Source organism: Hyaena hyaena, unplaced genomic scaffold, assembly GCF_003009895.1.
Source record: "Hyaena hyaena isolate Hyena2069 unplaced genomic scaffold, ASM300989v1 scaffold_20, whole genome shotgun sequence".
In the NCBI taxonomy this organism is placed as follows: Eukaryota; Metazoa; Chordata; class Mammalia; order Carnivora; family Hyaenidae; genus Hyaena; species Hyaena hyaena.
In genome coordinates, this window is record NW_024080652.1 from 3497407 (window position 1) to 3637620 (window position 140214).

The 140214-nt window shown below is 54.5% G+C and overlaps 2 protein-coding genes, 1 long non-coding RNA gene and 1 pseudogene across 5 annotated transcripts in view; 2 read left to right on the forward strand and 2 right to left on the reverse strand.

Moving 5' to 3' along the window:
* Positions 1-58089: 58089 nt before the first annotated feature.
* On the reverse strand, positions 58090-58288 carry LOC120228049 (annotated as a pseudogene).
* Positions 58289-59241: 953 nt separating this feature from the next.
* On the forward strand, positions 59242-119719 carry FOXK1 (forkhead box K1). The gene is made up of 9 exons (XM_039226034.1): positions 59242-59864; positions 104742-104927; positions 114244-114400; positions 114927-115073; positions 115701-115894; positions 117265-117431; positions 117531-117815; positions 118638-118862; positions 119197-119719. The coding sequence occupies exons 1-9, from the start codon at positions 59251-59253 to the stop codon at positions 119469-119471; spliced, it is 2250 nt and encodes a 749-aa protein (XP_039081965.1). The 5' UTR covers positions 59242-59250; the 3' UTR covers positions 119472-119719.
* Positions 76839-79016, reverse strand: LOC120227960. 2 transcript variants are annotated; one of them, XR_005527379.1, is made up of 2 exons: positions 78772-79016; positions 76839-76925 (listed from the first exon to the last, which is right to left on the reverse strand). It is a non-coding gene; the product is annotated as an uncharacterized LOC120227960 (long non-coding RNA). The 2 variants fall into 2 exon arrangements; XR_005527378.1 differs by having other exon boundaries at positions 78690-79016.
* Positions 119720-132076: 12357 nt separating the features above from the next.
* AP5Z1 (adaptor related protein complex 5 subunit zeta 1) overlaps positions 132077-140214 on the forward strand; it is an 11587-nt gene continuing 3449 nt past the window's right edge. The window contains exons 1-12 of one of the 2 annotated variants that reach the window (XM_039226174.1): positions 132077-132151; positions 134762-134899; positions 135160-135346; positions 135798-135942; positions 136151-136263; positions 136685-136853; positions 137185-137325; positions 137632-137669; positions 137756-137918; positions 138430-138608; positions 139241-139383; positions 139682-139822. In XM_039226174.1, the coding sequence (XP_039082105.1) occupies positions 132111-132151; positions 134762-134899; positions 135160-135346; positions 135798-135942; positions 136151-136263; positions 136685-136853; positions 137185-137325; positions 137632-137669; positions 137756-137918; positions 138430-138608; positions 139241-139383; positions 139682-139822 (1598 nt within the window). In that variant the 5' untranslated portion in view covers positions 132077-132110. Of the gene's footprint in view, positions 132152-133044; positions 133093-134761; positions 134900-135159; positions 135347-135797; positions 135943-136150; positions 136264-136684; positions 136854-137184; positions 137326-137631; positions 137670-137755; positions 137919-138429; positions 138609-139240; positions 139384-139681; positions 139823-140214 lie in introns of those variants that run through there. The other variant, XM_039226175.1, reaches the window with a different exon arrangement.

Here is a 140214-nt window from a genome sequence, read left to right on the forward strand (position 1 = left end):
AAAGTCAGAGTTACTAACGGAAATGGCGGGTGAAGCCAGGGATAGAGCATCGTCAACAAGCGGAAGGTGACTGCCTGTGTCCACCACCGTGGCTGCTTCCTCGTTCCTGTCCTGCCTCATTGTTGGCTTCATCTTCTCGGCAACTTCTCTGGACTCAGATGCTCACAGCCCCGGGTCTACTGCAGCCTCAGCCACGCACACTGGTCCACGCCAACCCCTCGGGGCTCTGCGGTCCCAAGGGGTCCCCAGTCGGTAATCACTGCCCACCCCGAGGCTGGCCCTCCATCCCTGGCAGGATGCCATGTGAAAGGAGTGACTCCCACTGGAGGAATGAGCCATCCACGGAGAAGACACAGAGGCTGGCTCCTGAGCTCAGCCAGCCCAGCTGGCGGGTCCACAACACGAGGGCCGGTCAGGACTGCGAGCGTCCTCAAGTTTGCGGCGGGCAGAGCTGGCCGGTTCTACCAGCTGACACTCTCCAGATTCACCCAGACCATCGGGCTCTACAGCACCAGGCTCGACTCCGACCACAAAGTGACACTCATCAAAATCTCCTGTGTTCAAAGAGCCACACATGTCCATCGTGATACCAGCAAACGGAGAGCCTCCTGGGTGCCCAGCTCAACTCCACGAGGGGGTCACAAAGAATTTGGGAACTGGTGTGGCAGAAGGAAGTGGCTCAATCTCCAACTTCAGAGATAAAAGCATAGATTTTGGGGGGATTTTAACATTAAAGTAACTCATCCACTTACTCACCAAACTATTTACCAAGTGCCAGGCCCTCTACTCAAAGCTGAGTCCCTAGTATGAAAGGGATTGAGTTTCCTGCTCCCACGGAGCTCGCTCAGAACCAATAGGTGAATTCATAGTCATAGTAATCACAACAGTAGCAGCAAAGCTCACCTCTGCTGGGACAGGCACAAACCCCTCTTGCCCCGCCCTAGACCGGCAGGGTCATCACTTCCTGATTCGCCAATAAAGACACAGAAGCACAAAGAATTTCAGGATCTGTGACTCCCAGAAGCGTTCTTCATCGACTGGTGGTTCATTTTTTTAACATTTGGAACGATGTGGGTGAACGTTATGACTTCTGATTACCTTCTTACTTCTTGGACATTTCAAGGCTGGATTTGCCATTTCCTCGGGTGAAAGTTCATGAGACGTTAAAAGTTAAACACAGGCTGGGGGAGAATCGTCAGGCGTTTCCTCTCGGGCCACCGATAATAAATGAACAATTTTTTTTAATCAAAAATCTTGCCACGGTCACGGAACTCGAAAGTGGCAGAGCCGAGCCTCGACCCCATTCAGTCTGCCCCACAGCTTGTCCTCTTGACCATGACATTTGCTAAATTAATCACATCACATAAAGTTGGTTTGTCACAGCCAAAAGTGTGAGCTCACCGCAATTAGCAAGGATGGATTTAAAGGTGCCGGGTTCACCCCCTCCACCTGGCTCGGAGATTATGCTGGAACACAGTGTGATAATATTTTTGAATGATTAACAAAGGCCTTTTTTTTCTCTTATTGGGGCGAAATTCACATACACAAGATGAGCTGTTTTGGGGGTGCAGTCTGGTGGCACCTGGTACATTCGCAGTAGGATCAAGCCGTCACCTCTGCCTGATTTCAAAACCAAACTGGTGCCTTTTTCATGCCTGATATTTCCTTCAACCTTGCTGGTCATGCTTCGGTAAACAAATGGCAATAAACAAAGGCAGAAATGCAGAGAGTCCTGGCTACGCTCTGAGCACCTGCCCCCTCCCCCAAAAAAAACCCCAAAGGCAATGGTGTTAGGAAGTGGGGTGTTTGGGAGGTGCTTGGGTCGTGAAGGTGGAGGGTTCTTACAGCACGGGATTCATGAGTGGGGCCTCGTAAAGGAGGCCCCACTGAGCTCCCACCCCGCCCCCTCTAAGGACACAGCGGGACTGGCACCATCTATGAACCAGGAAGGCCCCACCAGAACATGAGGATGCAGGTGGCTTGCACTTGGGCGTCCAGCCTGCAGGATGCAGAGAAATAAAAGCCCCCCCACCAACCCCAGCCACCGCCTCTGCTGTGGTATCTGAACAGACCGAGACGGTCGTTAATTGGCTTTTTGGGTTTCAAAAGCCTGGGCCCCGAGAACTAGAACGTTCTCAACTGGAGAAATGAGATGAACAGGGGAAAAAGGCTTCCCGGCTGGGAGGAGGTGGGGAGAAGAGGAGGGCATGAAGGGTGAGGGGACAGGACCTGAAGGAGCCCCACGGACCAGAGAGTGTCCACCATGCCAGTTGCTGGGAGCCATGTGGAGGCCAAGTTCACACCCAGGGCCCCCTGTCTGTACTGTGGAGGAGGGTTCTCAGGGATAGTTCACTAGCTGTCCCTCCTTTGAGAGCAGTGACACCCTACCCCCTAGCCCCCACCCTTGTTTTTAAGAACCTTTTACCGGGGTGTCACCTACATGCAACGTGCACGGATGATAAACATGGAGCTCGGTGTATTTTCCCAAACCCAATATGGCTATGGACCCAGATCCAGGGGGAGAACATGACCGGAGCCCCGGAAGCCTCCTGGGCTCCCTTCCGGTCAACTATGCCCCCAAATGCTACACTTGCTCTTGATTTCCAACAGTACAAACGAGTTGGGGCTGGTTTTGTCTTTGACAGGAATGCAGTCACATGGGTGAATCCTCCTCTGTCTGCCTTTGTTCACCCACCAAACAGTATGCTTGTGAGATGCATCCACACGTGGTGGAGACCCCTTCATTTTCACCACTATGTAGCATTCCAAAGTGTGACTCAGGACAAGCAGAGCTTGGGGAGCTTTTCAAAGAACAGCAAAAGCTGGGGCTCCTGGGTGGCTCGGTCAGTTAGGTGCGGGCGAGTCTCGGCTTCTGCTCAGGTCACAATCTCACAGTTCATGGGTTTGAGCCCTGCATCAGACTCTGCACCGACAGCGTGGAGCCTGCTTAGGATTCTGTCTCCCTCTCTCTTTGCCCCTGCCCTGCTTATGTTCTCTCACTGTCTCTTTCTCTGTTAGAATAAATAAATAAATCAAAAAAAAAAAAAAAAAAAAGCTCAGGCTCTGAGCTAAAACCTCCTGGATTTAGATCCTGGGTCCCGCATGAACTTGCTGGGAGCCAAGCCAGTTACCTCTGGGTCCAAAGTCCTTCCTCATCCAATGTTTATAACAGGGTCAGCTCCACGTTTGTGTCTGTTTTGTGATGTGTCCATCATTTATGGAGGTGAGATTCACCTCACATATAGTGAACCGTTTTAAGTTGACCCATTCAAGGGCTTCGAGTGCCCTTCCAGAGGTGAGTCCTTCACCCTCAGCACCTTCCCCTACGTGGAGTTGCCCTGATGGCAAATGAGCTCACGCATGTGATGGATTGGGAACATAGGGGCCCTGCAGACATACAAGTGACGCTCCTTATCAGGACCTTTTCCCACTGCATCAGGGCAAGGGTCAGTTCCGGAGTCTCGTCTGGGTCAGCTTTCCCTTCATCCAACAGACAGGCCAGTTGTCAGGATCCAAGAAGCAGCAGCAGGGACCTCATGCACACTGTGGTGCTGTGGAACATTCTAGAACCGAGGCCTCCTTGACGTTGAGGAAAGCAGCAGGGACCCTGAGGGGAAACAGCCGCGGCCCCCACAGGAGCAACTCCGGAGGCAGAGCAGCCTCTAGCCATCTGTCTAAGGCTTGACTTGCACCTCCTTTCCACTCTCTGTACACGCTGCTTTTCAGATCAATTGCCTTATGTTTTTAATTAATTTGAAGCTTAATTAGTTTGAGCTTTCGAGGGTGCACCACGGTCCCAAACACTCTCTTGGGACACATGACACATGAAGGCTCAGCCTAACCAAAGCAAGCCATTGGCAGCAGCCGCCCACCCAGGCTCCCGGGGAGGGGGTGGCCTCCACCAAGGAAATGAGGCTGTGCATGGGAGGCCGGGAGGCCAGGGGGGCCCAGGAGGCTGCGCCCCCAAGACCTGAGAGCCAGATGGGGTGCGTGGAATCTGAGTTGGGACTTGGGCGGAGTGCAGCGGTGACAGAAGCATCCGTTGCTCCCCTGTATGGAGGCCTCGGTGGGAGGTCAGGGGCTGGCATCCTGGCAGCAGGGCAAGGCGCCCCGGGGAGGAGAGGTCTATGCTCACACATCTGGAGATTGGTCCACAGGCCCGGGCTTCACGGGGCCACCAGGGCCCCTGCACTGGGCATCCCCGTGTGGTCACCCTGGGGCGCTTGGGCCTCACAGTGTGGGCCATATCCGAGAGCAGGTGTCGCCAATGTTTCTATGACCTGGCTCCCGAAGTCACACAGCAGCCTCTCGGCCAGATGCTGGTGGTTGAGGCTGTCTCCCTTAATCCAGGTAACCAGAACCAGCCCTGGCCTGCCTGTGGCTCCTCCCACAGACCTCCAGGCTCCACCCACTTACCTCTCCTCCCCAGCCATGCCTGAGCCTAGCCGGAGCTGCCCTCCTCTCCCTCCTGGAAGGGAGCACCCTCTACACTTCTCTCTGCATGCACATTCTGTTCCCACTCTGCCCTTCCGGCTGTCCTCTTACAACCACCAGTGGCTTCCATTTCTCTTAAGACAGAGCCCAGACTCTTAACCATGGCTCGCAAGCCCCACCTGCTCTGAGCAGCGCCACACTCTCCAGCTTCACCCCTGCCTCCCCCTTCCCATGCTCTAGCCCCCACAGAGGCTCCTTGGTGACACCTGCCACTGTTCCTTGCTCATGAGCCACGTGTGGCCAGTGGCCAGCTCTTCATGAGGGCCACACTCTCTTCTGCTTGTCCCCTAAGACAGATTTAATCTATGTGTTTTTCTATTTTTAACACCCATTCTTCTTCTAAGTCACCTAAAATTGTGCATGGACCAAATTATCAGCTTCATTCCTTTAAATAGCCACCTGTGGCTGTATGGTTGGGCCCCAGGATCATGGCTTTTTAATCATGTCATTACAGAATCTGAGATCTTCAATTCTGTCTCTCATAAACTCACAGAGAACATCTTAGTCTGTTATATATTATTTATTAGCAACAAAATGCTTCTGTCCAAAACCGGCGTCCCTGTACGTACAATCAGAGATGCCTTCCCCCAATAGGAAAAGTCACAGGCATTCAGAGCTGGTAAGGATCGAGACAGACATGGGCAGAGGACGCTCCCACTTGTGCCCTTCACTCTGTGCTCTGTGCTGTGATGGCCCCAGGGCACCCCAGCTCCAAGGAACAAAGTTTGAGAACCAGTGATTTAAGTCATAACAGCACATAAAGCTTCTTTATGAATTCCAGCATCGTTTGCATCTAAAATGTACATTAAAGTCTGGAGAGATTGCTTAGGCTCTTCAAAGTTATTAAAAGATCATTTTAGAAGTGAAAATCGCCTTAGAGATAACTTCTGGAGAATTTTAATTTGTCTCTGAGTTAAAGGTAGCTGTGATATAGTGAAAGAGTTTGTTGGTTAAAGAGGACCTGGTGAGGAATTCTAACTCTAGGTCCAAAAATAAAAATGCGGTTTCTCTGAACCTCTGTTACCCCTATTTCCTGCAAAACAGCAGGAAGACTTCCCTTCCAGTTGCCTGGAGAGCTAAATGAGATAGAAACTTGGAACCCGCCAAAGGATAGAAAGAACGCACAAGAAACTTCCCCTTCAAAAAATAATTGGAGGGGTACCTGGGGGGCTCAGTTGGTTAAGCGTCCGACTTCGGCTCAGGTCATGATCTCAGGGTTCGTGAGTTCAAACCCCACATCGGGCTCTGTGCTGACAGCTTAGAGCCTGGAGCCTGCTTCGGATTCTGTGTCTCCCTCCCTCTCTCTGCCCCTCCCCTGCTCACACGCACATGCTCGCTCGCTCTCTCAAAAATAAATAAACATTAAAAAAATAGTTAACTAATTGGACAATTAATACAATAGAGCCATAGAAATGGATATTGAGGAAAAATTACTTATGATGCAAAAAAAATCATAATCTATTGCAGAAAAGAAAAAGGAGACATTAAAATGTGCTGCTGAGGCTGCTATTAGCTTTGGAAACACATGCACTTTGTAATTTTATCCAAATATAGAAGTCGATAATCACCCATAGATCACGGGCAACCTGTAAGTGTGTGTAAGGGGGGAGGGTGTACACATGTACTTGAAAACCACAGGATTACTAGTACCAGAGTAGTAGGGGTTATCTCCGCGTGGCAGGATGCACAAAAGATAGTTAATCTTTGTTTCTTTCTGTGGGTTGGTCTAGGGGTTTTGTCTGGCTGGGTTTTGTCTTGTTTTTTCAAGTTTGTGGCGCTGGGGTGTGAACTTTTTGCAGTCAGAAGATGAAGTAGCCCCACGGGAGCAGATTCGAGGGCCTGGACCTCCTTCACTCTGGACGATCGGTACCGCATTCCTGAGTCTGTGAAACCCGCTTTTGAGTTTCCCATTTTGAATTATGAAGAAACTGAGCAATCTGTTTTAAACTGAATGAAAAAGGTTCTAGATTAAGTCATTTGGCTGTGACAATGGCAGAATAAACCGAGACGTCCTTAGAGGTGGCAAAGGCCAATTGCCACGGAATCTGGGTTACAGGAAATGGTTTTGTGTGGTTCGTCATTTGGCTCAGTTCGGCCTGACCAGGTTTGGATGAGGCCCAAAGAGACAGTTCTGTCTTGACCTTGGATGTGTGACCGCATCAGCCCTTAGACACTTGGTGAACTCTCTCTGCTGAGGTGGCTGGGAGGGTGCCCAGTAGCTGAGGAATGTGCCAATGTCAGCCAAGATCTGCCTGGAAGGGACCGTGCTCCTGGAGACAGGCCTGGGCCCAGGTGGGGGAGACAGGTGTGACAGTGACATGGAGGGGACCTGGGCCCAGGTGGGGGAGACAGGTGTGACAGTGACATGGAGGGGACCTGGGCCCAGGTTGGGGAGGCGAGTGTGACAGTGACATGGAGGGGACCTGGGCCCAGGTGGGGGGACAGGTATGACAGTGTCATGGAGGGGAGCAAGGGCACAGTGGGAGCAGAGAAGCAAGCAGCCTCTCAGAGGATGGTCCCAGGAGCTGCACTGGCCAGAGCTCCGGCTAGACATCTGCTCTGAGCACAGCCAAGGTCACCAAGGAAGTGGGTGCATGTCAGGAAGAAACAAAGGCAGAGCCCTGGGAAGGGCCCTTTTCCATTCTTCAGAACATCAGGGCAGAAGGCTGGCTTCTGCCACTCAGTCTCACCATCTGAGCTGTTCTGGAGTGCAAGGTCACATTCTGATCCGGAGACAGAAAACACTAGAAGGCTTCTTGTCTGAGCTGGCTGCACACGTCCACCCCATCCTCAGGAGGTAGGAGAAAGGTACAGAGGGAATCTAACTGGACGACCTGCTCAAGTTCATGTTGAAACAGAAGAGGTTGTAGCCAGGTGCTTTGGAAAACCAGAGTCCTGTCCCGGACCCTCCTCGCTGCACTTAGAAAGTCCCCGATGACAGGGATCTGGTGGGCAAAGCTGACAGGACGCCACGTCATTACGGCCTCTGTCCCAACACACCTGTCCCCGGCCTCTGTCCCGACACACCACTATGCCCAGCTCCTTCCCTTCACCATCCCCTTGATGACAAGGAACCTGGAAATTCTTCGTCCCCAGTAGTGTGAACTTGCCTTTTCTTCCTCCAGATCCTTCCTGGCTTTCCCTGCCCTCCCCACACCTCATCCAACATCCCAACCTCACCACTGTGGCGGGGCAGCCTGGCCCCTCCCTTCCAGAGGATTAAGACCCTGTGGTCTCAATTCTTCCGGGTCTCCTCTACTCCCCCTACACCTGTGCCTCCCTTCTGTGCACACCTTCTTCCTGGCTCTACTCAGTTCAACGAACATCTGAACCATCTCAAAGATGTCTGCTGGGTTTGGTCATCAGGAAGTTCCTCTGGCTTAAAGCAGAACATCTCCGGGGATGTGATGGCGGCGTAAGGCAGATTGTGGGAGACTTGAGGGGGATGATGGAATGTTCTAGATCTTCATTACAGGGGAGTATCCATGACAATATCTCTTTGTCAGAATTCATGGAACTGCACACTGAAAAGGGTACATTTCACTAGATATAAATTATACCTCAATGAAACTGACATCAGCATTGAAATATAAAATACATTGTCCTCACTCAACAAATGACCACCTCCCTCTTTAAAGGACTCCTTTCGATGCTCCACACCATGCCTCAGAAAAGGCAGCGCACATAAATATTTCTTTCGGCTCCATTTTCCATTTCTCCGTTCACCAATTTTCTTCCCGTTTTCCCCTCAGCACAGACTTTCCTCTGTTCCCTTAATAGTCCCCATTCTATAATTAGTAGCTCTGATAATTCTTTTATCATGTATGTTTTATTTCTAAAATATTCACTACTGCGGCTCTCCCATAATGCCTTAATGCAATTCCCTGATCACCATTTTTACAATCGTGCGGTATTAATAATATCTTGTTTCAGCAGTGCCTTTTTTTTTCATTTTGTCTGACGAACAAAAAAGAAACTTGCAGGCACTTTACATCCCTGTGCGGGAGTTGGGGAAGGAAGAGAGACTGCAGGTGGAAAAAGGCAGTGCGGGCCGGTGTGCTGCTTGCACAAGATGGTGGCGCCGAGCATTGGCCAAAGTTCATGCAGAGCTTTGTCTCCCGAGAAAGGGGCAGGAGGCCCCACCGCACTGCCTGGTGGAATCTAGAGTCAGCTCAACCCCAGCCTCTGGGTGGAGGCCAAGACAAGACACCTCCCTTTAGAAGGCAGAACACAAAATCTGCCCCCTGTGGACCCTGACCCTGACTCTTACTGGAGGTCGGGGTGGGAAGATGATCAAAAAATGAAAACTTGAGCACTGCAACGCTCACCTGGAGAGAATCGTGGAATTTCTGTAAGTCCAGAGGCCGCCCCTGCTGAATACCCTGACTCCGATTTTGAGGCGCACAGTCCACCCAGGGGCAGGTCCCAAGCCGAGACCCAACCCACTAGGGTGGCATCCAGCCTTGTTCCCCAGGCTCCCTGGGTCCACGCCATTCTCTCGACCAACACAGGACCTCTGTGACATTGGACTCTCCCAGATGTTCCTCCCCTGGTCGTAGCCCCACCCCAGACACACGGACTATGCCTCCTCCCAACACGTGAAGTCAGCCCCGGGTAGTGTCATGTCAGTCTTCATAACAATGCAGGGCATGCCACACACAGTCACATCTGCGCGGTGACTAAGATGGGCAAAGGGGCTTGCCACAGATCTGACCAACTGTAACTGGTAGTGGTGACCCTAACAGGAGCCACGGCCACCACTCGTCACATGTGCCAGCTGTGACAGATGCAGAAAGGTGCAGGTCAAAGGTCGCTCTGGGAATAAGTGGAGAGCTGAGTTTGGGCTACAGACCACAGACCACGCTCCTTCTACCGCATTTCCTTTATATAAACCGGGAACACGGGGCCTCGGTGGGGTTGGCGGAAATTCTTCCAATTCTTTTGGCTCCCTTGTGTCACTGTCTCCCTCTTACGGGAGGTTGTGTTTTCCGAAAGGGACCACTGCCATTATCTCCCGTCCCAGCTGCTCTTTCGAAAATATTAACTTGACACCCCTCCCATGGAGGGATGGGACCTGTGTCCCCTCCTCCTGCACTGGGGCAATTTGGGAAGACTAGACATCACGGACTCATTCTTTATAAGTATGTATTGAGCACTGCCCATGTGCCCAGCATCCTCACTCTGACCATAAATACTTAAGATGCTATATTTGCATTTTAGGAGAGAAATTCCTCTCTCAAAGGCTGCTCCCTGGTTTGGTGTGAGGAAGCCGGTCATGAGCACCCAATGGGGTGTCTCACAAGGTGCCAGGTGGACCGAGTACTGAATCCAAGCCCCATCCTTGCCCCCTTCCCTGTGAACCTGTGCTGTGTGGACGGTGCAGCAGGAAGGAAATGCCCCCACACTAGACTCCCCCTAGGGTTGTAGAAGATCCAGGGTCAGTCTCCAACCTTACATGGGGCCTGGGGGAGTCAGAGTGACCAGTTCTCCCCCCTTGTTTATTTGTTTGTTCGTATTTAATGCACTCCAGTCTGCTTCCTTTGTAGCATCAGCTCCCTCTTAAATCATCTCCCAATACAGTAAAGCGCCGGGCTGACGGGGAGCTTGGGAAATGCACGGCTTTGATTACTTGTGTTTCTGGTTGACAGAGTTGAGCTGAAGCCATGCTGCTCTGACTGCTCCTGTTGTAAAGCTTTCTACAAGTTTTAGACTCCGCAAGTGTCCGCTAATAAACACAATTGGATCCTATGTTGATGACAAGCCTCTATGGACACCTGGGAGCCTCTATTTCCATGTTAGGTAGGACCTCTTTGGCTTCTTTGGGTTACAGCCAAAACCTGATGGGAGTTGCATACTAGGGATGTAGGAATATGAGTGTAAGTTCCAGAACGGACCACAACTGGGAACTGGAGCACATGAAGGAACCCAGGCATCGGTCCTGCCTTCTTGGCAAGCCTGGCCACCGGGGAGAAGATGGTCTTTGCCACAGGGCTTCTTTACCTGGGGCCCAGAGAGCTGTGCTCAACTCCAACCAACCTGGAGTCTCTGAGCACTACGAAAAGTCCTGCTTGGACCAGCTGTGGTCAGAAGTCACCTCCGGATCAATGGGCTGTGTCAGCGGCAGACACTGAACAAACATGGCGGCTCCCACTGTGACCATTAGATGGAGGTTGGAGGCACAGGCTGGGGAGAAAGGGCAGTTTTCACGGAAGGCTGAGTAGATGAGATCATAGACACCCTCTGCATTTCAAAGTCTATGGTGGACATATAGCCCCAGACCTGGAAACACAATTGTTTTAATGTTCATTTATTTTTGAGAGAGAGAGAGTGAGTGTGTATGTGTGTGTGTGTGTGTGTGTGTGTGAGAGAGAGAGAGAGAGAGAGAGAGAGCGCGGGGGAGGGGCAGAAAGAGAATCTGAAGCAGGCTCCAGGCTCCAAGCTGTCAGCACGGAGCCCAGTGTGGGGCTCAAACTCACGAACTGTGAAATCATGACCTGAGCTGGAGTCAAACGCTTAACTGACTGACCCACCTCAGCGCCCCGTGGAAGCACAATTTTAAATAAAGCCCCAAGCCTATCTTTTCTTATCACTGTTTTCTCTGTAATGGTGATCATGGCGGGCTGTCTTGATCTGAGTCCTCCCAGAAGCAGGGCTGAGATATAGATTTGAGAACAAGCAGTTTATCCAGAGCATGTGTGGTGCGGTGTGTAAGATCACTCTGGCACATTCAGAGTTTTGTCCTGAGACAGAAGGCAACCAGTGACAAAGAAATCACATATCTTATGCAAACAGGAGAGACAACGTGGGGTGTGTCAGCACTCGTAAACCCCAAATAATCTATTTTCGAGTTTTCAGGCAGTAAATCACTGGCTGTTATCTCCTTTGTAAAATACAAAACTTGTAGATTGGAGGCAGTACTGGAATTCATTTTCCATGGTGGTGTGCGCGCATGCGTGTGTACGGTTTTTGCCTGAAACTTAGTTTCAGCCACTTTTGATGCCCAGTGTGAACCAGTGCCTCCTAGTGGTCTCTGTGTTGCTGTGCGCCTGCATGTTCATAGCTACCCTTGCAGGTACACCAGGGGTCCGTCTCATGGGTCAGTTCCACTCCTCTCCTGCACTTTCCTCTCCCAACACCTAATGTATCAGACCCTCGCTGGCTGCCGTAACAACCCCAGACGTGCCGGGGCTTCCAGCAGTAGGAATGTATTTCTCGTCCACAGAACAGACCAAGGCAGGGGGGCTGGGGGCTCTGCTCCACCCAGACATCCGGGCTCCAGCCTCTCCGAGAGCTTAGCCACTGTGGAGAGGTCTGGATCTCCCAGGCAGACCTCCCTGGCCGTCCGCGTGGAGGATCGTGGGAGAGGGGGCCCAGGGCCAGCAGGTCTGCGGTGCCCCCGAGCACACTGTGTCACTCTGGTGATGGGCAGGCAGGCCCGACAGAGACAGAGAAAAGCACCTGTTGGCCGTGGCTTTCAGCCCAACCGATCCATGAGAGGTGCCACCCTCCTTCTGCAAGGGGGACAGACGAAGTCCTCCTCCAAGGATGCTTTTCCTTCTTAGAGATGGCGTCTTTCCCATGGAAATATGAGGCAAGGAATAATAACAGTACCCCCACCCCACAGCAACGGAGGGTCTCCACGGCCTGATTCGGGCTCCTCCCTGATCTACAAGCGCCTTATGCTCCAGCCACCCCAGGTGATCCCTTATGCCCCCAAACTCCCTGCTCCTTCCAGCCACAGGACCTTTGCTCATGCTATTCCTCCACCTTAAATGCCTGTCCCTTCTTTGTTTAATTGGGAAAAACCTTATGCATCCCTTAAGATACTAAGGTTACCTCATTTCCAGAAGATTCCCTGATACCCACCTCCCCAGCAGCACTGATGCTTCCCACATTGGTGCCCTTCCAGTTGTTCGTGTGGGGCATCCATTTCTGCCTACGCTTTGGGCCCCAAGGGCTGGGTCCATGCAGAAGACAAGGCATGTGTACCAATAAGTTATTTTTTAATGGGGAAATACATGAATGAACACATTTTGACTTCTACCTACTTAGGAAGGACTCTGCACATGCCACGGCCCCCTGCCCACCTGCAGCACCTCTCCCGACAAAGGCAAAGACCCCGCTCCATGAGTCATAGAACTGACAGGATTCGGCAAGGCCTCTTTAATTTCTTCTCGGAGGGGAATTTTTCATTCCCCTAGATGGCTCCTCTTACATAATGCAAAATAATCACCTCTTCGTGACCTAAAAAAAGCCCTGTTTGAATCTAGCAGCCAGATGTCCCCAAGGCAAGGCTTCAGTGCGGAGCCACGGCATCAGGGAGCTCCGGCATTCCTGCGATTGCTCGCACAGAACCTGGCCGGCTCGGCAATGTCAGAGGGAAGGGAGGGGAGCTCTGCACTCCGGCACCAACTCCAGAAGAGCACGCAACCCCTCCCATCCGCCGGCCTCCTTTCCCACCCGCCGCAATCTTAACACTCTGCATTCACCCAGCAGCTCATGATTCTTCCGAACATTTCCATGCCTGCATCCTGTGTGATCTTTCCCACACCCCTGCAAGGGCCCAACGCGGGCCCGGTTACCCCCGTGCTCTCCAGCGGAGAGACCCAACATTCTGGGACAGGAAGGGGCCGCCTCTGGGCTGTGGCTGGAATCCAGGATGAGCTGAGGTCCCCGAGCGGGAGGACCGCTTGGAAAAGCCATGCGCGGATCAAGGCTGCTGACATCTGTCAATTTGAGAAAGGCTTCTCCGGGAGAGGGGGCCGCCCGTGTCCTGCTGGTGAGGAATGTAAATTGGCTCATCTTTCTAAAGAGCAGCGCGCTCTGGTGCCCGCCGGATTTGGAAACTCGAACTCCGCATCGGGCAGAGAAAAATCAATGAGTCAGGACCCGGGTTTCTAAGTCCGGCTCTGCCATAGATGGGCCGTGTGACCTTGTGCAAAGCATTGGGTCACTCTGGGAGGCCCTGCAAGAGGAAGATAAGGTAGGACATCAATGGTTTTTGGCCTGTGGGCTCTCAGGTGCATGACATCGAAAATCAAAAGGACTCACCTCTCCCAGAGTGCAGCAAAATCGTACTAACACATTAGTGATTATCACAAAGCGCTGGCTTCCCACCTAGATTCTACCTGCTGCCACAAGTTAAGAGGTTCAGTGTCTAAATCAGATGGTATCCAAGCAGAAGAGAAGACGCATCTGAGGCTGGAGCCCCGCAATCAGCCAGGTCTGGGTTCAAACCCACCCTCCCACCACCCCTGAGTGTGATCTGGGCCTCAGCTTCACTCTGTCCACAAAACAGGGCTTGTCACAGTAGGCACAGCAGGGCACACAGCATCGCCCTGAGGGCTACGTGAGGTGATGCAGCGCCTGGGACATAGTAAGTGCCCAATAAGTGGGCGCCAGGGTGGCTCAGTCAGGTGTCCGACTTCGGCTCAGGTCATGATCTCAGGGTTCATAGGTTCAAGCCCCACATCAGGCTCTGTACTGACAGCTCAGAGCCTGGAGCCTGCTTCAGATTCTGTGTCTGCCTCTCTCTCTGCCCCTCTCTCTTTCTGTCTCTCTGTCTCTGTCTCTCTCTCTCTCCCTCAAAAATAAACATTAAAAAAAATACTTAAAAAAATAAGTGCCCAGTAAGCACATGTAATATTATGACCATTCATCTTTAACAAAAATGATCAAGAAATTACTTCAAAGTTAGTTGACTTAGCCAGTGCATGCCAATAGATAGATAGAAAGATGATAGATAGATGATAGGTGATAGATAGATAGATAGATAGATAGATAGATGAAAAATTCTTGAGTTAATGAAGAGGCTAGCTAGCTTAGAACAATGTAACAGAAAGACCTTAAGTCTTCAACTCTGTCTCGGCCCCATAACTGGTCAGGCTCGGCGCTACCCCAGCCCTGATGCCTGGACACCGGATTCCCTCCCAGCAGCCCCCTCCCCCTCCCTTGCTCACCCAGCCCTCCTGCCATATTCCCTCCCCCACCTTCCCCATTCCCGGGCCACCAGTTGGCAAAGCACACACCCCCTTAGGCAGGGCCTGCGAGCAATTCCAGCCTTTCCACCTCTGATAGAAACCCTACCCAATGGGATTTTCACTCCAGCACAAAGACTATGAGGGTTATTTTCTCTTACAGTCTAAGGATCAGCTTGGGGCAGGATTTTTTTCCTCATCAGTGCCAAGACTACTGGTCCCAAATGTCTATGCCTCCAGCAGCAGTGAAGACTGCTCACACGTAAGTGAAGACACTTAGGGAAGGAATCTAGGAATCCGACGCTGCATTAGCGTGATATTTTCATTTCGCTACAGCCACTGACAGAGGCATTGGGCTTGGGGACCAGTCAGGTGTGGTGGAGACTAGGGCTGACAGGAGACACATGTAGAGCAGCCTCTGTGTTATAATTCGGGAGTGAGGCCCCAATGTCTTTACTTTCTCTGATTTCTCAGATTTTTCCAGATCTATAACACAATCGGCCACATTTTAAAGTATCAGCTCGATTTTTCTTTTCCCCTCTGTGGGTCGAATAAAAACAGCAGACCAGATTCAGCTGCCCGGGCTGTCATTCTGTGAGCTCTCATTGGGCCGCCTCTACCAGTCCTCACCATCACCTCCAATATGTATGGACAATAGTGAAGAGTGGCAGGGTCACCATGTGTGGTTGTCCAGGATGTGCACTGCCCAAGGCTACTACACCTAAGAGGCTGCCATGTCCATCACAGACATCCAAGATCTGTGCTATGAATTTCGGCAGTCTTCCAGCAGAGGGCAGTCACATGCCACGCTCTAACAAAGTCAGCTTTTACCCCAAGCATTTTCATCAGGTGGAAGGGCCTTAAAGCAGGGGTGTCCTTATTCTAATTCCCACAAAGATGCTGTAAGAACCAGCCACAGTGGTGAGGGTAGAGAATATTGAAGTGTGTCGTCCCCTCCATTCTGACTGGGCTGCAAGCAAAATGGAAGTTCCAAATACCAAGTGTGGGTGTGGTGGTAGAGGCCCCAGAGCGGCTGTACTTTTCAGAGGGTGTAGATCAGTCCACTTGCCCTTTGCGAACCGGCAGCACCTAATCAGGCTGAACACGCAAATACCGGTGAGCCTGGCATTCCACTAGGTGTGTATCCGTACGTGCACCCATACGTGCACCTAGAAACATGTTCTAGAAAGGCCACAGGCACACTGTTTCCAACAGCCCTAACCAGAAAAAGCTCTGATGCCCATCAGCGATTGGAAGGATCTGTAAGTTGGGGCATAGTAGACAGCAGGGCAAAGAACAAACCGTGCTGCAAACCGGAATACAGACAAACCTCATAAAGGCAGCGCCAAGTACACGAACCCAGCCGCTAAAGAGCTCACCCCGTGTGACATCACTCCTATAAAATGTACGTGGCCGGCAAAGCTAATCTCTGGGGTCAGGTGTCGAGATAGCACTTTCCCTGGGATGGAGGGGGCGGAGGGGGCAGAGGGGAGGGGAGTGAAAGGTCACAGGGGCAATCTCCTAGTCCTGGGGGCTTCCTGGGAGGCGGTCACAAGGATGAGTTCACTTTGGGGAAATCCACCCATCTGTACACACTCGTGCTTTTTGCACTTTTCCATAAGCGTGCTGAGGTTCAATCAATAATATCACGGTTGTTGGGCAGGGAAAGGCTTCAGAGGAGAGAGGGCGAGAAGGCCACCAGGCCCGCATCCCAGCCTCTGGGGGTAACATTCTTTCCTTGGATCAGCTGTGTCAGCAGGCTGACTTCCCGGACTGGCGACCAGGAATCCCCGGCTCACATTGTTTCTGGCGTTTGCCATCAGAAAGTATCAAGTATCCCTGGCCTCTTGTTTTCTGGACAAAATGAAAATGTTACAAGGTATCAGCACATCATTTAACAACGTACCACAACGTTGGAGCTCAGTGAGGTTGACTCCAAAACCGAGGTGCTCAGGCAGGAAACGCCATGGGGTGAAAATCTAGACTCACTGTTCCCCATGTCGCACTAGGATGACCGTGTGCTATCGGAGCTCCCCCGAAGTCTTGTGATTCTTTTCAGACTCCTTTGTCTTTCAGGCGCTTTGCTTCTAACACTATACACCTGCAGCTGCTCTGTCCACACTCGAGGAAACTGAGAGGTGCCTGGGGCTTTCATCCTGGGGGGAACCCTTGATCAATGACACACAGGTACTTGACTAGGAAAGCCCAGCTCCTTCGCCTGAGCCTGGACAAAACCTCAGGGAGTCTTTGCGAACGAAAACCCGTCCGCACTTGGCTTCTCGGTCTCCTCCCCCCTCGCAGACCACCCTGGGATGGTGAGGTCAACGATGACTTACACACCAATCTTCATCTCAAAGGTTTGCTCCTGGGCAGCCTGACCTAGAATGGAGGGGAGAATGGATTCTGGCATCCTGGAGATTTCGAAACCTGAGACTCCTTGGCAGGGACTCCAGCCTCCCACACCGCATGCCTGCGTATCAGGTTTCTGCAAAGGCCAGCAAGTGGCTCCCAACAAGCTTGCAAGCGGCTGTCATCATTTCCAGGACTTGCTGTTACTCAGGTTATAATGTTTTCTTTGGGAACACAGACATGCTCCCACTGGCCGCTCAGCGGGCCTCCTCCTGACATCCCTGGCTTGGAACTCGGAACCCTCTTTCCCGTAAAAATAGCAGCAAGGGTTCACATGGGGCAGAGCGCCTAGCTGACAAAACCTGTCCCCCAAAGAGCCTTCTTAACCCTTGCGTCGCCGGGCTCTAGTGATTCGAGTGCTGATCTGAAAACACAAAGGGCTGATATGAGTTCCAGAGGTCTTCTTCCCATTCGAGAGGGAGAAGGACTCATTCTTGTCCTAGAAGAAGGCTTCTGTGCAGTACAGCAGGTAAGAGCCGACGCTGTCATCCGAGCAGACCCGGGGTCCACCGTGTACCAGCTGTTCATCTTCAGACAAGCCACCGGCCCTGTCTGCCCTCCAAGTGTCCCCATCCGTCCAACGGACACAAGAATCCCAACCTTTTAGGACTATCATGAGCCCTACTCAGATATAGTATTAAGTGGGAAATTGGAATATGAAAAGGTGTTTCACATTATTTTTTTTTAATGTTTATTTTTTGAGAGAGACAGAGCATGAGCAGCGGAGGGGCAGAGAGAGAGGGAGACACAGAATGTGAAGCAGGCTCCAGGCTCCCAGCTGTCAACACAGAGACGGATAAGGGGTTCAAACTCATGGACCGCGAGATCATGACCTGAGCCAAAGTCGGACACTTAATCAATGGAGCCCCCCAGGTGACCCAGGTGTTGCATATTATTACCCATCAAAGAAATGCAAAGAAAGACTGCAACTCCGTAAAAGGTTGGGCAAAAGTAAAGTCTCCCCTACACACAGGAGCACGCCATGGTACCCTACCTTGGAAATACATCCGGTAGCGCCTGCTGGGGCTACATGCATACCCTGGGACCCGGCAAGCTCACGCTGTCTCACGAGAAATAAGAGCCTGGACGTACCCGAAGACACGTTCAAGAATGTCCCCTGCAGCCTTGGTTTATGACCAGCAAAAGCTGGACACAACCCAGATATCCACCAACAGTGAACGGTGGCCTGGAATCTGACACAGCAGTGGGAAGAAACAGCTTCTCCGGCAACATAGTATCTGGAGTCTTGGAGACACTGTGCTGAGCAAGGGAACCCGATCAAGTTCAAAACCGGTCAAAACGGTCTCTGTCTGTGCTGGCTGCTACAACAAAGTTCCACAGCCTGTGCGGCTTGTCAGCAACAGAGACCTCGGGGCACCTGGTGGCTCAGTCGGTTAAGCATCCGACAGCTAGTCAGAGCCTAGAGCCTGTTTCAGATTCTGTGTCTCCCTTCCTCTGCCCCTCCCCCACTCGTGCTCTGTCTCTCTCTGTCTCAAAAATAAATAAAACAAAAAAATAAAAAAATTAGAAGCCTATTCCCTACAGTTTTGGAAGCTGGAAGTCCAGGATCAGGGTGCTAGCACGGTGAGGTTCTGGTGAGGACTGTCTTACAGGTTGCAGCCCCCTTTGCATAGAATGATCCAGCAATTCCAGTCCCAGGTAAAAAAAACCAAGGGTCGGGGCGCCTGGGTGGCTCAGTCGGTTAAGCGTCCAACTTCGGCACAAGTCATGATCTTGCGATTTGTGAGTTCGAGTCCCGCGTCGGGCTCTGTGCTGATAGCTCAGAGCCTGGAGCCTGTTTCAGATTCTGTGTCTCCCTCTCTCTTTGCCCCACCCCTACTCACGCGTGCTCTCTCTATCTCTCTCAAATAAATAAACATTTAAAATTTAAAAAAAAAAAAACAAGAGTTGAGAAGGGCTTCAAACCAAGACTTATGCGTGAATGTTCGTTAGCAGCGTTATGCATGAGAACCATGGGAACAGCCCAAGTGATGAGCAGACAAAGCACACGTGGTCCATCTGTCCACAGAATAAGACACTGCTCCTCCGTGAAAGGAAGGAGCCCTGCTGCACGCCAGAATGTGGCTGACCTGGAAACGACGTGAAAGAAGCCGGAATGGGGGCGCCTGGGTGGCTTAGTCAGTTGAGCGTCCGACTTTCGCTTAGGTCATGATCTCGCGGTTCGTGGGTTCAAGCCCCGCGTCGGGCTCTGTGCTGACTGCCAGCTCAGAGCCTGGAGCCTATTTCAGAGTCTGTATCTCCCACTCTCTCTGACCCTCCCATGCTCACGCCGTGTCTCTCTCTCTCTTTCTCTCCTAGAAATAAATAAAAATATTTAAAAAAAAAAAAGAAGAAGAAGAAAGAAAGAAGCTGGAATGGGAGGATGTACGCAGTATAACTCCGTTTAAATTAAATCCTCAGGGTAGCAAACCAATGGGACAGGAAAGCCGATTAGTGATTTTCAGGGGCTGGGGGAGGGGGACTGGGGATCGGTTACCGGGTTTCAGTTTGGGGGACCTGAAGTTCTGGACCCACATCATGGTGATGGTTGTACACTTTGCACATTATTTAACACACCTGAATCCTACACTTTAAAATGGTTACAATGATAGATTTCATGTAACACACACACACACACACACACACACACACACACACATAATTAAATACAGAGTAACCATATGACTCAGCAGTTCCTCTCCGAAGTTCAGAGCCAAGAGAATTGAAAGCAAATGTCCACACAGAAACCTGGCCAGGACCGTTCACTGCAGCCTGATTCACCATGGCCAGTGGGTGGAGACAGTCCAAATGTCCCTCATGAATGGATGCATGAGTTTCCTACGGCTGCTGAAAGAAAGGACCACAAACCAGGTGTCTTCAAACCACAGAAACGTACGGGCTCACAGCTCTGGAGACCCCACGTCTGAAACCACGGTGTCTGAGGGGCCCCGCTCCTCTGGGAGCTGGAGGGGGTGGGGAGAGACTCCTCTTGCCCAGCTCGGCATCTCTTGACTTGTGACTGTGTCACTTCAACTTCTGCCTCTGTTGTCCCGTGGCCGTCTTCTGTGTATCTTATCGGGACACCAGTCATTAAGGGCTCGCTCCTCAGTCCGACTGTATTTTACTAGTTACATCTGCAACCACCTCGTTTCCAAATAAGGTCAGGCTCTGAGGTACGGAGGGCTAGGATTTCAACATTTCCTTTTCGGAGGACACAGTTCACCTCCTAACAATGGATCGGTGCCATGTGGTCTGTCCGTACAAAGGAATACTATTCAGTCACAAAAGGAGTGAAATGCCGACGCCCGCTGCAACATGGGGAGCCTGAAAACAGGATGCTGAGGAAAAGAAGCCAGACGCACCAGACCCCGTGTCGTGTGATTCCATGGATGCGAAATACCCAGAGCAGGAGAATCCAGAGACGAAGTAGATATGAGGGCTGGAGGGAAGGAAGGCATGAGGAGGGGCTGCCTAGTGGGTCTGGAGTTCATTTCCGGAGTGATGGAGATGCTCAGGAATTTTATAGTGACTAACTGTTGTACAATGTTGTACATAGGCTGAAAACTAGTGGATTGTGGCTTTAAAAGCCTGAAATTATAGTGTGTCATTTATATCTCAGTAAGGAAAAAAAAAGACAGTGTTAATGAGATGAAAAACAAGTTACAGACTGGGAGAAAATATTTGCAAACCACTTTTTTTTTTGGACAGGGTGTGGGGGGAGAGAGAATCTCAAGCAGGCTCCGTGCCCAGCACAGAGCCCGACGCCAGGCTCAATGTCACCACCATGAAATCATGACCTGAGCCAAAATCAAGACTCAGATATTTAACCGACTGAGCCGCCCAGGTGCCCCTATAAACCGCTTATTTAGCAAAGGACTTATATTTAGAATATATATGTATTAAAAAGAATGTTCAGGGGTGCCTGGGTGGCTCAGTCGGTTAAGCGTCCAACTTCAGCTCAGGTCATGATCTCACAGTTCGTGGGTTTGAGCCCCACGTTGCGCTCTGTGCTGACAGCCTGGAGCCTGTTTCCAATTCTGTGTCTGCCTCTCTCTCTGACCCTCCCCTGCTCACGCTGTCTCTCTCTCTCAGAAATAAATAAAACATTAGAAAAAATTTTTAAAAATGAATGTTCAAAAATCCATAGCAAAAAAAAAATCGAGTTGGAAAAAGGCCAAAAGAAACAAAAAGACATTTCACTGAAAAAGATAAACAGATGGCAAATAAGCACATGAAGAGAGTTCGACAGTATTAGCCATCAATTAAAACCACAGGGAAATACCGCTACACACTTACCAAGGTGGCCAAAACAAAAAAACAGTGACAACACCCAGTGCTGGTGAGGATGCAGAGAAACCAGACCCCGCATACGTTGCTGACAGAAGCATAAAATGTCGCCACCACTCTAGAAAATTGTTTGACGACTTCTCACAAAACTAAACATGCACTTATCATATTTACCCAGAAGTTACACTCCTGGGCATTCACCCAGCAATGAAAACTTATGTGCACACAAAAACCCGTGCACAATTGTTGACAGTGGCTTTATTCATAATGGCCAAAAACTGGGAACAGCCCAGTACCCTTCAAGGAACCTTACATCCACACCGTGAATACTACTTAGCAATAAAAAGGAACAAACCATTGATACACATAATAACTTTTATGAATCTCAAGGGAATTACACTGAGTGGAGAAAAAGTTAATCTCCAAAGGTTACATACTGTACGATTCCATTTATATAACGTTCTTTAAATGATAAAATTATAGAGAGGGATAACACGTGAGTGATGTCGTGGTGGCAGAAATGGAGGTGGGGGCTGGGGCGCCTGGGTGGCTTAGTCGGTTAAGCGTCCGACTTCCACTTAGGTCGTGATATCGCGGTTCGTGGGTTCGAGCCCCGCGTCGGGCTCTGTGCTGACTGTCGGCTCAGAGCCTGGAGCCTGTTTCAGTCTGTGACTCCCTCTCTCTCTGACCCTCCCCTGCTCACGCTGTCTCTCTCTCTCTCCTAGAAATAAATAAAAAATAAAAAAAATAAAAAAAGAAATGGAGGTGGGTGGGTGTGACGCCATCAAGATGCAGCACAAGGGGGCTCTTTGCTATGGTAGAGGAGTTCTGTGTCTTGATTGTGGTGATGGTTAACAGATCTACACGTGAGATAAAATGACATAAAACTGCACATGCAACACGCACACACGCACACACGTAACTGGTGAAACCTTGAGTAACCTCTACAGATTATACAAATGTCAGTATTCTAGGCAGGACATTGTACTATGATTATGCAAGATGTTACCATTGAGGAAAACTGGATGTAGTTCAGCCGACTTCCCCGTATATATATTTTTTGCAACTTCTTGAGAATCTAGAATTTGTTCAAAATAAAGAGGGTTTTAAAAATAGATGGTTTGTTCACAAAAATGTTGAACAGCCGGTACTGCCTGGCACTAGTTGGTCGGATCAGAGCCCAGCCATGAACACCCGGCATGGCCAGCTCCGTAATGGCGGCCCATCGGCTGCGCACAAACCCCAGGGTGAAACCAAAAACAGAGGGTTGGATGTGTCGGGGAAGGCTGCATCCCTTTAAGACTGTGTTTATTTTGGGCTCCTGGGTGGCTCAGTCAGTTAAGCATCTGACTTCGGTTCGGGTCCTAATCTCACGGTATGTGGGTTCAAGCCCCGCATCGGGCTCTCTGCTGACAGCTCGGAGCCTGGAGCCCGCTTCAGATTCTGTCTCCCTCTCTCTCCCTCACCTCTGCTTGCACTGTCCCTATGTCTCAAAAACAAGTAAACATTTTTTAAAAAGTTAGAAAATCACAAGATAGTAGAATATTTACTGTTATTAGCATATTATTGATGATATTTATCCCTGGCCATTTTGGGTTGTTTTTTTTTTTCTTTCCTGTGTTTTCCCTTCACCACCCCCCCCACAATAAATCTAAATAAATAAGTTACGGTGTCAGTCTCCTTTGGTAGCAAGCCACAGAAAGTTAACTCAAAAAATGTAATCAAAAACAAGTCCCAGGAAGGATGTTGGGGCTGAGGCAAAACAAAGAGTGAGACTTGCCCACCCAGTATCCTTCCCCCTCCCCCCTTCTCTCTCTCTCTCCTGTCTCTTTCTCCTCCCTCCTAAAAGAAGCCTGGTTTTTGTCAGGGTGGGAACATGTCCATTTAAACCCCACCGCCCAGCATCCCTTAAAACTTGGGGTGGTTGTGTGACATTATTACAGCAGATAAGATATAATTGGAAGTCCCAGTAGTTTGGAATCCTGGGAAAGTTGTGTTTTTTTTTTTTTAAGTAGCTGACTGTGCTGGCAAGGCTCTTTTGACCCTCCTCCCTCCTCGTTTCTCCTGTATGGAATATCAACTTGATGGCTGGTGCTGCAGCAGCAACCACAAAGTCACGTGACCTTGAGGATGGAAGCCCCACTGAGCTGAGGATGGTTAGAGCAGAAAGACAAGAATAGTCTGTGACATTAGTGACTCACAAACCAAACCAGCTGCCTGATATTTAAGCTCCTCTTTTTCCACTGCCTGCAAACCTATCCCTGAACGATTCAGGGCTCACCTGGACCCAGAAGAAGCTAGAGAACCAGGCTTGAAAACAAGCAAGAACAAAGGCAGCCGGCAAGTTAAGAAGCAAGAACCACACCCACAAAGTTATGGGTGACCTCCCCACCGCACATGGTAACCCTCCTTCTTGAGGGAACAGCAGCTGGGGTAGTAAACAGTCACCTGGGTCTGAAAGCAAACCACATCCTTTCCTGGAAGCCAAGCTTTGGGTTGGAAAAAGGAGAAAAACAGGGAAGTCTATCAATTTGCCTTGGAAGAGTCCCTCTTTGGAGATCCCGCTTGTTTATTCTTACAATGTTTCCGGGGAGAAACCTACCTTCTCAGTGTCTCAAATAAAACAGAAGTCATGCACACCTGTGCCTGCATTTCTCCGCCACAACAGACTTCCCCACCACAGTGAGCGGAAAACCGTGGGCGGTCGCTGCACCCACACCTCCCACCAGGTAAGCCTTTCCAGATCAGAGGTCCAGGAAGTGAAGAGACCTGCCTTGAGCGGAGGGCTGGAAGCACCAAGAAGAGAATTATTAGAAAGCCCTTTGGAGCCTTGGAATTTCCATCTCATTGTAATCATCACAAATGTGTCACCTAACCCCACGAGGGGCAGGGCCTAGGTTTGGCACATCCTGAGAGGAAAGTTCCCACAAGCTGGGGCGTGGGAAAGAACTCCACTCCCTTTGCAGCCCCTTTGTTCTTTCGCCGGGATTCAGTTTCCAGAGGAAGAAGCATCCAGTTGGGTCTAGCTTGGGTCATGTGATGCCCTGGGTGCTGGGGGGAAGGGCGGATTCCCTCCTGATTATAAACCCCACTCACCGCCACTGAACACTACCCGCTACCCAGTAGGAAAGAGACAGGCGATTCCTCAAGCAAAATCAGAGGAAATGGGTAACTGGGAAATATATGTATTTTTTAACTTTTAAATAGAGAAAATCTAAATTCAATGTTTAAAAGACAAAAATCCAGGGGCGCCTGGGTGGCTCAGTCGGTTAAGCATCCCACTTCAGCTCATGTCATTATTTCACAGTTTGTGGGTTCGAGCCCCATATCGGGCTCTGTGCTGACAGCTCAAAGCCTGGAGCCTGCTTGGGATTCTTTGTCCCCCTCTCTCTCTGCCCCTCCCCTGCTCATGCATGCTGGCGTATGCGCTCTCTCTCTTTCTCTCTCTCTCCCTCTCTCTCAAAAATAAATAAACATTAAAAAAAATTTTTTTAAAGACACAAATCCATGTAAAACTCTTAAAAAGAGAAAACCCAAGTGCCAGGGAACTAAGGTAATACTCAGATGCGCATCTGTGCTTTTCAAGTTCAGGTTTCTATGACTAGATGAATCCTGTGCTGAAATCAACCTGAGCAATACTGTGATTCTCTCCAGTCACATGAAGATGAGTGGAGTGGCCCCTGGTACCAAAGAACTCCAAGCCCAGAGAGGGAGCAAGAGATTTATGTGACAAACCATAAAATGATTGGTAAGACCTGTTAAAGGTACCCAGCAAAAGCACCACAGGAGAACAGGGAAATAGAGTTGTTAATGTTGATCCTGAAATTCAGAGAAGACTTCCTGGAGGAGGTGACGCTTGCATTGATGGAGATGAAGACAGAGCTTTGAATGTCATGCTGAATTTTCCTGTGGAAAATGGAGCGTCTCTGAAGTTTCCTGAGCAGAGGGGTAATATGGTCTTATCTCAGCAGCACTGAAGAGGTTAGACTGCCCCAGAGGGAGAGGCTGGGAGACCAGTAAGAATGTGGTTGCCATAATTTAGATCAGCAGTGATAGGGGGCTTTTTCAGAGTCCAGGGAAGCTGTGGTCATGATGAGAAATCACATTCCAGGGAGCAAGACTGGGCAAGCCTTGATGAATAATTGGACGTCGGGGGGTCAAATGGAAGATAATGCAAGATTTCTGTCTTGGGCAATCTGGTCAACGGTGATGCTATTAACCAATCTGGGGACCTCAGGAGCAGTGTGAAGAGGAAGATGATGAGGTTGACTGGGGTCAGGTAGGGATTGAGATGTGTTAGAGATGCCCTGACAGAAGAAACATTCCATAGGTAGCTGGAAACCCGAGTCAGAAACTCAGGAAGGAAACGTTGGTGCTCATGAGGTGTGGGCTGCCTTTGGTTCGGTTATTTTTAGGCTACTCAGTGGGCATGAGTTACTTTTATAGTCACAAAGAGGAGCATGCTGCGTTTTGAGAAGCTCTGGGAAATCGGAAGGATCACGGACACGACAGAACCCATACACGAGACTCTTGATCGGGCATCAGCTCAGCTCAGGGCGGATGGACACAGTTACTGAGCACGTCCTCTTTGCCAGGCACTGGAGGTGCTGTGGGCCGGCAGGACAGAGACCGTGACAGATGTAACCCCCGCCCTCAGAGAGCCCCGAGGAGTGGGAAGGTGCCAGCAGAGCAGAGATGAACATCTGTCCCTCTTTGAGGAAAAAAAAAAAGGCAGATTCCAGAAGCTGCAGAACTCATCGTCTGGCTAGACGCCAATCCGAAGTCTCATAAACCCTAGAACACAGCATATGAGCAGCCGGGCCTTTGGGGGCCACCTGGGTCCAGAGACCATTACATACCAGAGGAAGCTCCCCTTTCCTGAGAGGGGCGACTGCAGAGATGATGGGTCTGGGTCCTGGGGTGGCTGCTGTGGGCAGGTTCCGCAAATACGGGCTGAGTGCAGCCAAGTGAGACAGATTCAGAAGAGGCTAAAGAACCAAAGGCAGAGCTTTGATTAATGGGCTGCTGTCAAGCGAGAGAAAGGGCCTGAGACCTCAGGTTCACCTGGTGGCTCTGTCCTGTGTATCTTTTTTTTTTTTTTTAAACAAGGGAAATAGAAACATATATCAGCTCAGGACGAAGAAGAACTTGAACAGTCCAATAAAAGGCCTGGTAGACCTTTCGTGGCGGGGAATCCCCTCGGCGGGTGTGTGGGCACAGCCCCCAATGACTGCCTTCCATGACCGTGAAGACCAGAGCGTGGTCTTGGATGAAGGGCGCGGTGTCCTTTGCAAAGGAAAGTGTCCTTTCCAAACGGAGCATCCTTCCCATCGCGAGCAGCCTCTGGACCCCAGCCCAGCACCCTCAACCCCCACCATCTTGCCAAACTCACCATGTCTACAAGGGAGCTCATCTCTGAAGGCAGCTGGGTCTTATGGAAGGCACAGGATCTTTGCAGCCAGTCAACCCCGGTTCCCATCTGCAGTCACAACTGTCCAAATGGATGCATTTGAGACAAGGCACTCCACCCGTCCCTCAGCCTCAGGCTCTGCCTCTGTGAAGGCATATGACACCTCCCTCCCTGTTTCGAGGGTTCGTTGAGGACCTATTGTCCTCACTTCAAGTGCCTCGATTTACCACCTGTTCGTTCCAAATATTCTGAGAGGCTGGGTGTCCAGCAGAGGGGCCACAAACACACACACCATTCAAAGGGGGAAATAAGTAGAACACATCATTACAAAGTGTGGGAGAGAGCTGGAGAAGAGTCAGGACACACTTCTCTGAGCCTAAAGAAAATCATCTGTGCAGAACCTTCAAGGCATGACACACAGTAGGTATCTAATACATGATGGCCTCTTTCCCTGCACCAGCTATGCCCTAAATGGTGGATGAATCTGCTCTAAGTGCCATCACAGAGTCCCACGCACTGGGCCGCTTACACCACAGAAACATATTTTCTCTCCATTCTGGAGGCTGGCAGTCTGAGGTCAAGTCCAGCACAGGTCTGGTGAGACCTCTCTTCCTGGCTTGTGGACAACTGCCTCCTCCCTGTGACCTTATGTGACAGAGAGCACAACGAGCTCTCTAAAAAGGACACTAATCCTGTGGGCTCAGGGCCCCACCCTGAGGACCTCAGTGAACTTCAGCTACTTCCTTGGAGGTCCCATCTCCAAGTACAGCCACACCCAAGGGCCCAGGTTCAGCAGATGAATTTCAGAGCAACACAGATTCCTCCAGACCCAATGGACAGGTGCAACTTGCAGTTCCCGTATCGATTCCCAGGACACATGGGCAACCTGCCAGTTTGGTGGCCTCCCTCACCAGGGCCCCTCCCTGGTCTGTCCAGCCAGTGAACTTGGTGGCATGGTCTCCCCTCTGTGTGTCTCCAAGAGCCAATGGCAGTCAGGTCCTCATGCGTCAGACAGTGCCCCTGCACCCCCACTGGCCCCCAAATTCACAATTTAACACCTAGGAGCTCAACTGTCCACTACAGACCTGGGCACGCTTTTTGTGGTGTGAACCATTTAAGACCCCGTGACCTGTCAATGATGCTGGTGACCATGAAGTCTCCCATTTACTGACTAACGGAGTATCATGACCTCTAACATCAATCAGCTGCATTGCTATGTACTGTGCTAAGTATTTTATGTGTATTCACTCATTTAGTACTCACCCAAACCTGGGAGGTGGGTCCTGTGACTCATCCCCTTTCAGGGACTCATTCCCACCGGAGAAGGGTCTTCCCCCCAGACCCCCGCAAAGGTCCATTGGGAAGGTCATGCCGGGATTGGGACTCAGGCCATCAGGCCCTGAGGCACCCAGGGAAGAAGGCTCCGCCCAGCCCATCCGTCCAGCTGAGGGGTAAGTCAGCGCAATGCCTGCCTTCCGAAAACCTCAGTTGGGCACGAAGTGTTAAGGAAGAAAATTCTAATCATTTAGCTAGCAATTCAAAACATCATTTTTATGCTAAATGTGCCTCTATCACGGAGTAGAATTCAAAACATATGAGCCTTTTTTAAGATAAAGCTGGATGCTTCTGGGGAATTTCAGCAGGATGGGCCCTGGAAGACTTCTTTTTCTTCCTCCGGGACCCGGGATGGATGAGTCAGGGATAAATGGCTCCCGCAGTAGCATCAGGCTTGCACCCCCTCCCCACCTCTGCCTCAGAACTCATCCACACGCCCTCGCCTGCACCCCCACCTCTCACCCGCCTGGACCACCCGCATCCTTCCCCAGCACCCCACCTTGTTCCCTCTGAACTCCACAGCAACCCTCAGCCCCTTCCATCACCCTTCACTGTTGCATACACCACACTAGCCTATTTTGTTTTTTCTGTTCATGTGTGGGTTCCAGCTTTTTCAATAAAAACAGTGGTGCTCTGCAGACAAGAGCCGGGCTGTCGCTTCTCCACATAACCGAGGGCCACATCTTCCCCCCAGGGCATACTCTGGAAGCATGTGCTCCTTATTTCAAGGGCAGATACCTCCTCGCCTTTCGGGGCCATTCCCGCAGAAGGGCGCAGGCACACTCCGAGTCACAGGATGTCCCGTAAATCCTACTGTGATTGCCTAGGACCAGTTTGTACCATGATCTGTGGAGACTAGAAGGAAACCTGTCACGGGTGCCAACACACCTGTGGTTTCTCTCTCAGAGTCACTTCGTGTGCTTCCTGCCTGCCTGCTCCACGGGGCTACTTATGTGTCCCTTAGATCTCACCTCCCAGATGAGGTCACAACCTTCCTCACATCCGCTCCCAGCACCAGGAAGCTCTCCACGGCGGCGCCCACTCACAGTTCACATGGATTTGGCGGAGGCTCCATCGCTGTTCGTTTTCTTTGCATTGGGTCTCTGTCCCCAGCGCTTAACGGGCTGCGTGGCGCACAGTAGGCAGTCAGTAAAATGCTGGTTGAATATGGAATGCTCTCCTGTTCTGGCCGATACACATGAATCCCACCCTCCTGCCCATCCCCCAGGCTCAGGGAGGTGTGCTTGCCTCACACCCTCCACATGGCCAGGACACCATAGCTGGGGCTGGGACCCCGAGCAAAACACCAGGCCAGTTCCCGCGATCACAGTGGGACCGAGGATGGCAGCGCGTCAGGGAGGAGCCGCTGCGGGTCTGCGGCCGTGGCCTTGTTCAATTCCCGTCCTGCACTGCCATCTCCAGGACAGCGGGCACTCTCCAGGATGCTCAGAGGCGCGGCCAACTTGGCCAGCAAACACAAAACCCTCCTCCTAATGGGGGGCTTTCAACCCAAGAAAGGTGGGGGCCCTTGAGAAATGGTCACTTATCATATTCTCACTTTGTTGGGGGGGGGGAATGTGGGGGCGGGGAGTTCCTCAGAGCTTCCAGGGACAGAAGCCAGAAGCCTGGCCCCCAATGTCCATCCTCTCCACTGTGAGCTGGTGAGACCACAGGGCCAACACAGGGTGGACTCAGACCGGTGCTTACCACAGGGTCACATGCCTGGCAAGCGCCTGGGACTTTGTCAGATGCACCTTCCAAGAAGGCAGTGGTCAGGGGTGGTGCCTGGGACTCTGCATTTTCTGGCAAGCCCCAGCCATTGCTGCTCCTACGCCACAGTCGATCCTTGATATTCAAATGTGGTGCAGTGACCAGGAGCATCCGCATCAGCATCACCTGGGAGATTTTTGCGACTCAAAATGTGGTCCTGATTTGGCACTATCCACAGCACCCCAGAGCTGGTTAAGCATGAGTCTCAGCTCTGCCCCAGACTTCCGGGATCGGAATTTGCTTCAAACCCATTCCACAGGGGAGTCACAGGCACGGAGAAGTGTGAGATGCCCTGTTCTAGAATGCTGGTCTTGAGCCTGTCTGCACGTTGAAATAAACCACCTGTGGGGCTTTAAAAAAATACTGATGTGAGCATATTCCTAGAAACCCCAGTTTAATCTCTATTGGGATTTTCTAAACTTCCCCTGTTAATCCAATGTAAAACCAAATTTGAGGGCTTTTGCTTCATATCAGAATATTTTCTCAGGGTTCCCGGGTGGCTCAGTCGGTTGAGCATCTGACTTTGGCTCAGGTCATGATCTCATAGTTCATGAGTTTGAGCCCCGCTTGGGGCTCTGTGCTGACAGCTCGGAGTCTGGAGCCTGCTTCACATTCTGTGTCTCCCTCTCTCTCTGCCCCTCCCTGCTCACGCCCTGTGTGTGTGTCTCTCTCTCTCACACACACACAAATAAATAAACATTAAAAAAAATTTTAAAGAATGTTTTCTCTACATTTTGTTTAAAAACAGATCAAGTTCTGGGCACTAGATATCCTCACTGTTACTGGAGAGTTGTGGATTCTAGGCCCTTCTTTGTCTGTTCTGTGTGTTAACCGTGATTGGCTATCTAGGTTCCTGTTATCTTTTGATATCGTTCATAAAGTTTGCTGAAATACGTGTTGAATTATGTTTGTTGGGCTGTCATTAAAAACACAGAAAAAATATTTTCTTCAATTTTACTAATACGTATACTATATAAATATATTAAATTTTCTTAGTATTTACCAGCATTTCTTTCTCCAGAGAAACTATAAATGTCCAACCAGCACGTGGAAAGATGCTCACCATGGGTAATTGTTAGGGAAACGGGAATCAAGATACAGTGAGACTCCCCCTCGCACCTGTAGGGACAGGCGAGTTTTCACAGTGGAAACTATAAGTGCAGGCAATGGCGTGCAGAAGCTGGAGCCCTCACACGTTGCCGGTGGGAAGGCAGCAAGGTGCGCCCACTGTGCAAAACAGTCTGGCAGTGCCTCAAAAAGTTAAAGTGGAACTGCCACGTGACCCACAACTGGTAGTGCCAGCTGTATACACGAAGGAATTGAAGACAGGGGCTGGGATGCGTGGAGGTACGTGTCCATGGTGGCACAGTTCACAAGGGCCGAGAGGAAAGTTTTCATCCACAAGTGCTCATCAGACGCACGGATAAACCAGATGTGGTCTGTCCAGACAGTGGAATATATTCGGCTGTACAAGGTAACCACAAGAGGTGGACACCTGCTACGATGTGGGTGAGCCTTGAAAACACAATGCCCAGGGAAAGGAGGCAGACAGACAGAAAAAACTATTGTGTGATTCCATTTCCGTGGACTATCTGCACGAGGCAGGTTCAAGGAGACAGGCCTGGGTTCGTACGTGCCTTCAAGAGGCTGTGTTCCCAGCACCGCATTTGGGTGTGCTCTAGGCCTACCGCAAAGTGAGTGAGGGTATCTCGTCACCTCAATTTTGCCAAGAAAATCTCGTGTCTTCCAGTTCTTAAAGGGAGCGAATCACTAGCACCGATATTGCACAGTTTTAGTTTATTTCTGGGTATCTTCATTTATTTTGCATTGGAAAAAGGATCTTCACTGTATTTTCTGAGGAGCGGCTATTTGTACATAGGAATACTATTGATTTTTTTTTTCATATCCACCCATCTTACAATAGTTTTCCAGTTATGGTCTTGCGTTTCTATGTATGTATGGCTCATGCTGTCCACAAACATCTTAGGTGAGTTACTTATTCCAGTCCTTTCCAAGCTATGTGCAGGGCCAGGCTGTAGTCTTCTCAATGTGTTACATAAAGTAGATGATGAGGATGCGATCCACTCCTGGATGTCATTAATATGTCAAATCCCTAGGGACACCTGGGTGCCTCACTCAGGTGGGCGTCCGACTCTTGATTTGGGCTCAGGTCATGACCTCACGGTCTGTGGGATGGAGCCCATGGTTTGTGGGTTCCGTGCTGACAGCTTGGAGCCCACTCAGGATTTTCTCTCTCACTCTCTCTTTGCCCTTCCTCTGCTTACGTGTGCATGCTCTCTCTCTCTCCCAAAATAAATAAATATTAAAAAAAAAAAAGAAGTCAAGTTGCTAAAGAACTTTCTAAATGTTTTTTTCCAATGTCTGTACTTTCTTGTCCCAGACCAGGAAACAGTGGGTAGATCAGGAGAGGTCCACAACCTCACTTGGAACATCATTGCTTTAGAATCCTTTTCTAACATTATTAGTTGTGGGAATTCCACACCTCTAGGACCTTCTCCACACCCAGTTACCAAATTCTGTTTATTACTGCAAAGCCATCAGCAGAGACTATGGGAAGCACAGGAACGTGGATCAATAAGTTAGATAGTACCTGGTGTGTGTGTGTGTGTGTGTGTGTGTGTGTGTGTGCGCGCGTGCGCGCATGTGTGCATGTGCCCATAAAATAAACGTTTTTTATGTCTAAACTCAGAAAGAAAAAAGAAGACGAAAGGATGATATTCCAGGGATAGATATATAGAGATATCAATATTGAAAGGGGTCATTGATTTTTCTCCAAATGTGGGGGGTTGGAAAGGAGCAGGCGGAGTTTAGCCCAAACTAAGGTTTCAAAATTCTGAACAAACTACAATTTGGTGGCAAGGGAAAAGTAAGCTTTTAAGGTCCTTCAGGGGCACCTGGGGGGCTCAGTCGGTTAAGCGTCTGACTTTGGCTTCGGCTCGGGTCATGATCTCGCAGTTCGTGGGTTTCAGCCCCGCATCGGGTTCTGTGCTGACAGCGCAGAGCCTCTGCTTTAGATTCTGTCTCCCTCTCTCTTTGCCTCTCCTCCACTCACACTCTGTCTCTCTCTCTCAGAAATAAACATCAAAAAAATAAAAATTAAAAAAATAAACATCAAAAAAATTAACATGCTATTATAAAAAAGTAATAAAGACAAATAAAAACTGGCCCTTCGGTTAAGATGTGTCACCTTCAAAGGCCACATGGTTCTTGCCTGGTTATACAAGAAGCTCCTCTACCTGAGCCCACCAAGCTGAAAGGGTTACTGATGGGCATGCCCAAGGCAGCCCTCTTGGAGTACCCAGCTGCCAGCCACTGGCATAAGCCATCCGGGGCACCCAGCCCCGTTCAGCCTTCAGATGCCCGTACCCCCACCAGTACCTGATGGTAACTGCATGAGACCCCCCCAAGCGAAAACTGCATAGCTGAGCCCTAAATGAAACCTTGAATCTAGCCCACTGAGGGCCAAACAAAATGATGGCTTTTCCCTAGTGAGCGTGAGGGTACTTCCCTCATGGAAAGTAACAGGAGCACCTACCTGTCTGCCTCCTTTTCTTTTTAATTTTATTTATTTATTTTGAGAGGGAGAGAGAGTGTCCACAGAGGGAAGGGGCAGAGAGGTGGGGGGAGAGATAGGATCCCAAGCAGTTTCTGCACCAGCAGCTCAGAGCCCAACTTGGGCCTCAAATTCACCAACCAAGAGATAATGACCTGCGCCAAAGTCAAGAGTAGAACACTTAACCAACTGAGCCACCCAGGTGCCCCAGGTCTGCCTTCATTTCTTAAACCTCTCCCTCACTCGCATGGTCCTACCACCTGGTCTTTCTCTGTTCCCCAAACACGAAAATGGTTCTGGCCTCCAGGGTTTTTGCACTAGCTACTCTCTCTCTCTCTCCAAGAAACTCTTCTCTCTCCCCCTCTCCCAATCTTGCAGGGTCTCAGGTCAGGCCACCAGCGCTCAGCGAATCCCTCAGGCTAACCCCATCTAGCTCAGATTCTGGATCCGCAGTTGCCTTATGCCTTTTTTTACAGCACTTCCACCTTCTGACGTTTTTCTGTCTGTGTTTCTGCCCTCTGCCAGATTATAACGTCCCCGAGAGGAAAGTCGTCACCTGTTTTGAGCACCCGCACACCCCTGGTCTTGTATAATGCCCAGCAGAAGATAAGCATGTCTATTAAATGAAGAGTCCACCAGAAGGGAACAGCTGTGCGAAGACGAGAGGGGAAAAAGCATTTCTAGCAGCAAGAACAGCAAGGAGCCATGAAAATGGTGTGTTCCAGGTAAGAAAGGCGGCTGGTTGGGGCGGCAGGGCTTCGGGATGAGGTGGGCAGGGATGAGAGATGTTGGGGCCTTTCTGAACACAGAAAGGATTTTGTGGGGCAGAACTGGATGTGATACTGACTGCAGAGGATGTGGTGACGTACACACCACACACCATTTGCCATTGTAACCATTCTTAAGCACAGGGTTCAGGGGCAATAAGCACATTCGCATTGCTCTCCGTCTCCAGAACTTTTTCATCTTCCCAAACAGAGACTGTCCCCATCAAAGAATTCCCATTCCCTGGGCACCTCTATCCTTCCTGTCTTTATGAATTTGCCTATTCTAAATCCCTCCTCTAAGTGGAATCGTCCTTCTGCATCTGGCTTCTGTCACTCCGCCTCCAGGTTCGCCTCCTCTATACTATAGCTTGGGGTCTGGTCTTCCTTGTTCGTTGTGCTAAATTACACCTAACGCACAATTTCTTCCTTGCCTTTTGAGGCTGAGCAGCATCCCACTGCGTGTAAACACATTTTGTGCACCCATTCACCGGCAGGCGGTGGAGACCGGGGCGGGGCTGCTGTGTTTAAAGGCTCTCGGCGGGGGGGCACAGGGAGACTGGCCCCCGGGCCACGTGGGCCAGGGAAGGCGGCTGGGGGCAGATCCGGAGCTCATCTGCCCGACCTGCCGCCTGTCCCCTACTTCCCACCTGTCCCCTACTTCCCACATGAGGCCCGGCCTCAGGACACCCGGGCGGCCTGCAGCGGAACGGAACGCAGCCCGGGAAGGACGGGCGGGGCCTAGCAAGGCTGTCATCGCGGAACCCAGCTAGCGCCGGCCGCCGCCCTACGGCTCCCGACAGGTCCCCGCCCACCGCAGCGGCGCGCTCCGCCCGCCAGGGCGCTTGCGCAGGAAGCGCCCCGCGGAAGACCCGGGACGCATGCGCGGCAGGCTCCGCTCCCCGGGAGTAGATCCACGATCCGCGGTTTGGGCCCCGCCGAGAGCTCTGTTTATAAACACACCGAGCGGCCACCCGCGAGGGGCAGCCCTAAAGGCCGTGGGGTCGAAGGTCAGAGGTCAGCAGGAGAGCCAGGGGTAGGCCGACCCCTTAGCTTTCGCCGGCTGCTGGCGGCGCGGTGTGGCTGGCCCGGCCGCCCGACCGGGCACGGTGCTGCCGGGTGCGCCACGTGGTGCGCACGTGGTCCGGCCCCGGCGCGGAGTCTCCCTTCCCCCCAAGGCGCCGGCGACCCGCAGCGCCCCCTGACGGCGGCCCCCCGCGCCGCACTGCTCGTCGCGCCTGCGCACAAGACGTCACGACGCGCCTTCCGGTCTGCGGGCGACCGGGTATGGGTCGGTTGTGTCCTTGCGACGACTGCGCGCCCGTCCGCCCGGGGTCTCGGCGCGGGGGACCTGGGGGTGACCCGTACAAGGTCACACGCGCGGCGCCGGAGAGGCCCCAGGACCCCCGCGCCGGGCAGGGGTGGGGCCTGCGTCGGCCACGTGGCCCCGCTGGCGGAGCGCTGGGGCCCCGGGCCGAGTTTCCGCCCGTGCGCGGCCGTTCCGCGGACGCCCTCGGGGTGCCTGGGCGCGGTTAATGCGAGGGGGACGCGCAAACGAGTCGAGGAGTGACGAGCCCGGCTTCCCCTGTCACCTGCTGGGCGCACGCGGAGCACCCAGGCTGGGCTGCTGGCTCAGAGCTGTTGCTTCCCCACCCGTCTTTGATTTTCTACCCCGTTGATTAAAAAAGATTTGAGGAGGCTTACGGAGGTTAGAAAGCAAACGTTCCCTGAATTACCTTTTTTTTTTTTTTTTTTGCCATTTTATCATAAAGGCTCACAATTGCATTGCAGCTGCCGGCTGCTCGTTAAAATTAGTATTTCTCTGGAGTTTGCCCACTAGAGCAACATCTATTAGATGCCTACTGTGTGCTGGACACTGCTCCAGGCTGTAAGGGGCCTGGGTCACGTGTAGGGAAGAGGCAGCTCTAAACCTGGTTAACTTATCAGGAAAAGCCAGAAAGTACTTGCCCTGAAGGTCAGGCTGATGGTACTGTAACAAGTGGTCGGGGCCGGGTGCAAATACACAAACATGACTTTATTACAAATTTCTCTGAAACCAAGCATGGGCAGCGCACCGTCTACAAAGAATGGTAAAACAAACACTGCTCTTTCTTGTAAATCTCTTAGAGCCCGCTGATGCTCAGAGAATGCTTTCGTTTATGTTTGCTGAATTCTTTTATTATTATTATTTATTATTTTATCATTATTTTAGAGAGCGTGGGAGGGGGAGGAGAAGGGCAGAGGGAGAAAGAAAGAATCTCAAGCAGGCTCCACACCCATTGAGTGGGACATATCCCATCGTCCTGGAGTCTCCACTCAAGCTGAAATCAAGGATCCCACACTCAACTGACTGAGCCACGCAGGTGCCCCTATCTTCCCTTCCACGAGTAATTCTTTTTCTTTTCTAATGTTTTTTTTAAGAGAGAGAGAGAGAAGGCAATAGGCAGAAAGAGAGGGAGACACAGAATCCAAAGCAGGCTCTAGGCTCTGCGCTGTCAGCACAGAGCATGACATGGGACTCAAACTCACAGACTGAGCCACCCAGGTGGCCCCGCGTAATTCCTAAACCCATAGCCAGTCTCTAGTTGAAATTCACCCGTGATCCGTCAAACTGAGTTGCTTCCCAATAAACTTGTCATTAAATGTAATTAATATGTCATACGAACATTGGTTGATATTATGTTAATGAGTAAGACAGAAATGAAGCCAAAACGACAGAATTTCATCAGTGATGTGAACAAATTCTTGGCCAAACTGGACCATGGTTTTCCAATAGTGGACAAATATAGCTTCTCCTCAGTGTTTTGTGCTGTTTACAATATAAAGGATACAGGCTTGACACATTTTTGTCAAAATGTTGACAACATTTTAAATTCAACTACATTGTTAATTTTCTCCCTTTAAGTCTAGCCTGGGATTTGGGGAGAGTTTTCCACCAGGGGTCAGATGGGAAATATTTTAGGCTTTGCCAGACACACACAGCGTCTGTCAAGTATTCTTGCTTTTGTTTTGTTTTTTACCACCCTTTGAAACCGTAAAAGCCATTGTTAGCTCCACCAAAGGCCAGATTCAACCTTCAAGCTCTGAGCTATAGCATTTTCAGATTTCCACAATATAAATATTTTTCTGATGGCTGATTTCAGGCGGCCAATGTGGGTGTGTGAACCAACATGGAGTGTGTGAATGCAGGCTTGGGAATGGGATTCCCAACATGTGGATCCAATAGATGGAAATAACCTAAGGCACGTAGGTCATGGTAGGATAATGGGGAAGTAATATGTTTTGAGACCTTGTTACCAATAGTACTGATTTCACTGTAAACTTCTATAATTTAATATTTGATCATGTCTATTTAACCACAAGCCTGCAGAATCCCTGAAAATTTAACATTTGATTCTCACGTGCCAGCTCCAGCTCGCACCGCCCTCCCCTCCACATAGAGATGGAGGGTGGGGGGTGGTAAGCAAGGCTTCTGAGTTGGTCGGGGACGTTCATGTAGGCGCACCCCAAGGTGACCCCCCCAGTTACTCAATGCCCTGTGTCATCCCCTCCCCATGAGTCTGAGCTGGACGCATCATGTGCTTCTAGCCAATAGAATTTGCTGGATGGGCGAGGCTGTCATTCCCTTCATCGTGTCCCATCATATGTGAAGGATGATGGACGGCACGCCCATCACGCCCTTGATCCCATGATGTCTGGAGACCGACTCTCCTGCTGGCCTTGCAGGAGTAACAGCCGCGTGAAGAGCCCCTGGAGAGGGCCAGGTAGCAGGGGACTCTCGGCAGCCTCCAGGACCCAAAGTGGGCCTCCACCAACAGCCAGGAGGAAGCAGGGACCCTCGGTCATGTGGTCACAAGGAAATGCATCTGCCAGCAACCTGAATGAGCTCGAAAGAGTGGAGCCTCTGGTCAAGAGCGCAGCCCAGCCTTCACCTGGGGACCCTGAGCTGGACGGCGCCGAGCAGAGCCGTGGCTCCTGCTCCATAGAAACCGAGGTAACAAGGGTGTGTTTCATAAGCTACTAAATATGTGCTCGGTTGTTACTCTGTTGCTCAGTTGTTACACTACAACAGAAAGTGAATACATCATTATTCGCTACATGTATGCACCTTTCTGTGTGTGTGTGAGAGAGAGAGGGTGCCTGTTACATTTCTGGATTTTAAAAAGCTTAGGGGGGAAATGTAAATATTACACAATAAAAATAGAGGCAAGAATTGTAGCCCACTGCTGGCCCAGAACACTCTGAGAAAACTCGAGGTGGGTTTCAGTTTGGGGCGGGTTCCGCCCTCTCTCCGTAATGACACTGTCCTGAGTCCATGGCCTGTGCAGCAGGTTTGAGGTCGGGAGCTGAACTCCTGTGTCTTGTTTTCTTTAAAAAAAATTTTTTTTTAATGTTTTAAAACATTTAGTGTGAGCAGGGGAGGGACAGAAAGAGAGGGAGACACAGAATCCAAAGCAGGCTCCAGGCTCTGAGCTGTCAGCACAGAGCCCAATGCAGGGCTCAAACCAACAAACCGTGAGATTGTGACCTGAGCTGAAGTCGGACGCTTAACCGACTGAGCCCCTCAGGCGCCCCTCCTGCGCCACATTTCCACCTCCGTCCCAGAGCTTCCCCCCGTCCCTGTGCCTCTCAACAGGTCTCTGTGTCCTCACTCTTCAAGTGGAGGTGACCGTAGTGCCTGTCTCATGGGATGCAGGACAGGACTCGGTGAGGCTGCCATCATCCCCTGTTGCCCCCACCAGTTATGGAGCCATCATGGGGGCGGGGAGGGGGACTGACCCCAGCAGGGCACGGACAGGTCTCTACCATGTGTGGTGAGTGATTCAGGAACCTAAGTCAGTCACTGTCTACCATTCCCTGAGCCATCCAGGAGAGGTCAGGTGTCTGTTTGGTAGGAGTTTCCAGAAAAGGGTTCTTACCTTCCAAGGGGCAGCCTTGAGAGGGGAAGGTCTTTCCTTCTCCAGAAGCCACAGGAGAGGGTGAGCTGTGGTGGCCGTGGTGCTTCCCGATGGCCACAGGAGGAGAGCAGATATCATCTTCGTCGGAGGAGGCTGGAGCCGTGGGGTCAAGCCGCCCTGAAATACCCCCTACATCCAGATGCCAGGCATGTGGACAGACACATTGGTGTTGTTTAGACCTGTCTGAGTTGAGCTTTATGGTAGGTGACAGCTGAACTTGAGTCCTGATCAGGTGGTCGTGGGAAGCTGTTATGCTGGGGATGGGGGAGTGGGGACGTGAGGGATAAGAGACACTAGATGTTGGATCCCGTGTCGACAGCTCCCCCTAGAGTTGGGCACAGCGGGCGTGGCAGGTTGGCTACCACTCGATCAGAGCCAGATCCCCGTGAGGCGTTCTACGTGCTGGCTACCATCTGCCAGCAGCTTGACCTTGGATTTCCCACCTCCAGAACTGTGGGAAGCAGCACCTGTTATCTGTAAGTCCAGGCTGTGCTATGCTTGTTACAGCAGCTGAGCTGACACACACACTCCCCACATCAACCAGAACGCTCCATTCCCTCAGAGGTCTCACCACGGGGCACTTTTGTGCTAAGGAGACATCGCCGTTGGGTGTGCTGGCGCCAGCGCTCCGTGCAGGGCCCCCGCATACTCCAAGTGGTGCTAATGCCCATTCAACCTCAGGGACGAACGCAGACAGGAAGCATCGAGCCAGCGTGGGACCCACACCGGCCAGGGGTTCTGGGCCTCGGCCTCCTGGCTGTTGCTTCACTTCCTGCTTTAACTCAGCTGTGCCTTGTCCCTGTCCTCCCACTCCCCTGAGGCAGGCCCTAGATTCCCCTGCGGTCATAGACAACTGGTCCCCAATCCAGGCCCGTAGGTGTCCCCTGGCCACAGAAGCCTGGAGGCCCGGCCGCCTTGGCGCCTCTGCGGAGCAGACTTCCTGCACCCCTTCCCCGCGAGCCCACATGTTACCGTCGCTGGCACTGCTCCTTGTGCCTTTGCCCTTCTCTCGCCTGCGGGATCTCGCGACAGAGAACGGGGTCTCTGGGCCCTGGCCCAGCCTGACCACTTCGTGAGGCCCCGGACCCTGCTTTGCCTGCCAGACTTGAGCCCCCTCCCCGCAGGAGAGAGCTCCCGCTAACCGCCTGGTCACCCAGGGCTCTTCCCAGACCGGCGTGGGGCTCGAGGCTGGCCTGGCAGTGAGTGACCTAGCAGCCGAGAGCCAGACGCCCAGCCACAGCCAGGCTCTGCTTTATGGGCCCGTTTTTTCCTGCCAAACAAAGGCCCTGGCCGCCTGGGAGCTCCCGCTGCTGCTCTATTGAAATCTCGTGGCGGCTCCCTATTAATCACTCCCTCTGGTGCCTCAGAGGCCAAAAAGAGTCAAACAAAACCTCTTTTCTAAGCAGGAAGAGCTTTCCAGAGGCCTGAGCAGAAAGATTCCCCAGCCCTTCTCCAGGATAACACTAGCAAGATGCCAGGCCTCCTGGACTCACACACACAGGCAAGAATAGATGCCCGGGGCGGGGAGTCCCCAATTCCTCTGTGTGCTCTGCATACGAGGCAGAGGATGACTGGTAAGAGGTCTCGCCCTCATGTGGCCCCTTCCTTGTTTTATTTTAAGAACCAGAAAGACCCAATTAAATTATTTTTTTGAAGCAGCCACATATGAGAAAGATGAGAGAGAAAAAAAATCCCATGCCACTCCATCCTCTGACATAACCTTGACCCCCAACCCCTGCGCCTCTCTTTTCTTCTGATGTTGCCGCTGTGCGTAACCAATGACTGATACTGCATTTATGCATCATCCTGTAAGCATGAAGTTCCTGGTCTTTTTAAACAGGAACACGAGCCATCCTTCCCCAAGACGAGTCCTCGTTGCCCAGGGACCAGGCCTGACATCTGCAAGGCCTGCCGTTTGGACTGTCCTGGAGCAGAGAGAAACGGCCCGATGTGGGGGTCCCCATCAGGACGAGGAGCAGCAGCCCTAGATCTCTGTGCCTCTGCACAGAAGCACATTCCTTTCCATAAACATTTAATTTAAAAAAAAAAAAAAAAAGGAAGGAAGGGAAAAAAACCTCGCTCAAAGAACATCTGAGCACCATCCTGTTCCCATGAGGGCAGAAGCGTATCAAACAATCATATCCTATTAGCCTGGAAAATCAGATGGATAAAGATACAGTTCATCGTAAAGGCCTCCTCCTTGGCCTGACAGTATAGGGAGGCGGCTTCCCTGTGGTTTGGGCACAGCGGGAGTCCCATGAATCTAGAGGAGATATGGCTTGGGGCTCCTGGGGGCTCAGTCAGGTAAGCATCGGACTCCTGCTCAGGTCACGATCTCAAGGTCCGTGAGTTCAAGCCCCACATCAGGCTCTGTGCTGATAGCTTGGAGCCTGCTTCGGATTCTATGTCTCCCTCTCTCTCTGCCCCTCCCCTGCTCTCTCTCTGTCTCTGTCTGTCTCTCTTTCAAAAATTAACATTAAAAAACAATTTTTTAAAAACAGGTATGGCACAGGCCTCGGGGAAGAATGGGGAACACGTAGCATCATCTCACTAGGAGATCAATGCAGTGCCTCAACCCAGGAGGGCAGATGCTCTCCTTGCTGAAACAATCAACCCGAGAGTCAGATTAGGTGGCTTGATTTGTGACCAGCAAGGCCTGTCCGCTCCTTAAAGGTTAACAGAATAAAATGACTGGAAATTAGTCCAGCCTAACGCACACTGTCATCAAATAGCAGGGAGATCCTAGCAGGGCAGTGAAAAAAGAATACTTCTGCAGCCCTGCCATTGTGAGGTGTTTTTTTTTAATTAAAAAATTGGCACTATTAATGGGAGAGATGATTAGGATGATAGTTCTTCCCTTCTTCCTGAGGATCCGTCACACTGGTTAAGGGAGGAAATTTAAGGGACAGCTTAGGGGGAGGGGAGGGCAGATCACTATTATTCCAGGAAGCGCTCAGGCACTCGATGCCTTACCTGTTTGAAAAATGCCACTAATAATTGGAAAGCTTTGTGTTCTGCTTTATGGTTTGCAGCACAGGGTCCCCTCCCCCCGGCAACACACACACACAAATCAGAGTTGTTCCTCCCGCCCCATCCTCGACAGGCTTCCTCTCCCCCAGACTGAGGAAGAGAGCAGAAGGAGGCTACGCCTTTGCCCCAACTTCACAGTCCACCAAGTGGACACGGTGAGTAGTGTTGGCACTTAGATTCTCAACTGCCCATTTCCTTCCCCTACCCCATCCCCACCCCCACCCCCCGCGATAGTCCTTCGGAAGCACAAGTTGGTGGTGTTTTGCAGAGTGATCGGTCAGTGCATGTGCGAGGCAGTTATGTAAACTGAGGTCGACTGAGGACTTTTAAGAATGGGGAAATACCATACAAAGTGACGTGACATGAAAAAGGTAAGATATGAGATAGAGTGTGTGCGTGTGCGCGTGTGAGCGCGTGTGTGTGTGTGCGTGTGTTGAAAGGGTCAGTGGTGAGATTAGGCACACGACTAGTTTCTTTTTTATAAGTTCTTCCTGATTTTCTACGCTGAACATATACTGCATTTCTAATCAGGAAAAGTGTCATTTTAAAAATGAAGGTTAGTGGACACTGGATCGGCTCTCTGATACTCCTCTTCTCCTGCATGCCACCTTTTTCTGATGATTGATTTCTGCTGCCCTTCGAAGTCCCCGTTACTCTATTCTTGCTGTGCTAGCTTGTTGCTTGGGAACAGTCACTTTTACTGGTGGCCTGTCTCTCACTGGCACTCTAGGGATGCCGCATTGCAGAGCAGTCCCCTGTGAAAGGACTTCCGTCCAGGGCAACAAACAAAGCTGTCTAACCATAATTATTGCACCTTCCACCCCATGAGACGTGAGTACCGTTGCCACGTCCACCAAACACCACCTTCCATAAATGTCCCGGAAATAATTAGCGTCGTGAAGATTCAAGGGTGTGAAAATCTCTCCTTTTACCTGTCCCCTGTACGCTGCCGGTCCTCCACATCAGCCCTGTGCCCTGTTGAGGCAGGTGCATTTTTGCTGCCTACCTAGAAACCGCCTCCCACCCCCCCTCTTTTCCTGCAAAGAGAGCCCAGAGTTTGTCTAGATAAACACTTTCTGCTGCAGGAGAAGTGAGCCCAGCTCTTAAGAGAGGTTCGTGACTGAGCGAGGGAAGGTGGGAGGGGTCCCACGTCCCTTGCAGGGAGGTGGTTTAGGCATGGATAGAGGGAAGTGGGCTGGAGTAGCAGAAACGTGTCTTCGTTCCTAAAAAGAGATGCTTGAAGCAAAAATGGTCTCCGGATCCTGGTTTGGGAAGACAAGGAGCCTAAGGCCCCTTTAGCCATCTCGAAAGCACAAGACTCAATACATCAAGGACAGAGGAGCCACATGGGGGAAACTGAGTCCTTGATGAAATCGCAGAATCACTGAATCAACACATCCTAGGCCTGCCCTTTCTCCTAAGTTCTTATACGTGAGTGAGGTCATAAATCCCCTCTGTGTCAGAGCCACATTGGGTTGGGGTTTCTGTTACTTGCAGTTAAAGCCTCCTGACTGAGTCAGTGCTGAAGTTAGACATGGCGGCACAATGTGATCTCGTCACCTGCGTAGGGAGACCCACACGCCCTGGGTTATACAGAGCATTCACCGTCTGCCCTGAGCCCGGTACACGTCCTCCTACCCCGTTTTACTCTGCAAAGTGTCCCAGTTTCAGATGATCAGTTATATGGTCATTGTTCTGGGTCACGCTGTGTCCCTGCAATAGTCACATGTTGAAACCCTGCCTCTAGTCCCTCAAAATGTGACCTTACCTGAAAATAGGGTCATTGCAGATGTAATTCATACAGTGAAACCATACTGGAGGAGGGCGGCCACGAATCCAGTGTGACTGGGGTTTTTATAAAAAGGGGGATGGCCCTCTGATACCTCGAACTCAGACTTCTGGCCTCCAGACTGAGAAACAATACATTTCCGTGGATTAAGCCACTTGGTTTGCAGTATTTTGTTACAGCAACCCCAGGGCACTCATGCAGTCATCCTACCCACTGGCTGTGTCTGAGGAGGAAGGAATCACTCCTGGCTGCCAGTGATCTGAGGTGTTGGTGTTTGAGAGCAGCCTTGCAGGAAAGGTGGGATGTCAACAGGCAGGGGTGGTGTGTGGAGAGGGGGCATGAAACAGGTGAGCTGGGGCAAAAGTACAAACAACTCTTAACTCATCCTGACCCTACGAAATGGGGGCAAGTGAATAGTCTGACCCAAGCCACCTAAGGCTTCTCTGAGAAGAGGAATTCTGCTATGGGGGCAGCAGCAAAGGAGGTAGGGCAGCCCATACTGTGTGGTCTTGATCTAAGTATACACAAATGTATGGAGGAAACATCAGAATGCTCAGAAACATATCTGTGTATACGTGAGCACTCACCGTGTGACAGAGTGGCCCTGCAGAGCTGTTGGGGGGAAAGACGTAGTTTTCAACCAATGATACTAAGAAAATCGTGTACGTGTACATCTGTGAAGGACATCGAACCCCTCCCTCACATCATATACAAAAAGTCAATTCCAGGTGGATCAAAGAATTAAATGTGAAAGGCAGAGCTACAGACTTTGAAAGGACACCATAGGGGAATATCTTCATGACTGTGGGGAAGGGAATCACTTCTTGAACGAGTCATTGAAAGCACCAATCATAAATGAAAACAGGGGCAAATCATACTAAATTAAAATCAAGAAGCTGTTCATCAAAGTGTGACAACAAGAATGAAAACAAAAAGGCCAGTCTCAGAATGGAAGGAGATAACCTGCATAGGTATAACCAACCAAGACCCATTTTCCAAATATTTAAAGAGCTTCAAACCAATGAGGAAAAAAAAAAAAGAAAGAAAAAAAAAACTGATGACGCAAGAGAGAAATGGGTAAAAAACTGGAACAGGCACTGCATGAAAGAGACTATCTGGATGGCCCATAAATGCTCAGCCTCATCAGAGGTTACACAAGTACCTATTAAAACTATGGTGAGATAGCATCATACCTCCCAGGCTGACAAAAAATGTAAAAGTCTGACCGAGCCAAGTGATGGCAAAGATACGGAGCAAGGGGGTTGGAATACACTGGAAGCGGAAGTGCATATTGGGACAAAGGCTTTGGAAAATAGTGTGACATTATCTAGGAGATTAGAAGTTTGCATCTCCTGTGACTCCATGTGTACTTCTAGATGCATCACTGAGACCAGTGGTTCTCATGTGTCCAAATCTCCTGGGGGGCTTCTGGACCCCACTCCCAGAATTTGAGCCTGAAGGTCTGGATGGACCCCCAGAATCTGTATTTCTGACAAGGCCGCAGGTAATGCTGACATCGCTGATCTAGGGAACCACACTTTGAGAAGCACCTGGAGAGATATGTGCTCATGTGCTCCAGGACACACAGACAGGAAACATTCTTTTTTTTTTTTTTAATATTTTTTATTTATTTCTAGGAGAGAGAGAGAGAGACAGCGTGAGCAGGGGAGGGTCAGAGAGAGAGGGAGACACAGACTCCGAAATAGGCTCCAGGCTCTGAGCTGGCAGTCAGCACAGAGCCCGACGCGGGGCCCGAACCCATGAACCGCGAGATCATGACCTAAGCGAAAGTCGGACGCTTAACCGACTAAGCCACCCAGGCACCCCAGGAAACATTCTTAAGAACAATTGCCAAAAACGTCCATCAACAGTTGAGTGCATGAAGCATGTCGTATTCACACAAGGGGAATACTAGAAAGCATTGGAAATGAATGGACCACTTGCAAAGTATGGAAGCCAATATCATCCAAACAATTGGACTGTAAAATGCCAGACACAGAAGACCCTATTCAGGGGCGCCTGGGTGTCTCAGTCAGTTAAGCCTCTGACTCTTGATCTCAACTCAGCTCATGATCTCACAGTTCGTGAGATTGAGGGCCGAGTCAGGTTCCGTGCTGACAATGCAGAGCCTGCTTGGGATTCTCTCTCTCTCCCCCTCTTTCTCTGCATCCCCCCTCCCACTCTAAATAAATAAGTAAAAAGACCCTACGCGGTATCATTCCAATCATAAAAAGTTTAAAAACAAGTAAATGCAACCCATTATTCAAGGTTGTGCACATATGTGATAAAACGCTGAGGGAAAGCAAGTCAGTCATCCTGAGCTCCGTGACCTCTGTCTAAGCACATAAGCCACAGAACATGGTGTGGCCACCCCTGGCCTCAAGGCAGGCCAGGACACGTGGTGTTTTAGCTGGGCTCCTTAGCCTCCCGGGCAAGATTGGAGTTGTACTAATGAGAGGAAGTGCAGAATGGATACGGACGAGGCCGCTAGTGGTTCTGCCCCTTTAACTCCAGACTGTAATCATTAACCGCCCTGCACCGGTGCCTGGGATCACGCGCTGCCGGCAGACTCACCACCAGAAGCCAGGACTCCTGACGTGGGTCTCCCGGGGGACAAGCGGCCAGCCTTCCCCTCTCAAACAGGGCTTCAGCTCTGGCGTCCTAGAGAGGACAGTTTTCTCCATCTTGTAACGTTTTAAATCTTCGATGGCCAATTGCATTCTGTAGTGAGGGACTGAGCAGTAAACCTGCCCGCCTGTGGCCGGGTAGCTGCTGGGCGATCACAGTCACCAAAGGGGGACACGGAGATTTTACAAGAACTGCCCTTGGCTTTCCGTGCTCCGGCTCAAGCATGACTGTTTCCAAGTGGGTGTCAGGGGTTTCTGCTCTTAGTTTTGAGGGAGGTTCAGCAATCTGGGGTCCTGTACTTTTTTTTTTTAATCTTCTATTTAATCTTCTATTTTTTTTAATCTTCTATTTCTCAGACATTATCATTTTATTATTCTGGGTCGATTCTAAATCTCCTTTAGGGCCTGTATTTGCTGCTATTGGCATGGTAAGAAAATGCTTGCCAGGGAGGGTTTCAAAGCTGCAAGTGAATATGTCATCTCACTTCAGATGCAGCAGCTCGCCCTGTATGGCAGTGATAGACGTGGAAGGGGGAGGCCACAGCGTGTCTTATAGATTTCATCTCTGATTAACATAAACCTTGTACCATTCTCTTAGCCAGCTTGGTTTTTTTTTTTTTTTTCCTTTGCAGCCTTAACAAGGTAAAGTATAGAGGGGAAATCCGATCAGTAGGTATTGGGCAGCCAAGGGATGCTGGGCCGTGCGCTTCTCACATGTGTTTTGTGGCATCCCCCACACCACATCCTCTGCGAGGTACATGCAAAGCAGAGGCTGTGTTCCATCTGCTTCCAATTACTTGAGTGCCGAGCGTGTCAAGCACAACCACACTTTTTCATAAATGGCCAGGAGTTAGTCCGGAAGTTAGGCTTCTCGAATTCCATTTCCTTCTCTAGGATAGAAACGTCTTCCCAGATGTGGAAAGCTACGGCTGTTTTTCCCTTTTCTCCTGCTTCAAAATGGGGGGTACAGCGATGTGCGGGGGCAGGGTGGGGAGGATGAGAGACCAACTCCCCCCCCCCGCCCTGGGGCGTGGAATTCATGAAGTCCAATTTCATTTGGTTCTGTCATCTTCCTGCATTCAGACTTCCTTGGTTACACTCCTACACTTGGGTCTGTGTGTCTTTAAACTTGAGGCCTGGTTACAATTTTCGGTTGAAACAGGTGAAATTAATGACCGTTGAGTGGATTTGACGATTCTCCAGCGGCAGGAGTGCGATTCGCCACAATGATGAGTATCATGACTGAGGTCTCGCTTACCTGCGTGGCGCTGCACCGAGCCCCTTACACACATGACCATCATCTAGTCCGGAGGTTTACAGGAAGTGGGGAAACTGAGGCCCAGGGAGGCCCAGGGTCACGCTGGAGCCGCACCTGAAACCTAAAGGGATATGGCTCCAGCACATGTCCCTGCACCCAAAGCACTCATGTGCCATCAACTCCCCTAACCTCGGGGACAGATGCGTATTGTCATCTGTGTGGGTGACAAAGCATTTTGTAGGAAGGACTAAAGGGAGAGCTTTTTGCTCATGTATTTTATTTTATTTTAGTTTTTTATTTTAGTTTATTTTTTAAGTTATATTTCTTTTTTGGGGGTGGGGGGAGGGGCAGAGAGAGCAGGAGACACAGAATCTGAAGCAGGCTCCAGGCTCAGAGCTGTCAGCACAGAGCCCGACGCAGGGTTCCAACTCACAGACTGAGATCATGACCTGAGCCGGAGTCGGACGCTTAACCAACTGAGCCACCCAGGTACCCTATGCTTATGTGTTTTAGAAAATGCCCCTTCAGTTAATAATTTTCAGCAATGTGCAAGGAGCAGGGGGTAGGAAGAGCCTGAGTGGGCTCCGCAAAACACCCTGGTGTGAGAACTAAGCCAGCAGTGTCCCTTGGGTGACCCCCTTCACCTCTGTAAACCTCGCTGTCACCCGTCTGCACTGTCGAATGGCACTGGTGATAATGCTCTCATGGGCCGGGTAGAGACTGGAGCAGCACGCACAAGGTGCCTCGCACACCACCTGGCTCTCGGTAAGCGCCCGCGCGGTGTTAACTAGAGGGAAGTGGTGTGCAGGGAGTCGCCAGAGGAGGAGGTCTGCCTAGTCTGGTTAGTTTTTTGCCAGAAGCTTCCATGAGGGAGACACTTGAAGCCCGAGTCTCCAAGCTCCCAGCTGTGAACCAGAACAATAGTGGCCTCTAACCACCTTGCAAGGAGGGACGACAAGGGGAAGCTTCAGGGTGTCACGGAGAAGACCGTGCCCTTATAGGTACAAGCGAGAGCCTGAGGTACCGTAGGCGGGGGCCCTACCACAGCCCATCCCAAGGGTGGCCTCCTGGTCATGAACGGAAGCGGTTTAGGCATCTGCTAGCAAATCCAATTAAAAAAAATAATAGTTGAACATGATAGAAGCAATGTACCATGTTCTTTTTTTAATGTTTATAATATTTTTGTGTGAGAGAGTGTGAGCAGGGGAGGGGCAGAGAGAGGGAGACACAGAATCCAAAGCAGGCTCCAGGCCCTGAGCTAGCTGTCAGCACAGAGCCCAGCACAGGGCTCCAACCCACGAACCACAACATCATGACCTGAGCCGAAGTCGGGCACTTAACCTACTGAGCCCCCCAGGCGCCCCCAAATTATCATTGTTTTAAAACATAAAGGCATGATCCTTAATGTACATGTGGCAGGATATTACCTGGTATCTAAATCTGTACCCTTGTCCTCTCTGTGTTTATTTCTGGGAGTAGCTGGGCCTGTGTGCCCCTGCTTTGGGGCAGCTGGGATTGCAGAACTGAAATCATCCGTTTCCAGTGAGAACCTCTGAGAAGGAAGAAGAGAGGAGAGTTCCCAGAAGGGGCAGCTCAGGCAGCCCCGATACGCTTTTTCCTCTACAGTTTCCTCTTTCTACCCCTTTCCTGTGTCTGGAATCATTCCTCATGTGGTCCACTCGCTGCTTCTCTCACTGAGCACAAGGTTTGGGGTTCATCCATATTGTTGCATGTATCAGTGACCCACCCCTGTTGAGCACGCTTGGTTCGATGAAAATACCATTTTCTTTTAAACGAGCCCATTAGAAGACAATAGACCCATGGATCGTTTCCAGCTTGGGTTTTATGAATAATTCTGCTCCAAACATTCATGGCATAGTCCCTGACATGTGTTTTCACTTCTCTGGAGCAGATTCCTAGGGGTGGAAGTGCTACATCGCACCCGGAGTATATGTTTAACTTTTCGCTAGATTGTGAAAAGATTGTGAGGCCTTGGCCACAGGAGGGGGTGAGGGAGCGTTTTCTGTGACGAAAACATTCTAAAACACTTGAAAACCCGACGGGATTGAAAACCGGACAGGACTAAAAGTCATCAAACCTTACCCTAACTGTATGAGATTTTTATATGGAAAAAGTTAGACCTCAATAAAGTTGTTAAAAAATGAGAATCTAGGAGCACGCTTTGTTGGTTAAGCATCCAGCTTCGGCTCAGGTCATGATCTCAGGGTTCGTGGGTTCAAGCCCCAAGTCGGGCTCTGTGCTGACAGCTCAGAGCCTGGAGCCTGCTTTGGATTCTGTGTCTCCCCCTCTGCCCCTCCCCCACTCACAGTCTGACTCTCTCTGTCTCAAAACTAAATAAACATTTTATAAGATGAGAATCTGAACACTGGCCAGAAATTTGATAATATTAAGGCATTGTTGGCATTCTTTTACCAGTGATGATATTGTGGTTATGTTTTCTTCAAAATGAAGTCTTTTGTTCTTTTTTTGCTAATTTTTTTATTGTTTATTTTTGAGATAGAGAGAGAGAGCACAAGAGCACAAGTGGGGGGAGGAGCAGAGGAGAGAGAGGGAGACACAGAATCTGAAGCAGACTCCAGGCTCTGAGCTGTCAGCACATAGCCTGACATGGGGCTCGAACCCACAAACCATGAGATCCTGACCTGAGCCAAAGTCAGATGCTCAACCAACTGAGCCCCCCAGGCGTCCCAAGTCTTATCTTTTAGAAAGATATACACGAAGTTACAGAAAGTGATATAATGTCTGAGATTTCCTTTGAAATAATACAGGAGGCTCTGGGTGGGCTTATAAATGAAACAAGCCTGAGAATAAGTTGATCGTTGTGGAAGCCAGAGGGATGGGTACTTGGAGATTTATTTTATTTTTCCATCCTTTTTTGTACATGCTTCAATACTTTAAAGTTTGAAAAGATGAACTTAAGAGTCTCAAAAAAAAAAAGCTGAGTTGGCCAAGTCCTGCAGTGGTCACTGACGAAATCAGGTTGGAATGAGGCAGTGGATGGACATCTATTGTTTTTGCCTGCTCAGCGCACCCTCCCCCTGCTGCTAACAGTGGCCAGACTTTGCTTTGAGGAAGGGCCAGCCTCCGCTTGCATCTTCCAGGGTCTGCCCACCTTCAGTTCAGGCCCGGGGCCTCGGGCAGCCGGGCAGCTGCTGCCTCCTGGGTCTTCTCGCTCGGCTCATGTGGGATGGTGCGAGAAGGGGAGGAGCCTGAGCTGACCCCCCCCCCACCGAGAGAGCAGCCTTGGGGTGCCACTGCTATAAATCCCCACTGACTCTCACCCTTTTCTGACCCCCGGATCTCAGCTTTCCTTGGTTCTGGGAGCTGCCCAGCATCACGCCGATAAATTCCTTCCTTGTTTAAGTCGGCCAATGTCGGTTTCCGTGGCCAAGAACCAAAGCGTCCCCGGGGGCAGACACAGCACGGCTTGCCCGACGGTCTGCACGTTCCTTCTGTCTCCGCCTCCTGTGGGTGTATTCAGCTACAGACGCCGACCCCTCGGATGCTACAAGTTGCACAAGGCGATCCGACAACTAAAACAGGAAGGAAAACACACCACGCAGAGGCACCAGATGGACAGCTAGGCGCCCTCGCTCTGCTCAGACACAAACACCAGAAAAGTTTCACTGGCCTCAGACGCACCGTGCGGTAGAAACAGGTGAGTCCCAAATGAGAGGCACAGATGTAATGCACTTTATTTAACCCAATATATCCCAAATATCATTTCAAACTGTCATTCCTGTGGAAACCATTAATATATTAGTAATATTTTTTAATGTTTATTTTTGAGGGAGAGAGAGAGAGAGAGAGAGATTGTGAGCAGGGGAGGGGGAAAGGAAGAGAGAGAGAGAGAATCCTAAGCAGGCTCTGTGCTGTCCACACAGAACCCGACACAAGGCTCGATCTCATGACCCACTGTGAGATCATGACCTAAGCTAATATCAAGAGTCAGACACTTAACTGACAGCCATGCAGGCACCCCAGTATTTGTTTTTAAGTCTTTGATATCCTGTGTATAGTATATTTTATGCTTATAGCACGTCTCAGTTGGGACCAGCCACATTTCAAGTGCTCAATTGCTACATGTGGCCGGTGGCTCCACGTGGGGCATGCAGGGACCATAAACTATCCCTCAGGCATTCCTGCATGTGCTCTAGATCGTGAAGCCTTGGAATGGCCACCCAGTCCCCACGCCACCGCAATGATTCACGACTGGGCAGTGCCTTAAGGACAGGAGACTTGGCATGTCCGTGTTCACAGTTACCGAGGTGATTTAAGCCATCTCTCCAGAAGAGCTGGCACCCAGCATCCTAGGGAATTGAGTGGTGGGAGAAGACGCCCAGAGCTTTGCCAAGAAGCAGAAACAGAGCTGCTGAATGATATACAATTACCTCCTGTGTCCCAGCCCTCGTGCCCAGAGCTGAGACATCATTGCGGCCACCCACGCCACACGATAGAAGCTGAACGTGCTGAACATCAGCAACTCTTCTTAGATCCGCCAGAGAAGTGAGGTCGCAGGGCAAACCCCCGTGCACAAATGGGGGAGATGGCGAATGCAGGAGCCGCAGCTCCCCAACAGAAGCCCAAGAGGCACCGGGAGGTCCAGCAGGGGTAGGAGAAGCCCCCTCGGTGGCCAGAGTGCTGGCCAATCGGCGACGACAAGTGTGAGAGCCAATCCTCAATCCTAGGAAAAACCATCCCCTGGAGTGTCCGTCGGGGGAAGGGAAACAGGCATCTTGCCACGTCCAGGGTCCTCTGCTTTGCAAGTCCTGCTGGGTGGAAGGGCTCTGGGCTCAGAATCTTGCTTTCCTCATTTCCAAGCCTGTTCTTGTAAAACACTCTGCATTTCTGGAGGTAATGCGAGTGAGGTTCTGAGTGTCTTGCAGCCCCGTGGACGTTAGGTCTTGGAAGCCCTCCAACCCCCTCCTAAGTCCACATTAGAGCAGACGGCCCTGGAGCCCAGAGAGGCCAAATCACTCGTCCAAGGTCAGGCAGCTGGTTAACAGAGGTGCAGGCTCCAAAGCCTGTGTCCCCTCCAGTGTACCTTCATGCCGCCTTGACCTCATTGCAGCAGCTTAGTTAAGTCCACTCACTCTGTCCTGCCTCTCCAGCCAGAGTCTGGCTGCTAAATGGGGGAAGGGCAGAGACTGAGGGGGTCAGAGGATCTGAATTGACTTCTGTGCTGACAGCAGCGAGCCCGACGCATGGCTCAAACTCACGAACCAAGAGATCATGACTGAGCCGAAGTTGGACGCTCAACTGACTGAGCTTCCCAGAGCCCCTCCTCCTCCCTCCCACTCCCCTCCTCGTGGCCACACTCCTGTGGCGGCCCCTCCCGTGCTGAATTGAGCTGACCGTGTAACCACAGGGGTGTTGTAGAAATGGCAGAGCTGGGATTCCTCCTTTGCTCTCCCTCGGATCCCTCACTCCGGGGGGAGCTGGCTGCGGCTGGAGAGGAACTCAGACCTCCAGGAAATAACAGCACCCACTTGCCAGGTGCCTGAGCCTGTCACCTTGGAGGTGGGCCCTCCAGGCTCAGGTAAGCTTCCAGAAGATGCGGCCCTGACTGACACGTTGACAGACCTCATGAGAAACCCCATGCTAGACGATCCAGCTGAGTCATGCGTTCCCCAATTCCAGGCCTGTAGAAACAGAGGCAACACATGTTTTTGTGTTTTGAGTGGGCTGGAGCGGTAGATAAGTGGCACACGGCCTTTCTCTCTGAGTGTCCACACCAGTGTATTCCGTCAGGAGTACTTTCCAGCCCGGCCTCGGTTCCCGCCAGTGTCCTGTGGTGCCAGTCAGACATAATCTCCTGAATTGGTGACTCAGAAACATGTACAAGTTCTAAATGACAGGGTAGCCGGGGCCGGCTGGGAGAGAACAAGAGTGCACCTGCCCCCCGTGAGCTCAGAACCCAGGGTTCAGGTCCCTTGGGGTTTTAGGCTGTGGTCCCAGCGGGCAAGGAGGTGTTTGAATGGAGGACTGTTCTCTCTGTGTCTCTCTCTCTGTCTCTCTGGCTGTCTCAGGAATGGTCCGAGTTCCCGTGGCTGCAGAACACGAAGCTCTCGGGGTTCCGTGAACAGGCAGGAAGCAGTCCTGGGGCGGCAGGGAGGATCCCAGGAGGACAGGACAGCAGCAGGAAGTAACACTTAGCAGACAGGAAAGAAAAGATGATAAAAACACAGAGGTCTGGGGGTCCCGGGCATTTGACAGATATGCAGTGAGCTGATCCCTGGAGGATGCTGGTGAGGACCAGCAAGCAGCCTCCAGACTCCAGGGCCTCTCCTCCATGGCCCCGCCCCCCTGCCTTCAGTCCCAGATGGTACTAGCACCCTCAGTTCCGCAAGTACCTGCCTTGTTGCTGGGGGTTTGCACACACACATACCCCCGCCCCCCGGCCAAGGGTGAAAGCCCCACAGAGCCACTGGGGGCCCCAGCCATGCTTCTTTGCCGGTCTCATGCAGCCACCATGTGCCTGGCATGATCCCTGACGTTGGAAGGTAGAGAGAGGTGAGAGCGGAGGTGGGGGCCCAGCCACACCCCACCCGAGGCCTCTGGGCCGGTCCAACTTTCTGCAATGACAGGAATGTACTTTATCTGCAGTGATCAGGGCCATAGCCAAGCAGACCTGCACCTCCAGCACTTGGAACGTGGCTCATGCCACTGAGGAATGGAACGCTTCACTTTACTGCATTTTAATTAGAACATACATGCAAGTAGCCAGCTGTGGCTGGTGGCTTCTGAACTGGACAGCATGGCTCCTACCCACGTCTGGGGTCTGTAACACAGGCTCTGCAGGGTCGTATATATATTTTTTTAAATTCGTAAATTAAAGTACTATTTATGTGGAGGAAATTTTGCTTTTTAAATTTTTTAAATGTTTATTCATTTTTAAGAGATGAAGAGAAACAGAGCATGAGTGGAGGAGGGGCAGAGAATGAGGGAGACAGAGAATCCGAAGCAGCTCCAGGCTCTGAGCTGTCAGCACAGAGCCTGATGAGAGGCTTGAACCCACGGACGGTGAGATCATAATCTGAGTTGAAGTCAGACGCTTAACCGACACCAAGCCACCCAGGTGCCCCGAAAATTTGTGCTTTTTAGTGCGCAGTTTTGCTGCTTTTGACAGATACACAGTCACACAATTGCCACCACAATCATCCCCTCCCCTGACCCCCAAATTCCCACATGTCGTTTTGGGTCGGCCTCTCTGCAGACCTCCGGCCCCTGGGAACTGCTCAACCATTTCTGTCTCTATAGTTTTCCTTTACCCGGAACGTCCTACAAATGAAAGCCTGCCCAGTGCATTTTGGGGTCCATCCGTGTTCTACTTAGCTCTTTCTCGTCATCACACTGTATTACATCACGTGGCTGTACGGCAGTTTGTGAATCCGCTCCCCAGTGGGGGTGCATTGGGATCATTGGGGCGAACCGTGAGATCATGACCTGAGCCCGAGTCGGCCACATAACCGACCGGGCCACCCAGGCGCCCCTGTTCACGGCCTCTTTTTAACACAGTCTTGATTGTCACCTCCCAATAAAGCCTACTTCTCTTGTCGATGGCTTCGTGTCTTGGTATTAGTTCTATTCCTTTTTGTTTCTGCAACCAGCTCCAGAAGCTTTTATCAGGGTGAGAGCCGGGGTGCCATAAGATCTTTTTTTTTTTAATGTTTTTGTTTATTTCAGAGAGAGAGAGAGAGAGAGAGAGCGCAAGCAGGGGAAGGTCAGAGAGAGAGGGAGACACAGAATCTGAAGCAGGCTCCAGGCTCTGAGCTGTCAGCACAGAGCCCGACGCGGGGCTAGAACCCACAAACCGCGAGATCATGACCTGAGCCAAAGTCGATCACTCAACCTACTGAGCCACCCACGTGCCCCAGGGGTGCCATAAGATCTGAAAGGTTGACAAAGTTTGCCCTTGCGAGCTGTTTATTGCTCCTTTTCCGAGTGCCTGCTGTGCGAGGCAGGTTCCCACTGCCCTGTAGACCTGGACAGAGTGTGAAAAGTCAGCGTCCTGTATTTTGGTTCTTCCATGGTCTTTTACTGGCCTTTTGCTTGCGCTGTCTGTTGAAGCTGTCAGTATATCCTGTGGCTTGCTGTTGGAGGAAGGAATGGAGTGGGTGTCTGGACGTGGCAAGGTCACTGTGAGGCAGCCCCGTGAGCTGCTGGTGTTCTCACCCCGCGTGTTCTTGCTCCTCAGAAAATAATTCTTAGAGCTCTGTCAGTCCGGGCCTAAGCCTTCACTTAATTTGATATTAAGTTCAGCCAGAGGGTCCTGGAAATTCATAACATACCTCTTGTCATCAAAGAGACCTGGCATCAAAAAGCGAGAAGCCACCTCAGATGACCCAGAAGAAAGAATCTTGGAAGTTGTATGTAAATCTCTCTCTTTAAAAAAAATCGAGCTAAAATACAGTGCATGAATTTTATCATCTTAGGGGCGCCTGGGTGGCTCAGTTGGTTAAGCATCTGACTTCTGCTCAGGTCATGATCTCACGGTTTGTGGGTTTGAGCTCCACGTCGGGCTGTGTGCTGACAGCTCAGAGCCTGGAGCTAGTTGCAGATTCTGTGTCTCCCTCTTTCTCTCTGCCCCTCCCTTGCTCACGCTGTGTCTCTCTCTCTCTCAGAAATAAATGAAAAACATTTTTAAAAAAAAGAAAGAAGAAAAAGAATTTTATCATCTTAACCACTGTAAGTACATGGTTCGGTAGCACTGAGTTCATTCCCATTACTGTGCAGGCATCACTGCCCTCCATGTTCAAAACTTCTTTCTCTTGCAAAACTGAAACTCTGTCCCCATTACCTCTCCCTGCCCCCTCCCAGCCCCTGGCACTCACGCTTCTATGGTCTATATCTAAGAACTTGAAAACCCTGGGGACCTCATATAAGGAGAATTATACAACATTTGTCTTTTTGTGACCAACTGATTTCTCTTAGCAGAGTATCCTAAAGATTCATCCATGGGGTAGCAGTTGTCAGAATTTTCTTCTTTTTAAAAAAAAAATAAATAAATTGGGAGAAAATTTTAATGTTTATTTTTGAGAGAGAGTGTGTGTGTATGTGTGCATGAGAAGGGGAGGGGCAGAGAGAGAGGGAGACAGTGTTCAGATTCTCATCTTATAAAATGTTTATTTAGTTTTGAGACAGAGAGAGTCAGACTGCGAGTGGGGGAGGGGCAGAGGGGGAGACACAGAATCCAAAGCCGGCTCCAGGCTCTGAGCTGTCAGCACAGAGCCCAATGCGGGGCTCGAATGCACTAACCACGAGACCATGACCTGAGCTCCTCAGGCACCACCTCCCCTTTGTTTTTCAGGCTCAGTGACCGATATTCGATTGGCTACATGCTCCACCAATGTGGGTGGACCTTTGGCTCCTACCTTTTGGCGATTGTAAATAATTCTGCTACGAACATGGATGTACAAACACCTTTTCAAGACCCTGCATTCAATTCTTGGGGGTTCATGCCCTGAAATCAAATTGCTGGATCATATGGTCATTTTATGTTTAATGTTTTCTGGGACGGCCGTGGTGTTTCCTATAGTGGCTGCACCATTTCACCTTCTCACAACCAGTGTGTATGTAAGTGTCTTTGTATCAGATAAATATTGCCCAAATCCCCCAAATCCACCTCCTTCCTTCAATACCTCCCCTCCCCCCCTTGCCTGAGCTACCAGCTTCCTTACTGGCCTCCCACAGTCACTGGCCCCTTTCTGATTTGGGCTCCAGAAAAACAGCCAGTGATGCTATTTCAAATACGTGGGTCCACATGCTGCCCTTCCACTGTGGTTTCCAGGGCTGGTGGGATAAAACCTAAACCTTGACATGACCCAACATGGCCCTTTAGGCTTTTTTGCCTAAGTGGGCTCAGCTGATGTGGTCACTCGCTCTTCTATCCCCAGTGACCTGCCTATCCCTCGAAGGTGCCACACTCCCTCCCTTAACATATGCTGTTCCTTGGCTAGAATGCCCTCCCCCAGACTCCCCACCCCCACCCCCCAAATCATCCTTGGACTTCAGATCAAGTGTCATTCCTTAGGGGAGAGATCCCTGACCTAGTTTATACTGTCCTCTTCCATCTGCCAATTATGTTTTCTTGTGACAGCTTTTCATAAAAATGTGTTACTCCCCCCTCCCCAAAACGTTCCTAATCTCCATTTGCATCTATGTACTTGCTCAGGTGATAATTGGTTTAACATGTCCTGCAGGTCCAGTCTAGAAAGTGAGTAAACAGGCCAGCTTCTCACCCTGGGGGAGGCCCCTCTCCCTGCACACCCTCATGTCACCACCCAGCAATGCCTCACAGGACTTTCAATGGTGGTGATTTTATATTTATTACTATATGCATTTGACCCATGTCTGCGTCTCCCACTGAGCTGTTAGCTCCACCAGGGAGGGTCTATGTTCTCACACTTGACCATTATTTTTTTTTTCTCCCCCACGACCCAAATTATGCAGTGGGGATTCCCACATCTGGGGACATCACAGGGGTCAGCACATCTGGAGTGCTGAAGCACATCTGCAGTGGATGAAGCCTAGTCCTGGGAAAACCATCTTCACAATCATGCTATCTCCCCTGCCAGGGGAGTATTCGGCAATTATTAAATGATGGAGATGTGGGAATGTTGCTGCCTTTCTTAGGGGACCTGGTTGGATTAGGAAGGCATGTAGGGGTCCTTCCTAGTGCTAGAGGGGTCCGACCCCCAGTGCCCCACTGGCCAGGCATGTTCCTCCCAGATGAGCCAGTAAACAGCTTGAAGGGCAGGCTGTGTCTGCCTTCCTGAAGCCAGTGCCTAGCCTGGGTCCCGGGATATATGATCTAGCTGTTTGTAGAGTGAATAAATGACCCCCAAAAGGAACACAAGACATCCGGGACCGCAAGCATCTTTTAGGCAAACTTCAGTTACAGGACGAAAACCCTTAATTTCGGGGGCTTAAGTGTGATCGAAGTTTTGGTTAGGCAGATGGAGCGGCTGGGCCCCAGAGACTATTGAGGTCATTTGTCCCTTTGCCCAGTAACCCAGGAGCTAAACTCGCCAGCTAGACTTTTGGGGGTTCTCCTCGTCCGTCCTCCCACCCCAAGGGCGGGGAGAGGGCAGTGGTCCTTCCCCCTCCCCACGTCCCCAGAGGGACGTGGGGAGGGCAGCAAACCCCACCTTCCTGATCCCCCCACCCCACCCAAGGACAGGAGCTGGGCGAGGACAGCGGTCCCCACCCCGGTCCCCCACCTCTCGTACCCCAGGACGGGGAGAGCATTTGTCCCCTCCTCCCCTGTACCCCCCACCCGACCCCAGGAAAGGAGCGCGGGGAAGGCAGCGATCCCCGCCAGGTCATCCACCCCACCCCACGCGAGCACAGGGGCTGGGGGCGCGGGGGACGCCGCCGGCGTGGACACCGCCCCGACCGCACCCGGGAGCGCGGGCGGGCGGGGCGCGCGGCCTCCGGCTCCGCTCCGCCGCGATCCGGCCCGGGATGCCGCGCCCGCCCGCGCCCGGCGGAGCCCCGCCCCCCGCCGCCGCGCCGCCGCCGGAGGCCGCTCGGAGCTGCGCGAACATGGCCGAAGTCGGCGAGGACAGTGGGGCCCGCGCCCTGCTGGCGCTGCGCTCGGCGCCCTGCAGCCCCGTGCTGTGCGCCGCCGCCGCCGCCGCCGCCGCCTTCCCCGCCGCGGCGCCCCCAGCGGCCCCTGCGCCCGGGCCCGCCGCCCCGTCGCCACCGCCGCCCGCCCAGCCCCCGCCGCCTCCGCCGCCGCCGCCGCCGCCGCTGCCGCCGGGCGCGATCGCGGGGGGCCCGGGGGCCGCGGGCGCGGGGGGCGCGATCGCGGGCGGCGCGGCGGGCGCGACGGACTCGGGCGCGGGGGCCGCGGCGGGCGAGGCCCTGGTGGCCGCGGCGGCCGCCTCGGTGCGCCGGAGCCCCGGGCCCGCGCTGGCGCGCCTCGAGGGCCGCGAGTTCGAGTTCCTCATGCGGCAGCCCAGCGTCACTATCGGCCGCAACTCGTCGCAGGGCTCCGTGGACCTGAGCATGGGCCTGTCGAGCTTCATCTCGCGGCGCCACCTGCAGCTCACCTTCCAGGAGCCGCACTTCTACCTGCGCTGCCTCGGAAAGAACGGCGTCTTCGTGGACGGGGCCTTCCAGCGGCGCGGCGCGCCCGCCCTTCAGCTGCCCAAACAGTGAGTGCCGCGCCCCCCCATCCCCCGCCCGGCCTGGACCCTGGGGTCACCGGACCCTCGGCCCGACTGGTGGTCACCTTCGGCCTTTGGCCCGGCCTGGACCCAGAGGTCACCCTGACCCGGGGCCGGGGCCGATCGTCGCCCCGGGGTCACTCCCGACCACCGCCCCGGATCCGCAACTGACGTAGATCCTGGGGTCACCCCAAACCTTGCCCTGACCCCGCCCTGCCCGACACCGGCGACGCCTCCGACCCCGCCCAGCCTGGGCCTCAGGAACGCTCTCCAACCCAGGTCCGAGATCTGTGCTCAACCTGGACACGAGGTCCACTCCGGACCCCCACCCTGCCTGGGCCTTGGGCTCCGAGGGTCGTCCCTCCCCCGCCTACCCTGAACCGGAAGGGTCGCCTTTGCCTCTGGCAGGCCCGGACCGGAGGACACCCCTGACCCCCCTAGCCTGAGTCCCAGGTCGTCCCTGCAGGAACACACCCCTGAAAAGGATTGCATCAGGAGGTGTCGGTCAGGGAGGTGCGCCTTCCCCACCCTCGCGGTGGGGGCCAAGTCTGAATGGCAGTGACTTTGGTGCTGGAGGGACAGGACAGGAAGTGCTCTGTCCTCAGTGACCCTGAATGCTCTGCTCCTGGGTTGGGGCGGTGATACCCAGGATTCGGGGGCATATGTAGCACAGCCTGGGATTCCTGGGCCCAAAGGGGAAACAGCAGGGCAGGGGGGCCAGGGCAGGGAGAAGGAGGCCCCAGGGGTCACAGCTACTGTCACACGCATGCTTTTAGGGACATTCACTCACTTTCCCTTGTCTTCTGGTCCCCACATCCACCTTTTCCCCCAGGGGCTCTGCCCCTGTGATCCCCGTTTCTCAAGGTCTGTTGATGAGAAGCCTGTTTAACTGCCCCGCTTCCCCTTCAGATCACTTTCTGTTTTCTGTGTAGTAATTGCCTTTAACCCTCACGAGTGTTTATATTTCTCCACTGGGCTTCCTGTTCCAGAGTCGTCTCTGATGGTCTCATTATTCTTTTGTATGAGAGAGTTCAGGGGATTTTGCTGGGGTGATTCCCGGCGCCCAAAGCTTGTTTCTGTAAACTTCTCCCATCCCCAGGGTCTTGGCGTGCTGGTTTGTAAATATTGTACTGAACAGTTTCCCAGTGCAAACCCAGTAGTGACTCACTCAGGGCGTGAGCGAGAGAACAGACCTCTATTTTACAAACGTGAAAGGTACGGTATTTCGGTAAAATCAGGGCTTGGAGAGTCACAGAGTCATCCTGTCCTATGTTTGTTACCACTTTGTTCTCTTTTCCCTAATCTGCACGTTCTCTCTGTTCCGGGCCATTCAGGACCTTTCAGGGCCTGAGAAAGTGACAGCAGAACAGCGCCTTCCCCTCCCTGCCCTGGGGCTCTTAGAGGCCTATTTGTGCTAATGCACCTCCACTACTGAAGTCTGATTTTCAGAGCTCCCTGCCCCACTGTTGAATAGCTACACTCCTGATTAGGGCCCTGCTTGCTGAATTCTGAGTACCTGGGTGCTTTCTCCAACTCAAAGGGATGGAGTGTGAGCCCCCCGCCCCGCCCCGAGTCCTCAGATCAGTCCAGTCCCCGGTCTGTTGTTCGGAACGTGTGGTGGGTGTCTGTGGTGTGTCTCGGGTCTGCGCTCAAAGCCCCTGCCTCCTCATGGGCACGTCTGGAGCGCCGTGCCTGTGGGCGACCGGCCCGCTGTGCCTGGGCTTGACCCGAGCCGGGCTTCAGAGCCATCTCCACGTAGGCAGTGATGTCAGATTCACAGGAACAGAACAAACGGGCAAAAGGGGAAACAGCAAGTGGCGGTCGGTGTCTCCCCTCCCCTGCTGGGTTCTGAAAACTGGCAAAGCCTGTGGACTGACGTGTTTGGCAATTTGAGCGGGTTTACGTTTTTTTCCTATTTTACAGAGCGTAAACCTAAGTAGTCCCGCCTGTGGGATGGGCTGTTGTAGACTTCTAGAGCCAGGCTCTCTGCCCTCTCCCACGGACAATAGTCAGTAGAGTTTAATGAATTCAGTGCAAGGAAGTTGAAAAATGTGTACGTTTTTGTCACTCCCAAAATCGGAAATCCATTACTGACTTTTAAAGAAAGGTGAGAATGAATGTCTGTTTTCTCTCAGGTGGGTACATGGTTTCGCCATTAATGTTGGAACCTATGGGAGCGCCTGAGTGGCTCCACTGGTTAAGCATCCGACTTTGGCTCAAGTCATGATGTTGTGGTCTGTGAGTTCATACCCTGTGTTGGGCTCTATGCTGACAACTCAGAGCATGGAGCCTGCTTCCCATTATGTGTCTCCCTCTCTCTGCCCTTCCCCTGCTCTCTCTCTGTTTCTGTCTCTCTCAAAAATAACTAAGCATTAAAATGTTTTTTTAGTATTTGAAGCTGTGGGTTTCTTTACCGTAAATTTAAGATTCCTGTCATGTTGGCATTGTGTTGATTAGGCTATGCTTGGATGTCATGGAGTGCAGATGCGTGAGCCTTGGGGCCTTTTTAATTTTTTTCATGTTGCGGTGGTATGCACACCGTTTCCTGAAGGGGGACATCTGAGCGGGGGGACGTCACACGCACCTCCCATCCCAGGGACAGCTTCCGCCGTGTTTTCCTCACTCTTCTTTCCTACTCAAGACCGCTTGTGGCTAAGAGGAATCCTGGGGTGTATCCCCATTTACTACTACAAGGACATCTTCCCATAACATCCATAGTGTTGAATAATGGACAGGAAAACAGCTCCTTGTGACCCACTGAGAGGTGACCTTGCCTGCGGCTGCGCTGTGCTGGGGGAGGGAAGCCCGAGTCCGTTACAACTTTGCATGTGCCTTGCTGGGCTCCACGCAGCCTTCTGAGCCCCAATGCCCGCCTTCCTCCCCGACAGCCGGGCCAGGAGTTGTTCTCTCCCACTGGAGACCAGGCACGGGAACTGGCGGGCAGTGGGTGCATGGACCCGAGCTGTGTCTGGTGAATGAACTCATAAGGATCTGAAGGGATTTGCAGCGCCTGCAGGGAAAGCAATGGCATTGACCTCACGCGGTTTTCTGAGATGGAGTGTCCCCTCGCCTTGGGGACATGGGGACCGTTCTCTGGTTTCACGGGTGGGTATGATTTGCACGTGACTGGTTCTTTATGCCACCAGATTTGGAATTTGACGTAGATGCTACGTGTGAGCCACGCTGAAAAAGGCCCATACACAGCTCCCTACGCGCTCTTACCCCCTTTTTTCCAGCCTGCCTTTTTTCTTTAAAACTCAGGTTTGTGATAAACATGGACTACTTGATTAATTACAGTAGAAACAAGACTTCTGTTTGTGATAGCCTCTGGGGGTGGTAAGATCATAGGATCCTTTTTTCCCCTTCTTCCTTTTCTGTGTTTTCCAACCTTTCAGGGACGAGCGTAGCTCCTTTTTTTTTTTTTTTTTTTTAACACTTATTCATTTTTGAGAGAGTGCACAAGCAGGAGAGGAGCAGAGAGAGGGAGATACAGAATCAGAAGCAGGCTCCAGGCTCTGAGCTCTCAGCACAGAAGCCGATGCGGGGCTCGAACTCACTGACTGTGAGATCATGACCAAAGTCGGACACCTAACCGACTGAGCCACCCAGGCACCCCATAATGTTTATTTGAGAGAGAGAGAGAGAGAGAGAGACCAAGCACAAGCGGGGGAGGGGCAGAGAGAGACGCAGAATCTAAAGCAGGCTCCAGGCTCTGAGCTGTCAGCACAGAGCCTGATTCAGGGTTTGAACCCACGAACCGTGAGATCATGACCTGAGCTGAAGTCGGACGCTTAACTGACTGAGCCACCCATCTGTCCCTTTTTCAACACTTTTTATGACAGAACATTTCAAAAAAAAATAGAGCAGTGATCTTCCACGTGCCCATCCCCGGCATCAGTGGGTTGCATGCCATGACCTGGCTAACTTTTCCTCTGTCCCCACTCCCGCGGCCCCCAGTTATCTGGATGGAAATCACAATTGTCGTCTCATTCTGTGTGTAAACGCTTGAGCAAAAGATAAAGATCCTTTTTTAAAAAGCTTCACCACAACGTCGTTATGACACCTTAAAAATTAATAATCATTTCTTACTGTCATCAAACTTCCAGTCACTGTATGCATTTCCCTTGCTGTCTCATGAATTTCTTTTCTCAGAGAGTGTTTATTTGGATCAGGAACTAAATCAGGTTCAGACAGCATGCTTGGCTGGTGTCATTCACATCTCTTGTCATCCGTAGGCTCCATCCATCTCTTTTTTCCCTCTCTGAAGAGACGGATTCATATGTCCCATGCGGTTCCCACAGCCTGCGTTCGCGGACTGGGTTCCCATGGTGTCCACTTACTGTAAATTGATTGTGGGACCAGAGATTTGATCCAACTCGGGTTTGATGGTTTTTTTGCCAGAGCTGCCTCATAGGCGGTAGAGCACGCGTCTGTCAGGAAGCAGAGATGTCTGTCTCCCTTAGCGCCTTTGGATGGTCCTCGCCGGGGTCCATAGATTGGTACCACCTGTACCGTTGCCGGTGACCTTGGCTGCTGGTGCATGTGCTTGGCTGTGCCGGTGCCCCACCCTCGGAAGGACAAGTTGTGAGTGGCCCATGGGAGGGGTCACAGCTTCCGCACGTAGACCGTGATGGAAAGTGACTAACTGTGCCCACGAAGGCATTTTAGTACATAGGGGACTGTTTCCTGTAGCTTCCCAGTGCTGTTCCACCTTGGTCCCTCGAAGAGTATGGACTCAGTTATCAACCGTCATAGCGGTCGTTATCAGATTGAAGTCATTTTGAAAGTAGTCGGAAAATGCTCCAGATTTGCCAAAGACAGCAGGTCCCCCCCACCCCCCGTGACTCGAAGCTCGGTCATGTCCAGGACTATATGCTGTGCGGGGCTTGCCATGGGACGGGAGAGGGTGTCCGTCCGCTCAGCTCCCAGCCGCCGAGAAGACAGGTGGCCAGAAGGGCCTCTGAGGGAGAAACATTCCCATCTGGGGCCTGCTGGGAAGGAGGACACGGTGTGGGTGTGGGGCTGCCGGTCACATCAGTGCCCGTGGAAGGAGGAGCCGCCCAGCAGAAGGAGAGACCGAGCCGTGGGTTCAGCCGCGGCGTCTGGGTGGCGCGGGCCGGACCACGGGATGTGCGTTTTCTCTAGGGAAGCCCTTCCCTCTGGTCCTCTTGCTCGTGACCACTTGTTATGGATCACGGGCATCTGTTCAAAGTGACACCATCGTCTTGCCAAACACTTGCTTTGAAAAGGCTGGTTTGTGGGAGCATGGCCCAGCGGGAGCCCATGCACAGAGCCTCTGGGAATAAAAACACGTGCCCCTTCCAGTGTTCAGTTCCCGCCAGGTATTTGGGGCCAGTCACCCACATAGGAAGATGAATGTAGTATTTTAGATGCGAGCCTATGAGAAGGTTATAATTGATCATGATGCGTGTGCTGAACTCGAATTCATAATAAATTTACAAAAGCCTTTGCCACTGGGAGAGGGCAGGGTTGCCGGGTGCCCAAAGGGCATGGTGTAGACTTTTAATGACGTTCACAGTTAGTGCTTTCGCAAAAGACAGCTATGTTTACAATTATGAGCTGAAATGAAATGAAAGCTTTTGATTTGGAGATACAGCCATTTACTGTTTGCTGTTTTTGCATCTTGTGAATGTCAGGGGATAAACTTGGTAAATTAATGACAACTCAAATTACAGCAATGCCTCATTTCCATAATTACCCTGCATTTAAAGCATTTCGTATTAACACGAGAGGATTATATAAATGCTTTTACTTTGATTTCCTGGAAACGGGCCCTTGCGTCGTGACGCTGGGAGGTTTCGTGGGTAACGTTCACCCGCTGCTATCGCTTTTCACAAGTTTCCGGTTTTCTGGGAAAAGGCTCCTGATGGATTTAAAGGAAAGCAGATGGACTCTCTGGCTGTGAATGTGTTTCATAGACGTGTGCAGGGAAGCCATGAGGGGGTAGCATGCATTGGATGGCGCGGCCGGCCAGCCTATGCTGGGCGGTCCTGCCCTGCACCCCTCTGGCCTCACCGGACCCACTTCTGGGAGCTGGACGGCAGGGTGAAGATGAGTTAGCGTGGGCTCTGCTTCCCCCGGACGTGACCGCGCCGGCATTAAATCGTGAGCCGCTTGCAGATGTGTGGCCTCCTCCCTCCTGCGAATACTTTCCAGGAGGCAGGCGGGGAAGAGATGGCTATTTCATATGTGGTTTGCTTAAGAAGAACTCTTTTCCCCTTAGTCATGTGTGACATGTTCAGCCTTGCCCAGGAAGGCTCGCCCGCTTCTTCCGTTTCTTTCCTCAGTGAGGAGGGCCCTGGGTCCCCTGCACGTGTGTGCAGAGTGGGGCTGTGACCGCCTGTGTTACCTTCCGGCTTGAAGCCACAGCGGCCGCCCGGCACCCTGCCCCTGAGCACCGGCCCCGGCTCTGCGGAAGAGCTGCCCCTGGCCTGTCCCCTCTCCTCTCAGGCACCCCCCCCCGCCTTGTCCACTTCAGCAGGACATGCGGCGTGGCGTCCAAGGGCCATTCCACACCCTCACACGTTGCCGGGGACCCCGGAGAGCTTTCGTTCGTGTGGGGCCGGCTGTCACACTCAGCGTATTAGAAATTAGAAGTGAGAAGTTCAAATATACGTATTTATGAAGCTGCTCAGAAATAGTAATAATAAATGTATGTCAAGAATCCTTGTTCATGACAAAACCACCATTTTCCCCCAGACACGGACATTTAGAGTAGGGGAGCTGGTTTCTGCAAAAAGCTTTAAGGTCTGGCTTGATGGAAGGCGGCCGGAACGTCCTGGCCACTGGGCTGCTAGTCTGTGCCGGCAGGCGGTTCCGGTTCAGGCTGGGAAGGAAATCAGCCTCACACGGAGGGGGGCTGGACGAGGGAGGGGATCTTAGCGGCCTTTCAATTGTGGACGGTGTTCCTAGACGCCTCACCGGAACCTGACGGGTGGTCGTTTCCTCAAGGTCAGCTGCAGCTCGGAGTCTGACGTCATGAGTGGACTTGTTCTCCGTTGGTTACACTGAAATCAGTTGCTCTGTCTCGCATCTAGAATTCCTGTCTCGTTACACAGGTCTGGCTTTACAACTTGCGCATGGATTAATTATTGAGGGAAACAGTGATTGGATTATGCAGTCATCTGACGTCAGTATGTCTTATGTAAAGAAAAGCATATTTTGTCTTTAAGTTGGGTTGCTAAATTTGATCCCCTTTGAACTCAACAAATCATGTTTTTGAAAAATAGAAATCTTTGAAAGGATCAGGCATTTTGATATAGTTTAATTTTAAAATTTGCTTTAAAAGTTGAGTGACAGTATATTTTTAAAAACTTTTTAATGCTTATTTTTTAATTTTTTAATTTTTTAAAAAATTTATTTCTGAGAGAGAGAGAGATAGCATGAGCAGGGGAGGGTCCAAGAGAGAGAGAGAGACACAGAATCTGAAGCAGGCTCCAGGCTCTTAGCTAGCTGCCTGTACAGAGCCCGACACAGGGCTCGAACCCATGGACTGAGATCATGACCTGAGCTGAAGTCAGATGCTTAACCGACTGAGCCACCCAGACGCCCCTAATGCTTATTATTTTTGAGAGAGAGAGAGACAGAGAGCAAGCAAGTGAGGGGCAGAGAGAGGGGGAGACACAGAATCTGAAGCAGCTCCAGGCTCTTAGCTGTCAGCACAGAGCCCGACACGGGGCTCGAACTCACAGACGCGGGATCATGACCTGAGCCACGGTCAGACGCTCAACCAACTGAGCTCCCCAGGCACTGCCACAGTGCTTAAAGAAACAGAAAATGTCATGTGATTGAGTCATTTGCCTTATTAGTACCTCATGACCTAATTTGGCTTAAATTAGGTGTTTTGTTTTTGTTTGTTTTTTTTGTACGGACAGTCAATTCTTGATGATTTCAGATGGGCTCTCCCATCTTGTCCGTTTATTCTTGCTGGCTCCCAGGCGACGATGGCCCTGCTGTCACCCTTTAGCCGTAGGAGGGGGGCCACCAGGAAAAGACAGGGAGGAAGGGCTGGACACAGAACTGCGAGCGTCCCCAAGTGGTGTCAGTGACAAAGTAGATGTGTTTTTGTGGGAATAACTCCCCGTTTGGGATTTCTTTTGAAACCCTTCTGAGCACACTTCTACAAACTGTGTTGACTTTGGATAAACACGAACATTCCCTCCCTCCCTGATCTCATATTCCCCCCCTAGATTTCTGTCCCCTCCTCACAGCAAGACAGTGTCCCACGGCCCGGCGCCAACCTTCCATCGGCTCAGGAGAAACTCCGCTTTCTGGGGTCTGTGCCAGAGGAACAGAAGGTGCTCACGGTTCTCCAGACGGACAGCAGGGTGGTCACGTGTGTTCTGATCCCTCCCAATCCCTCCCACGGACTTGCACCGCCCCCTCTCACAGCTCTGCTGTGTTTTATAAACTTCCTAGTTGGAGTTGGGGTTCATATTGATGTGCCATGGTTGGGGGTGTGGGTGGGTGGCTCAGTGAGCAGCTTGGCAAGGAGACCAGTAGGGCCCGTCCCCGCCCGGCACTGGGGAGCCCCATGTGGGTGATTCGGGCTCAGGCACGTGCACCAGCGGTGGCTGGGGCCACTTGTCCATCACGAGTGTCCGGAAAAGCTCCCTCCTATCACATGATTTGGTTAGTTTACTGGTGACATTGAAGATCCTTCCCTGTGCTACCAGGAAGCCGTGGCTGGAACACGGTCAGTGAAAAATAGCTTGTGAGCCCAGCAAGCCTTCGGAGCTGATTCAGAAAGAGCATGAAAATGGCATCTGATGGTCCTGGTGGCAGAGGAACAGGTTGGAGGCTGTGACGCTCTGTGAGCAGTCGACGACGTTTGCATGTCTCCGCCTCCGCCCTTGGGGCCGTAAATATACCGTTCTGCTTGGCTGGTACACCCTCGAAGCTGGGAAGCTGGGGACGGTGACTCACCACAGCTTGAGGAAAACATCTTTCCCTCAAGAATATCCACCTTCCTCTGGTTGGATTCTGTATTAACTAGGAACGTTTATAGCCCTGCAGTAGCTGCTAACGTGCAAGGAGACTCCTGAATATTCCGCGTTCCTAGCAGTTACGTTTTTCTCTGCAAATTGTGGCGTGAACGGGTGCTCCAGACCCGCTAACCCCAGGGGCTAGCCAACAGGAGATCTCATGGAGGGCCTAGAAATTTCTGCAGGACAGAAGTGTTTTCTGTCTGTGCCATCCGAGGTGGCCATTGGGCATCTGAAAAGTGGCTAAAGTGGCTGAAGAACTCAGGTTTTAAGTTTTTAGTCTTTAAGGTTGTTCACGTTTACGTAGTCGCACGTGCCGCCAACCTGGAGAGGCTGCAGGTCCCCAGCGTGGGTGTGGCCACTGCCTCAGTTTACCCCAGTTACCTCCGAGGCATGGGTGCTCCAAGGTGAGAAGGCCCCACAGGTGTGGTCTGGGCCGGGGGCTCAGGTGGACTTCCCGCGGCTCCATGGTGTGGGCTGAGGAAGCCACAGCCATCCAGAAGCTCTCCTGTTGAAAGCGGCTGTCTTGTGGCCGACCAGGCCAGCCTCTTCGGCTTCTGCTGCTCGGCACTGCAGAGACATGAGCATGAACGCTGTCCGTTTTCCCGTTACCCGAGTTCTCGAAGCCCGAGGAGAGAAGTACAGGACCCAGGAGCGGATTCCTGTGGGTAATAGAGAGGAGACACAGTGTGCAGGACAATGTTCTTAAACCTCCGTGGCCTTTTATAGCCCTGGGTTTACTGTGCCCATTGGTCATCGATAGATCACTTGGGAGTCTGGTTCCTTGACGTGAATATTACGTGCTCACAGATTTTAAAAGTCCTTTGTGAACAGATGAGTGTGTGTGCTGCCCACACGGATGCCTGCTTGTACCGGGCACTGTCAGTATGGCTGGCCGTTCTCTGGTGTGACTAGTGGTCGTGTCCCCCTTCTCCCCTGCAGGGGGCTGTGAGCCCACGAGTGAGGGCTGAGCTCCCCGTGTCCCCCCTTCCCCGCTGCAGGGGGCTGTGAGCCCACGAGTGAGAGCTGAGCTCCCTGTGTTCCATGCCGGTGTCGTGCTGAGCACTTGGAGGACACGAAGCATCCACTCACATACTTCTGTGGCCTTCTGCTTGTTGTGATAAACTAATTCCAACATGTGGCTCATGGAAAGTCCGGAATCGGTATTTCTGATCTGTGGTCAGGAAACCTGTGCTTCACGTGGGAAATAAGGGACCCGCCGCCATCAGCTGGGCTGTGGCAGTGTCTGCACCAAGCTTCTGGGAGGGTTGTGGACAGGCCGGAAGTGGTGACCAGAGCTTGGTCCAGGGCCGCATGTCCAGGAAGAGGAGGAAGCGCTCCGCTGAGCAGTTGCAGGCGCAGCACGTTGAGATCCTGGCGGCAGACTGCAGCCTGTGGGCCAAGTCCCGCCAGACTCTTGTTTGTGTAAAGTTTTATAGGAACACAGCCACGCCCATTTGTTTTCATGGTCTCCGTTGCTGCTTCGTTGAGACAGAGGTGGGGTGGCCTGGAAACCTAGTATATTCAGTGTCTGGCCCTTTAGAGAAACAGTGTCCACCCCCCTGCACCTTCCTCCATGTCAATGATAACATTTTCCTGAGATCATTACTAGTTTTCTTTACACAGAGCTCCTGTGTTTCTTAAGGTTTTATGTTTAATTCTGGGTGTTTTTTACATATTTATCTTGGGAATGGTCAATATCAATAATGGGATCTTTTTTCCCTTATTATTTTCTAGAGGGTTAGTGCTCACATGTAGAAAAGGAGGGCTGTGTGTGTGTGTGTGTGTGTTTTCTTTTTTTTGTTGGTTTGGACTTTATTATACTAATTTATTTTTAAATTTTTGAATTCAGAAAACAAGCTTCCAGAAAAGTTTTAAGACTAGTTCAAATAACTCCTATCCTCTGCCCAGATTCAATTTTTAACGTTCTGCCATGTTTGCTTTTAGTATTTTCTCTACACATCTACGTGCTATTTGAGAGCAGGTTACGTGTGCAACACCTCCTTTTCCCTAGAGCGAGGGCATTTGCCATGACCGCGGTCTGCTCACTGACTGTCACCCAGCCCGCCCTCTAATCCACGGCCCCTCTGCCAGTGCCAGCACCCTTCATAGCGTCCAGGGTCCTGTCCCGTGGGGAGCCATGTGTTCGGGTGTCCTGTCTCCCTGGTCCCCTTGCTCTGGGACAGCTCCTCGGCCTTTCTTTGTATTGACCTTGACATTTAAAAAACACAAAAACGAAAACCAGGACAGTCATTTTATCAGATGCCTCTCAAATTAGATGTCTGGTTAGACCAAGTCCTGATAAGATTCAGGTCAGGCATCTCCGCAGCCTGAATGAGGATGCACCCCTTCTCCAGGTGTCACTCAGATGCTGGGGGCCCTCCTGGTGGAGGTGATGACGATCCCTTGGTTTAGGTGTTGACTGCGCAATAGTTACTGTTTTTCCTTTTGCAGTTAACAAGTAATGGTGGCTCTTCAGCGCTGGAATAAAATACTTTGTATCCAGTCACTGTTACCATTTCTTGTAACAGTTTTTAAATTCACTTCCTGCATGCATTTTTCTAGGTCATATTTTCATCTGCAAATGATGGTTATTTTGTCTTCCTTCCACTACCTTTTATCTCCTTTCTTCTTGTGGTCTTGTGGAGTTTGTTAGAACCTCCTGGTAGCACAGAAGTACTGTGATAGTGGGCTCCGTTCTTATTTCCTGCTGGACCAGGAGGGCCTCTGGGGCATTTAGAGTAAACGTAGCTTTGCTGCGCAGAAGCCGCTTTCTGGAGGCGGTCCCCGGACTACACACCCACAGCGCTCCTGCACCCACAATGCCCCCAGTCTTGCCATCCCGCTGTTACTGTAGGGTTGGTAGTCTGTTTATCTCATGTTTTCTGGTGTGTGTTGGTGGGGGGGGGGGTGTGCAGTACTGGCAGAAGATGGTGATCAGTGGTGACAGTAGCCTAGCGTTTAAAAGATCTGCATCGGGGCACCTGAGTGGCTCAGTCAGTTAAGTGTCTGACTTCGGCTCAGGTCATGATCTTGCAGTCTGTGAGTTTAAGCCCCGTGTCAGGCTCTGTGCTGACAGCTCGGAGCCTGGAGCCTGCTTTGGATTCTGTGTGTGTCTCTCTCTGGCTGCTGCTCCCCCACTCATGCTCTGCCTCTTTCTGTCTCAAAAATGAATAAATGTTTTTAAAAATTTTTTTAAAAAAATAAACAAATAAAAGATCTGCATCATCACCCCCCAGCTGGGTACCTTTGGGCAAGTGCCCTGACCTCAACCTCTCAGCTCCTCATCTGTAAAATGGGCACACTCCCCACTTGCTGGGGAATTCTGAGAACTCAAAGTTGTTTACCAAAGTGTTCACCCTGGTGTCTGGTGTACAGGTGCCCTCACCACGTGCCCAGGCCATCGCTGTGGCTGCCGTCACCGTGACCCCATAGGAGAGGGTGTGTTGCTCTGAGAGGCATCCAAGGGTGTCAGAAGTGAGATCTCCTCTGTGGCAAGAAAGCTGTTGCAGGGCCTGGAGCCCGGCCCGGTGGGGTAGTCTGCTGCCCCACCCCCTTCCAGCAGAGGTGCCAGTCGCTGGCAGGATGTCATAGAGAATGGCGTCCAGTCTGCGCTGGCTAGAGTCTGGGCTTGGGCAGGGCAGGATCCCCCCAGCTCTGAAGGGGGTGCCATCAGAGCAAAATAGGGTTTGTTTCTTGTGTTTCTCTGAGCCACTTGCCCAGATTTGAGAAGACAAGCTCAGGTTTTCCTGTGAATCAGTTTGAACTGTCTTTTGTGGGGCTCAGAGACCGGCCCGCCCTAGGGCAGCACGCTGAGGGTGAAGCCAGCCTCAGTGCAGCGGGCTGACTGCCCCTGGCTGGGACATGGGGCACCCCACAAAGGACAGTGAGCCGCTGGGGAGGGGGCCCAGATTGGATCCGGTAGTTTGTATGTCATGGCATTTAGACAAGTACAGAAGACGACTGAGCACGTGCTTGTGGCCCACGGAGAACTGGCACTCGCTCACCTTGTGTCGTGCGTTCTCAAGTTTTTAATTTTTTTTTAATTTTATTTATTTACTTTTGCCCAGTGTAGGGCTTGAACTCGTGACTCTGAGCTGAGATCAAGAGTCGGAGGCTTAACTGACTGAGCCACCCAGGCACCCCTGTTTTTTTTTCAGTTTTACTTATTTGTTAAATCATCTCTCATCCAGCATGGGGGTCGAACTCACAACCCCAAAACCAATCGTGTGCTCTTTCGACTGAGCCAGGCAGGTGCCCCACAGGCCTTGTTTTAGAGAAACCACACCCTGCCAATGACATCCCGGCCCCAAGTCCACCTTCCCACCGTGTTTCTGTCCCTTCCCCAGTGGCAGCCGCCCCTCGGAATTCAGCTCTGGATCTGTCTCACCTCCCCCGTTGTAGGTGTTGGGGGGCTGGGGGCTCGTGTACAGAGATGGCATCACAAATCCGCCCGTCACACCATGTGTATTGTATTAACACTTCTCCAGAAGACTGCTTCGCATCTGATGCTGTCAGGCACAGAGACTCATGCCTGTTTGTTCATGGCCCTGATGCCTGGGCCTGCGGCCCGGCATCCCAGCTGTCCCCCACTCTCTCAGCTCTGCCTGCGGTGGCCTCCATTCAGCATGCCCAGCACCCCTGTGTGCACCCGGCTCCCGGGAGCCCCCGTCTCTCAGCCTGAGCACCTCTGCCTGCTTCACTCGCACCTGGTCCAGGTGGCTCTGGGCTCCTGGCCTGCCCCGGGCTTGTCGGCAGCCCTGTGCTGTGGCCCTGGCGTCTCCATGTTGAAGTGAGTGGCCTTGGGAAGACAGCCCTCAGCCCCTTGCCCGCACTCCCACGGCGGGGGGCTTACTCAGGCCTTCCGTTCTACCAGCGCTGTCTCTCTGTGTGTTAGGTGTGGTGGGGGCTGCATCAGGAGGGAGGCCTCACGGTCACAAAGAGCGAACGTGTGGTACCATTTCGGGGGGTGCAGAGAGGAAGCCAGAGGAGTGTTGGATGGATGGGAGGACCTATCTGGGGAAGTGATATTTCAGCATCTCCGTTGCAAGCAGGAGCTGCTGATTGGAAGCATCAAGGGCAGGGGGGTCCCAGCAGTGGGACCTGCAGGTGCAGTGGCTTGTCGGGTGGGGGTAGGGGAGGTGCTCCGACAGAGGAGGCCACACACTGAGGGGGCCCAACATCCCCCTGGAAGGTTCGAAGGAGCGGAGTGACATGCCCAGAAGGGCCACCATGGGGATGGTCAGTAGAGTCTGTCGGGCTGGGCTGGCTCTGAGGGCGCGGGGGTGGTGTGTGCGCACAGGGGCAATGTGTGTGTGTGTGTGCACGCACACGTGGACAGCTCCCTAAAACACCCAGGAGGAGCCACCTGGCCAGGGCCTGGAGCCCTCACCTTCCCCAGGTGTCCCCAGCGCTGCCTGGCCTCACAGTGCAGAAGGAAGTGTGCATGAATGTTATGGAGCCCAGGAGACTAGGGTGGATTTTATCCGCCCGAATGCTGGGGACAGAACATTGTTGAGAACGTGGGTTTCATTCTGTGTGGCAAGGTTAAAAGCTTCTGCAGCAAAACCACATGACCTGAGGGGAGCCCCAGACAGGGACTTGCTGCTCCCTGAGGTTCCAAATGCTGTTCCGACAGCGGGAAGGCCCTTCCAGACCCTGGAGGCACTTCCAGCTCATCCTTCCGAATGCTGTGACTGCTGTGGGCTAAATGACAATGGAGTTGCAGCCTGCTGGAGCGTTAGAGAGGCCACGTCAGCCATACCTTCGTCTGGGCAGGTGGAGGTCGCAGGAGTCACGTCTGTGAGCTAATCCCCACTCGTCTCTGCGAATGCAGAAGACGTAACCGTGTAGCAAAAACGTGTGTGTGCGCCTGTTGTTTTGAGAGTCTCCGCTGGTCTGCTTGGAAAATTGGCTGCTGCTGCTTAGTCAAATAACGTGGGAAAAAGTTACTCAGACAGCTAGCGGTGCCGGCTTCGAACCCTGCCCTTGGAGCCCTGGTGATAGTGCGGATTCCCGAGTACTCCATGAGTCCCCGGGTCCCTGATTGCAGACCAAGAAGCCTAGGTGCAGACCACAGGGCTGTCCGGGGCCAGCGTTTGCTCATCATCCTCCCACACCCTGGTCTGCATTTTCTCCTGCTCCCTGAGCCCATGAAAGGTGGCCAGGAGGCCAGAAGGAGACTTGCTGGGGAGGGCACATGTGCTGCTTTTCTGGCCCAGCTCACTGTGCCCGAGGGCCCTGGGGACACAAGGCGAGCTCAGACATGCCGAACATCTCCTTGCCAACCCCACTTGCACCCGGGGGGACCCGGGCGCTGGCCCGCCCCACCACTTCCAGATGGAGCCCATAGAATGTATCTCCAGCTGCTGAGAGCCCCCTGTGTACCTGGGCTGTCCTCGGCCCCGGTCACCGTCTGCTAAGACGGGTGGACGTGCACAGGACATGGGAGGTGGGAAAGGAGGGGAGGGGTGTCCCAGCTCCTCTTCAAGGCTGAGCACCCACGACGGAGGGGCGCTTCCTCCAGCTCACGGGGCGTGTATCACTGGAGGGGCACTTCCTCCAGCACACGGGGGACGCGTCACACTTTGTCCCAGGAGCCTTTGGCTTCTTGCCTTGGGGAGGGCAGGCAGCCAGGAGGAGGCAGAACAGCTTCTCTGCTTTATGTATTGGCCTTTCTTGTAAGATCGCTTCTAATGCTTACTTATTACGATTTATGAACTTGTGTCCAGTGAATTAAATTTTTCTAAAGTAGATTGGTTTTGTTTTTTAAATGCCATGAGACTGAGATGGGGCCTCCCTGGGCAGTGTTAAGCAAGGGTGGGTGCACAGACTGAGCCACTGAATGGGCCCGGGAGGAAGTTGCCCCGTCCTGTGTCCCGGCTGTGAGGGGGGTAGGGTTGAGTGGGGGGAGGGGGGGCAGCACACCTGTCAGCACCCCAGGCCCAGGAGCCATTCACCTCCCAGGTCAGCCACTGCTGGAGCCCTCCGACTCATCTTTTCACAAATTGTGGTGAGAGATACATAACGTAAAATCCGCCGCTCTCACCATTTCTCAGTGTCAGGTTCAGGGGCGTCAAGTACACTTGCACTGCCATGCAGCCATCTCCAACAGCCAGCCGCAGCTCTGGCCCCCTTGAATGCCCCCCCACAGCCCACACTCCCCTTCCACTCTGTCTCCAGGGTAGCCTCCTCTCGCGCCCCCTTCTGTATCTGTCATTTCACAAGGCTGCCAGTCCAAGCGCGTGTGCCCCTTTAACATATGTGTTCCTGCATGCGTTCCTCCCCCCCCGCCCCGCCCCTCATCCCCGCTGCCCTCCTGTCCTGCCAGCCCTTCCTCAGCCCTCGCTGTCCCCTGCCTGGAGCACCGTCTACCTTCTTCCATGCGGAGCACTCATTGTCTGCACACTGCATTTCTCCAGGATATTCGTGTTGTTATGTGTCATACTTTACATGACACATTCCCCTCCACCCCTCCCCCTGCCTGCCCCGTTAACCTGGAAGGTGAGGGAGAGTGAGGACCGTGCACCCAAGTGTTTCCGCTGTGGCCTGTCACGTGTAAGGTTTATCTGGGCCTCTTCCCTGCTGAGCATGTGGCGGCCGGGGAGAACCTGCGTGTCCTCTCCCCCCGCCTCTGCTGACCCGAGGTGGCTCATGGAGGCTCCCAGAACTTGGTCGGTCCCGGTGTGGAGAGTCATTGCCAGGATGGCCCCTGCAGCCCTGGTCCCCTCCTCCCTTTGCATGCGTGGCTTAGCATCTCTGTGCTCTCCGGTTCCAGCACCTTCTATGTGCGCCGTCCGTACAGGGAGCTCTACTGATATGCTCAGCCCATGTTCGCGGTTGATTCATCTTTCGAGTGTCTTGCCTTCTGATGCGCCTCGAGCCGTTAAGGGATTGAACTGCAGCTCCGACGTGTGGAGATTTGCCACACTTACTCAAATTTCCTTTTTTCTCATCATAAGTTTGTCATTTTTTTATTATAACTCTGCGTAGCCTTCATCTTTTGTGGCTTTTAGAATGGCAGTTTCATCTTGTTCTCTGTCACCTATGAAGCAAGGGATATAAGACGTCTTTTTAACAAGATAACTAAAAGAAAGGGCAAAAATTTTCATGTCAGTAATTTTTTAAAGGAGCAGCTGATTGTCTGTGAGACTTCATCTGTCCAAAATGGTTTTTCTCCAGAGGATTCCAGACCGCTAATATGGTAATAAACAGAAAGCTAAAAATCTTTGATACTGAAGTTTATTTGGGAGTTTACTTTAGAAGCCTACATTCTGTAGTTCTTAAAAGGCAAACATTTTTAATGTCATTTCTTTTCTAAGGAGCCAGTTTTTAAGAGAAAGCCCCCCAAAAAGTGCCTTTTTAAGCTTTTATGTTCTATACTTCCTTTACTACTTCAGGCATTTTGGTATTAACTGTGCAGTCCGTGGTAATAGAAACTTTGGAAAACATGGAAACGTGGAAAGAAGAGAAGCCACGAGAAGCTGCTTTCCACAGAGACCCCACTGATGCCCTTTGTCCTTGCGTCTGCTTCCTTTTTAAAGACCTTAGCGGGAGCTTTGCTGAAACTGCAGATTTGCAATTTGATGACTGCTGGCAATTGAATCCCGGACCATAAGGAGCCTTTTTTATGTTAATATGTGTTTAGCCAAGGAGGTTAGGACCACTTTGCCCCTGCTAAGCTAGGAGTCCGCCTTGGGCCTCTTTGCCTGCCTGAGGCTTGAGGAGGGGTGAGGGGAGGTAGGGCGGCCAGGCTGGCCGGAGGCCCATCATCGGGCGGCTCCTGGCTCCTGGCCCGGCTTCCCGGCTTCCCGTGCTTCCCTCTTATCAGGAAGGAGCCTCCCCACCGTCCTCATTGCACGGGACCAGACCAGATAATGCTCGTGGTAACCAAATGCAGAGTGTGATTGCTGGGTTTTTCTGACTCGTCTTCAGAGTGGGGTGATGGATGGGAAGAGGGCCTGGCGCTCCAGGCCGCGGACTCCTCCTCACAGGAGAGCTGTGTTCCGCGGACGAGCTAGGAGCCGTGTCCTCCGCGGGGAGAGTGGGCCGAGTCCCCCTGGGGCCCGGGGCAGGTGGGGCAGCTGGCTGTCCAGGCTCACAGACTCGCCATTTTTCTTTAGCACTTTTGATGTGCAGGGGCTACAGGTAATTTTATTGAAACCAAACAGAACGCGACAGCTCACGAAAAATTCCCCCATGGAAACAGCTCAGCTACTTTACACCCAGACCGAACTCCGTTGCGGTTTCTTTGTAAAATCGCAGAGTAAAACCTAAACATCTCCTGCCTTTGCCCGAGAGAAAAGACGCTGTAGCAGCGCCGGCAGCCCAGGCGGGGCCCAGCAGCCAGCAGGCAGGGAAAGAATGATGCCTTTCCCTCCTCCCCGTTCCCTGTGATGCCATGTGTGCCCATTCGTGTGTCAGGCACACGGGCAGGAGAGTGGGGGCAGGTGCCTCACAGACTAGAGGAAAGAAGAGTCTGGAAGTTAGGACCCCGAGGCTAGCGTGCTGGGGAGGGGAGCCTGGAAAGAGGGTCTGCTGGGTTTTTATTTCAGAGAACACTGCTAATGAATAGACCTTGGGGATAAATGGATGTGACCCTGGAGGCGATTTACATAACAATGAAACTAGTTCAGAGGACCTTGCAGGCTGAAACCAGGCCTCTCCCCTGCGGTTATTCCTTATTCCATGGTGTTAATCTGCTTTATGATCCACTTTCCCCAGGCCGGTCATTTCTCTCCACACTAGGAAGTACATTCAGAGCTGTGGCTTCTGCACTAGCGGTTAAGGGACGATCGCTGCACTTTACCTGTACCCATCTGTCTGGGAAGGGCCGGTCAGTCCGTCTTTTCCACCTGTGTCCCCTATGCCACACGGTCCTTCTTACTCACATGTGTGGAAGCATATTTTGTCAGTGGTCGTCAGATTTTCGCATACTCTCCCATTTCTGAGTAAACGCAGGTGAGGAGAAGGGATTGCCCGGCACAGGCCCCTTGGTCAGGATCTGTTCAGAAGGACGAAGCCGGCCTTAACAGGCGGTAGGAATGCGCTCTTTGAAGGGCCTGTGCCTTGAGCCGAATAAAGGAATAAAAACCTCTTCATATTCTGCTTGGTGCTGACGCTGCTCCCGTGTTGGTGTGTTGGTGTGGGGCTCTATCCAGGACGGCAGGGAGGGCTCTAATCTGAGGCTACTTTGTGACATCATCTGGTTGGGAGGTGATCCACCCTCCCTTCGGAAAACCGACTCGCTTCCTGAGCTTTTGATCGGTACTGCTTTGGGTAAATTGGAAGTGGATCTGGGTTGGGGGGATCGAGGGAGGTGGGGTGGAGCGGGGTGGTGGGGGGCAGACCACTCCCTTAGGAAAGGTTGGAAATGTTGAAATCCAACTTGACCTTAAATTAACCAGTGATTGTCTCTGTATAGTATGGGGTTTGCTGTGGGCAGAGCACTGGATGAGGGGCCTGGGGCACAGCAAACAGTGTAACAGAAGCGTTGCGATTTGCCGCTAATGGTAGAAGCTTCGACTTCTTCTTTGTGACCTGGGAGGGAATTTTCTCTGAATGTTTCTGCAGCAGGGCCATGGTATGGCCAACAGTGGGATGTGGCCTGGCCTCACTGCCCTGTGGGCCCGAGTGCTGGCAGGCAGGGGTGACATCAGAGGCCACCTCCGGAAGAGGTTCACGGGAAAAGTTACTTGTGAACACAGCCGGGTGAGCACTGGGCAGCTGTGAACCCTGGAGCCCTGTCCCCGCATCCCCCTGGGCCTTCTCCGTGCTGTTCATGGCCTCAAATGCCGTTTCCACTCCTTGTCTCTCTGACCAGCCCCACGGCCTTCTGGCCATGCACCCCTCTCCTTCCCGTGCTGTGTACCAGGTGGGGGTGCAGCCCTTCATGGTGGCTACTCACGTCCTTGTCACTAATGCAGCACCTGTCATGTGGCTATTTATTTGCCCCCTGCCCCCGACTAGGTCACAGGCCCTGTCTTCTAGGAGAAACTGTCATTTACGTTTCTTCTTGGGGCCTGTACAGAGCTGTGCACTTAGCCGGCACCTCATGAGTGTGCCTGGGTGAGTCATAGGCTGAAGGGGGGTGCCACAGCCCAGGCCCTCTCTGTGCGGGCCCCGGTGACTCGCAAGGGGACCCGGGGAGCGTGGCCCTTTCTGCCAACGTGGGCTTGACCCCGGAGCTCAGGCTGTCATCTGCGAACACAGCGGGTAGTTGCGTGGAGGCGCCTGTGGCCGGCCGGCAGCGAAAGATGGAAGTGCCATTCACATGATAAAAAATTTAAGCTGTGCTTCGTGCCGTTGGTTTGAACTTCTGAGCAGTGCAGTGCAGTTGCACACATGGTGACGGCTTCTGACCTGAGCTCCTGGCACTGCCCGTGCGCCGTCACCGCTCGCCGACAGCTTACCGGCCCTGGTCTGCTGGTGGTGGGGCCCTGTCCCTGCACCGGGGGTGGGGGGGAGGTGCGCAGACCCGTGCCTGGCACCGCCGTGCTGTGCTGAAGAGGGAGGAAAGAACGACAGGAAGAGAAATTCAGTCTCTCGGTCTCTTCATTTCTGCATCTGAGGAGCTGGAAGGTCAGGGCTTAACCAGAAGCTGTCATTTACTGCCTTGATGCCTGGATGACTTTGGACAAGTGACTCCTGTCCCCTAAGCCTCAGTTTCCTCACCTGTAAAGCAGTGCAGATGCCGACTTCCTTCCCGAGATGATGGAAGCTTCGGAAAGTTCTGGATGAGTGAGCTTCCTGCCTTAGGATCTGTACCCTTGACAGGCTTCATTTAAAAAGACCCGCACACAGTGGCTTCAGAGACTGTGGCGTTGGTCAGTGTTTTCCTTGACATTTGAACTGGGGCTGGGTCCTGGGGGCTATGTAGGGGACTGTTTTCTACTTTAATTGCCAGATCACGTGGACCCCAGAGAAGCTGTGCCACCAGGCCTGTGCCTCCTGCTCAGCAGGAGGTCTGTCCCATGCTCCAGAGAGAGGGCCACACTCAGGCAGGCTGGCTGCTGGCAGCATGATGCAAGCCTGTCCCCGCGCCCTGTGCAGGTGGAGACTCTGCTTTTAATAGAGACTGAGCTCAAGTGGGGCCACCAGTGTCCTCCACGTCCTGGTCTGTCCTGCTGCTGTCCTCACTGTGCTGCCATCACCGTGTTGTCATTGTGCCGTCATTCTGCCCTCACTGTGCCCTCACTGTGTCGTCACTGTGCCCTCACTGTGTCCTCACTGTGCCGTCACGGTGCCCTCACTGTGTCATTACTGTGCTGTCACTGTGCCGTCACTGTGTCGTCACAGTGCTGTCATTTTGCCGTCACTGTGCCGTCACTGCTGTCACTGTGCCGTCATGGCTTGTCCTCCCTGCTCCACGGGGTTCCTCCTCTGTACAGACATGCACACCTGTCAACACGGCCTCTGGTGCACTTGTTAGACACCGCCCCAGCCCCTGGGTGCTCAGGAAACCAGACCACAGGTCGCAGCCTGGAGAGGGGCTCTGAGCCGGGAAGGGCGCCGAGAACCTGGTGCGCGATCCCTACCCCTTCTGACCCCTGGTCAGCACCTGCTTTTCCTACTGAAACAAACTGGGTTTTGTTTGTAAATCTGGTTCAGCCCCAGAAGCATCGTGCAGTGTTTGTCCTGCAGGGGCCACCAGAAAAAGGGATGGGGCTCCTGCGCCGGGAGGGTTTTGCGCACGGCGGCCCCAGCAGAGCAGGCACACGAGCCACGCACCCATGGGCTCCGTGGCGTGTCAGTCAGAGAGGCTGGGGCGCAGTAACAGGCACGCCTGACGACCCTGCTATGATAGCTGAAACGGGAAGTAGCAGTAGCCAGCCCTTCCTGGTGACGCTGAGGAGTGCTCCCTCCCAGGGGCCACAGAGTCTGCCCACCCAGCCCCTGGGAGGGGACACGGCAGGGAGCAGGTGCACCCCATACACCGGGAACAGAGCCTGGGGGCGCACGTGACCACACAGGCTGCCGGGAAACGTCGCTTAGCTGCGGCCCCAACAGAAGCAGTGGTTTCGCAGCCAGCGGTCGCTCCAGCAGGAGAGACCCAGTCTGGATACGGAGGGGAGATGGGCTCGAGTAGAGAAAGATGCGGTGCTCTTAGTGGACCTCAGACATGGTGGCAGGTGGGGAGGCTGTGAAGGTGCTGAATTCTGTGGCCCCGGTGCCTCTTGGGGGTTTTCGAGGAGGCACGTAACATGGTTAGCACACACTTAGGACCCCACTCAGCCCCAGCCGGCAGGTGGTTAGGGTGCGGGGGCAGAGTAGAGATGACGGTAGGTACTGCACTTCCTCGACGGTAGGTACTGCACTTCCTCGTCGGCCGGTGATGGGTGCTCTGATGACACGGGCTGACCCACAGCTCTCACCATAACCCCGTGTGGCAGGTGAGAGCTGTAGCCTCCAAACAAGCACGCCGTGGATGCCGAGACGCCAGCCGGCCTTGAGTGAGGTCAGGGTGGGCTTGAGATCCACCGAGCCTGGGAGGGGGGGAAGGCCTCTGGGCAGCAGGGGACTGGCCCCCCAGCCAGGAAAGGAGATGTGTGTTTGGAGGGAGGCAGGAGGGCGAGACACGCAGGGCCGGGTGCGGCCATGAGTGGAGGGAGGGCAGCGGGCGGTCGGGGTGCCTCGGGAGTCCTCTCCTATGAAGTCCAAAACTGGGCTTGATATTCAAGGCCGATCGTAAGTACCTGTTATTAGTTCCTGGGTCTGTTTGCCCCTCCGTGCAGATAGGTAGGGAGAGTGTGCGTGAGGTCCAGGCCTGGGATCTGAAGTGAGACTCAGTGAGAGTGCCCACCAGGGACCCTCCAGTCCATCCATAGATCCGCGTAGATGGGCTTTCCGGACAGGAGCGAGCCGGGCCCTGTAAACTGCTGTCTGCCCTGCAGACAGTGTGGATGGAGTGAACCCCCTAAGGACAGCCCACTCCTCTGACGAGAGCAGTTCACAGTTTCCGAGTCTTTCCTGGCACCTGCACCTTACAGAATGGCCTCTGTACACGGGGCAGGCGGTTTGCTCATTGACGGGCCCCCCAGAGGAGGAAGGCGCATTTCTCACCAGCCGCCCGGCGTTCTGGTGCCCGAACCTCCTGGGGAAGCAGTGCTAAGAGTTGGCAACATCAAACCACCGCCCTGTGGAGTCTGGATTTATTCCTGTAACCTTGACAATGATCGTGTCCGTCTTCAGTGTAAATGTTCCAGCCATCTGGCTTTCTCTGTACACGCAGCTCAGGCTCTCTGTTCTCTCCCTCGCTAATCTGTTACTCGCATAGGTGACATTTAGTTCTGTTTATACTTGTGAGTGCATTCAAAGCCATTTATGATTAAGCCCTGCTCAAACAGCCAAAGCGAGATTTATTGTCACAGAGCAGGGCTGGTGTGGACAGAGTGCTTGGGGAGGGGGAGGGGGAGTCATTTCTCTGTTCTCTGTGTTTCCAGTTGACGAGACATGACATTTATTTTTAAATTGTGCTCATAGCTCTGTGACTTCTGTAGAACTCCAAACAAGATTTCAATTTAAAATTATGGTAAGAGGGGCACCTGGGTGGCTCAGTCGGTTGAGCCGCTGACTCTTCACAAATTCGGCTCTGGTGGTCATCTCACAGTTCATGGGTTCGAGCCACGCGTCGGGCTCTGCACTGACAGTGAGGAGCCTGCTTGGGATTCTCTTTCCCTCTCTCTCTGCCACTCCACACCCTCTCTCTCTCTCTCAAAATAAACTTTAAAGAACATAAAAATAGGGGTGCCTGTGTGGCTCAGTCAGTTAAGCATCTGACTTTGGCTCAGGCCATAATCTCACAGTTCACAAGTTTGAGCCCCACATCAGGCTCTGTGCTGACAGCTCAGAGCCTGGAGCCTGCTTCAGATTCTGTGTCTCCCTCTCTCTCTCTCTGCCCCTCCCCTGATCTCTCTCTCTCTCTCTCTCTCTCTCTCACTCTTTGTCAGAAATAATAAATGAATAAACTTAAATAAAATTAAAATTAAAAAACATAAAATTATGGTAAGAAAAGGGATAATAGTACTCCTGAGGGGTGGGCCCCTCCCTGGTCCCCATCGGTTCCTGAACTTCACATCTGGGTTCACAGTCAGATAACCTTGGTTTAGGCAATTTATCCAAATGAATTTGTGACTTAAAAAAATTGTCTTCCTGTCCTATTAATTCTCTGGGTACTTACCTTTTTTAAAAATGGTCAACAGAAAAAGTTATTAACTGTTCATAGCCCACCACGTGAGCTTCAAGTAGTGAAAAGCGCTCATTTTATGTGATTATTTCGGCGTGGTTGTGTGCCAGGCCTGAGCTTGGCCCCGGGCAGGGAGGCAGCTGGGGCTCCTGCCTTCGCCACACCCAGTGCCATGGGAGGACCACTCGGGAAAGAGCCAGGAGGCCATACAGCCCTCATGGCCGCTTGTTCAGGGAGAGCCTGGCAGGGGTCGGCGTCCCAAATAAAAGGTTCCGATCTGAAGGCCACTGTCCGTGTGCTTTCTCGCGCCTCTGCAGGAGGTTTCTAAAGTCGTCCTGTTTCGAACGCTGACAAGCCCTTGCTTTGTGGCTCCCAGGTCTCATCACTTTCACACAGGCGGGACGTGGACACAGGAGACGCCCGGAGTTGGTGGGGTAGGGGAACCTCCCTTGACCTCGCTGTCTGCAAGCCATGGCCCAGGTGTCAAGATAAGATCCAGGCCTTACGCTTGTATCTAAAAGTAGGGGTGCTTTTTTTTTTTTTGCTTGTTTCGCTTTCACAAGGCACATTTTACAAATGTTGAGTTAAAGGTTTTCTGAAAGGTGATATGTTCAAAACTCAAAGGGAGGGACACCAGGGTGCCTCAGTCAGCTGAGCGTCTGACTCTTTGTGATCTCACGGTTCATGAGTTCAAGCCCCGAACCAGGCTCTGTGCTCACAGTGCAGAGCCTGCTTGGGATTCTGTGTCTCCTTCCCTCTCTGCCCCTCCCCTGCACGCTTTCTCTCTCTTTCAAAAATAAATAAACTTTTAAAAACAAACAGGAGCGCCTGAGTGGCTCAGTCTGTTGAGTATCTGACTTGGGCTCAGGTCACGATCTCGCAGTTTGTGGGTTCAAGTCGCATGTCAGGCTCTGTGGTGACAGCTCAGAGCCTCGAACCTGCTTCGGATTCTGCATCTGCCTCTCTCTCTGCTCCTCCCCTGCTCGCGCTCTGTCTCTCTCTCAAAAATAAACATTAAAAGAAATTTTTTTAAACAAACAAAAAACTCACAGGGTGTGCAGTCCACAATCTTTCTCTTTCATCCTGGCTTCACTCCCAGATAATCTGTTTCTGGTTCCTTGTGAGCAGCTGTCCTTTCCGCCCTGACTTCCTCCCTGCCCCCAGAGCCAGGATTAGCATAATGTTTTCATGCTTGCTTTCAGCAAGATTGTGTGCACGTGGAAGTGTGCACAGAGCACAACCCTGCCCCATGTCTTCCTTCCTGGCGGCAGGAACCAAATCCACAACAACAAAACCCAGGCTCTGTGTAGGAGTGAGGAGGTCACTCTTCCGGTCAACTGAATTTCTTGACTATGTCTAATACAGAAAATGCTCAGTGGGATCGTAGATGGAGTCGTGCATGGCATGTGGGCATTTCACCTCAAGGCATGATCCCAATGGTAGGTAGCTTCCATTGGCTGGCAAAGCACGTGTCTGAGGGTCGCTGCTGGTCAGGGTCAGGGTCAGGGGTGATGTGGGGCCCAGATGTGGAGGCACCCGCGGAGGCCCAGGCGTGGTTCGAGGCGACCCCGTCCGCACACCCCACCCTGCCGGCCGCCCTGCCTTCCGGCGGCCTGGCTGGGACTCGGGCCTTCTGGCTGGTGGCAGAGGCTGGAATGCCTTCTGTTTATCTGCAGTCAGCTCCGGACTTGAGCGGAGCCAAGTTTGGAATGAATGAATAGGATATTTTGAAATACGCTGGTGTTGTGAAATATGAAACTTGCAAGCTCTTTGTTTCCCTCTGTAACCGACTGATAGGAGCTGGGTCTGGCCAAGTGGCTTTGCGGGGCCTGAAGTCGTGCGTCCTCTGACAGCTCACGGCCAGGAGCCACAGGGGCTCCGGAAAGAGTGCTCATGGAGGGGAAAACGGCAGCAAGAAGCAAAATCCTTCTAGGGGCTGTTCCCAGACTTCATCCTGGACCCTGCCCTCTGGATCTTGTCATTAAAGGACCAGAAATCAGGGCCGGAGAATCAGGTGCCTCTCTCTCTCGAGTCCCAGTGGAACAGGGGCCATGGCTTTCCACGTCGTAAGAGTGCACAGAACACGCCAGGCCAGTCGGCCTGGAGGGAGGGAGGAGGGGATAGAGCCCACCTGCCCTGGGGACAAGGCCGCCAGGCGGGCTCCGGTTGTGCACACGCAGGGAGGCACACACAGTGCAGGTGGGCCCAGTGCGCCAGTGGCCCACGAGCAGCACGGCGCCCACCTTACACACCGGGGCTGTCACAGGTGAGGAGCCAGGGCGCTGATGGCGCATTGCAGTCTCATGGGTCATTTTAAGCGGATTGCTTGATTCTTTTTTTTTTTTTTTAATGAAAGTTAAAACTGATTGTTGGTTTGTGTCTGGTTTTCCAGGTGACACAGCTCTCTGGGCAGAAGGGAGGCATGTGCAGTGTGGAGCTCACGTGCTGGGATGCTGGGACGGGACTACCCTGCTCTCTGCCCTCCCACACCCCGCTGGTGCCCTTTGTCTCTCGGGCGTCTGTGTTCGTCTGGGATCAAGTCCAAATTGCTAGTACGCTGCCATGGCTTTCGCCTTAGCGGATCCAGCTTCCTTGCAGAGTAATTGGGACTTGCACAGGCCGTGGTGGGAGCACGGCCCTCGAGTTGGGGATGTGAACTCTGGGCTCGGGCTCATTGACGTTAGGCTATTTTTTCTGAGCGTGAAGCATCTTCACCTTCTCCTCTTCTCTTCCTGGTAAGCGTACCGACTGCTGTGCAGACGCGCCACCCTACACGCTACCCTCCAAGTGATGCTCCAGGCTCACGGCAAAGGAGAGGAAGGGCCCCTGCCTGGGGAGACCCCGTCGCCAGCCTGGCCTTCCTCAGTGGGTCCCGGCTCCACATGCTCACTTCTCGTTTTGAAATAATTAGATTCATGGGAAATCATGAAAGCATTTCACGACGCGGTCTCCCATGTATGGCACCCAGTTGCCCCACCTGTTAGATCATACATGGTCATAAGGCAGAACCAGCCAGGAGGCTGACGTGTCACAGTGTGTGCGTGGCTGTGTCACGTGGCCACACACATAGATCCGTGGGACCACCACCTCCACGAGACACACGACAGTCCCAGCACCAGGCAGCCGTGCCTGCTGCTGTCCCTACAGCCACACCTGCCTTCACGTCTATTCTCCAGCTCTGGCGCTTGTCATCTAGGGTTATGCAGTTTTTAGATGCCACATCACACCTTCCATGCGGGTGTCGCATGTCCCAGCAGCCTGTGGCCTCTACTGCCAAGGCAGCTGGGTCCCACGGAGCGGCTTTGCCTGCTGAGGGATATCTGCAGATTCGGGGTTACCCGTAGAGCTGCTGGGAATTGCCATGCCCAGGTGTGCAGTGGGTGGGAGCCAGGCTCTAACTGCAAAGTGGCACCGCTGGCATGTGTTTAGGTGAAAATGCTGCCACTTTCTGTTCACACCGCCAGTGCGCAGACATCCCGCCTGCGGCTGGGGTACCAGTTTGTGTTGCAGCCGTTCCGCTGGATGTGCAGCGAGATGGCCCAGCGGGGTCTGCACTGACGATGTCGGTGCTCGCCTCCCATGGGCCCCTCTGCCTCCCATGGGCCGTCTGCCTCCCGTGGGCCCCTCTGCTGTCCATGGGCCCCTCTGCCGTCCATGGGCCCGTTTGCTGTCTGTGGGCCCATCTGCCTCCCGTGGGCCCCTCTGCTGTCCGTGGGTCCCCCTACCGTCTGTGGACCCCTCCACCGACATGCCTTTTCGTGCTTCCTGTCCACCTTCTGACTGAATGGTTTGGTTTTTACCACTGAGCTTTGAGACTTGTTAGGCCCGTGGGTGTGAGCCTCTGCATGGTGTGCGGTGGGAGTGCCTTCTGCCGGCTCCCACCAACTCAGGCCAATGGTTTCGATGGTGAAATCTGGGTTCTTGATTTTTTTTTTTCTGGACCATGCTTTTGGTGTTGTGTCTAAGGACTCCAAGCTCCAACTCCCAAAACTTTTTTTGAATTTTGACTTTTTCCTCCTGTAGAGAATGCATTGTTTCCCATGGCTGTTTTCAAGACAGATGAGTGTTCTGAGGGTCAGTGTGGATTTCTTTGGGTTTATACTACTTAGGATTCATGCGTGGTCTTGAATCAGTAGGTTTACATCTTTTGCCAGATTTGAGGAACTGTCAGCCATTCTTCGACTGTTCCCCCAACATCTGTTCTCTTCTGGGGCCTGCGCCACATGGATGTTCAATCTTATCCAAAGTCCCATGCGTCTCTGAGAGCTCGTTCGCCGACTCTTAGCCCCTCTCCTATCTGTTTCTCTGGGTGGGTGATGGTCCTTCCAGCCTCGGGGTGTGGACTCCTTACTCTGCTGCTCACCCAGCACTGACCTCCGTTACCTCGCTCTGAAACCCATGGCTCTTCGTCTTGTGCTCTCTCCTGAAGTGCTCTGGGTCTTTCCTCTATGCCAGCACATCTGTGCATATCTGTGATCACGTGTTGAAGCTCTCACGGTGGCCGCTTTAAAATCCTCATCACAGGGTCCTGACAGGACTGTCATCCTGCCTTGGTGTCTGTTTTCATTTGACATCTTCCTCATCGCTGGTGTGACAGGTGGTCTTTATGGAAACTGGACGTTTGGCATATAACGTATGAAGACTTTGGGTCTCCTTTGAATCCTGTATTTCATCAGGTCTTCTCTGATACCACGCCGGTGGGTACCCTCGGGGTCACCCCTTGCTCCTTCATGCGGTCTCCGTGGACACTGAGGGTGTGCCCCATGCACACGCATTGTTCCCAGCCCGGGCCAGCCTGCATCTCACGCTCTGCACTGGCCTGTGGTCCCTGAGCCCTCAGGGGACAGCGTGAACCCCTGTCCCTTGTGGAACCCCAACCCTTGGAGGACAGCATGCACCCCTGTCCCTGGTGGGGAAGGCTTGTATCCCTAGCCCTTGGTGCATGTAGCCTGCTTTGCAGGGACTCACGTCCACTGTGGGTCTGTGGCTGCCTCTCCGGCCTCAGCAGAGCGAGGCGTCGCATATGCCCAGCCTCACTGTCCATCTGTCTATCTGTCTGCAGTGTCGTCTCTTCCTTGCCTCCTGGCTCAGGGTCCTTCCTCCCTGAGAGCAGAATGCTTCTTAGAATTAGACGTGTTGTAAACTCTATAAACTCCGCGTCATAATCTTCATGTTTAGGTAGGTCTTATCTGTCCTTCAATTAAATTTTGTAATTTTTCTCCATGAAAGCCTTGCGTATCTCTGTGACTTTTTTGTTCGTTTCTGTGATTGTTACCATTGTCGCCGTTGGCGTCTTCCATGCAAGTCACTTTCTGCTGTGACCCTCCAGGTGTGGGCCCTCGTCTGTGAAGCCTGTTTCTGTCCAGATCTGGCTGTGGTTTTATCACGAAGGAGCGCAGACTCAGGCCGGACCTGCGCTTCAGGGCACTGTGTGTTCTAGTCAAAGCGGACAGAAACACCCCCCCGAGTTTCCCAGCTGGCCCCTGCGGCCCTGTGGCCTCTGTCGGTAATGTGACATCCCTGCCCCCGCCCATGGCCTTGGTGGGAAGGTGGCATTCCCTGTGACAACTGGGCCTGTTTCCTGTAGGCAGGAGGTAGGGATTCTGGAAAACAGCCTTAATTCCAGTCTTGAAGCTGTGGGCTTGAAGCTTAGTAGTCAGATCCCTGATCCCAGCAAGTTTTGTTCAACGTGGGGAATGAGAACGGCTCCAGCCTTCCACCCAGGAGAGTCCTGAGCCCACAGCCTGCAGACAGTTCCTTTTGCCTCCCCTTCACCAAGTGCTGGCGCACCTCTCATGTGCTGGGCCCCGGATACCACAGTGAGCAGGCCAGGCCCAGCCCTGTCCTGGGGACGCGGCCGGCCAGCGGGCAGGACTGGGAGGAGAGACACACCCGCCTCGTGTTCTCACCAAGCGCCATGCATGGGGAGAGCAAGAACCAAGTGCTGGCGGAGGAGGGAGGGCATGGGCTGCTCTGCACCGGGACCGATGTGTCCTCACTGAGCATGGCTGTCGGGGGGGAGGGGGGGGGCGGTTCGAGCATGCCCAGCAGGGCGGCCCTGGGGCCAGGAGGCCCGGAGGGCCCAAACGGCATCAGGGAGGCCAGTGGGGCCGGTCTTGCAGGGCTCGGAAGTTCGCATTTTCTCCCAAGAGCCGTGAACAATTTCTGAGCTTCAGAAGGACCTGACTTAATGAGGAGCTTCCGGAAGGCTGTCCTGCTGGCATGTGGAGTGCAGGGGACAGGCTGGAGTGGGCACAGGAAGCCCTGGGGGCCGTGCAGCCGCCCACAGAGCAGGGTTGATGGGCAGAGATGCCAGCAGGTTGGTGACGAGAAGTCTTGACCCGCGGACAGGCCTGCGTGCTCCCGCCCGGCACGTGAGGCACGGAGGTGGAACTTAATACTCTTTTAATTTTTAACTAAAGAGTAGCCTGGAAGTACTTAAATTTTCCCCAAATTAACCCTGAAAAAAAGAAAACTTGCTCAGCACCGACTTGGATGTGCCATGAGATTGTTGCGGGATGACTTTGCTCCTCGAGTGGTGTGTTCATGGCAAGCCTGGAGTGGCTTCCACATGTCATTTGGTGTTTCCTCCTCCAACTGGTGACCACAGCTCAAGGTACTCCACGTGATGGCATTGAAGACACCTGACAATGGCACCCCATGTTGGACCATGCGGAAGAGTCAGTTAGACAACCCCCAGATGTCAGGAGGAACACAGGAAAATGTGGAACAGATGAGACATAGAGGAAGGGGCTCCGTCGGTTAAGCGTCCGACTTCGGCTCAGGTCATGAGCTCACAGTTCATGAGTTCGAGCCCCGCGTCGGGCTCTGTGCTGACAGCTCAGAGCCTGGAGCTGCTTCCGATTCTGTGTCTCCCTCGCTCTCTGCCCCTCCCCCACTCACACTCTGTCTCTCTCTCTCAAAAATAAACATTAAAAAAATTTTTTTTAAATAGGGAAAACAAGAAACATCCACACTGCTTTCATTTCAAAACTGGGCTTTTTAAACTTCAGCACAGCCTATGTCCTTCAGGAAGCAGGTGCATACCCCCTGCCCCGCCCCGGAGTGGCCACCCTGCACTTGGGGAGGCCCTGCCCCACCTCCTGGGCCCCCACGCCACCTGCCCCGAGGAGGGGGTCATGTCTTGCCTCAGTGAGTGCTTGCGGTGCCTTCCCTGCTGCCTTCCCAGTCACTGCCCCGGGAACTGTCCACACTTCCTTGACCTGGAACGTGTCCGGGGAGGTGCCCAGGTTCTCACCTACACCGCTGAGGCTTGTCAACAGCACTTCCTTAGCTAGACAAGCATTCTGGGAACGGGTGTTCCGTGACATCCTGGCCGGAGGCTGTCTGCAGCCCCCGCTGGGGACGGTACCCGGTAAGTGGGGTCCCGCTGCAATGCTGGGTGTGGCTGACTTCGCGGCCTCGGAGACTGGCAGGGCTCGCTTGTGATGCGGCACGTACGCTCTCAGGCACACTGTGGGGGGCTTCAGGGGCCTTTCTCCCAGGAACATGATCCACGAGAATGTTATGCAAACACGACTGGCCGGCGATAGAGCCAGGAGGGCAAGGCAGACCCCCTTGCCCAGCCCTCTGCCGTGTCCCTTTTCTTCTCCATTCTCTGCTGGGTTTGGGTCCAGCCCCCAAAGAGCCGGTGTCTCATCCGGAAGCCTCGTGTGCAGCACTTTCTGATGGAGGTGTGCGGTCAGAAGCCCGGCAGTCCATGCCCAGAACCTGCAGGTGCCATCCGCACCTGCCCTTGTTCACCTTCGTGACCCAGATGTCTCTAAGCCCTGTCCCCTGCCCTGCCCCGGTGAGGACGGCGGCGGCGGGTCTGTCCCCTGCCCTGCCCCGGCACTGGCCATAGAGCCCGTTCCCACAGGACGCCGGCGCCACGGCCTGATGAGTGGTGAACGCAATAAAAGTAGGAGAAGAGCCTGTTGGTCACTGTCACCTAAAAACGCGGGCTTAGCTGGTCTTCTCAAAGCTGTTCAGCTTTGTTTCTTTGACTGTGCTGAGCTGACTTCTTGCCAGGACTGTCTCTGAGTAGCGCTGCTGGTCAGGAGCGCACTGCCCCTGGATCTGCCCCTACTCCCTGCAGACGCGCTTCCTGGTTGCCATGACATGGTCGCCATGGGGACGGCGTCAAGAGTGGGTGCTTGTAGGAATTTGGGAAGTAGTCTCTTCTTCCCCTTCTCTCGGGCAGATAATCGTTCAAAATAATTACCTTTAATTTTTAAGAAATTTAAGTGACCTTGTGTCTTTCTGCTCCTTGGGTTTTCTAGGGCCCTTGGCATTTTGGCTTCTTGATTTGTGTGAGTCAAGAGGAGAATGGCCTTGCAGAAGTAGCTCCTGGTGTGCTCATCAGTGCTTTGCGGTGCAGCCAAACTGCTTTGCAGCGTGGCCCGCCCCCCTGGGGTCCAGTGTGTGGACAGTGGTTCAGGTTTTCTCCAGCATAGAGCCCTGACTTCTTTTCCTTTCTAAAGCCAAACAGTTTTGTTTTTGTCTGAGATGTGTAAAGGATGAGAAGTTTGCACTTTCCTGTGTGTGTGAGCATATGTGTGTGAGCTTCTGTGAGTGTGTGTGTGTGTCTGTTTCAGGGTAGCTCTGCTGCCTCCGCCACAGACTGCAAGAGGCTTTCATTTTCAAGGTGACCTCCTTGTCCAGAGTGGTTGCTGGTGCACCAGTCATCACAGTTTCATTCTAGGCAAGAAGTGGAGGAAGAGATGATGGGCAGCTAGTGCTCACTTGGTAGCTGTCTGCCCTCCTCTTTGGGGACTTTGTACACGGCCTGCCATGATGTTCTGCTCGCTTTTCATTGGTCGTCCTCCACTGCGGAGACAGCTGGGAAAGAGGCTTTTAGGTGGAGCCCAGGCACAGAGGAGAAAGTTGGGGGAGGCAGGATAAGGGAAGTGGGTGTGGGTGGGCGCCCCCCCCCCTGCAGTGGCCCCAGTGCTTGCCTGGGCGGCCCTGGAGCGCATTGCCACCACCCAGCACACCCCTTCCCCCTCCACCACCGCAGAACCTCCTTCACTAGCTCTGCCGGTGTGGACTCCTTCTGTGACTCGGCTTCACGTCATTTAAAGCCTATGGAGGGTGGGGGCTGCTGTGCCAGAAGAACGGTCCTCAGGGTCCTCAGCGTCCTCAGCGCTGCTGGCAGGAACACGCGGAGGTCACCGCCCCGTTTCCCTTCGGCTACGGCAGTGGACAGAAGAGAACTTGCAGGCCCCGTAGGTCAGCTGGAGGGTGCAGCTCTGCACGGTAGCAGCGGGGCGTCACTGCAGGAGATCAGGGCACCTTTCCTGTCCACCCCCTCCCGGGGAGCGCAGCTGGGTGCCTGAGCGCCCCGTCCAGTCCCCTGGGCTTTGGGGCGAGGGCACGGGACTGGGAACAGACTCCGCACAGCCGGACATCTGTGCAGAGCGCTGTCTGCCAACTGCGGGTGCTTCCCGGCCGTCACAGGCCTTCCGTCCCTGTCCCCAGGAGCGTGGCTGGACGCCAGTGCGGTTCACAGATAGCAGGGCAGAGCCGTACACGCCTGACTGTCCCTCCCTCACAGCTCCAGGCAGGTTTCGGTTTGCGCCTGGTCGTGTTGTCCAAATTAGGAAAGTGAGCTGAGCCGGGCCTTGATAAGGCGAGGATGTGATTTGTCACTGCATTGAGGCACTCAGTCGCTCTCCCTGGGGTGTTTTGACAAATGGAACTTAAAAAAAAACAAAAAACAAAAAACCCAGCATAGACTGTTTGCTTTCGGTGGAGGTGAACTTGGGGCTTATACTTTTGGGCTCTCTCTGGGGCTTTGCCGCTGTCCTTGGGGAAGGTGCCAGAAAGGAAGGCCTTGAAACATCACCTGGTGTGGACAGCAAGAGGCCGGCACGAGGTGGAGCAAGTGGGAGGGCCTTGCGGGGTTGCCTGCAGAGCCCCGTTCCTAGCAAACGCCCACTTCTCCGCGGAAGGACAGGCCTTGCCACTGGCCCTCCATCCGGCGGCCATGGTGGCGCCACTCAGGCCGGCCCTCCCTGCTCCGCCTGCAGTGTCTGAAGGCATTGCCTCTGCCAAGTGTAACGGAATTGAACTTGGGCCTTTTCGAGTTTCCAGGATCCAAAAAATACACGCAGAGTTGATTTCTGCTCTGCTGTCTGTTTCTCCTCCCCTTCCCCAGCCCAACAGCTGCCGCGTCCTGAGGTCTGTCCTTTTTTACCCTCTGTTCTTGGGGGGTGGGGGCATGATAACACGCAGCTTTTTCTGTAATATTCTCAAAACACACACACTTAAATAAAATTAAGGTGTCCAGAAAAGCAGGGTGTTTGGGCTGGTTAACATACCTGGAGCCTTCCTGCCCTGTGACTGGGCACGCTGTTGGAGCCGTTACTGTTATTAGGGAATTTCATGCGGATTAAGGCTTAGGCAAAAGACCTTTGACTTCGCAGATTATTCTCACACGGAGCGTCCCTCCTCTGGCGTGGCGTCCTGCCCGACTGGTCCCCTTGACATCATCCCCTGTGGGGTAGGGTCCATGACCTGAGGATGTGCACTCCCAGTGCTCTCTGCAAAGAATTGCACAGCCTCCGCGTGATCATTACTTACTTTGTGGTGACTTCGGGTGTTTTCCCGGCCCTCCGGTGGTCTTGGCTTTCACGCGGAAGGGCCCTGTGCTCCAGCAGCAGAGAGGCGCTGTGCGCAGAGGGCCCCAGACGTGCGTCTGTGGTCAATACGGAGACTGTGTGGCTCTACCCACTCCCCCCGCCCCCCGAGCCCTCTCTGAGTCTTCGGCCGGTTGACGCCACTATGCACGGTGAAGGCATGTTGTCCCTGTCCTCGAGAGGCTCCTCTAGGACCAGAAAACTCATCCTCCCCTGGGGTTTGGCAATGCCCCGAGGCTGAGATGAAGCCATCGCCTCCATGCGCCCTGTGAGCATTCTCTCCTCCTGTGTCGTCACCGTTCGCTGGTTTGCACGCCTTTACCCCCGATGGCTCCTGGTCCCAGAACTACGTCGTGATGAGCTTGCTGCGTGCTCTGACACGTGTGTGCTGTGTGTGTGCGGAGGGCGGCCTGTGTGCGCAGGAGCTTGCAGGGTGGGGAGTAGCCCGAACGGGCGCGGGGACCGAGGGCCCGGAATCTGGAAGAACATAGGCCCCCAGGAGACAGTGGTGATGCACAGGACTGGGGCTGCGTTGTCGGACCCATAGGACAAGCCACTCGGACTTTCTGCAGAAGTTTCTTTAGATCAGCATGGAGGGGAGGGAGTGAGAACTCACTGCTTGTGCTCACGGCCGCGCTGTGTCCCGCGTCGGCCGCGGGGCTGGTCCCTGACTGCCATGTGTGCAGACGGTCCAGTCCTGTGGTCCGCGGCACAGGACGCTCCTCCAGGACCTCTTTCTTTGGTCTGGCAACGACCTTGAGGAAGCCAGGCATTCAGGGTGGTAGCTCTGACCTTTGCGGCTTCTCTGTTCACCCAGCTGGAGGGTCGTTGTGATTTGTAGGCAAGTCTGGAAGGAATTTGCTTTTCCAGATAAACTGGACTTTCTGCCCCACTGATTTTCCAAACCATAAAGCTGGGGAGCCCGCCTTAACAGTGATTTTTCTGATTTGTTTTAAATCCCACACATCCCCCCAAAGGGATAAGAATGCCCCTGAGAAGACGCCCGGGTCCTCCCCCAGGGACCCTGACCCCGCGCTGCCGGCCACTCTGTGTGTAAGGCCCCTCTGTTATGGCGAGATGGAAGCAGCCACGAGGGGGGGGACCTCAGTGCAGATGGAGGTGGGGGGTCATTTCGTTGGCTCCCTCCTGGGGCCGCGGGCAGAGCAGATGCACCTGGCCCTCCACCTTGCGCTTACCAGGGGTCTCAGGTAGTGTTCCAAAGAGGCCTGAGAACAGGGCTTCCCAGGGAGCGCCTACCATGAGTGCAGATTCGGGCCGCCCCCACCAGGTGACTCGCAGTCAGCCTCGGCGCAGTGACACAAATCAATACTGTAGAAATGACCACCCACTCTCAGGTCCCACGGTAGAAGTGAGCAGGAATCCTGAGTGTCCCGAATCCCTAAAGCCGGATGTGGGGGGGAGGGGGGTCTCCCGGGAGCGGGGTGTCGTCCCCAGGAACGAAGGTGCAGGCAGGCCCTCCCTGGCCACATCCTGCAGGGGGTGCCCGGGACTGCCATGCGCCCCACGCGGTGGGACGAGCGAGGCGAGTGCGGGCCTCCAGGGGCTTCCGTCTAGTTCAGGGGTGTCCCGCCTCCTCTCCCCTCACACAGGGGCTCCTTACATGGGGCTCCTCCCATGGGGCTGACCCCCGAGATCGTGCCAGGAGCACTGGCTCTGACCCGGCCTTCAGCTGCACTCTTTGCTGTGGTTTTCATTTACCACAGGGCCTTAAATGTCCTGCTGCCTTTTTTTTTTTCTCCTATAAAAGTAGGTTTTTTTGACCTGCTTATAAAAATATATTCCCAAGGCGCCTGGTGGCTCAGTCGATTAAGCACCCGACTTCGGCTCAGGTCATGATCTCACATTTCGTGGGTTTGAGGCCCGTGTCAGGCTCTGTACTGACAGCTCAGAGTTTGGAGCCTGCTTTGGATTATGTCTCTCTCTCTCTCTCTCCCCCCCCCGCCCCTCCCGTGCTCACACTGTCTCTCTCTCTCTCTCTGAAAAATAAATAAATACAACATAAGAAAATGGAAAAAAATATATATATATTCTCTTTATTAAAAAAAGAGACATGGGGAAACATAAAAAGAAGGAAGCGAATTCCTCCTGAACAAGAATTACTTACTCTGCCATATTTCATTCCCGTGCCCCCATTGCCACTGTGAGGCCGCAGATCAGAGCCCACCTGGTAACCAGCAGGGCACAGCCGTGTGGCCGGGCCACCCAGGAAGGCAAGGCCGAGGGGCCTCTTCACGGGTGGGGCCAGCTGGCCAGTAGTGGAGATTGCAGCCTTGGTTCGAGCAAGAGGGACAGAGGCAGGTGGAGGAGGCTGGGCTGGGAGTTTGGTGAGGACCTCAGAGAGCCTGCGCCTTGTCAGGGACCGGCGAGGCCGCGGCTGTCGGCTGCCCTGTGCTCTTCCGGGTCCATGCCAGCCCTGTGGGTCGTGCCCTGCCCACCCGCCTGGGATCTGCACCCACCCCCCGACAGCCCTAGCTTAGCCACGGGTGTCCCGCGGCCTCCCTTCTGCACTTCAGGTGTTCCAGCAACATGTGTTAAGTTTTTAGCAAAAAATAGATGTTTTAGGTTAAAAAAAATAAGATTGCCAGAATCCTTTGATTTGGGGATTTTATATGTAGAAGAGTTTCGAAATATCCTGGACAGGCTTATTTTTCTCCCACAGCCTCTTTTTTTTTTTTTTTTTTTTTTTTTTTTTTTATTTCTAGGAGAGAGAGAGACACACAGCGTGAACAGGGGAGGGTCAGAGAGAGAGGGAGATACAGACTCTGAAATAGGCTCCAGGCTCTGAGCTGGCAGTCAGCACAGAGCCCGACGCGGGGCTCGAACCCACGAACCGCGAGATCATGACCCAAGCGAAAGTTGGACCCTTAACCAACTAAGCCACCCAGGCGCCCCTCTCCCACAGTCTCACATGCGTAGAGCTCCCGGCTCCGGCGCTGTCACCACAGAGTCCCCGAGGCGTGTGGGGACCGCTGTGGGCGCGTCCACCCCACGAGAGTAGTCTCATCGCATCTGCCATCTGCCGGCACCGCGCGCTGGGGCAGGGTGGGAAGGGCGGGCTGTCTGTGGAGCCACGTTCAGCTGGCCTCCCAGCCTCCCCTTCAGACCTAGAGGCCTGGCCTTGTGTCCACCTCCCACCCCCCACGCCGGAATCAGACCTCACGGCCGAACTGGGCCAGGGTCAGTCCTACGTAAAGTTTCTGGAAGACCCGTCCCACCTGGCAAACCCCAAGGACTCGTTATCAAGTGTTAGCTTCCCCCACCCCCCAATTCTTGAACATTTCATTTCTGAAAGGACACGGTAACGACACTGACAGAAAATTTGAAAATGGAGGGGGGCCCGGAAGGCCGCTCCCACCCAGGTCTGCTTTCACCCCTCTTTCCCCTCTGTTCAGACAACACCCCCCGCACGCCACGCAGCTGGCCGTGTGCCGGGCCCAGCGCTCCTGGTTGTTACTACGTCTGGGCCCTGCTGCTCAGGGACTCCCTAGGTCCCCCACGCTGTCCCCACAGCCCGTTCCCAAACCAGGCCTGTCTGATTGCAGAGCCCACACCTCTCGCCACCCCTCTGCACTTTGACTCATCTCCGCACCTCACAACTGTCTGTGGGCCAGTGCTTAGTGAGCACTGAGTGTGTCCAGAGGCCCTGCTTCGAGTCACTTTGCTTGGACTGTTCTGTTTATACTCCACAGAAGCCAATGAAGTACTTTCTATAGGTACCCCATTCTCCTTGATGGGGAGAATCGGCCGATGTGGTCGAGATTTGCCCAGCGGTGCACAGTGATGAAAGTGTCCTTTTAAATGGCTGCATAATGTCTGTCCATGAGTACACAGCAGTTTGCTCAATGTTTAGAGTTAGATATAGTTTTGGTTTTTGTAACCAAGGTCAAAAAACCACGGTGAAGCTGGGGCACCTGGGTGGCCCAGTTGGTTAAGCATCTGACTTCAGCTCAGGTCATCATCTCTGGGCTCATGGATTCAAGCCGTGCATTAGGCTCTGTGCTGACAGCTCAGAGCCTGGAACCTGCTTCATATTCTGTGTCTCCCTCTCTCTCTCCCCCTCCCCTGCTCATGCTCTTTTTCTGTCTCTCTGTAAAATAAACATTAAAAAAAAGGTGAAGCTGGGTTTTTTTTGTTTTTGTTTTTGCACATAATAGTCTTAGTATATATAAGCTGATACAGCAAACCACTGTCTTCTGTTACATTGTTCTGTTACCTGGTGTCCCTTTTATGGCCCAGTATGGCTGCTGCAGCTCCTGCCATCACACCTGCATTCTGCCTGTGGGGAAGGGAAGAAGTGAAGACACTGTTTTTCTTTTTTTTATATATTTTTAAATTTTTTAAAAATGATTTTATTTTTGAGACAGAGTACAAGCAGGGGAGGGCCAGGGAGAGGGAGACACAGAATCTGAAGGAGGTTCCAGGCTCCGAGCTATCAGCACAGAACCCAGTGCAGGGCTCAAACCCATGAACTGCAAGATCATGACCTGAGCTGAAGTGGGGCACTCAACCGACGGAGCCCCCCTATGTGCTCCCAACACGCTGTTTTTCTTAAGGGCATAACTATTCAGGTCCCCCAACCAGCAGTCTCTTAGTGGCAGGAGAGGCAGAGATGTGTGTCCAGGGCACCAGCTGTCTCTGTCATAGTCTGCCTTTTGAGCATCCATGTATTTGTGTCCCTTCTTCCGACATAACAACACTCATCCGCATCATCAGAGGAGCAGCCCCAGGTCCCACTCGGTGACTGCAGCCCATCACATCCAGGGTCTCTGGTGATGAGCACATCCCTTGGTCAGGACACAGCAGGTGGTCCCTCTGAAAGCTGCGCCCAGTAGAAGTGGGGGCAGGTGACTCCCGCTCTCATTCGGTAAAGAGAAGAGCAGGAAGCACACCCACTGGTCACAGATGTTCTCCGGGCCTGTCCCCCACAGAGCCTGCCCCTTTGTCTGCATTCTGGAAGGATCCCTGCCTCCCAGCCTCCCTGGCCTCATCTGCAGAGCGCCCTGGAGATGATGTGCTGCCTAGCGGCCTGTCCCCCCGGTGCAGGTCGGGGCATGAAGGCCACACCTCACGGGCCAGGTTTGTGGTCTGTGGGGCTGCGGAGTTTCCACGGAAGTTTGGTAGCTCCTCTGCTGCTCAGTGTCATGTCCATGTTCAGGAGCCACAGCGGGGGTCCCCGGGGGCAGATTCCGTTCTGGAAACTGGGCTTTCAGTTACTGCCGTCCGGCGTGGGCCCTCACCACCCACTCAGCTCTGAGGCCCCCCTGACGCTGTGGGCTGGCCAGCCTGCTTCCCATCGAAGCCCGATGACAAAGGCTGGGCCCTTCGCAGTGCTGCGGCCCGTATGTGGGCATCCCCTCGGGTCCGATCGCGGCAGCAGGCTCCGTCACACAGGGCCTGCTGTCCAGGGCCACAGGGGAAGGCACACAGACTCCGGCCTGTAACGTGCGCGTCCTCCCCTCCTATCGGTGGAGCAGCGCCTGTGTCCTGAGTTGAACTTGGGGACGGCCCCAGCCGCCTGCAGCAGGCTCTGGTTTCTGCAGTGGCCGGGAAGCGCGGTGTGGTTCCCACGGTCTGTGCTGTGGGATCCCGAACCTTCCTCCCCAGAGCTTCCTGGGAAGGGCTCCTCTGTGGAGTGACTCTCGTCCAGATGCGGACCTCCTGGCCTGAGCCACCAAAGTTTCCTTTGTCTTTTCAGGAGATGTTTTCCCATCTCATCCAGACTTCCTTTTCAAGATTTCTTTTCTGCGTACGTCTAACTGTCCAAGAGATGCCTTCTGGGGCCCTCGGTCCTCAGGTGGCCACTGGGAGACACAGGTGGTCTGCCATCTCTTCGCTCCCGAGTTACCTGTTTCCTCTGAGTTCCGCCCTCTCCAAATTGTTTGGTCCCTGGCTTCCTGCTGGAGTTGCTTCCAGATGTCTGTTCTTTCCTGTCCACGTTTAAGAGTGAGGTCCTTGCACTGACTGCTGCCACATGTGCGGGGGTGGCCGACTGATAGGTAGGTCCCTTGTCCGCTGGGCTTCACGAGGGCCGCAAACGCCTGATCTGCCTGCTTCGTCCCTGGCTGCCATCCGCTGGGGCGTGGGGGGAAGGCTGGGGGGCACCCGGGTCGGCGTGCGGAACTTCAGTCGTCTGTTTGCAGTGTGGAGTGTCACTCTCTGCTCAGGTGCGTCTCTGTGGGTCGCCCACTCTGAGGAGACACGGCGGGGCGAGAGGCAGGCCGGGAGGTGGGGGCAGTGACAGCTCTGGAGAGGAATTCTCTATTACCTTAAAAAAAAAAAAAAACCACCACCTTTTTTGGAAGCTTTCACCTGTACTTCCTTCTCTTTCTGTTTATTTCTTGTGTCTAGAACGAAGTCACGGTACTTGTGTTTGTATCGGTGAGGTTTAGATGAGCCGTTTCTATCTGCAACAGTTTCCAGGCTGGTAGACAGGTGGTGGGGTTCCCACTTAAGGCCCTGGCGGAAGTGAGGAGAAGTCACTGTCCCAGGCCCCTCCCCCTGGATCAGTAGCTCCTTCAAACTTGAGCACTGCCAGGGCCAGACTTCTGCGCTGTGATCTTTGACCTGATGCTGAATAGGACCACTTCACAGGGAACCAAGGCACCGACCAGGGGCCTTTGGCTTCCAGATGGCCCCAGGACCTTTGCAAGGCTGGGGCAGACCCCGAGCGTGGGAGCTCGAGGGCAAGAACATTTGTTCAGAAGAGCTTGAATGAGATACAATTCACACAGCACGCAACTAACCCACTTACCTCGTCCACTTCATCGCTTTTCAGTTCGGTGTGCAGCTCCTGCCGTGATCAGTTTTAGGAGGTTTGCATCACCGGTTCCCCAGCAACTAGGGCTGGCCGGTTCCCCCTCGTCCCCAGCCCTAGGCCACCACCCACCCACTTTGTGTCTGTCCCTTAGGACAAAGACGCTCCGAGCAGACCTGACGGGCTGTCCCTCCCAGGAGGGCAGTTGCCTGCAGGCCCGGGCAGTGACTTCTCGTGAGTTCTAACACATGCACGCTTGGCCGGGAGTCCTGGCACTGAAGGCAGGTGCGCAGCGTGCGGTTGGAGTGAGATAGAGGGGAAGAAGCTCCAAGAGAATAGCTTTAATTGCAAAACATGCTCATTAAAACTCCACCCAGGGCCCTAACCCAGAATGAAAGTATTACAGGCCGAGAAGTAATCGGTGAGCCCTGAGCGCCCTGGGGAGGTGTCTTCCTGCCATTTCCCCTCCTCCCAGGTAGGATGCTGTCCGCCTCAGGATAGTTTCTGGAAGAGTGAGTCAGGAGCTGCTTTGGAAGCAGCCGTTACAGCAAATAGTACGAAAGTTTATTGTTAAACCTGAGTTGGAGACGACTCCTCCAGTAGGAAATTGTCCTGCTTGAGTCAGTTCTGGACGCTGTTCGATTTTGCTGCAGATTTGCTGACCCAAATCCCTGACCTACGAAACGTGTTTTGTTTTACTGAAAAATCCACCCATGTGCGTGTATCTTCTGGAATCTTTGGTTTTTGACCTGGAAAGTGCCTAAGAGATCATCTCTTCTGTTCACAGTGTCCCCTTTTGTTAGCCAAGGACACGGACCCATAGCGGTCAGGGCATGGAGCTCGCTAGAGGTGAGGCTAGTCCTAAGTCACACTTCTTCCTTCACGTTGGCCCCCTGTGTGTCAGCCCACACCCGACGCCTCTCCTGCACTGGGGACCGGAAGCGGTGCCCTCCCTGGGCCCCTCGGTCACCTGCTGAGACTCGCCCTCTGGTCCTGCGGTGATGCAGCCCCGGCCCAGACCCACCCGCCCGGAGCCTGGCTTTCCTGTCCTCGGTCCAGGGGTCCCGTGCCAGCTCTTGTGCTCACCTAGAACCCTGTTTTCTGTCATTCCCTTCTGCCTTGTGACCTCTGTTATGGCCAAAGCCACACCCTCCCTCTGGCTGCCTGCAGTATGCTCTCACCCATCAGCACGGGGCTGGTATGGTACGGGGCACCCCCTCCATCTGCACACCCTGCTGGCAGGTGGTCAGAGCCGCTGGCTGTGAGGACAAGCAGCTGCCGAAGGAAGAGACGCGAGAGGACAGAGAGCCCATGTGTAACCACTCCTCTCTGTCGCTTCCATGTCACACTGAGAACAGGGCTGTGCGCGTGTGTGGATGCCTCAGCTGGATTCCTGATTCCTGTCTCGGGGATGGTGGCCACCCTCGGACATGAGCTGGGACGGATGTGCGCTCCATGCCCTCAAAAGCTGACAGCCCCCCCCCCCCACGTCTAGAGAGACCAGAGGCCTCAGCATCCTAGGAAAACATGTGCTGTAACTTTCTCGCCAAGATACCAATCGATGAAGGAAACTTCTGTTGGGCTGTGGGAAGAAGGAAAGTGGAAGTGACCTCAGCATTTCAAACCGTGGCTTCCAAGAAGAAAATTCCAGAATATTTCCACATGGCCGCGGGTGGTCTCTGGCAGAACCATGGGGGCGACCTCAACACGACAGGACAAACACCTGCCCCCCCCCCGCCCCCACCCGGTGTGCTGGCGTCCAGACCACGTCCCCTAGGATCGGCACCACGTCAGGAAGCAGTGTCAGAAGCCCCTCTGTTCTGCTCTTAGGTCTGGAAACACGAATGTGGTGCCCGCGGCTCAGGATCCTGAGTGCCGCTGGCTGCAGGCCCCCCTTTGTTGAGACCCGGCCCCGGCGCCCAGGGATCTAGAAGGATCAGTACTGGCCCGTCGAGCCAGTTTGAGTTACTGACTTTGTCTGTGAGGTGCAGACAGCGTGGCTGCTAGAACAAATGCCGACCGTGTCGCCGAGTCATTTCACGAGAAGGGGGTTCCCCGCTAGAAGGCCCAGGGGAACCCCGTGGGTGCAAGCACCCATGCACTGTCTGGCGGGGTCTTAGAGCTGATTTTGACCTGTCCTTTAATCTTGTTTTTTAAAAACTATTTTACTGAGAGGAAAAGGGAAGTCAAATGAAAGGGGTCTTTGCCATGTCCGTGGGAGTCCGAGGGATCCAGTGGCAGGAGGGGGCCAGTGGCCTGCCGGCAGTGGCTCCTCAGGGTCGTGCCACGGGGGGACCTGGACACGCACCCAAGCTGCGCATCACATGGCATAATTGGAGCCCCTTTCTGAAACTCTGATAAATGCGTTGGAGGCAGGAGTTTACATGCACCATCTCCAGCGCCCCCCCCCCACTGTACCCCCCATTTTTCACAAAGAGCCTTTTCTAAGCAGTTGCCACGGGCGAGACTGTCACTGGCCTCGTGGGCAGCTGCTTTTATTCGGGCTCCCGTTTGTGTGCGTGACCCAGTCCTGCAGTTCCAGCCTGTTGAGGGCCTGTCCCTTTAGAAGTCAGAGGGCGCGCTGGAGAAACAATGTCCGGCTTTTACAGGCAGACGTTTCTTGGAGGGAGGTGACACACACACGCGCGCACACACGCACACACACACATACACACGTGCACGGGGTGGGACTTGGATGTGCAAAGCTGGGTTTGTTTGCATGTGGTCGCCTGCCTATAGAAAATCCAGGGCCCGGAGCCGATCGTGCAGCCGGTCCCTAAGTCCAGCCCATGGTCCTGTTTCTCCACAAGGGTCCTGCCGCCCCGGTCGAAGCCCCACCGCTTCTGTCACGCTCCATAGCATCTCGCAGCCGCACCACGGGTGTCTGTCTGCAAACTCTCCGCAGGAACGGTGATCCCAGCATCTGTCCCGACCAGCGTTCTCTGTGACGGTGAACCCCCCTCAGGTCCCCTGCAGCCACCCCAGCGGACAGGAGGTGGCTCTGTGTGTCTGAGCCTCCGCTGGGGCCCGTCTGGGTCTGTGCGTCTCCCTTCACACGTGCAGGGAAAGGAGAGCCCGTATCACTATCCACAAACATCCCAGTGACAGCATCAGAGAGAGGATTTCTGGTTCGCTCTGGGAACTGCAGAGGGACTGAAGGCGGAGGTTCCATTACTTGGTGATCTAGAACCTTCTGCTCCCAACCCTCGGCCTTCCTCCACATTTCGCCCGTGCTGACCTGTGCTCTCCCTTTCCTTGCAGGTGCACTCTTCGATTCCCCAGCACGGCCATCAAGATCCAGTTCACGTCGCTGTACCGTCAGGAGGAGGCCCCGGCGTCTCCCCTCCGGCCCCTCTACCCACAGATCTCCCCCCTGAAGATTCACATTCCGGAGCCGGATCTCCGCAGCCTAGTCAGCCCCGTCCCCTCCCCGACCGGCACCATCAGGTAAGCGGCCTGCCCCGGCCTATCTGCGGGCTCTCCACAGAATTGGGTCCCGGTGCCATCTGAGAAAGAGGAAGGTGACACAGAAGGTCCAGGCCCTCTGGACACCCCGTGTCACTCTGGAAAATGGCACATGGATGGAAAGTTTGAAACTGTTTTAGGTGCATCCAAGAGAAAACCTCTGGAGAATTCTCTTATAACGTGGAGCGTCAGGGCCCCACGAGTCAGGCAGGCTCCGGGCAGCACTGAACTTTTTTTCAGTTTTTCTGAACTCCATTTCTGAAGTTTTTAGGATTCTCATCCTTGGTGCGGTGCACAGAGGGCTCTTGGGGGAAGGTCTCAGGAGATCACATGGGCGGGGGGCTTGGCTCTGTGTGCCGCTTGTCCCACCCTCTGCCTGCATTGTCATGAAGCGCAGAGAAAGATGTGTCAGAGGGTCAGCATTTGGCACCGGCTGGAGCAGTTTGCTGCTTCATTAGCGATGTCTTCAGTGAAACTTCCTTTTTTTCTTCACTGTGTATGTGGCCCTGAGGTCCAGTGACCCCATACCCTGGTGCTGGTGCCTCGGCTCCAGCACCTTCCTTGGTGGCTGCAGCCTCAGTGACCGTGTCAGCCCTGGAAAAGGCAGGCGGAGGCTTAGCCTTACTCTGAAGATGCCTTTGCTCTCACACACATTCTGCTAGGGCCCCAGGTTCCCGGGAGTGCCTCTGAGCCACACGTTGAAAACCGCTGCGGCACGGGCAGGAGCTTTGCTGTCCCTGCAGCCTCCCTCACCACGCAGCCACGCTGTAGCGGGCCCGTGTTCAGGAGGCGTGTGTCGCTCAGTCTCTTTGTAAGAATCATGCATCACTTGTGCCTTTTGCCTTCCTGCGGGGACCCGCTGGTTACAAGTTGGGAACCGTTTGCACTGAGTTGGCTTTGAGTCCATGACCTGCGGAGCCAGTGAGTAGGTATGTCTTTCTCTGCGGAGAGGGCGGTGGGGACGGCATTGAACGTGGCCTGGCCTAAAACCCACGTCTGGGATGCGAATTCTGCTTCCAGCTGTGTGTCTGGTCAGCGGGAGAAGCAGAGGTGACTGAGGCCGGGCTCTGCAGCACAGGAAAACTGAGTGTGTGTCAGATCCTGGGTTTAGAGCCCTCCATGCCTGCCGCATCTCGACCACTCCGGCTCTTCAAGGAGGCTGCCTTTTCTTCAGCTCCTTCCAGCTTTCTAGAATGGCTCTGTTCTAAAACCCAAAACTGAGCGTGTGATCTCATTGTTCTATCGAATGGCTAACTTGAATTCGACCTAGAACATGAGGGGCTTTTTAAGTTTTTTATTTTTATTTTTTTTTGAGAAAGAGGGAGAGGATACGAGCAGGGGAGGGGCCGGGAGAAGGAGACAAAGTGAGAGAGCCAACAGGGGAAGAGCAGAGAGAGGGCACGGAAGATCCAAAGCAGGCTCTGCTCTGACAGCAGAGAGCCCGACCTGAGGCTCAAACTCATGAACCGTAAGATCATGACCTGAGCCACCCAGTCGCCCCTAGAACATTAGTTTTATGCTCTCACACTATGAAAGTGTCCCTGCACTTACTTATGTGTGTACTTCATACTTAGATAAGAAAAATGACATGGCGCAAAGTGACGTAGCCACTTTGGGAGACAGTCTGGCTCTCCCTCTCTCACGACGTGCCACGCGACCCAGCAACTCCGTGGAGTGTGAGGTCCGGGCAAATACTTGCACCCAAGGGCTCAGGGGAACATGAGTCAGAATAGCCCCGATGGGAAAACAACTCAAACGTCCATCAGCTAAGGAACAGATAAGTAAAATGTAGGACATCCTTACTGCGGAATGCCTCTTGGCCGTAAACAAGGAATGAAGTGCAACACTGACAGGAACTGTCTGGAACAGGCAAATCTAGAGAAAGCGAGGGGGTACTGGGCACCAGGGCCCCCCGGGAGCCTGCCAGCTATTACGGGGGTCCTTCCTGGGGTGATGAAAATGCTTTGGAATCAGAGCCTTGAGGGTTGCACAAGTGTGTGAACGCCCTGAAACCACTGAGCTGTACCCTCCAGACGCATGAATCACATCTCCGTGACACTGGTGCCGAGAGGTGGCTCGTAAGGTGCTCTCTGGTGCAGCGGCGGGCATGATGGCTGAGCATGGTTCACGCCCGTGCTGCCAGCGGCTGAGGGCTGGCCCTGCACAGTGCAGGTGGGCTGCGGGGTGCCTTCAGCGTCCGGCAAAGCCAGACCAGGTGGCAGGCATGGGGTCTTTAATGATCAGTTTATAATCCAGCCAAATGGACACTTTCTAAGAAAGAGAAATGTGCTGGCCTGTACCTGGGGGCCGTCAGAAAATAGACGCCCTAGTATAGCAGTCGGGTTCTGGCCCCTGCCCACTCACCCCCTGAGCACTGACCCTCTGCGGCCCCTGTGCGTCAACCCCTGCGCACCAACGGCCTGCGGCCCCTGCATGCTGCCCTGCGTGGAAGGGGGGCGGTGGCTCCCTCAGCAGTGAAGAGAGGCCTTGGGCAGGCTTGTGAGGGGCCAGTCCTGGGCTGGGACCTCAAGGCTGCGTCCCCACCCCCACGAGGGACTTGCTTCTCTTTTTCATGTGGCAGAATATTGGGGCAAGAAAGTAGGCACTCTGGGACTGGCCCTCTCCGGTTTTGGCTTTTAAAGTATGGCAGAGAGGATTTCTGTTTATATCCCTTTATCTTCATGCTGAGGAATCCAAGTGTTTAGAAACCTCGGGGGCCCTTGTGGTTTTGCTTGCCAAGATCCTGTTAGTCTTCGGGCCAGCGCAGGGGTGGAGCCTGGTGTTTACAAACACCACCACCCTTTGTCTCCTCCCTGGGACACCCCCTCCCTGCAACTGCAGGGGAGGGGAGGAGGGCTGCAGGCTGGCGCCCTGGGCCCTGCATGCCCGGCTGTCATGGCCCCCAGGCCCTCCCGACAGCGCATTGGGAGGAAACTCCTCTTCTCCTAGTTTGGTGTGCTTGAGTCCCGGCGGGCGCCATTGGCCGGTGTGCTTGTGTCCCAGCCCGTGCCATTGGCTGGTGTGCCTGTGTCCCCGCCCACACGGCCTCTCTTTGGGTTTCTCTCCTCCGTGGACCTGGTTGGTTTCTCCAGCACCCTGCCCAGCCAGAGCCCCGTCCCCTCCAGGGTTTTCCGAGTGGCGGTCCCTGTAGGAACATTCTGGATTCTGATAATAAACAGCCCCCGCCCCTCCCTCTGGACCCCGCCCGCCTTCCTTTCTGTTTGCCCTTTTTCTGAGTCCCACCCCCCTGCTGGCTAGGGGTGTGGTGCGCCTGTGGTTGGATTTTGCTTTGTTTTTGGGCGTTTGTTTGTGTTGCATGTGGGGTGGTGGTTGCTTTTTTTTTTTTTTTTTTTTTCCCAGAAAATGAATGAAGCTCTTTGAAATAAATTCTGCTGTCTTCAGCATTTTGTTGACTTTTCTTTCTGCTTTGCAAAGAAGTGGTGTTGTCAGGAAGAAGTTGGTTAATCATTTTCTGGGTTTTATAAAGCAAGAGGCCAATCTAAAAAAGGCTCTGGGAGTTGACTTTTAGGGAAAGCTCCGATTAGAAGCCAGAGAAAAGACAGCGCGGGAGGAGAGGGGCTGGTCCTCCCTGCGAGCCAGACCTCAGACGCTATTCCTTTAAGAAGGCGCTTCTTGAACTTGTTCAAGGTAGAGACCTAACCCCAGAGCGGTGATTTGTGTTAAGTCAGGCAGAGTCCTGGCCACAGGCTTCGAAACCGCCTTGAACCGTGGTCTTCACTCGCCGTTCCGCCTCCTTGCTGGTGGAGCCCTGCTGCTCTCAACCCAGGAGAAGGGCAGACTCGGGCCCTGCCCTGGGGTGACGTTCCCTGCATCACGGTCACGGCTTGTCGCCGCATGTTGCCTGCAGCCTTTGCATGTGCTCCTCCTGGGCCGCTGGACGCTGCTCCCCTGGGGGCCACCTGCCTTTGGAGCACCTGTACCTGTGGACGTCACACCCCAGCTTTCCCTGCCTGAAAACTGCGGGGAAATGAAAACTGGTTTATCCACACGGAACGGTGGGCTCTCCCCGTTCTTTACGTCCTCCCTCCTGCCGAAATCGGGCCAGGGTGGTTTGGGTTGTAAGAGGTGAGAGGACGTTCCGGTCTTTCCCAGGGTGGCCGTTTCCTGGTTCTCAAGGGGACCCTTTGAAGGTTCACGCCTAACGTTTGCTTGGCTGTGTGCTTAAACAACCTGTTGCCCTCCTGCTCCGGCAGGCACGTGACAGGCCCCGCCCAGGCCTCTCACTCTGGGACCGGAAGCCGGAAGGGGTGGAGCCGAGGGGGTGTGGGGGAGGCCTCCCCTCAAGGTCCTCAGGACCCGCCCCTCGGGCCCGCCCCTGGGATGTGCAAGGCCTGGTGAAGTCCAGGCCAGTTCGCCCACCGTACACTGAGGCCAAACGCACCGCAGAGACTAGTCAGGCCTCAGAAGCGGCTTCCCAGGGTTCCGCAGCGTCGTATTCGGCGTTCAGACAGGTCTCAACAGATGGCCTCCGTGGACTTTGCTTCCCTGTTTTTATTCCTTTCAGATCACGGCGATGCTGTGTACGCGCTATGCAGTCAGACACCTCCGGGAACCAGCTTCCCGCGGTGACGTTCCCGGGGCAGGGGCACTGGGCGCACCTGCTCCAGACGTCCTCACGGGACAGCTGTGGCCAGTCCTCCCCAGGGAGGCCCTGTGCGGCCCAGTGTCCTACGCGGGGCCTTTGCCCCCATTCGTGCTGGGCCTCGGGTGCCTTTCCGCATCACCGCCCGCAGTTGCCCCGCGATAACCGGCCGTCTCCAGGGCCCTGCCCTCAGGAGCAGTGCTGCGCTGGTCTCACAGGCCGCAGGCCAGGGTCGGCCCAGCCCAGCAAGGCTGCTGCTCCGAATCTTCTACGCATCTTACGCTGATGCAATGGAGTTCTCAGATTTGGTCATTTTAACATATGCTCTTTGGGGCGCCTGGGTGGCTCAGTTGGTTGATCGCCTTTTTTTTTTTTCTTTTATGTTTATTCACTTTGGAGAGAGAGAGGGAGACAGAGACGGGGCAGAGAGATGGAATCCCAAGCAGGCTCCACACTGTCAGCACAGAGCCTGATGAAGGACTCAAACTCATGAACCTGAACCAAAGTTGGACACTTAATGACTGAGCCAACCAGGCGCCCCAGTTGAGCATCTGACTCTTAATTTCAGTTCAGGCCATGATCCCAAAGTTGTGAGATCGAGCCTCCCCGCTCAGGCTCCGTGCTGAGCATGGAGCCTTCTTAAGATTCTCTCTCTCTCTCTCTCTCTCTCTCTCTCTCTCTCCCTCTCTCTCTCTATGTCTCTAAAATAAAACATAAAATAAAATAGGCTCTTTAAGAGTCACGAGCCACCAGATTTTAAGAACAGTCATTAAAACAGCTGTTACGGACGCTCATGCCAGGCGTGCGGAGGGCTGGACGCACATCTGCCCCTCACCTCCACAGTGACGTTCACAGGTCAGAAACAGCAGCTCACAGCAGATCAGATCTGCCCAGCAGACTGTGTGCCACAGTTGAACGTCGTGTTCGGCTGGTGTGCCCAGGCATGATGCCAGCACTAATTGATTTCATTTAAACTTGTAAAAAGTTGGTTTTTATCAAGGGAATATGTGAGCTGATATAAGAACAGAAATGCTCTGCGCAGCCTGTGATGGAAAGGAGTACTGCCCTGGCCCGCCGTAGTGGCACTGTGGTGGCCCCGCAGTGACTGACAGTCCAGCCCCGCCCTGGGTGCCCTGCTGGTGTCTGCTTTCCTCTGCGTGGTCCACTGCCAGCGTGTCTCATGTTGACTTCCTAGCTAGAAATTGGGCTGTGGGCTTGGTGGGCACCACTGATGGCTCCGGCGCCCACATTCCCTCTCTGCGCCTCGGCCAGTTCTGCTGGGCTGGGGGAGGAGGGGCGGTCCGGCTCCACTTCCTCGTCCCTGCAGCCAGCACTGGCCAGCGAGGCCCTTGGACCTGCCGGAAGAGCTTCCCCGGGAGCCTGGGCTCCCTGTGCCCGCACCCGGCCAGGGGCACCTTTGACCTTGACTCCCTCTGCCCAGCAGGTCTTCCCGACCTGCTCCTTGGTTTTAGTGGAGAGAGTCCCCTGTCACTTCCTGGGAAAGAGTACCGGACAAGTATATTTAGGAAATCATTTTTCTCCATTCACGCTGGATGAAGGGCTTCACTGTGCGGGGAATTAGTGCAACACATTTTCTCCTCAGAATTTAAAATCGTTTTCTAGCTTTCAGTGTTGCTGTTAAAGAATCTGGTGCCCCTCTTGCTCCCTGACCCTTTTGGACCCACTGTTTGCCCGCTGACTGCACAGTGTGGGCCGGTCCGTGATGACCTTACTGTTCCCTGGGCCCAGGGAACCTCCCCTCCTGCACTTACCTCTCTCTCTCTCGCCTCCCCCTCTCCCGCCTCCCCCTCTCCTGGAAGGCTTTCTCCTCCCCACCCCACCCCACCCCCGGTCCTTTACCTGAACTTCCTTCCTTGTCCTTCGAAACTGCCTTAGCAGCCTTCCCACCAGCTCATAAATGCAGTCTGTGCCCTGGGGACAAGGTCAAGGCCACACTCCGTCTTTCCAGGTACAGACTTCCTGAGCCAGCCTCCCATCGATTGGTCTTTCTCAGCTTGAATTCTTACCATCACAGTCAGACCTGGAAATGCGTTTTCCTATCGGGCTAGTTCTTCTTTTCTAATATTTGTAAACACAGGATGCAGTGTCATTGCCAACTGTGACCTGTGTGGTCACAGAGGTCCCGTCTGGGCCTAGACTGTCACCTGGACAGCCTGGGTTTGCTCTGCTGAGACAGCGGCCGCAGGGCAGAGTGCCCGCCACTCAACACATTAAGTCTTTCAGGCCTGAAACAAAAATGTAACTCGGGAGCACTTTTCCATCAAAGGGGAGTTGGTGACCAGCAGAGGAAAAGGCACGTTCAGCTTTGATTCCCCCTTTAATCGTGAGTCAGGAGGAACAGACGCTTATTTCATGTGACATCTGGTAGGTCATGGCTGCTCGGCCTCTGCTGCTTTACGGAGTTCAGATCCAGGCTTTCCTCGCACCTGCGTGGTTGGTGAGCAGTTCTTTGCTTGAGCCTGGTGTCCAGGCAGGGCCCCACCGTTTCCTCTCCCACCCCCTCTGGAGATACACAAGGCTGTTTAGACTTTAAGAATTTTTTTCAGGATGCCTGGCTGGCTCAGTCATAGAGCACGCGACTCTTGATCTCAGGGTCATGAGTTCAAGTCCCATGTTGGGCGTGGAGCCTACTTTTAAAAAAGAAGAAGAATCTTTTCCAGATGTTGCTAGTAGTCGGGAAGATTTCCAGTGGAGTAGGAAGCTCTGGTATGGGACACTGAATGTCTCAGTGGGTTTCCACAGAGCGGGAGCCTTGCTTTAAGCCCACGGCCCCAAGCCCCCCCCTCACCCCTGCCCCTCTGAGGCCCCTCTTTGAACTGAGTTTTGTCCGGCTCTCAGATCTTCCTGAGCTCACGTGACATCTCTCTGTCCTCCTTCCCTTCATGTGGCCATGTGACATCTGGGCGGCCGGGTACCAGGCACGGCCCTCTTGGCCCCGGGAGACAGCTGAATGGGGCTCATGGAGAAGCTAGCCACTCTGAGGCCAGAAGGGCTGTGCACACACACGGGTCTGCCTGGGATGCACCTGCTGGGCAGCTGTGGGGTCACGGCCAGTACCTGCCAGCACAGCTACCGGGCACCACAGAAAGTGCTAGGGGCGGCCCCCCTTCTTTCCGTGAGCCGCTTTCACTACCCTGTGTATTACTTCCATTTGAAATCATTTTTGGCGAATGACAGCCTTTTCTCTCCCTGGGTTTTGCCTCAGAGTTCGATGCAAGTTGTCCGTAGTCTTTTACAGAATGGTGACATGGGACAGGTGGCCGTGTGCTGAAGCCCACAGGCCACCGCGTGTCGTCTCCACTGGTGAGGGCGCCCCGTCCGCAGCACGTGGCTAGGGTCCCCCCCGCCACCTGGTCGGGTGTGGACCTGTGTCCGGGAAGCATGTCTCTGGGTCTCAGCCCTCGTGGCTGGAGGAAGGCTTACAGTCCCATCCACATGGAGTGTGCAGCATGTGGGGACGGGGCTGCCTCTGCGCCCGTGCCTCCTGGGCTGCCGCACCGTTTGGCACAGCGCAGGGCAGAATCTTCAGGAAGCGCCCCTCACGTCAGGGTCACATGACCGTTGAACCGCCGCCTCGTGCCGCGTGCGAGTTTTGCCTGTTTTCAAGCACGCGGACATGTTACCAGTGACATCCCCACCCAACTCACATTATAAGTTTAGGTTTTGTGTATTTGGTTCCAAATTCAGTTAAGAAAAAATTGCTTTTGTTATTGTTTTCTGCCTTTACCAATGGGAGACAGATCCGCCAGCCAGTGGTTGTTGGGCCCAGGGGAGGAGGAAGGTTCTGGACACTGCGGGGCAGGATGCTTGGGCCGGAAAGTGGAACAGAGCACACGGCACGTGTTTGGACACCTGGGGCCTTCTGGATGGTTCCTGGTGGGGTGCTGGCCTGGCAGGCGCGCTCCTGAGGCCAGGGGCCTGCTGTCCGGGCAGGTCCCAGCAGGGGCACCTCTTACCTGGGCTCATTACCCCCTCAGTGTCTTCATCTGTTTCCTCTGAAAACTTTAGAACAGAACTGGTTTTCAAAATCAGAATGTTGTGGTTTGATAACCAAAGTTCACCTGGTAAACGAGAGCGCCAGACCAGTGCCTGTTGCCCGTGAGCCAGGCTGGGCTGGGCGGGCAGGAAGCGGCCGGGGGTGGGGGGGGGGGGGGGGGCCAGCAGGCCACTCGGGACCCGCAGGAAACAGGAGTGGTCTTGGAGCATGGATGGTTCCAGCACAGAGGTTGAAGCCGTGGCTGTGGCCGTGGCCCCTGAGGAACTAGGGAGGGCTGGTCCAGAGGTGCTCCCGCCCTCTCTGAATTCCACGGCTCCCTGGCCTTTGCCCACAGCGCCCTCGTGTGGACCAGTGAGCACCCGACAGCAGCAGCAGCACAGGGCAGCCTGGCCGTCTGCGGTGGGAACAGGAGGCCGATGGGTGGGCTGCCCTGGAAACCCGCCTGTCAGGACCCACCACTGCCTGCTGTGAGCACAAACTGCCGCCACACGGACCGTCCCTGGTCGCACGTGGTCTGTCCTTTACCAAGGGGAGGTACAGTGTCCTGATAACGTAGAGAAGGAAAGGGTCAGGATTTCTCTGTCGCCCTGTGTCACTCAGATAGGTGCTGAGGTCCTGCGCCACCAGATCCTCCTTTTCAAGATCCCAAACTTAGGACGTGTCACTTGTCTCCGCAGTGTTCCCAACTCCTGCCCGGCCAGTCCACGTGGAGCGGGCTCATCCGGCTACCGCTTCGTCCAGAACGTAACCTCGGACCTGCAGCTGGCCGCAGAGTTCGCCGCGAAGGCCGCCTCAGAGCAGCAGGCGGACACGTCCGGAGGGGACAGCCCCAAGGTCTCGGGGCTCCAGGCGCACGGGGCTGCGCGGCGGCCGGGCGTGGGGCGTGGGGCACAGGGCGGTGCCGGCGTGAAAATGAGCCGCAGCTGGGGACAGGATGCTGCCGGGACGGCCCGGTTTGCCCGCTTGCTGGTGGTGCCTTGAGGCCCCGTGGATGCCGTTCTTCTCCTTACCGATTTCCCTCGTCCCCGTCTGCTGGTGACAGGGTGGCTTCAGGCCTTTTATGAGTCTCTGCGGGAAAATGGCAAGTTTTTCCTTACAGCACTGCATCTTGGCTCATTGCCATCCGATACCCATTCTGAAGTCCGCTTGTAGAGGAAGGGAGAGATTTCTGACTCTTCCCCGTGGGGGACGGGCGCAGCCAGGCCCCATTGACTGCTCGCGTGTTGGTGAAGCAGGCGGCGGTCGCTGGGACGGGGCTGGGGGGCACGCGGTCACTGTTGGTCCATGTCAGAAGGGTGCTCTCAGGAGGGACCAGGCGGGGTGCCCCCGGGAGCTGACCCCGCGTTGCATGTCTCCACAGGACGAGTCGAAGCCGCCGTACTCCTACGCGCAGCTGATCGTGCAGGCCATCTCGTCCGCGCAGGACAGGCAGCTAACACTAAGCGGCATCTACGCCCACATCACCAAGCATTACCCTTACTACCGGACGGCTGACAAAGGCTGGCAGGTGAGGCCCGGAGCCCGAGGAGCCAGTTTCTGGGCCTGCCACCCAGGAGCAAGGGCGCCCACAGGTCGGGCGTGTTCTGTAAGACGGCCGGTGGTACAGAGATGCCCCCATTGGTGACCTGTGGTGGATCTCAGATGAGCCACAGCCCCTGTGAGTCCAAATAGTCTTGCCTCTCTCTAACGTGCAGAACAGGGAGGGTCAGTACGTGTGCCTTATTATGTGTTCACGCTCACCACACCTTACAGTCCTGGGCTACACAGGGACCAGGGTCGTCAGACCTAACTTAGCGGTGTCACACTTGCTTATGGACATTTTCCCGGAGTCGCTATTGTCCCTTGGCTCCTTGATTTAGTATAGGTTCTGGACTTGGCAGACTCCCGGACTATGGCTTGTCTTTCTGTTTTACTTTTTCTAGAAAGAATGCTATGCTCAATTGTGATAGAAAAAAAAATACCACAGTGCCTTTGCACTTGCCAGTGAAACACAATTACCTTGCCAGCCTGTGGCGTGCCCTCGCTGGCATCATCTCTGGGCTGTGCCATCGCTTCTGGTTTCGTGTCTGTTGCGTTCAGATTCAGGGTTCGTTTTCTCTTGTGCTAACTGGCAAATGTCTCTGTTTGTCCACAGAATTCAATCCGGCACAACCTCTCTTTGAACCGCTACTTTATTAAAGTCCCTCGTTCCCAGGAGGAGCCTGGGAAGGGGTCTTTTTGGCGAATAGACCCTGCCTCAGAAGCGAAGCTCGTGGAACAGGCATTCCGGAAACGGAGGCAGAGGGGCGTCTCCTGCTTCCGCACCCCCTTTGGGCCACTGTCGTCCAGGTAAGCCTCTGCCCTGACCCTCGCTCAGAGGCTGGCTTCCCCAGACGTCCACGTCACAGACTTTGGGGACTTTAAACTTGTTACCTGTTTTTCTCGAGCGGGGCTGTCTTAGGACCGGCAAGGTCTGTCACGGCAGAGTCAGCACATAGCCAGCTTGCTGCTCCTCTGACCTGTCTGCTGTCAGCAGCCAGTGCCATAACCTAAGTAGAAATTGGAATAAAGGTGACAGTCACATCGGTAAAGTTGGGATTCGGAATGTTTCAGTGGAGCTCAGATTTTCCAGACCCCACGTGGCTTACTGGGAAAGTGGAGGGAGACCATGCGAGGGTGACCAGGGCTGGTGTGCAGGCACCCCAGGAGCACAGTTCCACAGGCCTGGCCTCTCCCGGCTTCCGGGGCTTGCCAGCTGTGCCCGGTCCCCCCGCGCTCGTGGGAGCATCACCCCAACCCCTGGCTGCATCTCCCCGCCCCCGGGGAAGGGGGCGTGTTTGTGTTGGGCAGGAGACGGGCAGAAAGCGGGGTGCACTTGGTGCAGTGTAAGGTCCTGCTAGAGATGAGTGACGACTGTCACAGGCTCAGGGACCGGGGGGGACCCAGGTGCTACCAGCTGGAGCGTGGGAAGGAGCAGATGGGGTCCAGGCCTGGGTGGGAGTCTGGCAAGCCAGCTGGCAGGTGGGAAAAGCAGTAGGAATCCTTGAGGGCTGGGGGCGGGGAGAGTGCCAAGTCTGTGCCCGGGGAGACCTGGGTGCCATTTACGGTGACAAATAAATGCAGAGTGAAGGTGCCATCTCCCCAGCTGCACCCAGGCAGCCCCGTCGTCCTGCCTTGGAGGGTTTGTGTTGATATTGACCCTGTGATTCTGCTCGCGGGACACGGGTCCCCGTGCTGTGTGGCCGGTCCCGGGCCAGCCTCACTGGCAGGAGCCGGATGGGGGCGCTGTTGCAGAACCGCGGCCAAGGGAGCAGCCTTTCCCGAGAGGTGAATAGCCTGGAGGTGTGTCCTTGGTCCTAGTGGGTTCTTTATGCCCATCCCGCCAAGGCTTGTAATTTTAACGCGGACACTGAGCCACTCTTGCGGAAGCTGGTGGGTCCCTTTGAGGAAGTGAGTGCTCTGAAGTGTGGCTCTTGCTGGGAAGCCACGGATAACGTGGCGCTCTCCCATTCACTGGGCTCAGTGCCCGCCGCTGTTCCATTCATCAGGCAGTGTCGTCATGGGTGTGGGAAGCCCCTCGTGAGGACAGAGAAGCGTCAGGAAAAGCCGGTGCAGGTGGTGTGCGAGACACGGATGCAGCGACGTTCACATTCAGGTGCCATCTCCATTCCTCATTCTGTGTGCTTACCCCGCGGCCCTTCGTCTCGTTGCTTCCGTAGGAGCGCTCCGGCCTCGCCCACCCACCCTGGGCTTGTATCCCCTCGCTCCAGTGGCCTGCAGACCCCAGAGTGCCTGTCTCGAGAGGGCTCGCCCATTCCACATGACCCCGACTTTGGGTCGAAGTTGGCGTCTGTTCCGGAGTATCGGTATTCCCAGAGCGCACCCGGTAAGAGTGGTCTGGGGGCCTCTGCGTGATGTGGCAGAACCGTGGTGGGAGGGAGCCTCACGTGCACGGGCTCAGCGGCCACGTTCCTCCCCTTCACAGGCTCTCCCGTCAGTGCCCAGCCGGTGATCATGGCCGTGCCTCCCCGACCGCCCAGCCTGGTGGCCAAGCCCGTCGCCTACATGCCGGCGTCCATAGTGACGGCGCAGCCGCCCTCCGGCCACGCCATCCACGTGGTGCAGCAGGCCCCCCCCGTCACCATGCTCAGGGTGGTCACCACGTCCGCCAGCTCTGCCAATGGGTACATCCTCGCCAGCCAGGCCTCGGCAGGAGGCGCCCACGAAGCGGCGGGCACGGCCGTGCTGGACCTGGGCAGCGAGGCCAGAGGTAAGGCGGTCACACGGTCCCCAGGCCGGGCTGGTGTCTGGGAGGTCGTCCATCAGCCTGGGCTACGAGGCTACAGGGCCACATTCTGAGGACACACGCAGTCTCTGGGGACCGATGGCTCTCCGGCTGCTGCCGTACCTCCTGCCACGAGCTTCTCGGGGAGCGCGTCCTTTTAGATCCATGCCAACCCCCATCCTCAGTGGTCGCGCCTTCGGGTGCATGTGGTCCTCGAGGAAACGGCACTGGGTTGTGGGGCTTGAGGCTGTGGTCCCGGGTGGGGGGTGGGGGAGATCGTTGCTCTGGAGCCCCCAGCAGGGAGTCCTTAGAGGTCACTTAAAATGAAGAACAGCCACAGATTCCTACGTGAGGCCTCTCGAGCCCAAGGATACCGTGTACTTGTTGGAAATGCAACGCCGGCCGTGGAAGACGCTGGCGGGAGCTTGACTCCGGGGCCTCCTCCTTGTGGCCCCCACGCCTGTAGGTGTCATAACGACAAAGACATTTTGGGGAAAGAAGTCCATGACTCCAGATGCAAATGTTTTCATTCCAAATGATAACAGTTTTTTCTATGTTTACGTTTGGCTTGCTTCAAATTCAGGACCTGTCAGTCTTTTGCTAAAACCGTGTTATTCGTTTTTCTGTTGTTTCAAACGTATCTCGTCAGTAGGATTTTTCTTTTGAGAACGTTTTCCCCGGTGTCGATGTCGATGCTTTAAAGCCACAGTCCGTTCCCCGTGTAAACAGACTTCCTGCCGAGGCACGTGTGGGCGTGGGCGCGGGCGCGGGGTGGCCGCAGGGTTCGCACACCCTGTATTCCTGCAGGCCTGGAAGAGAAGCCCACCATCGCATTCGCCACCATCCCCGCCGCAAGCCGCGTCATCCAGACAGTAGCCAGTCAGATGGCCCCAGGGGTCCCTGGCCACACAGTCACCATCCTGCAGCCGGCCGCTCCGGTGACCATCGGGCAGCACCACCTTCCAGTCCGGGCCGTCACTCAGAATGGGAAGCACGCGGTCCCCACCAACAGCTTGGCTGGCAGCACTTACGGTGAGGCCCTGCCCCCCTGCACCGCCTCGTTCCGCCCGTTGCACCCACCTTTTGAGGATGTCCAGTCGATGCAGCGATCCCCTTGGCGCAGTGCGTCTGCATGGGCACTGGTCAGGCCCGGGCGGGACAGAGCTCCCACCCTGGAGCTCGCGCCTGTGGGATCAGGAAAGTGTTGGAGAAGGGCAGTGAGTCCTGGCAGGGACTGAAGCAGGGGTGGAGCTGCATGGAGGGGGCGGGGAGGGCCCGTGTGGTCAGCCCGGCCGCCCTGCCGTGGCTCCACGTGTGCTGGTCTCCCCCGTTTGCCAACACGCACCTCTCTCCCCTCCACTCCCAGCCCTCACCAGCCCCCTGCAGCTGCTGGCGGCCCAGGCAAGCTCATCCACGCCAGTGGTGGTCACACGGGTTTGCGAGGTGGGGCCCGAGGAGCCCGCAGCCGCCTCCACGACCGCCCCCGCCCCAGCCACAGCGGCCTCCACCGCCTCCGCAGCCTCTTCCACTGGGGAGCCTGAGGTCAAAAGGTCGCGTGTAGAGGAGCCCAGTGGGACTGTGACGACGCAGGCCGGGGTGATCGCGGCTGCTGGCCCGCAGGGGCCTGGCACCGGGGAGTGAGACACCCATGTGCGGCCGAGTGGGACGCTTGCCAAAAGGGATTCTGGAGCCGGGCCCGACCGCCGACCGCCTGCCGCCTGCAGACCACGACGCAAAGGCCCCACACTGACCTGCGCACGTGCCAAACGGACAGGGTGGCCTCAGCCTCCCCTGCAACCCGGACACGCTGGTCCTCCCCGTTCTGTCTCCTGTCCCTGCTGTGGTTTAAAACAAAACACATAAATGAGTTGAGACAGCTGATTGTACGACTCGGGAATTGTCTGTCTTTATTTCCTTTCCCCTCCACCACCTTCTCTCCTGGGCCCGTGGTCGAGGGCGTGGGGGATGGGCCGTGGCCCGGCGCCTGGAGGAGCGGATCACGGGCAACTCAGCCGCGAGCAGAGGCAAGGCTTCCAGAGCAGCCATGGCCCCCAGAGGCCCGGATGGAGGCCATCGTGCCGGGGAGGCCAGCAGCGGCCCGGATGCTGTCTGCGGCGGATCGGGAGTGCGCAGGAGGGCAGGCGCTGCCAGAGCCCACATCATCTGGGGGTGTTTTCTCCCTAAAGTAGCAGCCTAGAAAGTGTCGGCATGAATCTGGGGCGGGGGGCGCAGGCTTGGCTTTCTGGTTTCTTGAAACAGTGGGATTCAGGCTTACTCACAAATCTGAGGTGAACACGAGGGAGCAGGTGTCCACGAGGCCTCTGGGTGTGGACAGCGCAGCAGCCATAGGCATTAATCCTGGGACAAGTCGATGCTGCTGCTCTGCCTGCTAACTTCAAGGAAGATCGACGGCCTCCCAGACTGGCGTTCGGGGCAGAAAGCTGTGTCGGCGGGGAGCACTGAGGGCCCTCGTCCACAGGCTGCAAAGCCAGGAGTCGGTGAGCCCTGTGTCCTCTGCGGCCTAAGGCCCTGGGGCCCGGATGCCGTGGGACACACAGCACTGCTGGAGGCCTCGCATACCGTCGGCAAGGGACAGTCACTTTACCACCTGAGGCGCACCTCCTAGGCCCACAGCACCGGGCCCCGCCGCCCCTGCGCTCACACTTGCTGCCTCCGTGGGTTTTGCCTGCGACCTGGCCCCGTGACCAGCAGGCGGCAACAGGCACCCTGGAACTGCAGATGCCCTTGCTGCTGGGGCCGTCACCGCGGCCGGAGGTGAACCGCACTCCTGGTTTATAGCCCACTTCGGGGTCCACGTTATAGCTCTTCAGCTCCTCTTGGAGAACATTCTCAGGAAACGTTAAGTGGTCTGTAAAAAACAACTTTGAACTTGGCTGGCCGACCCACGCTGGTTTTCCCGGTGGTGGACACTGGGCCCTGCACCGAAGTCCGGTGGGGACGGTGTTCCTTCCTGGAAGTGGCGTGTCCTCAGCATTAGTCTCCAGCCAGCAAAGCTGTCCCCCCACCCCCACCCCCCAGGCCCTATGGCAGCACCGGCCAGAGAACTCGGCCTCTGCAGCCCCTGAGAGGAGGAGCAGGCCTGGCAGGTTGGGCATGGTGCCAGCTCGCAATGCAGGGGAAACCGTGGGACATGGCCTCGCGGCATTCAGGCAAGACTGGCTTAGGTGCCGAGCGTGGCCTGGCCGTGGCCAGCACTTGTTGGAGGCCAGACGGCCTCTGTCTCACTGCCGTGGTCATCAGTCGCCAAGGACAATTATGGAGTGTCCTCAAGTCTGGCCTGGTGACACCTGGCCTGACATTCTTCAGGCCCCAAACCCCTTGTTTCTATGGCAGCGACTTCAAGAGGGAGAGAAGCTCCCATGAAGCCCTGCCCAATGTCTTCGGTGACATGGGGGTGGGGACGGCTGAGCCTGCCATCCTCGGTGACAGGAATCCGCACTCTGTTCGCGCTGACGTTTTTTGTTTTATAAATTGTCTTTTGCAGCAGCATCTGGTGTGTGCATGAGAGGGCGGGTGGCTTGGGCTGGGGTCCTGCAGGCCGTCTGCCCTGGGCCTTACTGGAGAGGATCCAAACCTAGGGCCTGCCTTTGGGTCAGCTGTTATGAGGTCCCGCTGAGGGGACTGCGTTTGCTTGCGGGCTGGCAGGACAGACCTGGGTTTGCCCCCGTGGGAACGCTGGGCTGGCAGCCCTGCACAGAACACGCAGGGCAGTATGGGCGCGGATGCAGGGCAGTGTGGACGCGAACGTGGGGCAGTGTGGGTGCGGACGCGGGGCAGTGTGGGTGTGGGAGAGTGTTGGGCCTTCTCCTAGTCTGGTCAGTCTGGCCCTGACCCTCTGCTTGCCCGACTTTTGAGACACTTCGGTTTCGGTTCATGTTTGGCGATGGGCCACCCTGTGTCCAGGCGGTGGCTCCCCGAGAAGGAAGCCAGGAGAGGGCAGAGTGTCTGCTGGGGGGACTCTGCCATGTGGGAGCTCGTGGGACTGAGGAGGGCACCCTGTGCAGTCAACTCAGACCAGACGCAGAGCAGTGCAGGACAGGGAGCGGGCGAGGCCTCGGGGGAGCTCCCGGGGGAGTGGCTGGGTGGGTTCACGGTCCTCCGACTAGAGAGCCCGCCTGCCTCCTGCCCGCCCTTGGCCAGGGACGGGGGACCAGACCACCAGTTGCACCTTAGAGCGGAGAGGTGGTTCTTTGCCCCCCGAGCCCACTGCGTGATGGTCCCCCCTCCCCCTCCCCCCACCGCCACACACACACTGGAAGCAAGAGTGCCAGGCCAGCAGTGATGAAGGGACCACGGCCCTCAGAATCTGTTGCCTGTGACCCACCACAACCGTGGGCTGTAGAGGTGGGCCAGCCCCCGCCAGGCAGGGGGAGAAGCAGAAATTGCTCAATTCCGGCACCATCCTGGTGTCAGTGTGATCTCAGGTGTCCAAGAACCTTCTCTTTGGTCACCGGGGGCTCAGGTGCCCATGAAGGGGGCAGCCAGGCAGATGCTCGGGCTCTGGGAAGGACCGGCCTCCCCAGTGACACAGGACACTCGGGCCCTCTCCGCCTGGACCCACCTCCCTTCTCTGTCTGCTGCTCGACCCATCACCACACTGACTGGGGCCAGGTACGGGAAAGCACCCTCTCTGCACGGAAAGAAGTCACAGAAGTAACTTCTCAGTAGTAGAGTGTTTTCCACCAGGACTGTCTAGCAGCCAATGGAAGGAGGAGGCTTGTACCCAGAGCTCAGGGGCCTGTGTCACAGGCCCAGTGAGCGCCACAGTGTGGTCCACAGAAGGCCACGGGGGGCTCAGCCCCTGCAGCCCCAGGGTGGACCTCACTAGCAGTCTGCATCTTTCTTGCCCAGGGGTGCTGTCCTGAGTAGGGTGAGGACAGGCTGGGGCCGCCTGTCGGGGGCTCGGCCAACTGTCCTTTTCCAAAGACTTACAGGTGACACGACTCACATCCCTCGGTGAGGTTAGACACATGCCGGAACTGCCCCCCTCACCCCCCCATCCTGGGACACGGCTCCTCGGCCTCACCCCCGCCCTGGGGACGGCAGGACCGATGGCCAGGCACACCGAGCCCCGCGTGCTCGCAGCCGCTCCCGGCAGCTTCCCCCTTTCTGTGTCTGGTGGGTTCGTGTTTGAGGTTTGCTGTTTTCCCTTTGTTCTTGTTTAAGAGCCAGGCCACATTGCGAAGGTGACGAAGGATTTCTGGGCTGCTGAAGTGACTGTTCTGTGAATCTCAAGCTGGCGGGGTGGGGCCCCGCTGTGCCCCGACGGGTTCAGTGGGGACCTTCTGGTCCATTTTCTGCTCCTTGCTGGGGCTGGCGGAAGAGTGGTTTGGGGCCATGGGCCTGATTCGGCTAGTGCTCCCCTTCCTCTGAGACTGGGTCTCTGTGGAGCATCCGGAGGGGGCAGCGTGAGATGGCTCCATTCAGAATTCAGGAGGAAGAGAAGGCCTGCCTTTGGCCTTGGGGTCAGCTTCCTTATAGAGACTAAAACAGGCCTCATTTGAAAAAAGAACACTTAGTTCGATGTGCGAAAGCATCAGAGAGGAAGAAACAACTTCCCTGATCCCTTAGGGCCAGAAGGCAGCCCCCGTGGGTGTGTGGTTCTCCTTCTGCCTGGCCCTCGAGCGACCGTGCATGGCCTGCGGGGCCGTCTCGGGGTCACACAGCACGGCCCCGCTCAGGGCAGCTGTGTGCGCAGATGCTGAGGGGACCGTGCGCTGCTTATTTGAGGGACTGCAACTCTCCGCAGGTCCCGGGAGCCACAGCTGCTAACCAGAAGCCCGGGGGCTCGGCTGCACCAGGCCCCCCTCTTCCCCGACCCACGGCCCCGCCGCTAGTTCGGCTCAAAGCAGAGCACGTCCCCCCAGCCCCCTACAAGCCGTCTTTGTGATACCTCTGCCTCGAAGCAGTATTCACTGGGAAGAATGTAAGTTTGCCCGTGTGCCCCTGGGTGGGGCCGCCCTCCAGACGGGCCTCGGCAGGGGTGGCCGCGCCTGTGGTCCCTCGCCCCTCACCCGGTGTCTGTCCCTCGTTTCCAGCTTGTTCTCCTGTTTTATAAAGCCCTTTCCTTTCACGCGTTCCTTGCCAAGGCCTTGCTTCCCGCATTAGGTTTTACGTGCTCAGGACCCGGCCGGTTGGGTGCGGGGGACCTGAGATGGGAGTCTGTGACGCAGGAGTGTGTCCTGTGAGCCCACTTCCCCAGTTGTGGTTGAGGAGAATCGGTTTTGTCCTGTGTTGAGCGAGGCCGCCTCCTGAGCCGCCAGGGGTCCCAGGCCATGTGGGGCCATCTCTGCCAAGGTGCTCGCCCTCCCACCCCCCTCCCTGGCTCGGCCCTGGCGCTTGGAGGGACGCTCCTCAAGCTGCATCACCGGCGCATCCTCAGAAGTCAGCGTGGAGGCACCAGGGCCTCGGGCACGACGGGGTGCCCCCTGTGCCCACACCCCTCGGGCAGGTCACACGGCAGCTAAACAGAGGTCAGACGTCTGCAGGGTCGCCTCCCTGAGCCTGGCAGACCCCTCAGTGCCTACACCACGTCAGAGCCAGTGCCCGTGCCGGCTGCTCGGGGGTGGGGGGGAGGGGCCCGGCTCCCTTCTAGAATACTACCCCTGCTTCCGCCCCGAGACGCGCGAGCCTGGTTCCGGGGACTCGGAGCCCAGCCGACTCATTGTAGGAGGCCCTCCTACCAGTCACCCCCAGTCAGGGCTTCCCCCGGAGCTCTGCCCGCCGCCTGGGGTGCATGTGCACTGCGTTCTTACACGGCGGGGGAGGAGGACCGTCTTTGACTGGGCTTGGGGGCTCTATCTCTAGTTCTTCTGACCTCGGGTTTTGGCCGTGGGGACTCAGCAGAGCGAACGGAGCAGTGACTTCCTTTATGGGCATCTCTGCCCCGTTCCTGGCGCCTGCTGGCCTCTGGGTGCACCAGGGAACATGAGGAGTGGGACCCCGGGGGCCGGCGGGAGGCCAGCCACGTGCACACTCCCCGGAGCCGCTTCCACCGCCTGCCCGCCTGCCGTCCGCGGGTTCTGGTCTCGTCCCAGGTGGGCCGGTGAGTCTCCAGGTGGCGCTTTCCCCTTTGCTCCAACCCAGGTTGGAGTCAAATGATAATTGGAAGAATTCTGGTTATTCTCTATTCGGGAATCTCTCCTGGAATGGTTTGCTCATGTGGTTCATCTAAATATTTATTGGTTTACTCCATGTCAGAAACAGTAGGACGTGCCCGGGAGGCCAGGCCCAGGAGGGATGTGGCCGTGAGGATGGGCCACGTGCCCTGGTCCACCGTCTGACACGTTGCACGTTTCCCGTAGCTGCAGTAACGGGGCTTGCAACTCTGAGCTGTCTCCCAGAGTCCCGAGCGCGTGGTGACCCGTCGCCCAGAGTGCCGAGCAGCCTGGCCGCACCGCGCGAGGGCCCTGACTCGGTGGGTTTTCCCGGCACGAGGTCACCCGGCGTGAAGGATGTGACACTGTGCCTGTGACCTCTTAAGCCCATGGCCTCTAAACTTCTGTGTTAACTGGCCCAGACGGTTCGTCTCCTTCTTTTCCTTCTTTTTTAATCCATAAAGATGGGATTTAATCAAACATTTTAAATTTGGCCCTTTCCTCCCAGTTCCCTCTCCAGAAGGCTTTCTAGACACCCGAATACTTAACTTACGCGGCTCGGTCTGTATTTCAGGATAGGGGAGGGGGACAAATGAGACAAAAGTACAACCCACATTCATGCCTCGATCAGCCCCGAAAACCCCGTGCCCGCAGCTCATCCCACGTGACGAGGGAATAAAGCAGGACTGAGGCTCCTTACTTTCTCTGTAAAGATGACTTGGGGGGTGGGTGTTGGGGGGGGTGTGTGTGCGGGAGGGTGTGTTTTAACTGTGGCTGGCTGAAGAATTCTTCACCGTATGTTTAATCATCAGTGCTTTAAAAGTGGCAGTTCCCACACAGTGGAAACTTGGGTCTGGCCCGCTGGACGGGAGGGCGGCCTGGGCCGCGGGGCTCATCCACCCAAGGGTGCCGCAGGCATCTGTCTGTGGGAGGCCCTCCCGGGAAGGACCCAGCCACCCCAAAAGGTGGCCAGCGGCCCGAGGCCCAGTCCGTTCCCGTCCTCGGAAAGATGAGAGCCGCCCCCCGCCCCCCCTGCACTGGGCCCCACCTGCGTTTTCATTTCAAATGGGATACAGTATTTTTTTAATAAGGAGCCATACTTTTTTTTTTAAAGTTCGAGATCTGAATGTGATTTCTAATTGTATCAAACGTTAATGTTTTAAAACTATAACAAAATTTAAGATTTCTACTTTTTGTTTTCCCATTTATTTTAACTGTTCTTTTATCTATTAAATTGTCATATGTGGATGGGGAAGTTCTGTTTTTTCCTCTTAGCATTTGTTTCTATAACCAGAAATAAAATGATATATTACAGAAATGACCCCGGGGCTCTGTGTGGTCCTTGTGAGTGGTGCTGAGGGACAGAGGGGTGGGCCCCCAGCGGCTATCCGCTCCCTGGCATGGGGGCGCCTGGCGGGGGGTGGGGGCCTGTTCCTGGGGAAGGTGTGTTTTCTCCTGCTGTGCTTGGTAGCTGTTTCCTGGGAAGAGGCACACTGACACGTGCCTGTGACTTCCTGGCCTCCCCTGGGCCCCAGGGGGTCCCCTGAATATGAGTGTTTGCAGCTCCGGGGACGGAGGACAGCTCCCTGGCATCGGCAGTCCAGCTGGGGATGTCCCCCAGCACCCACAGCTGCCTCGTGGGTCGGCCCTCGCACCCTTGGGGGGCAGAGGCTGATCAGACGTGGGTCCCTCCTGCTGGCCCCCTGCTTCATGAGGCTCTCCGCCCCCTCTGTGCATGTCGTCTCTTAGGCCTTGCTTCTTCTGGGTACCGAGGGCAAAGTGGAGGGCAGCCCAGCAAGGGTGGTCGGCCCGGACCCTGGAGTCAGATGGGTTCAAAGTTCAGCTGGGGGGCTTTCACCTGCAGGAAGCCCCGTTTCTTCATCCGCAGAACGGTAGCCCCTGCCTCACAGTGTTCTGTGCATTAGGGGCCAGAGTGCCCGTCAGCGGCGGTGAAACTCACCCCCTCTTTGCGGAGCCCGGCCGGGTTTACAATTTCAGCCGCCATAAGAAGGGTGCTTGTGCCGCAGAAGGTCCCTGACCTGAGATTTCCTAGAAACATGCATCGGTCACAAACACATCTTCAGTCCAGTTTCTCCAGCACTTGTGCGCATGACCTCCTCACCTCACCAAGCAAAACACCTGGCCGATTTTGCAGTTGCCTGCGGTCGTAACTGAAGTTACGTGTTTTCTTTCATGTTACCCTGCCGCCCCTGGAAGATTAATGGAGTCTCTACATTTCAGGATTTTAGCCAAATAATGAGCAAGAGTGAGAATAAGTTCTGTGAGCTGTGCTGGCTAGTTAGCATCTCTCTGAAATGTGCAGCTTTTTAAGTTTCGGTTGCTTTTTCTGTTGTTCATTCATTCAACCATTCAATCATTTATAGAAAACAGGAGAGGGGCAGAGGGACAGGGAGAGAGAGAATCCCAAGCAGGCACACACTGTCCATGTGGAGCCCCACGTGGGGCTTGAACTCACAAACTGTGAGATCATGACCTGAGCTGAAACCAACAGTTGGACGCTAAAGCAACTGAACCACCCAGGTGCCCCAAGCTTTAGGTTTGTTGAAGACAACTGTTTCTCACTATTAAGACCTAGATACCAGCTTACACAAATGGGAGTTTTGTAAGAAGCAAGCACATACTGCCGTTGGGAAGATGCTCAGGGTATGCGTGCGGAGAGTGGGTGGGAATGGCCCCAGCACCCAGCCAAGCTCCCAGTGCAGGTGGAGCCACTTCTTGAAGCTGGGTGTGTCCTGAAACGCGGTGGCCACACCCCCCACAGCAGATGGACTGCTTCCCAGCTGTTTTCATAACTGCCCAAATCTGGAAGCCAACCAAGTATTCACCAACGGTGGAGTGGCGAGCGGTGATCCATCCCACGGTCACCCACTAGACAGAACACAGCTCTGATACCGTAACACGGACAGTTCTCACGGGTGTTGAGTTGAGGGAAAGAGCCACAGGGAAAGCGCCACAGGGAAAGCTAAATATCGTCAAGTCCCATCTGTATGAAACATGAACAGGCAGAACTAATGCACGGTGATGAAGATGAGGCGACCCGAGCCAGTAGGGAGGCGGGAACAGCAACCCTGGTCTGGTGTGGGGGCGGGGGACTCCGCTTGCAAGAACCACCTGCTACATCCTCAGGAATTTCATGAGCCAGCTGCTAAAGCCATTATTAAAATTTTATTCTGTAAGTCATATTTTTTAATGTTTTTATTTATTCCTGAGAGAGAGAGAGAGAGAGACAGCGTGAGCAGGGGAGGATCAGAGAGAGAGGGAGACATGGAATCATGCTCCACGCTCTGAGCTGTCAGCACAGAGCCCGACGCGGGGCTTGAACCCACGGACTGTGAGATCATGACCTGTGCTGAAGTCGGATGCTTTACTGACTGAGCCACCCAGGCACCCCTTCTGTAAGTCATATTAACAACAAAGGTACTAAGTACTCGACCCATCACTCACTGCTGACTGTGCCTGTGCCCTGGGGCCACCCCCACCCATTGTATCTGTACGGGGGGGCGGACTGTCCGATAGTAACTGTCCCCCCCCCCAACCTGGTGACATCACGTTGGCAGCCTGGAAATCTGCCACTTGGGGGGAATATTGACACCACAGAAATGATCAAATGCTACAATGAGCTAGTTAAACATTCACTAGCGTGCCGCTGATTAACAACAATGGGAAAGCTCGTTGAGTTCACTCAAAGTTTATGTGCTTCATCTATGCTTTCCCTTAATAAACATTTTTAGGGGCACCTGGGGGACTCAGTCGATTAAACGTCTGACTTTGGCTCAGGTCATGATCTCATAGTTAATAAGTTCGAGGCCGCGTCAGGCTCTGTGCTGACAGCTCAGAGCCTGGAGCTGCTTGGGATTCTGTGTCTCCTTCTCTCTCTCTGCCCCTCCCCCATTCATACTCTGTCAAAAATAAACAAGCATTAAAAAATTTAAAAATAAACATTTTTTAAGTTATGAAACTAGTACTTGAACTCCTTTCCAGGTCTAATTTCATAGTTCTAAATGCCGTTAACCTTTGAATTTAAAAATTTTTAAACGTTTATTCAATTTTTAAGAGACAGAGACAGCGTGAGCAGGGGAGGGGCAGAGAAAGAAGAAGACACAGAATGTGAAGAACAGAGCCCAACACAGGGCTCAAACCATGGACCATGAGATCGTGACCCAAACTGAAGTCAGACATTTAACAGACTGAGCCACCCGGGCTCCCCAATGCCATTAACCTTTGGATCTGACGCCTATGCCGTGACCCAGGTGAGCCAGTAAACTCCCACCAAAACCCAGGCTCATTAGTAAGCTATGGGCTGGTAGCTTCACGCCCAGCTTCCTGTGTATGTGTGGTTCCAGGGCTGGGGCTCCTGCAGCACCAGTCTCTCCCTCAATGCGGGAACGCGGGCGCCACTGCAGGCCGGAGGGTGCTTCCCGGCTCGGACAGCCTGCAGCAAACGCCCCAGCAACGGCAGGGCAGAGGACTGCAGTTAGATTTTGCAGCCCAGCCTGGGCCAGGGGCCCTGGGCCTCCCCACAGGTGACTCCTCCCATTCAGACACTCCACCCGCTCCCCATTCCCACTCCCAGCTGCGCCTCCCCGTGCTGCAGAGTCTCAAGGGACAGCTAGGTGCTTCTTGCCCGACTGGCCCAAACCTGTGCCAGCTGGGTGTGTCCATGTCTGCCCCACGCGCAGGCTCAGCTGTGGCTCTCAGGACTTGACCGCTTCGACCCCGCCTTCTCCCAGGTGCTACCTCTCTGGCCCTTCTGCGGCCGGCAGCGGACAGTGTGGCTGCCCCCAGGTCCCGCTGCTGGGTCAGAGCGGCTCTCACTGACGTGTGTGTGACCTTGGGCGCCTTCCCATTTTAGCTTCAGTCCTCTCGCTCTTCCTTCAACTGGTAATAATAAAACCGCTGCAGCTGTGCCTCGGGTTCAAGGAGATTGCTGACAAGTGGTGCTCGGCAGGTGGCAGGCCTCCTGTAAAGGCTGCCCGGCACAGACTCCCTTGGCCAGCCCCCTTCCTCGTCACTCTGGGGCCCCGGCACTTGCCATCCTCATTGCATCCTGGGTGCCAGTAGGGGCATCTCAGACCACCACGTCCGGGACTCTGACAGGTGAGTGTATTGTGCCCGATTCGCGAGTTCCCAGAGACCTCCAAGGAGCCGATACCGATGCAAATACAAAAGGGTCTTTATTACAAGCTCCAGCAGGGGCTCATCTGCCTACCTGTGTCATGGCAGCAAGATGAAGCCAAGAACAATAGCGAATAGGGTTTTTAAGGAGTAAGGGATGGGGGTGTTACAGTACATGTAGCATCATCACATAAGCACCAATTACAATTACAGCTTTGACCATTCAGTATCTGTGAGGTGTTCGTTACTTTTGGTGGGACCCAATCATGACTTTTGAGAATGCTTTGGAAATGACCAATTATGAGGTGAGTTCAAAGGGCCCACGTGGGGTTCAGGCAAGCAGTGAGAAATTGGCTAGTTTGTATCTGCAGTTCCCAGCCTTGACTCAGACCATAGGAATGTTTCTTTTTTTCTTTTGATTAGCTGAACTGAGGGCGGTTCGAGGATGGCTTTAGCCTTGAGCAGTCTGAGGCTTTTCCTGGGACTGGGACTGGTGCAGCCCGAGGTTGCTCTTAATGGAGGACTTAATTTTTGGCTCTTCAAGTGCCAGCCAATCCTCTCCCCGCCCCTCCCCCACATCAGGTGTGTCTTCGCTGCTCATCCTTCTGAGGCCCCCCTGCTCTCCCCACCCCGCCCAGACACCCCACTTCCCCAGCGCCCTGCTCTGACTCGGCTCCCTCTTCTCTCCATAGCACTGACTAGGCAGCTGCACCTTGGCATATTTGTCGGCTTGCTGAGTGTAAACTCCCCGGGGGCAGGGGCCGGCGTCCCCTGTTCACGGATCCCCAGAACCTAAAACACTGTCTAGCACAGCAAAGGGACACAGTCATGGCTTGCTCATTGAATGAATGACTCCCCAAACTCCTCTTCTGCCCCAGTCCCCAGTGAATAGCACCTCCCAGAAAGCCCGCATCCCGCTGTCGCCCTGATTTTTCTTTGTTCCTCTTCCTGCCCCCAAATCCCTCCCAGGTGGGACAAATTCTACCCATGCGGGTTTGCTGAAACTGCCTCCCTCCATCCCCGCGGCCTCTGCCTCACTCAGATGACTCCCCTGTGTCTCCGGGGCCACTCCATCCACTCTCTGTCCTAATGGCAGACACCGGCCCCCCGCAGGTGTACATGGGCCCCAGGAGGCAGGCCTGCAGTGCTGCCCGCAGTGCCTTTGCGAGCCCCTCCCCGCCTCTAGGCCCCACGGCCTCTGGGCTCAGGTTGGGCTCCAGTCCAGACCCTTTTCCCCAGCACCCTGCCTGCCCTACCCAGCGTTTCCTCCGCAGGATGGTCACCGGCCGGCGGATGGCCCTGCGTCCCACACAGTCTGCAGGTGGAATCCTGCCAACGCCTCCCCCAGAACTACTAGAACTACTCTCTAAGCCTGCGGCCCGCACCCTGGGGTTGGGGTGGGCATCGAATGAGACTTCTAAAACAGCTCTAGGGCCTAGACAGGTGCCACACGGAGGGCTCGAACATGTGCCCTGCAAACTGCCACACGCCACAGTGTTTCATGTTTCAGTTCTACTGAGCTGCGGACCCGCACACGCCGGTGTCGTCTGTGGTCAGGTAACAACCTAGGAGTGGGGCAGTGGCTCTGAGGCCGGAGAAAGGCCGCCTCCTAACAGCACCCGGGCGCCCAGAGTCCTTCGGGGAGGACCTGAGGCCTTGAGGTGCTGAAGTCACGGGGTCCTGGAGTCCCGGGGGGAAGAGGTTCCGGGGTCTGAGGGCCTCAGGTCTCAAGGGTCCGCGGTCCGCAACCCATTAAGGCGACCGCGAGCCCACCTGGGCCGGTGGCCCGAGCGCTGACGGCCCCGCCCCGTCGGACTGGCTCCACCAAAGCCCCTTGATCGGCGGCCGTCCTCCCTGCCCACGTGATGCGGCACGTGACGCGACCCGGAAGTGGCGGGCTGCGGGCCGGGCTGCAGGCGGGGCTTCTGGAGTTGCCGGCGGCGGCGGCGGCGGCGGCGGCGGCGGCGGCGGCGGCGGCGGCGGCGGCGGCGGCGGCGGCGGCGGCGGCGGCGGAGGAGGAGGAGGCATGTTCACCGCGGGGGCCGAGAGTCTGCTCCACCAGGCCAGGTGCCCCGGCCTTTCCCTGGGGGCTCCTGGCAGGGCGTGCGGGGGGCGGCGACTCGCAGGGGCCCTCCTGGACCCGCTCTAGTGACCCGGGGGACGGGGAGCACGCCATACAGGTCCAAGGTTAGGGGGCCCGGGGTGGAGGCCCGCTGACTGGCCGAAGGCTTGTGGGTGAGACCCCCTACGTCCAGCAGGAAGCGGGACAGCCACAGGCTCCCAGATGGGGTCAGGAGCACAGAGCCTGTTGGGATTGAGGCCAGCTCTGTGCCCCAGGCTCTGGAATTTGACACCATCTGAGGGTTGGGGGAGCCAAGGGAGGATTTGGGGGTTTAGAAAGGCGCTCTCCTGTGGAGGCCTTAGCTAGGTGGAGAAATTCCCACCGGCTTCTGGCCCTCGCTGGCCCTGGACTCGCACTAACTCCTCAGGTGCCGTTTTCTCACCAACTAACCAGTCATGGGACAAAGCAGAAGGGAGCCCAGGGCTGAACCCCCCCCCCGCCGCCCCCCTCCGTGAGACCGGGTAAAACTTGATGCTACTTGTATGCAAAAAAATACCTGGTGGCAAACTTTTTTTTTGAAACCCCAAAACCAGATCTGGCGCTGGACCAATCGGGGGAAGGACTCGGACAGCTGAAGCTGCTGTAATTTAGTGAAACAAGATCCTGGGTGTAGCTTAGGTTCTAAAGGCTGTGAATGGGGCAAAAACCTTCTGTGGCCAAAGTGACCCTGCTGGGAAAGTGCCTCGTGGATGTGTGGCACCGTGTCCCTCCCATCAAGGCCAGCACGGTCTGTGTCCCCTTCACTGTTGGACAGTTTTCTAATATTCAAGTTCCAGTGCTCCGGCCCTTGCTCGCTTGAATTTAGGGGGTAGGAAGTAAACATGGGTGTCCTTAAATACCAGCCTCTCCATCAACACGCGACAGGCCCAACCAACGTTCTTGACCCGTAAGAGCCAAGACCCACTCAGAAGTTGAGTGGGTTTCCCTCTCCCCCGATCCCCTCTACTCATGGTCCTAAATTCGTGGTATGAAAGGCAGAATGAATAGCCTTCACTGTCTAAATATTTCTTTCTTGTGGTACTTGGTGGGTGAGTGTGGGTGGGTAGAAGGTAACGTGTGGTTCGATATCAGTTGAGTGAAGTACATGAGGTGTGCAAGTCCTTTCTGTTTGAGGAAAGCCAGTCACTGTCAGGTGTTCTGGTTTTCACTCTGCTTCGCTCTAACCAAGCCCGTGATTTGGGGCAGCACTTGAAAATCCACTGTTGATGTCCGGGAGTTGGGATTTGGAGTGAATTTTTGTTCCTGAATTCTTCGGGGCTGGAAAGCAACGGTGGAAAAAGTTATTGGGAGCATCACCGTGAGCCGAAGACTGAGTAAAGGACAGGGGCTCTGAGAAGGGGGCCGTGGAGTGTGCAGCATGTTCGGGGGGGCAGTTCCAGAAGCCCCGGACAACTCTGCAGAGGCTCTGCATGAGGACTAGCGGGCAAGGGGTGAAGTCGGGGGCATTTCAGGCTGAGGGTCCGTGCAGAGAGTCAAGAGCAAGAGAAACAGGACTCTGTGATTCTTACATAACTGAGGCAGGCCCGGGACCCTGTACGAATTGTTAGTGTCAGTAGGAGCTTTGGTTTGACAGCACTGGGGAGCCATTGAGGGCTTTGAGCAGACTGCAATTTGGAGAAACTGCTAGAAAGGATTCATTTGGGAGGACAAGTCTCCCATGTTATTTTGAGACAGTCTGGTCCCCCTCAGTCTCATTAACCCAGATAGAAAGGGACCCAACCAGGCCTCTTGTCTTTCTGTGTCCTCTAACCACGGTTATGTTGTCTGTCACCCAATCCGATTCCGGCTGTGACAAGTAAAAACAAAAATGAAAATGGGATAGGAGGTGGGAGGGACACAAGAAGGGATGGAGAATTCCCTGAGGTTTCTCCCCCGGCCTTTAAGGAAGAACCGAAGACCAGACGCGTGCCCCCAACCTTCGCATCAGCCCGAGTCTGGGGGTGCCCCGTCTCTCATGGTTCAAAACCCCAGATTCCTGAGCTCGAGCACCTGACTGGTCCAGCAGGATTCAGTGGCCTTTAGCTTTGGCTCAGGGGGCAGATGGGGGCCCTTCTCCTAGAGTCCCCCAGAGGTCCCCATAGGACCACATCTCCTTGCTGTGTTATCTTGTCTTGCCGTCTGGACTAAAACAAAACTGTAAAACCAGGTTTCCATTTTGAGATTTTGTTTGATATCTTACTGATGCTCAACAGATAAATTTTTTAACTAAGCAGATTAAACATTGGGATAAGAAATTATAGTGAGCGTACCTTGCAGGGTCCCAAAGCTTGTCCTTTAATACGTAAGAGTCTGCTCTTGCTCCCAGAAACTAATCCTTTGAAAAGCAACTTATTTCAGGCTAAGTAAGTTGGGAGTGCCCAGCAGGGGAGGGGAGGGCCCCAGCGATGGCTGCGCCCCAGGGAGGGGGGGCTGGTGGCGTCCCTCTCCCACAGGACACCCGGGCTGCTCTGCTAGATGGGCGTTTCCTCCAGTCCCAGAGCCATTCTGTCCATTGCTCAGGGCAGCATTTCTGGGTCCCCCAGCACCAGGCGGCTGACCTCTCGCTCTCTGCTCAGGGAGATCCAGGCCGAGGAGCTGAAGAAGTTCTGTTCCAGGGTCGTTAAGCTGCTGCAGAAGGAGGAGCCGGGGCCCGACGCTGTGGATGCCCTGCAGAGGCTCTTCCTCATCGTCTCAGCCACTAAATACAGGCGGAAGTGAGTGCGATCATCTCTGGGGTGCTCCGGGCCCCAGGCCAGGCTCCCGGCACACCAGGCCACAGGCCCGTACCCGTCAGTGCGAGGCAGCTTGGCATGAATGTACGGGTTTGGCATTTGAGTCTTAGGTCCCCTCAAGCCAGTGCTGAAGGGCCTCGGATGCAGGAAGTTCTCTCTGCCCACCAGACAACTCCAGGTGGCTTCCCCGGGGGACTTCTGTGGTGACAGGCCACCTGCTCACACAGCCTTGTCCCCCCCAGGCTGGAGGACACCTGTGTCCACCTGCTGCAGGCCACCCTGTGCTCACCCAAGTGCCCCGAGCAGCTCCAGCTTCTCTGCGCTGCTGTTCTGAGAGAGATGTCCCCCTACGATGGCCTGAGCCTGTCCTGTGACCACATGCAGAGCACGCGGCAGCTGAGCCTGGTGGCTTCCGTGCTCTTGGCCCAGGTACGAGGCTATCACTGCTTAGGTGGGTCGCCCTGCCCTGGGGTGCCAGCGTGGGGTCCCTACTTGCTGCATGAGTGGGCTGGGCTTGGCTACCCCCTCCATTCGGCCACATTTCTAGCTGTCACTTGTGTCCCAGTCCTCCCGGCGCCTGTATGCATCTAGAAGGAGCACAAAGACCTGCCTCCCTTCCCTTACCCCTCCTCTAGTCTCCCCGCCCCCTCCTTCCATCTCCCACTCCTTCTTGGGGAAGGAGCAGGGCCCTGTGAAGGTCAATACAGGCCGCAGTTTTGGATGCAGGTAAGAGGTGACGTCACAGAAAGAACAAGGCTAGTAGAATGGCAGCCTTCAGAACTGGACAGTCCTTTTCCAGAAGTTTTCAGACCGAAATGGCTTGTTGCTCGCACACTGATGCAAGTCACCGCTTCCCGGTCCACCTGTGTTCTGTTTGAAGGGTGATAAAAAGGAGGAGGTCAGAAGCGTGGGCCAGCGGGTCTTCAGGGTCCTCGAGAGCCGGCAGCCCGAGGGGTCCAGTCCCAGGCACCTACTCCCTATCGTGTCCAAGATCGCCCACCTTGCCCCACACACCCTCCAGGAAGGTATTCGCCCTTCTGGAGAGGCCCCGGGGCGGGGAGGGTGAGGAGGCACAGATGGAGGCTGTCGGGGGTGGTCTGAGGGCACAGCGCCCTGTCAAGAGCAGCAGCTTGTTTTCTAGAAAGACCTACCAGTGCCCTTGCAGCCCGAGTCTGTGGGATTTACCTATTTCCCACCTGTTTTCCCTGCCCGCCACCGCCCACCACCCCCAAGACCAGACCAACCTGCTCAACAAGCGGCTGGTGGACTGGCTCCGTTATGCCAGCGTCCAGCAAGGGGTTGCCCACACTTCTGGAGGCTTCTTCTCCACACCCAGAGCCCGGCAGGTGAGCCTGGGGACTCCAAACGTCCCTGTTTCTGGACATCCCTGGGCCACGTTGGCCAGCTGTCCCACAGGGTCCCTTCAGCTCCTCCTGTCCTCCACTTCTCTTGGTTCCAGAATGATCCTCTGTCTCCACTTGGGTGAGGGAGCTTTGGGTCCCCTGGGGTCACAGCCCCCCAGCCGGTGCCGTTGTGTGCTACACCTGCTAACAAGTGTCGCTTATGTAACAAGGCCGCATGCACTCAGGTGCTGGCATTCATGCATCTCCCAGGGGGCTACTCCCATTTCTCAAATGTGGACAGTGGCTACACTTGGTGTGAGGGTGGGGCTCACGCTCCCACGTCGCCCCTCCCCTCCCCGGTGCCCATAACCCCCTTCCCGGTCCGGGTCCCCACAGCCTGCCCATCCTTCCTTGCCCCCCGCAGCCCGGCCCCATCACCGAGTTGGATGGGGCAGTAGCCACAGACTTCTTCACGGTACTGTCCACCGGCCAGCACTTCACGGAGGACCAGTGGCTGAATGTGCAGGCCTTCTCCATGCTGCGAGCATGGCTGCTGCACAGCGACCCCGAGGGCCCCAGCGCCCAGGACGCAGGTGGGACATCAGGGCAGGGGGCACATGGTGGGGGACAAGGGAGAGGTGAGGTCCTGGGTGATGCCGGTAGTCCTGGGGCAGCCTCGTCAGCACCGAGAGGCCCTTCCTGGTCGTGGATCAGGATCCAGAGTGATCACTGAGGGCAGATGTCAACAAGGGTGTCCAGAGAGCTTCCCAAACCTCTTCTCCTCCGCAGACTGACCAATGACGTAGACAGGCTGGACTTGCGGGAGGGGACACCTCCGCTCTGGTGAGGGCGGCCACGGTAACTCTTCTCGCCCCCGGAGGCGCTGGCCTGGGCGCCTTTCAAGCACATTGTTCTCCTTTCCAGACGACAGGTCGGAGCTGGAGGGCTCCACGCTGTCCGTGCTGTCTGCCAGTTCCACGGCCGGCCACCTGCTGCCCCCGCGGGAGCGGCTGCGGGAGAAAGCCTTTGAGTACTGCCAGCGCCTGGTGGAGCAGAGCACTCGGCGTGAGTCCCAGGAGCCGCGCCCCGCCCCCTCTCAAGGCCACGCCCCAGGCTGCTTGTGGGGAATAAGCCTGGGCAGCCTCTTTTCCCCAGGGAGTCTTTTTGTTTCCAGAAGTAGGCCCCGGGGAGCCCCGCAGTGGACAGAAGCCATCCCCAGCCCACAGGGCTTCTGCCCAAATCTCCTGTCTGCCCTGGGGCTGCTCTCTGCTCCCAGGTGGCTCACCACCTTGTCAAGCTTCCAGACAGTGTGCCCCTCATTCACTGTTCTGATGCTGACACAGAGATCAGTGGACTCTCTTCCTCCTGCAGGAGCCCTGAGGAAGGGGGACTCGGACCTGCAGAAAGCTGTAAGCACGGGGCGGGCAGGGCATCTGGGGTGCACAGGGCTCCCCAGCTCCACCCAACCCCCTGTCCCCTGTCCCCTGTCCCACAGTGCCTGGTGGAGGCCGTGCTGGTGCTGGACGTGCTCTGCAAGCAGGACCCCTCCTTCCTGTACCGCACCCTGTCCTGCCTGAAGGCACAGCTCCCGCGCCTCTGCACAGACCCGACCCGGGCACGGATGCTGCTGCCCATCGCCCAGTTCTTCCTGAACCACGGTGAGCCTCCACCTCACGCCTGGGAACCTGGCGCCGCCCGGAGAACCTTCTGGTTCATGGCCAAGGACAGCTTTTCTCTTCTTGTGGTTCTTTTTCCTTCGTCTGCGATAGAGTGTTGCTCTGAGGGCCTCTGAGCCCCAGGTGGGGTCAATTTTAAACAGGTTTATGTAGTGAATGAAAGTTCAGCAATGTCACGCCAACCTTGGAACTCTCTTTGCCATGAGAGGTTAGGGTTTCGTGGAAGGGGCCACAGAACCACCACCTTCTTAAGAATGTTCTGTGTCAAGTCACTCCGAGCAGTTGGTCTGTGGCCAGAGACTCCAGAGGAGCTAAATCAGCTCAGCCAGTTTTTCTTGTGTGGGATAGAGCTCCCCCCCCAGGGGCCCTGGGGTCCTGAAGACACGTGTGGTCCCGGAGGCTAGGCCATGACCCTGAGGGACTCCCCACTGGTAGCAGAGGTGGGGACACGCGTGCGGGGGCACCAGCCCTGACCATGCAAGGTGCCTTTCAGGGGAGGCAGCCGCGGTGGACTCGGAGGCCCTTCTCCAGCACCTGCTCAACAGGACCCCCTGCGAGCTCTTCCACAGCCCCCTGCTGGCCTTCGAGCTCGTGTGCTTCTGCAGGGACAACCTTCCTCTGTTTGGCAGGAACCTGGACATCCTCAAACGGAGCTTCCCCAACCTCCTCAAGGCACGTTCCACCGTCCTGGGCCAGAGCTGGGGGGACCGGGGGCTGGGGGCCAGGGCGGAGGGTGAGCTGTGGGGCCGCCTGGGGTCCGTGTGTCACACAGAAGCATGTCCCCACCAGGGACAGCCCTGTGCTGACCTCCTTCAGAGGAATGGGGCGGGTGTGGGGGGGGGCGGGGGACGGTGCCTGAAAGCGGTTGGTTCTCATGGAAGTTTGTCCCAATTGTCACATCCAGTGGGCTTGTCATCTGGGAGCCTTGCTGCTGAGCCCAGCCCTTTGGTGCTGTTGACTTCTGATGCCTTTTGTGACCAGTCATGGTTACAAAATTTGCCTTTGCAAATCACCTCGAGACACTTGTTTCTCTAGAGCGAACAAGGACGGCATGAGGAACGAGATTGTGTGGATGGTTGGGAGAAAGGGAATGTGGCAGCAGAGCAGGGACAGAGTGATCAGGTCAGAGTGTCCCAGGCTCCAGTGCCACAGGGGAACCCTCACCCCTACTGAGGGGCAGCACATCTGGGACCGAGGTGCCCTCCCTCTGTGGCAGCCCGTGGGCTCCGAGCCAGTGGCCCTGCTGCTAAGCTGCGCACACAGGCTCTCCCATCCCCGTTGAGCTGCCATACTTGTCCCTGCAGCTCCTGGCCTGGAACAGCCCACCCCTCACCTCCGAGTTTGTGGCGCTGCTGCCGTCGCTGCTGGACGTGGACACCGCCGTGGAGATGCTGCACATGCTGCTGGACCTGCCCTGTCTGACCGCAGCCCTGGACCTGCAGCTCCGGTGAGGCCAAGGGGCGTGCCTGGGCCCCTTCCCGCCTCCCAGTGACGGCACCTCCCCTGGCTCCTTGCCACCTGTTGGCGCCAGGCCCCAGCCCAGCTCTCTCAGCTACCCCTGGCCCTGGCTGCTCCTGGCTACCCCCATTCCAGCTCTCGCGGCTGTGGAGCCCCGCCCTGTAGGTGCCAGGCCCTGGGCCCATTCCAGTCACTCTGAGGCTCGTTGGCCTGGGTGCTGTGACATTATGGGGATGTCTGCTTTGTCCCCACGAGCTGAGTCCGGCCTCACACCTGCTTGTTCACAGGCTGTTGCCAGCCTCATCTGAGAGGCCGCTGTGGGACCCCTCCTTCAGGATTCCCAGCTGTCTGGAGGCCTCCCGGGACCCCCAGTTCCAGAGTCTTCTCCAGCACCTGTTGCGCACCACGGCCAGCGGGACCACGGAGAGGTGGGGAGCCTCTGGGGTGCGGCCCTGTCACCTGGCAGGATCGGGGGGGTCACCGAGGCCTTGGGGCCAGCTGTGTGGCCAGAGCGTTGTCCAGGGATGGGTGGGCCCCTGTGCCCTCAGCCGGCACTGGCCACATGCTCTGCTCTCCACCAGCTCCCCGGATCAGTCCTCAGGACCCTGTGAGGTATGCATTATGGGGACTCCATTGTACAGATGGAGAAACTGAGGTGTAGCACCCCCGCCCCGGGAGTGGGAGGGCTGGGACTGGAACAGGGCGTCCTGACAGCAGACCCCTCGCAGCTTGGCCCCATGCCAGCCCTCCCTGCGTCCCTTCCCGATGACAGGGGCAGAGCCACGGTAGGGAACACACGTGGTGACAAGTGTCCTGCTCT

Excerpts from the sequence above, each read along its gene's own strand:
- FOXK1 (XM_039226034.1), top strand. The coding sequence starts at position 59,251 with ATGGCCGAAGTCGGCGAGGACAGTGGGGCCCGCGCCCTGCTGGCGCTG. Across the intron at positions 104,928-114,243 it reads TCCCCGACCGGCACCATCAG|TGTTCCCAACTCCTGCCCGG; the intron begins GTAAGCGGCCTG and ends TTGTCTCCGCAG. Across the intron at positions 118,863-119,196 it reads CTTGGCTGGCAGCACTTACG|CCCTCACCAGCCCCCTGCAG; the intron begins GTGAGGCCCTGC and ends CTCCACTCCCAG.